The sequence below is a fragment of the Eleutherodactylus coqui genome, chromosome 2, assembly GCF_035609145.1.
Source record: "Eleutherodactylus coqui strain aEleCoq1 chromosome 2, aEleCoq1.hap1, whole genome shotgun sequence".
Taxonomy (NCBI): Eukaryota; Metazoa; Chordata; class Amphibia; order Anura; family Eleutherodactylidae; genus Eleutherodactylus; species Eleutherodactylus coqui.
Window position 1 is genome coordinate 246986842 of NC_089838.1, and position 144179 is coordinate 247131020.

Below are 144179 nucleotides of genomic sequence, written 5' to 3' on the forward strand. Positions count from 1 at the left end.
TTGTGTGACCGGAATTAACAAGGAATTAGCATCTACTTCGCTCAATCTCGGTATAGGAATCTGACGGAGGAAAGATTCAATCCTATTTTTCGCTAACAGGGCTTCTTCAGGGAAGGTTTGTTTGCTCAGATTATAGAGGCCTGAATAATAATGTTGGAACTCTTTAGCTATTTCGTTAGTGTCCATAGATATTTTCCCAGTGTGTGTTTTAATGGCGGTAATTGTATTTCTGGCCTTTGCTTTTTTGATTAGTGAGGACGTGAATTTACTTCCTTTATTGCCCTGTATATAGATTATATGTTTCCAAAACAAATGTTTTTTATTGAATTTGGAGTTAAGACAAAGTTGGAGATCTTTCCTTAATTCCGTCAATTTTCCCAGAGCAGTTTTCACTTGGGAGAGTTTTACTTTTTGTTCAAGGATGGCAATTTGGGTTAATTTTTTGTCTATTTCTTTTTGTGATATCTTCTTGGCCCTGGAGCCCATAGCAATCAACAGGCCCCTAACATAGGCCTTGTGGGTTTCCCACACTGTCGGCTCACTCACCCCTCCCTCAGAGTTTAAATGAAAGAATTCTTCCAATTGAGTGGATAAGGCGGAAACATTTTCCAAAGAGTCTAGCAATGAAACGTTCAATCCCCAACGCCACTCTCTAGGCGGCTGTCTGAAGGGAAGAAACGTTGCGTGGACCGGTGCGTGGTCGGAGACAGTCACCACATCTATGTGCGCCCCTTGAAGAGCTTTTAACAGCCCCGGGGAGACGAAAATATAATCCAGTCTTTGATGTGTTAGATGGACCTGTGAAAGGAACGTATAGTCTCTGTCTACAGGGTATAGGAGGCGCCATACATCAACCAGGCCCAGCTCTTGTAAGCTTTTGTTCAATTTTCTTAGTTTCGTTTGAGGTATATGGGAGCGGCCGGTGGAGGAGTCTAAAAGGGGATTAAGGGTTAGATTCAGATCTCCACCAAGAATAATTTGGCCTACCGCGAAATTTTTTAATATGTCCAACTGAGCTATCAACCATGGGACCTGATCTGTGTTAGGTGCATACAAGTTGTCGATGGTGATCTGTGTGTTGTCTATCTTCCCCTTCAGGAGCAAAACTCTTCCCCCACCATCCGTGTACTGCGAGTCGCATACAAAATTAACAGATTGGTGGGAGAGAGTTGAGACTCCCCTGGAGGCGGAGATCGCGTGTGTGCTGTGGAAGTGTTGTGGAAATTGCTTACCAGGCAGCATGAAGCATCTGATCCCCTTGAAGTGGGTTTCTTGTAGGAGTAAAATTTTCGTCCCGTATTTCTTGATCATACAGGCAGTGTTGTGGCGTTTGACTGGCGTGTTGAGGCCCCGGACGTTGAATGATGTAACCTTAAAATCGTTCATCGTTTCTACTTGAAGCGAGAGGTAAGACAAGAATAAGTACAATATATGATAGACGTTACTTTGCTTACACAGTTACCAGAGCAGAGGAATGGGGGTAGGGACAAGGAAGGGGGAGGAAAGACGGGGGACGGAAGACTTATGGGTAAGGTGTGGAGCACCCCTAGGTGCTTACTGAGAGCACAACAGGAGTTGCCTCTCAGAGATATGGGTCAAAAGATTTCTAAAGATCTCAATAAATGGAGGACGGACTGCATCCAGGTGTAACAACGCAGTACTCAGTAACTGAACGAGAACTAAGTCAGCCTGACCTGACAGGCACGGTCGGGGATCCCCTCTAATAAGGGGAAGGTATTCCAACAGGAAGCTTAACAAAAAGCAGGGGTTTTAGGAGAAAAAAGAATTCTTAACAATATAGACCATTTTTGGCCTATATAAACGGGAAGGCAGAGAAACTCCTAAGGGGAGGCGGAGAGGGAAGAGACGTCTGTCCCTCCAAAGGCGGCAGCGCCGCCTGCAGAAAGTCCTGCGGCTTCTCCTTCATCTCACTTGCATCAACCAGATAACCTTGAACCGAAATAGACCTCAACCTTAGGTAAGAGGGTTGGCGTGTTCCAGGGCACACGCAGCATGAGTGGACTGTCCATTCCAGCTAGCCCTTCAAGTGTCCATTGCTTCGGTTTCTTCTCTGGTTTTCTTTTTTTTCCCTTTTGGGTACTTGTGGTTGACAACCGGCTGCCAGATCCCTGCTGCTGTTAAGGTAGGCAGACGCACTGGGTCAGGCAGGGGGAGCCAGCTAGGAATATCTAGAGGTTCAATGTCCAGCAGTTGCCAGCAAAGATGCAGATCTTCAGGGGACCGTATATTTAGCTTACGGCCTTTGTGGGTTATCCCCAGGCCAAAGGGGAATAACCATGCATATTTGATCCCCTTGTTTTTTAGGACATCCAGAAGAGGGCGCATCAGCCTGCGTTTGGCCAGAGTAGATGGGGACAAATCTTGGAAGATGCGTATAGAGGCGTCACCATAACGGATGTCGTTTACTTGCCTTGCAGGTTTCAGAATTTCCAAAGCATCTGGGAATGCTAGAATCTTGCAAATAATGTCTCTCGGTGGATCCGAGGGTGGGGGAGAGCCCTGTGGACTCGCTCAATACAAATGGTCGCAGCTCTCTCTTCTCCTAGCAGCTGGCTGAAGATCTCCTTGGTGACTTTCTGTAAGCACTCTGCAGCCCAGGTCTCAGGGAGCCCTTTAATGCGCACATTATTGCGCCTGTTTCTATTTTCAATGTCCTCTTGCATCAAGAGGGATTTGTTAATTTGTAGGTGGTGCTCTTGCAAGGTTTTTTCCACCTCTAGGGAGTGAGATGTGATCGCAGCAGTAGTGGTCTCCAGCTCTTCTACTCTGCGCCCCAGCTGCTTCAGCTCCTCTTTAATCTCAGTCAAGTCTGTTTTGACTGGGTGCAGGGCTTGTGGGAGAAGCTCTCTCATGAAGCTCCTCGATATGCCTTCTCCCTCCTCACCATCCGAAGAAGCCCCGTCCTCCCCCTCCTTACTGTTGGTGACAGACATCTCTGCAGCCGGCGCCATCTTGGAGGGAGCGCGGGGAGAGCGGGAGCTCCGTTCTTTGAGGTACCGCTCTGGGGGTGCTCTGGGCTTCTCCCCCCTCTCTCTGCCGATTTTCCCCATCGAATCTTCTTATAGCAGCTGTATGGGGTCCCCGCGGGTGCCGGTGTGATGGAGCTCCAGGCTCAGCACTCCATCTTCTTCAGCGGTCAGGCTCCGCCCCCCCAGCTTATGCATTTGATACAATATCTGACTTCTTTTTTGCGCCACATTCAGGCCCCAGACCTTTAGAGAGAAGAAATTTAACTCAACCATGACTAGGAGCCATGGCTACAGCACGGCGGAGACCACCCATTATGTCGGACAGAGAGGAAAGGACAACAGGGCAGGGCAGACAAGCCGACAAAGGAAAAGGAGGAGAGAGTAGAAAGGATAGGCAACAGCAAAAACAGGAATAGACCCCCAGATGGAAGGAGCAGGGGCCGCCTCAGAATGTCAACTGTGACTCAGACTCTGCTCTGTACCAAGTAGGCGATTAGAAAAGATAATAATAATATTAGTATTGAAAACAGAAATGAGAGAAAAAACAGAAAACAAAAAGCAACAGACAACCCCGGAGAAAAACAGTAGACAGAACTAGTTAAACAACGGGTAAACGGCAACCACCTCCCTAACCGGGATGCACCCAGATGCCCCCCAAATTGCAAGGGGGGATGCCTGCACCCTATGGGGGAAAAAAAGAGAAGGGTGGAAGTGAAAGAAAACTGCCCATGGAATGGCCAAGAAGCCAGTCCCGGGACCCCCTGTCTAGAGTGCGTTTTCCAAAGGCGGGAAATACCCCCCTAAAAAGCGACTCCCAGCCCACCACAGAACAACGGCAGCAACAAAGTGCACCCACCAAAAACCAAACACTGAAAAAACATGCTAAACTCTGTTCTAGCAGCATAAAAAAACTTTGCGAGAGAAAATATATAGATAGAGTTTAGAGATGAGCGAGCGTACTCGTCCGAGCTTGATGCTCGTTCGAGTATTAGGGTGTTCGAGATGCTCGTTACTCGAGACGAGTACCACGCGATGTTCGAGTTACTTTCACTTTCATCTCTGAGACATTAGCGCGCTTTTCTAGCTAATAGAAAGACAGGGAAGGCATTACAACTTCCTCCTGTGACGTTCCAGCCCTATACCACCCCTCTGCAGTGAGTGGCTGGGGAGATCAGGTGACACCCGAGTATTAAAATCTGCCCCGCCCGCGACTCGCCACAGATGCATGGTGACAGAGATCAGGGAAAGCGCTGTCTTGCTGTAGCTGCTATAGGGAGAGCGTTAGGTGTTATATTAGTCTTCAAGAACCCCAACGGTCCTTCTTAGGGCCACATCTGACCGTGTGCAGTACTGTTGAGGCTGCTTTTAGCAGTAGTGCACAATTTATTTATTTTTTGTATATCGGGCATGCAGACCATTGCGTCCTCAGTCTGCAGTCATTGTACAGAGTATAGGGCCAGTACTGGTGAGGCAGGGAAAGAGGGAAAGGTGAAAGAGATATACTGTCTATATAGGCAGTGGGGATTTCAAAATAATTGGGGAAAAATACTATCTTTGGGCTGCCTGTGACCGTCTTCAGTGTACTGCGTGTCTGCTGGGGGTAGTAGTCCTAATTAATACGCAGCTAAGCGTTACAGCAGGCGTGCGCAAAATTGTTTCCTGGCTCTGCTGTGCCCGTTAGATCACCGCCGTCATAGCGCCAGAGGGAGAGAGTAACCAATATATACGCTGCATACAGTATCTGTCTGCTGTTTCAGCTCACCATTTAAAAAAAGGGAAGCCAAATACTTAAGGCGTACCACTGCCCTTTGGCGACTTGACTGCTTCTGCTCTGTGAATTCCAGTAGCTCAGTCCTACGCACCTAGGTCTCACTACAGGCGTGCGCAAAATTGTTTCCTGGCTCTGCTGTCTCCGTTACATCACTGCCTCATAGCGCCAGAGGGAAACAGTAAACATAATATACGCTGCATACAGTATCTGCTGTTTCAGCTCACCATTTAAAAAAAGGGAAGCCAAATACTTAAGGCGTACCACTGCCCTTTGGCGACTTGACTGCTTCTGCGCTGTGAATTCCACTAGCTCAGTCCTACGCACCTAGGTTTCACTACAGGCGTGCGCAAAATTGTTTCCTGGCTCTGCTGTCTCTGTTACATCACAGCCGTGATAACGTCAGAGGAAAACAGTAAACACAATATATGCTGCATACAATATCTGTCTGCTGTTTCAGCTCACCATTTAAAAAAAGGGAAGCCAAATACTTAAGGCGTAGCACTGCCTTTTGGCAACTTGACTGCTTCTGCGCTGTGAATTCCAGTAGCTCAGTCCTACGCACCTAGGTCTCACTACAGGCGTGCGCAAAATTGTTTCATGGCTCTGCTGTCTCCGTTACATCACCGCCGTCATAGCACCAGAGAGAAACAGTAAACATAATATACGCTGCATACAGTATCTGTCTACTGTTTCAGCTCACCATTTAAAAAAGGGAAGCCAAATACTTAAGGCGTACCACTGCCCTTTGGAGACTTGACTACTTCTGGTCTGTGAATTCCACTAGCTCAGTCCTACGCACCTAGGTCTCACTACAGGCGTGCGCAAAACGGTTTCCTGGCTCTGCTGTCTCCGTTACATCACCGCCGTCATAGCGCCAGAGGGAAACAGTAAACATTATATTCGTTGCATACAGTATCTGCTGTTTCAGCTAACCATTTAAAAAAAGGGAAGCCAAATACTTAAGGCGTATGACTGCCCTTTGGCGACTTGACTGGTTCTGCGCTGTGAATTCCCCTAGCTCAGTCCTACGCACCTAGGTCTCACTACAGGCGTGCGCAAAATTGTTTCCTGGCTCTGCTGTCTCCGTTACATCACCGCCGTCATAGCGCCAGAGGGAAACAGTAAAAATAATATACGCTGCATACAGTATCTGCTGTTTCAGCTCACCATTTAAAAAAAGGGAAGCCAAATACTTAAGGCGTACCACTGCCCTTTGGCGACTTGACTGCTTCTGCGCTGTGAATTCCACTAGCTCAGTCCTACGCACCTAGGTCTCACTACAGGCGTGCGCAAAATTGTTTCCTGGCTCTGCTGTCTCTATTACATCACCGCCGTGATAACGTCAGAGGAAAACAGTAAACACAATATATGCTGCATACAGTATCTGTCTGCTGTTTCAGCTCACCATTTAAAAAAAGGGAAGCCAAATACTTAAGGCGTACCACTGCCCTTTGGCGACTTGACTGCTTCTGCGCTGTGAATTCCACTAGCTCAGTCCTACGCACCTACGTCTCACTACAGGCGTGCGCAAAAATTTTTCCTGGCTCTGCTGTCTCCGTTACATCACCGCCGTCATAGCACCAGAGGGAAACAGTAAACATAATATACGCTGCATACAATATCTGTCTGCTGTTTCAGCTCACCATTTAAAAAAAGGGAAGCCAAATACGTAAGGCGTACCACTGCCCTTTGGCGACTTGACTGCTTCTGCGCCATGAATTCCACTAGCTCAGTCCTACGCACCTACGTCTCACTACAGGCGTGTGCAAAATTGTTTCCTGGCTCTGCTGTCTCCGTTACATCACCGCCGTCATAGCGCCAGAGGGAAACAGTAAACATAATATACGCTGCATACAGTATCTGTCTGCTGTTTCAGATCACCATTTAAAAAAAGGGAAGCCAAATACTTAAGGCGTACCACTGCCCTTTGGCGACTTGACTGCTTCTGCGCTGTGAATTCCACTAGCTCAGTCCTACGCACCTAGGTCTCACTACAGGCGTGCGCAAAATTGTTTCCTGGCTCTGCTGTCTCCGTTACATCACCGCCGTCATAGCGCCAGAGGGAAACAGTAAACATAATATACGCTGCATACAGTATCTGTCTTCTGTTTCAGCTCACCATTTAAAAAAAGGGAAGCCAAATACTTAAGGCGTACCACTGCCCTTTGGCGACTTGACTGCCTCTGCGCCATGAATTCCACTAGCTCAGTCCTACGCACCTACGTCTCACTACAGGCGTGTGCAAAATTGTTTCCTGGCTCTGCTGTCTCTGTTACATCACCGCCGTCATAGCGCCAGAGGGAAACAGTAAACATAATATACGCTGCATACAGTATCTGCTGTTTCAGCTCAGTCAGCTCAGTCAGCCTCCAACCACAGGCCAATAAGCGGCACATTTAATTACAGCGTTCTGTTTCTGCACTACTCGTAATACACCATGCTGAGGGGTAAGGGTAGGCCTAGAGGACGTGGACGCGGGCGAGGACACGGAGGCCCAAGTCAGGGTGTGGGCACAGGCCGAGCTCCTGATCCAGGTGTATCGCAGCCGACTGCTGCGGGATTAGGAGAGAGGCAAGTTTCAGGGGTCCCCAGATACATCTCACAATTAATGGGTCCACGCGGTAGACATTTATTAGAAAATGAGCAGTGTGAGCAGGTCCTGTCGTGGATGGCAGAAAGTGCATCCAGCAATCTATCGACCACCCAGACTACTACGCCGTGTACTACTGCAACCCTGCAGAGGCCGAGGTGCTCAAAGGTCTGGCAGTTTTTCACTGAGAGTGCAGACGACCGACGAACTGTGGTGTGCAAGGTTTGTCGCGCCAAGATCAGCCGGGGAGCCACCACTCCCAGATTGCGGGCTCCAGCTCGGTGCTGGTATCTGCGGCGGTGTATGCTTCCTCCACTAAACCACCCTCCTCCTCCGCAACCTCTGTCTCGCAATCAAGATGTGTCAGCAGCAGCACGTCGCCACCAGTCGGTGTCGCGCAGGGTGGCAGCACAGCGGTGGGCAAGCGCCAGCAGACCATGCTGAAACTACTCAGCTTAGGAGAGAAGAGGCACACGGCCCACGAACTGCTGCAGGGTCTGACAGAGCAGACCGACCGCTGGCTTTCGCCGCTGAGCCTCCAACCGGGCATGGTCGTGTGTGACAACGGCCGTAACCTGGTGGCGGCTCTGCAGTCGGCAGCCTCACGCACGTGCCATGCCTGGCCCACGTCTTTAATTTGGTGGTTCAGCGCTTTCTGAAAAGCTACCCACGCTTGTCAGACCTGCTCGGAAAGGTGCGCCGGCTCAGCGCACATTTCCGCAAGTCCAAGACGGACACTGCCACCCTGCGGACCCTGCAACATCGGTTTAATCTGCCAGTGCACCGAGTGCTGTGCGACGTGCCCACTCAGTGGAACTCTACGCTCCACATGTTGGCCAGGCTCTATGAGCAGCGTAGAGCTATAGTGGAATACCAAGTCCAACATGGGCGGCATAGTGGGAGTCAGCCTCCTCAATTCTTTACAGAAGAGTGGGCCTGGTTGGCAGACATCTGCCAGGTCCTTGGAAACTTTGAGGAGTCTACCCAGATGGTGAGCGGCGATGCTGCAATCATTAGCGTCACCATTCCTCTGCTATGCCTCTTGAGAAGTTCCCTGCAAAGCATAAAGGCAGACGCTTTGCGCTCAGAAACAGAGGCGGGGGAAGACAGTATGTTGCTAGATAGTCAGAGCACCCTCATGTCTATATCTTAGCGCGTTGAGGAGTAGGAGGAGGAGGGGGAGGAGCATGAGGAGGAGGGGGAAGAGACAGCTTGGCCCACTGCTGAGGGTACCCATGCTGCTTGCCTGTCATCCTTTAGCGTGTATGGCCTGAGGAGGAGGAGAAGGAGGAGGATCCTGAAAGTGATCTTCCGAGTGAGGACAGCCATGTGTTGCGTACAGGTACCCTGGCACACATGGCGGACTTCATGTTAGGATGCCTTTCTCGTGAGCCTCACGTTACACGCATTCTGGCCACTACGGATTACTGGGTGTACACACTGCTCGACCCACGGTATAAGGAGAACCTTTCCACTCTCATACCCGAAGAGGAAAGGGGTTCGAGAGTGATGCTATACCACAGGACCCTGGCAGACAAGCTGATGGTAAAATTCCCATCTGACAGCGCTAGTGGCAGAAGGCGCAGTTCCGAGGGCCAGGTAGCAAGGGAGGCGCAGAGATCAGGCAGCATGTACAGCGCAGGCAGGGGAACACTCTCCAAGGCCTTTGCCAGCTTTATGGCTCCCCAGCAAGACTGTGTCACTGCTCCCCAGTCAAGGCTGAGTCGGCGGGAGCACTGTAAAAGCATGGTGAGGGAGTACGTAGCCGATCGCACGACCGTCCTCCGTGACGCCTCTGCCCCCTACAACTACTGGGTGTCGAAGCTGGACACGTGACCTGAACTCGCGTTGTATGCCCTGGAGGTGCTTGCTTGTCCTGCGGCTAGCGTCTTGTCAGAGAGGGTGTTTAGTGCGGCTGGGGGAATCATCACGGATAAGCGTACCCGCCTGTCAACTGACAGTGCCGACAGGCTTACACTCATAAAGATGAACAAAGCCTGGATTTCCCAGACTTCTCTTCTCCACCAGCGGACAGCAGCGGTACCTAAACAATACGTAGGCTGCACCCGCGGATGGAAGCATCGTTCTCTATCACCATCAAAAACGGGGACCTTTTAGCTTCATCAATCTGTGTATTCTATTCATCCTCCTCCTCCTGAAACCTCACGTAATCACGCCGAACGGGCAATTTTTCTTAGGCCCACAAGGCTCAGTCATATGACTTTAATAAACAATGTTTATACATTTCAATTCTCATTAAAGCGTTGAAACTTGCACCTGAACCAATTTTTATTTTAACTGGGCTGCCTACAGGCCTAGTTACAAATTAAGCCACATTAACCAAGGCGATTAATGGGTTTCACCTGCCCTCTTGGTTGGGCATGGGCAATTTTTCTGAGGTACATTAGTACTGTTGGTACACCAATTTTTTGGGGCCCCCGCCTACAGTGTAATCCTAGTAGTTTTTATGGGCTTCGCCTGCACTCATGGTACAGCAAGGTGTGTGGGGTTGGCCTACACTTTTGCTACATAAATGTAACTGGGGCCTTGTCTATATTGCAACTACTGAAATGTGCAAGAGACTGTTATCTCCCTAAACTGCTGCAACGGGAATGTTACTGTGGCCTGTCTTGACTGCTACTTTTACTGAAATGGAACTAATACTGTGCTCCCCCTATACTGCTGCTTCGGAATTGTTACTGGGGCCTGTCTAGACTGCTACTACTACTGAAATGAAACTAATACTGTGCTCCCCCTATACTGCTGCTAGTGATTTGTTACTGGGGCCTGTCTAGACTGCTACTACTACTGAAATGGAACTAATACTGTGCTCCCCCTATAATGCTGCTAGTGATATGTTACTGGGGCCTGTCCCTAATGCTACCGCTGAAATGTTACTAATTCTTGGCTCTACCTATACCGCTGCTAATGCTATGTCACTGGGGTGTGGAAACGGAGGCTTCCCAAAGACATGATGGTGGCGAGGCCATTTCCCACCAACGCGGTTACTGTTAAGGTCCATATAACCATGGACACGTGGAGAGGACACGTAGTGCCTCAAAAACATCCCCCTCCTCCTCCAACAATGAAAACATTATTGGCAAATGCCTTTGCATAGGTCCGTCTGGTGGCAGTCCAAGAATTTCACCTTTACCGACACAACAAGAGAGCCCCCCACCATCCCCCTGCCACGGCCCACTTAGTCCTGGCCACATTCCGAAAACCAACTAAATAAAACCGCGCTACTAGGTCCGCAGTCGCCGCCACATTCCCACCAACGCGGTTACTGTTAAGGTACATATTACAACTCTGACTGGGGCATGCACTGTGGGCCGAAGCACACTTGTATTGTATGTGACGTTAGCTCTGCTGAGCAGGGCACTGCAATGAGATACATTTATGTACCGCCGAAGCCCACCTGCATTTAATCTGACGTTAGCTTTGCTGTCTAGGGCACTGCAATGGGATATATTTATGTACCGCCGGTGGCTTCCTGGGACCTCACAATAGGGAGTTGTACCTGCCTGTGTCTACTTATAAAAAACCCCAGTCTGGCTGGGGTATGCAGTGTGGGCCGAAGCCCACCTGCATTTAATCTGACGTTAGCTTTGCTGTCCAGGGCACTGCAATGGGATATATTTATGTACCGCCGGTGGCTTCCTGGGACCCACCTATGCTGTCGGTCCACACGGAGTTGTAACTGCATGTGTCTACTTATAAAGAACCCCAGTCTGCCAGGGGCATGCAGTGTGGGCCGAAGGCCACCTGCATTAAACCTGACGTTACCTCAGCTGTGATGGGCAATGCAATGGGATATATTTATGTACCGCCGGTGGGTTCCAGGGAGCCACCCATGCCGTGGGTCCACAGGGACTTCACATTAGGGAGTTGTACCTGCCAGTGTCTATGTATTAAAAACCCCGGTCAGACTGGGGCATGCAGTGTGGGCCGAAGCCCACCTGCATTTAATCGGACGTTACCTCAGCTGTGCTGGGCTATGCAATGGGATATATTTATGTACCGCCGGTGGCTTCCTGGGACCCACCCATGCTGTTGGCCACACGGAGTTGTAACTGCATGTGTCTACTTATAAAGAACCCCAGTCTGACTGGGGCATGCAGTGTGGGCCGAAGCCCACCTGCATTAAACCTGACGTTACCGCAGCTGTGATGGGCAATGCAATGGGATATATTAATGTACCGCCGGTGGGTTCCAGGGAGCCATCCATGCTGTATGTTGTACCTGCCTGTGACTATTTATAAAAAACCCCGGTCTGACTGGGGCATGCAGACACCTTGACAGAATGAATAGTGTGTGGCACATGGGTTCCCCATTGCTATGCCCACGTGTGCAGCTCCTGATGGAGGTGGCACAGGATTGGATTTCTCATTGCTTCTGTACAGCATTGTGGGCTATCGCCCTGCCCCTTTTAAAGAGGGTCGCTGCCTGGCCCTGCCAACCCTCTGCAGTGTGTGCCTCCGGATCCTCCTCATGGCAGACGCACTTATAAATAGACATGAGGGTGGTGTGGCTATGAGGCCAGCGTGTGGCATGAGGGCAGCTGAAGGCTGCGCAGGGACACTTTGGTGTGCGCTGTGGACACTGGGTCGTGCGGGGGTGTTGGGCAGCATGTTACCCAGGAGAAGTGGCAGCGGAGTGTCATGCAAGCAGTGATTGTGCTTTGTTGGAGGTAGTGTGGTGCTTAGCTAAGGTATGCATTGCTAATGAGGGTTTTTCAGAAGTAAAAATTGTCGGGAGGGGGGGGCCCACTCTTGCCGCTATTGTGGCGTAATAGTGGGACCTGGGAACTTGAGATGCAGCCCAACATGTAGCCCCTCGCCTGCCCTATCCGTTTCTGTGTCGTTCCCATCACTTTCTTGAATTGCCCAGATTTTCACAAATGAAAACCTTAGCGAGCATCGGTGATATACAAAAATGCTCGGGTCGCCCATTGACTTCAATGGGGTTCGTTACTGGAAAAGAACCCTCGTTCATTTAACCCTAGAGTTCCTTTAACCTGCGTTCGTCAGTCACGTTGGAAGCCCGGCGGGGATCGCACATTGCCTTGACCCTTTTGCCATCACTGTCTTCTTCTGGGACCCCTGCGTGGTCATTGGGGGAATTCGTTGGTGGGTAGGGCAGGCAGAATGGGCCAGCCCACAATGTCCCTCACAGGGATATCCAGTGCCACGCAGAAGGCTGGAGCCTCATCCTGGTGTTGCAGCTCCCTTGTGACTCCCCAGCAGCGATTCTGCAAGCAAAAGCGGAATCCCCAGCTATATGCAATGTCCCGTTGGCAGAGTTCCTCCAGTAGGGGTCGAAGAGCTCTTCTTTTGACCAGAGTGAATCTGGAAAGATCCGGCAAGATCTGGAGCTGTGACCCTTCATATAGTATAGCCTGTTTCTCACGAGCTCCCCTCATAATGGCTTCCTTCAATTGGAACCGGAGGACCCTGCAGACAATATCGCGCGGACGGTCTGGATCTCTAGAACGACGACCGTGCACCCTCTGGCATCTATCCAGATTCAAAGGGGCATCAGAGGGAGCTCCTCGTAGGTCATTGAAAATTTGTTGCACTGTTTCTTCCAACTGGGAGGTTTCTACAGCTTCAGTGAGGCCTCTGATGCGAACGTTATTTCTGCACCCCGATTCTCTATATCATCAAGGGAGTCCATCAGGAAGTACAGCTGGTGAAATATGGTAGTCAGAGCAGATTCGTGATACTCCACTTTATCGACAAGAGATGCAACAGCGCCCTCTGTCAATGAGACCCTTTCACTGATGTGCTGGACATCCTGACGGACGGAGCAGATATCGGTCCTGTATGCAGATTCTAGATACGATATATAGGCTTCCATGTCCTCTCTAGTAGGAATAGATTGCAACTGAGCTCGCAGTTCACGGAAATCAGATATCGAAGGATCCTGACCTGCTTGCTGAGATAGAGAAGGAGAAGAGCCCAACATGCCACCTGAGGGCTGCACCTCTCCCTGCTGCTTCTCTGAGCCCTGGTCATTCAACATGGCAGAATCAGAGTGGAAGGCATCTGGATGAACCTCTTGCAGGGATTGATACATGCCTGCTATCTGCTCATTGGGGGGAGAAGTATGTCCCGTATTCTGTCGTGCCAGCTGCGCGGGTGCTGCCCGCATGGGGGCTGCTACATGGCTTAAAGGGGTTGTCCCGCGAAAGCAAGTGGGGGTATACACTTCTGTATGGCCATATTAATGCACTTTGTAATGCACATTGTGCATTAATTATGAGCCATACAGAAGTAATTCACTTACCTGTTCCGTTGCTAGCGTCCCCGTCTCCATGGTGCCGTCTAATCTTCAGCGTCTAATCGCCCGATTAGACGCGCTTGCGCAGTCCTGTCTTCTGTCTTCTGAATGGGGCCGCTCGTGCCAGAGAGCGGCTCCTCGTAGCTCCGCCCCGTCACGTGTGCCGATTCCAGCCAATCAGGAGGCTGGAATCGGCAATGGACCGCACAGAAGACCTGCGGTCCACCGAGGGTGAAGATCCCGGCGGCCATCTTCACAAGGTAAGTAAGAAGTCACCGGAGCGCGGGGATTCGGGTAAGTACTACCCGTTTTTTTTTTTTTATCCCTGCATCGGGTTTGTCTCGCGCCGAACGGGGGGGCTATTGAAAAAAAAACAACCCGTTTCGGAGCGGGACAACCCCTTTAAGCTTCTAGTCTGCGAGATGCTGAAGGTTGGGGGTGATAGTCCCTCTGACCCATATGTGAGGTGCACTGCTGTAAAGAGCTGGTGACCCTTCCCAGAAAGACCAGGGGAGAAGCCCCTTCTTGATGAATATAGAGAGGTTCCTTCATCAGCCCCTATGATCATTCTGCTGATTTGCGGAGTGCCAGAAGTTGGGGGTGGTAGTCCCTCTGATTTAGATGTGGGGGTCTGTACTGTCAAAAGATGGTGACCAGTCCCAGGAAAACCAGAGTAACAAAGAAAAAGGAAAAAAATCTTCCCCGCGCTCCAAGGGTTAAAGGATTAGTATAGATCCAAGGTCCGTAGGTTTACATAAACCAATGTTTATTATTGCTACGTGTTTCGGTATTCAAATCACACCTTTTTCAAGCAAAAAAGTATACATACATATTACAATCTTAAAAGCTGTCTTATATATACATAAATACTATAAAGAATAAACGTACACATGTGGTGCTCGCTGGGGACGCCATCCAACCTCCGTTATGTGCGTCCTCCCTTGGGAGGAGACTCCAATCATGTGACCTAGTCATGTGTCATGAATCATGAGACTAGGGATCTCAGTATGTGGAACGCATAATGTGTTCCACTTTCATTTTCTACTTCTATACATCCATCAGATTGCAATTACGCTCCGTTTAAAATCTAAAGCTGTCATGCCGTCCGCGGCTCCACACCATCAATATACATGTTCTCTCATTAATAAAAAACAATGAAAATCCCATGCATCTTTGTAAATAAAAGAACAATCCAGAACTACCCAACAACGGGAATTAATATTTTTTTTATAATCTTCAAAGGCAAATTCCTCACAAGTAGGGATGAGCGAGTATACTCGCTAAGGCACTACTCGCTCGAGTAATGTGCCTTAGCCGAGTATCTCCCCTCTCGTCCCTAAAGATTCGGGGACCGCCGCGGCTGACAGGTGAATCGCGGCGGGGAGCAGGGGAGAGCGGGCGGGAGAGAGGGAGAGAGAGATCTCCCCTCCGTTCCTCCCCGCTCTTCCCCACAGCTCCTTGCCCCGCGCCGGCCCCCGAATCTTTAGGGACGAGCGGGGAGATACTCGGCTAAGGCACATTACTCGAGCGAGTAGTGCCTTAGCGAGTATATTCGCTCATCCCTACTCACAAACAATGATTAAAATATTCCTAAAAATTTTTTTTTTTATTTTTATAACTAAAATAAAATTATTCTTAGATAAATGTCATAATACTAAAAGTAATAAATTATTACAACTGTTTCATGAAAAAAATGTCATCAAATTTTCTCTAATACCTCATTTAAACCATATGGTGTTAACGCATTCAGACGGTATATCCAGAGTAGTCCTAAGCTGGGCATGGCAGTTCAGGGCTGGCAGTCAGTCTCAGGGAGACTAGGGTGGGAGCCCCCTCTTGGAGGATGTGGAGGGTCTTCCTCATCTGTCCCCACAGACATACCTGGTCTCTCCTGCCTTCTGCTTTCTGGGCTCTGCTGCTCCCTCCCCCGCACTAAGGCTGCTGTCTGACATGTGGAGCTAGGTGTCGGGGAGCTGGGGGAACTGCCGCTGGAACCTGCTTGCTGGCTGGGCTCTCCTCCTCCTCTGCTGACAGCCCATTGAGCAGTAGAGAGCAGCTGAGGAGGGCTCTGGTCTGCTGAGCACTGCTCTGCTGCTGTGGAGTTTGCCGGCAGCACCTCCTCCTGCATGGTGCCAGCCAGGGGCGTACCTAAAGGCTCAGGGGCCCGGGTGCAAAAGTTCAGCTTGGGCCCCCCCTTTTCCCTTTCTCACCGCGTACCTATACCTAAATCGTGCTGCATACAGTTGCAAAATGAATTCCCATAGATGAATTAGCTCCATTAATGCATTTCCTGCACCACATGCAAATTTGTTTGTAGCCCCTTAGGCCACTCTCCCACACACACACACCACTTTTTATCACAGTACACTGCTCCCATTGATCTGAATGCAATTACTTAGACGTGAGCTCGGCAGCAGTGTTTCTAATGCAGTGATTTTCGAGAGCCATCTGTTCTGTTTTTGCGTTTTCTAACGCACCTCCCCACCCACCACAATAATAGGATGCATTGAAACTGCTTTACCATGGGTTCAAAAATGCTGCTCAAAATTTAGGTAAAAGCTGTATTTTCTGAAAACACGTCTTAGAGTGGCCTAAGGGTATGTTCATGGTTTTTTTGTACTTTTGAATCACAATTAAGAAAAACACATAAAAAAACCTGCATGCGGTATTCAAAGACCACAAATGTTTTTAAGAAACTACAAACACTATTAAAAACCGCACGTGTTTTTAATGCATTTTTTAATTGTGTGCAAAGAGTGCAATTATATACAGGGAGATGTATACCGTATACCAGAGATAAACAGATAGATAGAGAGGGAAAGATTATAATATTTACCACCTCCTCCGGTCTCCTACGCTCCCCGACACTGTTAGTGCACTACTAGCCGTACCAATCCTGTGCCTGGCAGTTGTACTGGTAGACTGCAGTTGTGACCAATCACAACTGCAGTCTCTCCGTGGGAGGAATCCGCGCCCGGAGAGTCTGCAGCATGCTCCCCTGGTAATGGCCCTCCCTGTCTAAAGTGTAGGCCACGGCGGTCAGACTGTGGTTGATAGGTGGCCCACGGGCCGCAGCGGTGAGGCGGCACCTGGCGGGGGGCCCATGGGCCCCCATTTGCTGAGGGGCCCAGCCGCCAATGCAACCTCTCATGGTACGCCAGTGCTGGCCGCACACACAAGGGGTTCACAGGAAGTCTCCACAACATTGTCCCACTTCCGTGGCTGCCCAGTCACCAGATTCATCACCAATAGAACATATATATGACCATTTGGGACGCCAACTCCAACAGCCTACGAGTTTGCATAATCTAGAGGCTCAGTTACAGCAAATGTGGACACATAATACCATATGGAACCAGTATGTCTCCATTGCCCCCCGTATCACATCTTCTATACAAGCTAGAGGCGGTACAACAGGATACTAGAGCCTCCATGCCCATCGATATTACACATCTTGTATCCAAGCTAGAGGCGGTACAACAGGGTACTAGAGCCTCCATGCCCATCCATATTATACATCTTGTATCCAAGCTAGAGGTGGTACAACAGGATACTAGAGCCTCCATGCCCATTCATATTACACATCTTGTATCCAAGCTAGAGGCGGTACAACAGGATACTAAGGCCTCCATGCCCATCCATATTACACATCTTGTATCCAAGCTAGAGGCGGTACAACAGGGTACTAGAGCCTCCATGCCCACCGTATCACATCCTGTATCCAAGCTAGAGGCGGTACAACAGGGTACTAGAGCCTCCATGCCCACCGTATCACATCCTGTATCCAAGCTAGAGGCAGTACAACAGGGTACTAGAGCCTCCATGCCCACCGTATCACATCCTGTATCCAAGCTAGAGGCAGTACAACAGGGTGCTAGAGCCTCCATGCCTGCCCGTATTACATCCTGTATCCAAGCTAGAGGCGGTACAACAGGGTACCAGAGCCTCCATGCCCATCCATATTACATCTTGTATCCAAGAGTTCATCCCACAAAAAAACAAAAAAGAAAAACAAGCACTCAGAGGATCTATTGATGGAAAAATAAAAAACATAATGTCTCCTGGAATGCAGCGACTGAGAATGAAATCTATAAAAAATACAAATTAAAAAAAAATGGGTGTTTAGTGTATAAAACAAAAGTGAAAACATAAAAAATATATATTATATATATATAATAATCTTTATTTGTATTATTAATATATATATATATATATATATATATATATATATATATATATATATATATATATATATATATACACACACACACACTGTATAAACTTAACCCCTTAGGGACATGGCCAATTTTGAGCATAGTCCTTTTGGGCAATGATTTTTGGTGGATTTTCATCCCCATTTTTCAAAATCTATAACTTTATTTTTTTGTCAACGCGGCCGTATAAGGGCTTGTTTTTTTGTGTGGCGAACTGTAGTTTTTGATGGTGCCATTTTTGGGTACATAGACTATATTGTAAAACTTTCATTATTTTTTTTATGATCGTAGGGATAGAAAGCGCATCAATTCTGCCATAGATTTGGGGGGGGGGGGGGGGTTCTTACAGCGTTAATCATGCAGCATAAATGACACAATAAATTTTTTCTGCGAGTCGGTACAGTTACAATGATACCAAAACTTTTCTTTCTAGGTTTTTTCACTTTTCCGCAATGAAACCCCTTTTTTTTTAGAAATTATTTTCTTTTTCTAACTCGCTGTATTCAATGTCCTATAACTTTTTTATTTTTTCATGGGGGGAACTCTGTGAGTGTTTGTTTTTTTGCGAGGTGAGCAATAGTTTTTACTGGTACCATTTTGGAGTACATACAGATTTTTTGATCACTTTTATTGCGTTTTTTGGGAGGCAAAATGAAAAAAATTAGCATTTTGCCTCAGTTTTTTTAATGCTTTTTGTCGTGCAGCATAAAAAGTGTGTTCAACTTATTGTATGCGTTGTTGCGGATACGGCAGGAGCAAATATGTTGGATTTTTATTTTTTTATGCTATCATGGGAAAAAGCATAAAAAAAGGGTTTCTTTTTTACATTTTTATTTTACATTTCTCTTTAAACACTTTTTATGTCCCTGTAGGGGACTTGTACAATAGCAGCTTTGATCACTATGATAACGCATTGCAGGACTTCTGTTCTGCAATGCCCTATCACTTGTTATAGCAATTATAGGTAATGGCAAAGCAGGAAACCTGTATCTGGTGTCTTGTTGCCATGGCAACCCGTCGGGCTCTCTGCAATTGCATCGCGAGAGTGTGATGACATAACAGCAGGAGCGCACTCCCTCTGTGAGCCCTTTACATGCCGCGATCTACGTAGATTGTGGCAGGGAAGGTGTTAACAGCGGGAGTTGCTGTCCCGATGCACTCCCGCTGTTGCAAGGGGAGGCCGGCTATCGGTGATAGCCGGCTCTTGCTGCCGGATAGCACGGGATCTCTTCTGATCCCACACTATCCCCTGGACATAAGTGTATGTTCTGTTGCGCTAAGTATCTCCCTGCCAGGACGTACAGTTACGCCCTATGGCAGAAAGGCGTTAATATCGATGGAAATTAGCTGAGCCGGAGAATAATACCAGTAATTTATTCAGCAATTGGAAAGGGTCTAAAAAAACAAAAAATCCCAATTCTCTTGCAAAAGAAAATTATAAAAGTTCTAGAATGCGTTATACGTGCCCCAAAATGATGCCATTAAATAATCAACTTGTCACGCAAAAACAAGTCCTCAAAACAAACAGGTCAACGAGAAAAAAAAAGTTCTGACCCTAGGAATGCGCAAAAATAAAGACTTAAAAATTGGTTGCTCATTAGTGCTTAAAACAGACCAGTCATAAAGGAGTTAACGGCAGGCATTCACTGCTGGTCAGTGAGGTTATAGATGGAGGGTCATTGGATGAACTTCATGTAAATCTCACCTCAGTAACTTCACTAGTTTGTGTGGGACTCCTAGCAGACAGAGGGGTCCTCCTCCCGCGAGCCGGTAGCACATGGTAAACTACCTGGGTCTGCTGTCTGTCAAGGACCTCTAATGATGTCACACTCATGTGGCCAGTCATGTGACCAGCCTGTGGGAGGAGCCAATCGGGAGTATACCACAGTAAAGAATGTTTATGGAACAGATAGAAGCCTGTTGGTTCCCGGGACGTCTCACTGGTGGCTGCTGACACGCTGCTATGGGAAGAGAAGTAACCCGAGAGAGTGTTCTCTGCATGGGTATGTCAGCCTTGCCTCGCCTCCCCTCTAGCAGCCCCACACCCTGGCCGCACCAATCATGCGACTGCCAGTGTAATGCTGGTCACACTGCTTGGCCTTCTACAGAATGCACAAGTGTGCATTTTGAATAGGGCGGGGCTTCTGGGCCCCCGCAGAGCAAGGGCCAGGTCGCAATGGCGACCCCTGCTACTCCTCATGGTACACCTCTGGTGCCGGCGCCATTTTCCTCATCTCCCTGATCAGGACCCGACCGCTGCCTGCTGAGGAGAAATTTATCCATCCTGTGGCCGGTAGAAGCATGAGGTTGTGTTCCAGAGTGCCACTCGGATTGGGACTTCCTGCTGCTACCCATGATGTGCTGGTAGGTTGAGGTTAAAGCACTATGGTGGGCTGAGAGCCCCTCCGGGAGTGGGAGCTCTTGAGAGCAGCGTCTTTACTCCGCGATGGCCAGGGCACATACCTGCGAATGTCATTTTTCCCTGACGCACGGATCGCGTGTGCGGGAAAAAACCCTGCACCATGCTCCATCTTCGTGCAGGGCTCCCGCACGGATGGCTCCCACTGCACATCCGCAGCTGTTATTGTGCTATGCTGTGGGACCGCGGGAAAGCAGGCATTCAAAAAAGAAATAAAATGTGCATGGCACATGTGCGCGGAATGCTACCGGCGTGCTGAGCACATCTGCCAGGCCGAAAAAAGAAGATCCGCCCCCAAAATGGAGTATATGGGATTTTCTGGCCTCATGTCTGCGGGAAAGGAGGGACCCGCTGCGGGATTCTGCATGGAGAATCCGTGCGGGCCCGAATTTCCCAGTGGACATGAGGCCTGGCTGTCTCACAATTCTCCAATCCTCCCAGCAGGTGAAGAAGGCATCTCCTGCCACTGAAGCACCCTGGTGGTCTAACCTTCATATGGGCACTCCTGAAACCCCTGAGAAACAACGAGAAGGAGTATTGGATGTAGCTTGCCAAAACCGCACAGCCTTCAGCAAGCATACCGCAGACTTTGGTCAAGTGAGACACATCTCTCACACTATCCGCACGAATGGTCATCCTCCTATTGAAGAGAGATATCAAACTCTAACCCCTTCTCCGGATAAGACTGTGAAAGGGATGATTCAAGACATGAAAGACCCTAATGTGATCAGGGATAGCTATAGTCCGTGGGCAGCTCCCTTAGTGTTAGTTAAGAAAAAGATGGAGGAATCAGATTTTGCGTAGACTACCATAAACTCAATAACATTACCCATAAAGATGCATATCCACTACTCTGAATTGAAGAAACCCTTACTGCAATGGGCTCTGCTGCTTATTTTACCACTCTTGATCTTACCAGCGGGTATTGGCAAGTATCTTTGGCAGAACTAGATCACGAGAAGACTGCGTTCCTACATCTATGGGTTTATTTGAATTCAACTGCATGCCTTTTGCGCTATGTAATGCTCTAGGAACATTTCAGAGACTTATGAAACAATGTTTGGGCCATAAGAATTTTGAAACCGTTCTGCTGTACTTAGATGATGTCATCCTCTGTTCCAAAACGTATGAGGACCATCTGGAACATTTGGATGAGGTGTTCAAGATCCTGATTAAGCACAGGTTGAAATTAAAACCTTCCAAGTGTCAATTCCTACAGAAACCAGTTCATTATCTTGGACATATTGTCAGTGCAGATGGAGTTAGCCCTGATCCTGAAAAGATAGCAATAACTAAGTGGCCTACCCCAAAAATGCTCAAAGCTGTAGAGCCTCATGTGGCATAGAGTGCTAAGACAGCAGAAATGCAGTCCTAATTTATCGCTCATGCCCTAAAGGTTCCTGGTTCAATCCCCACACGGTTCAGGTAGCTAGCTCAAGGTTGACTCAGCCTTCCATCCCCCTGAGGTCTGTAAAATGAGTACCCCGCTTGGCAGGGGGTAATAACTAAATTACTTGAAAACCTGTAAAATAAGTTTACGCTATATAAATAACAGGAGTTTTTTTTTTTTCGCGCAGGACAACCCCAATGGATGTGTTAAAAAAAAAAAAATACATATTACTTACCCGAATCCCCGCTCTGCGACGTCTTCCTTCTTCCCACTTCTTCCTTCACCAAGATGGCCACCGGGATCTTCACCCACGATGCACCGCGGGTCCTTTCCCATGGTGCACCGTGGGCTCTGTGCGGTCCATTGCCGATTCCAGCCTCCTGATTGGCTGGAATCGGCACACGTGACGGGGCGGAGCTACGATGACCAGCTCTCCGGCACGAGCGGCCCCATTCACCAGGAAGAAGACCGCACAGCGCAAGCGCGTCTAAAAACGCCAGAAGAAAGCGAAATTAGACGGATCCATGGCTACGGGGACGCTAGCAACGGAGCAGGTAAGTGAATAACTTCTGTATGGCTCATATTTAATGCACGATGTATATTACAAAGTGCATTAATATGGCCATAAAGAAGTGTATAACCCCACTTGGTTTCGTGAGACAACCCCTTTAAGCTACTAATTCTCAAGTGAGTGTCTGCGGAGTGTTGTATCCCCCTCCAGTGTTATCCTGCATCCCGGAATGTGTATGTTCAGGAGCGAAGTCATACAGAGAGCAACTGTAGGCCCAGTTTCATACTGTGTCCTCCTCCCTGAGCGTCTTCTAAACTGTCTTTTCTGCAGTGGCGTATAAAGCTGTATCTGGCAAACAAGAAGTAACGTTTCCAGTCACTGCCCGTTCCCAATAATTGAGGTTTCAACATTAACAGTGTGTGGATTTTATTATTCCTGCTGCCGGAGAATCAACGGTTATGAAGGAATAATGGTGTCACGAGTGACAACTTCTTCAGTCCACTACACCTATTTACAGGTAACCGCTGTCCAAGCGTTGCCTGGAAGAGGCCTAGCGGTGCCTTGGCCGAGGTTGCATGCGTCCCTCCCGGGAGGTGTCTGGTAGAGCCACATGACAAGTGTCATCTCTAACCCCGCCAGCTCCTCAGCGTGGGCCTTGTGTCTCGGTCGCTGCAAACTCATATGGCTGAAAGTGTCTAAGGGTGATGGTCCACAGTCCTCAAGGTGAAGCCCAACAGTGTCCTCCAGCTAGTTCTGCCATATAGGTAGAATAGCTGGGGATAGTGATAGTGTAGCTCAAGTCCCAGCCTCTAAATTATTATTATTTCCCTCCTCTTCTTCCTCCTCTATACTTCTCCCATGAGGAGGGAAGCGTGTCGGAGAAGAAGCCTCCCCTGCAGTGTTGAGTAATGTCAGACTGGATAGACAGTTGGGAGATTGGTATCCTTTCCTGCTCCTCCTGTGACAACACATCACTGTCCCTGAGGCTTGTAGCGTCTGTTCCAGCAGGCAAACAGTGATGGTCATACTGATCCGTGCGTCATCATGACTGACCATTTTGGTCACATCCTCAAAGTAAGTTAAAATAGCACAAACATCTTTGATCTGCAGTCACTCCACAGGCGTCAACCGATCGACATCCATACTGCATCTGCTAACGGCGTACACAATCTGGTACTCCATGATCGCTCCGTGCTGCTGGCTTAGCCTCTGCAACACAAAATTCCACTGCGCAGGTACGTCACAGATGAGACGGCTGGGTGGGAGTCTGAACTGTTGCTTTACCACTGCCAGATGAGAGACTGCTGAGTGTGAATGCGAGCACCGTTTCCCGACCTTTTCCAGCAGTGGTTGTAAACCTGGATTGTTTAGAAGGCGCTGCACTACCAGGTTCATTATATGGGCAAGACAAAATACGTCTGTGATTGCTGAAGCCACGGCTTGCCTGCATATTGGCCCCATTGTCACACACAACCTTGCCTGGCTTCAGTTTGTGCCAGGTCAGCCACGTGTCAGCCTGGCCCTGCAGAACCATCAACGGCTTTTTGCACGTGTGCCTGGGCGCCCCTAGACATAGGAGTTTTAGAACAGCATGCTGGTGTTTACCCCCCCCCCCCCCCCCCAAAAAAAATAAAAAAAAAAAAAAAATCGCATGTGGATTTAAACACATGCGGTTTTTGTTTTTTTTTAACCCACATGCAGATTTTTGATGCATTTTTTAATTGTGTGTAAAATGTGCAATCATATACAGGAGATGCTCAGCTTATACCATCGTGCTCTATATCACTATATACAGGGAGAAGTATATACATCTCCTCTAGACAGTGATATTGACCATGCTGGTGTAAGGCTCCCAAAAGGAGCAGAAAAGTGGAATCCCCAATTCACTGTATATACTGATATGGACCATGCTGGTAGAATCTGGGTATCTTCTGTATATAATTATATATGTACAGCTGGTATAAGTTATGCATCTCCTGTATATAGTGATATCGAGCATGCTGGTATAATCTGGGTATTGCCTATATAGAATTATATATGTACAGCTGGTATAAGTTATGCATCTCCTGTATATAGTGATATCGAGCATGCTGGTATAATCTGGGTATTGCCTGTATAGAATTATATATGTACAGCTGGTATAAGTTATATATCTCCTGTATATAGTGATATAGACTATGATGATATAGAATTCTATACAGAAGATACCCAGGTTGTATGTACAGCTGGTATAAGGTATACATCTCCTGCATATAGTGATATACCAGGGTATACAAGCATGGTCCATATCACAACATACAAGATGTACAGCTTATACCAGGTCTACATTTATAATTATATAGGAGGACATACCCAGGTTACACCAGCATAGTCCATATCAGTATATATAGCAGATGTACATCTCCCTTTACATAGTGACATGGACCATGCTGGTATAACCTGATATTTCCTGTATATAATTCTATATGTACAGCTAGTATAAGTAATATGTATAGCTGGTATAAGATTGCATGTGGTATATACCTTTTGTACTACATGGTCCATGGACTCCATTCCCCAACAGTGTTCGTGTCAGTGCACCGCCGTCCGGACCAATCATGCAGCCGGCAGTGCCCTGACAGACTGCAGTTGTTACTAATCACCACTGCAGTCTCTGAGTGGAGGGGAGGACCGCGTGCCAGGGGGAGTCTGCAGCCTGTAATTGGCTGTCAGCTCCCCGGGTACCAGTCTCTCCCCTCCGTGTGTGTCACCCACAGCCAGCTCGCAGGCCGCGGCGGTCAAAGTGTGTAACGCAAGGAGCCGGGTCGCAATTGCAACCCCTAGCAGTACGCCAGTGGTGAGACGAATGTCCAACAACTCTTGGGAGTGCTATAAAACGTGCACCACCACTTTCGGCTTCATACCCCACCTACAGGACATTGACCCAGTGTGCTGTTAAGGATATGTAATGCCCCTGACCATGCTTGCGGAACTATGTATATGTGTCAGTTGCCTTAGACAATGTTCTGCAAAGTCAGGGACACGTGGGGCAGGCCTGGCTTTTTGGGCAAAGAAATGGCAGTTGGGCATCTGGTATGTGGGTTAGCATGGAGCATCACATTGGGGAAAGCAACTCTGTCCACGAACCTGAAGGGCAGCATCTCCATTGCAAGCAGCTGCACAATGCTTGTGTTCAGGCGGTATTTTTTATGTTCCCATAGCTGGGGGATGGAGTGGTTGCTGCTGACTTGGGACACGTTAGAATACGCGGTAGATGTCAGTGAAGGTGGTGGTGGTGATGGAGGCGGCTCAACTGCTCTGTGTTTCCCAGCCTGCAGCCTGGTCGTCCATTGCAGAGGAGAGGCCTGAAGTAGGCGTGCTACCACCCCTATACAGAACTGCTTCTGTGCTCAGCGGCTACTGCATGAACAGGGAGGGAGATGGAAGAAGAGGTAGTGGAAGAGGGGGCAGGATGAGGCTGACTCTTTGCCCTCTAGCCCAGATGGGCTCTCCAAGGCAGCGGGTGGTGGGAGTTCATGTGACTGTTCATATACATTGTGTTGAGGTTGTTTACATTCTTGCAGCATTTTAAAGATGACCGCTCTTCTGTCATCACCTTTGGGCCCGCAATTGCTGCAACTAGTAGTAGCTGATGGTGGCGGTACGACCTTGTTGTTTTTCTGTGGAACCCTACTTGCTGCCTTGGCAGGGTGCTGCCCCGCAACGTCTACCTCTTCCTCCTCCTTCTGCAAGCTGATAAAATGACTCTTCTTTCCTCCCTATATTAGATCAAGTACTTCATACTCTTCCAGCTCTTTTTCCGCTTTGTCGGCCTTCTAGTCTAAGTAGGACAAAAGAAGGGGATGAAGCAAACCCAAAAGAGTATCAAAGGCTTTAGTCCCAGGTATATGACCAGGACTCAAACAGCCTTGAGGAGGGTTATAGAAAGTAGGTGGTGGAGGTGCTGCCACCCAGGTAAACCCAACAATTGTGGGGGGCAAAAAAAAAAAAAATTATTGTGGCGCAACTCTCCAATAAAAGTGATGAGGCAATAGGATGAAATATCCAACTTCTTTTATTTAGTGAATTAAAAGCCAGCAAAAGATACACAGTTCGGGGTGAACCCCCTCATCAGTCAACCTGGGAAAAACTAGTATATGAAAGGATATATGCAACATATGGTGTGTATATTGTGTAAGGGGAGGAGAGTGTAAAAAAGAGAAAGGGGAAACAAACAAAAAAAATATATAAAATATATACAACAAACAATACATAGCCATGTTACATAGGATATTTCATCCTACTGTCTCACGACTTTCATTGGAGACTTCCATCAAGATACCATTTTTCCCACATATCTATGTCACAGTGAGCACCTCCACATCCACAGCTTTCATTTACCTGGGGAGTAGAAGTGAAAGCTGCGCTGTGATTGGTTGCTGTGGGTAAGACAGACAGATTTTCCTTTAGAAGACTTTCATAGAGTGTGGTGCTAATTTTCCGTGGCTTACGGTGTACGACTAACTTCATTGGCAAAAATTTTTTAAATTTTCTGCAGGTTTTTTTTATTATTCCTAATTCCACTGGATAGTTTTCTGGGCATGGATGGATGGATATATTAGATATTGGATTGCAGTCACCGTCCTGGGACGGGCTTTCTACTAGTGTGAAATAAGGCACAGTAGTTACCATTTGCTAGTTTTTCTGATTCATTTAACTGAAGCAGCTCATCATCTTCTGAGGGAAACAAGATTTTGACATTAACAAAGTTTAAAATGAACCGCAGTAAGACGTTGGTGCAGAGTTCACGTATTCCATGATGAGGTACGCCATGAGATTAGGAAATGTATCAGTCTTTATTGATTTCCTTAAATTGGTCAGGCGCATGAGTGACATATTGTTTGGCAGCTTCGACGTCGTCAGGCTCTTCTTCAGGAAGCTATGGTGAGAGAAGAACATAGAAAAAAAAATTAATGCTTAACTTCAAGTTGGCTGGTCTATTCTCAACAAATTCTAAAGGGAAGCGGTCACGTCCCCAATATAAACTAAGGATGGTGCTGTTAGATGACGTCAGGGATGGATTTTTTATACTCAGCCGCTCCTGCAATTCAGCACTGTCCTCCTCTGAAGTCAGTGCGCAGCACGAAAATCTGTATCTTTTTAGTGTCTTGTGTGCATGCTCTGCCATGGACTTGTATGGGAGAATGTCCACGGACTCTGAAAAGTCAGATCTTCGTGCCATGCAGAGACTTCAGAAGGGGACATCATGGGAGCAGGGGAGTATGAAAAATGACACGTCCCCTAACAGCACTATAACTAAGTATATGGTGCTGTGAGGACATGACAGGCTCCCTTTAATACTGTACTCTATTATGTACAGCTCATACAACATCTAGAGTCCATGACATAATGTTAATTGGTTTCCCCAAAGGATAAATAATTTAGTACTGCAGGGCAGCCAATAAAGATCAGGGGACTAGAAATGTCTTTCTAACAGATGTCACCACTTCTCCAATCTAAGAATAAGTGGGAGTGTTTCAGACTACCAAAGAATACTGCATTGGGTAATCTGAAAGTCTGACAGTCATTTTACATGCATGAAGAAGGGACTGGGGACAGGAGAAACTGAATGGTGGCTGCAACATTGAAAATGAAGGCAGCAGGTACAGTATAATAGTTATGCATTTTACATGTATAGTGACATTTTCACTGTCAACTGGAAGGACGCTGTAAACAATGCAACTTCTTTACCAATACCTAATATTTGATGTTTCACATGAAACACACTTTATCATTCCTTTTGCATTGAGCTTTGTCGCCACCTAGTGGCAAAAATGTAAATTTTTAAGTTTTAATAGAAGAAAATGCAAATTGTGTACTCAAAGAAGCAAAAACAAAGAAAGAAAAAAAGTTGTAGCACATCCATAATATAGCACAGGGCATGTTCTTATAACAACCTGCTGGGCTACAAGAACTTCATATATGACATTAATAAATATTTGTAATCTCAGAAATGGCACAGAGGGACAATATAAATATACCTGCTGTGGGATTTTAAAGCCCATGCGACTAATTAGATTCATTTACTCAAACTTATTACAAATAGTTAGTGCACTTTGTGCAATGACTATAACCTTACCTCCCAGTACACGACATCAACAAAGCAGTTCTCATCTGATGGTTCCCCCCAGATTGGCAACTTCAGGATGAGGCCTAAATGAGATGAGGAATGTGACAATTAGTTAAGCTCCTTGAACACTTGTATCATATAAGTATTTATAACTGTAGTGCCTGATTATTGTGTTGCCAAAGGGGACAGGAAACCTGTTTTGGGGCAAATTGCTGTGCCCGGTCTTCACACTTTACATAGAACATGGCAGTGGCTGCATGATTTAACCATGCGACTACTTTCTCGGCTGTCTATCCCCCTCTGCCCAGCTAACTGCACCTGCACAGATATTGATTGAGCAGAGGGAGGAAGCAGTCATAGGGTTAATTACATAACTGCCGTCATCTTCATTGGGGGGCCTTGACATAAGGTAAGCACTGACATACTATGGAATAAAACACAGTAGTTTATGGCATAGTACAAATTTTACCAGAAGAGTCTGGAGACAGTTCTGTGAGTATAAGGTAGATAACGCATGGATATCCCCTTCTCTGCTCAGTATAGTACAAGATAGGGGTGAGTCCTGTCTGACAGTTCAGCGCTAGAGATAAACTGTCTGATAACCAGTCTTTTTGGTGGGGTTTTGCAGAGGCTGGACAAATACCTGTCTGGGATGACTTAGTAAATCCTGCACTGATCAAGGGGTTGGACCCGATGACCCTGGAAGTCCCTTCCAACTACCATTCTAGGATTCTGTGAAGGGGCATGGCTTAAATGGGTTTTCTTAGAAGTTTATTTTTTTGGCCCAAAACAGTGTTCCCCATACAGCACAATAACACACAATCATATACTCACCTCTCTTGGCTTCCAACTCTGTCCAGTGCTGCCGCTACAGGTTGTGATGTCATGTTTGCAGGCTGCAGCAGCCTCCTTATGGGACATGATAGGCTACTGCAGCCAATGACAAAGCACTTGATCACAGAGCTCTATCATTGGCTGCAGTAGCTTGTGACATCCTGTACACAGACTGACTGCAGCCTGTAAACAGACATCTAATGCAGGCCTGCACAACCTGGCAGTAGTGAGGGGCCACAATGTAAAATTTCCAAATCTCTTGGGGGCGTAGATATGCTTTTAGCAGTACACTTTGTCTATTCTATAGTTTAAAGATTCAATTATGTTGAAATGATGATGAATTAAGTGATGCTTTATGTCGGGGAAATTCCGCAAGCGTAAACAGCGATACAGAATTAAATCCACACCATGTCAGTTTCTGCACAGACTTTGTGTGGATTTTTTCTGCAGCATGTGCACAAGATTTTCAAAATCCCATCCCCATTGCTGCTGCTGTCAATGCCACATGAAATCTCTGCAGCAAATCTGCCCCATGTGAACCCAGCCTTATCTGCATGTAGCGCAAATGCTGTGGAATTTTCAGTTGCAGCATTTCTGCATCCAAAACAGTCAAAAATTGACAAAATCGGTTCAGATTTTGACTCAAAATTAGCTACATATCTAAAACATATTTCTGAAAACACAGCTTTTCCCTGATCTACACAGTTTTCATGCTGTCGTTGCTCCCCGTCTTCATTATGGAACATTCTGCCACAGCAGCTGCTTGCACCACCGCTCTCGAGGCCTAAAAGGACCTTCTCTGAATTGAATCACAGTCATGCAACTGGCTATGCACTGTGCAGCCCGGCCTGTCATATGACCATCATTCACTGAAGGTCCTTTAGTAAAGGACTGCCTGCACGGTCATGTCACACTAACAGCTGGTAAAGTTTGGGGCAGCTGTAGCAGCACCGATAGCATGACTGCAGTCATGTCACAATCTGCAGGACACAAGAAATCCTCTGCCAGGCTATATGTTGCGCAGGCCTGGTCTAATGTAAGCCAAAAAGAAAAAGTGATGGGTTTTCCAAGTCATTAATTTTATATAGCTTGGAGTTCCCCATGCCCACAACTATATAAAAGTAATCTACGCACCATGGCAGTAGACTGCTGCTTCAGCGGTCCGGTGCCGCAGCATTTGACAGGTGATGTCACCAGACCAGTGTAGAAGCCCTAAGGCAGGGAAACGGAAGACTGGAGCAGCGGCAGGGGAGCAGCGCACAGCCGGAGGGCAGTAGTTTAGTTTTTTTATATTCCAGCTTTCCCACTGCTGTCACCAATGTCAGAGGTTCTCAGAAAACCACTTTAAAGATGCACAAATCTATACTACATCATGAGCCACTGTGATAAATTTGATGCATCTATTGCCTGCTTTGTATTAAGCAGTCCAAAGTTAGGACAGTAGTAACATCTCCCATTGAGTCCGTTTTGTGTCTAAATTTTTCGCCATTCTCAAGATTGTTTGCCGTCGGTGTGAGAAAGGGGCACCTAGTTGTCGAAACGCATTGCTTGTGGCCAAGTTCTAATAAAGCCTACATCCAAGTGGTGAACTCTGCACCTTATGTGAGCCCCTTCTGATCTGGCTTTATCTAAAGGATATGTGAGCGCTATATGCTGCAATACTGGACAATCAGCTCTTCCTTACCTACTATAGTACCTCCCACAAAGGCAAATGCCAGAGACACGAAGATACCGGCTGCCTGATATCCTCCTTGTGTGCTCGGACTTCTCCCAGCAAAATCTCCTGTAAATCTGAACATCTCGTTCATACTAAAGGGAAAAAAAGAAACAATGTCAGAACATTGTGACCTATAAGTGTATTACTGTGACAAATCTATCAATAGTGACACATTTACAAGCATTTAGAAAAAGTGCGGCTTTGATTTAAAAGGGTTTTCCCACCACTTAAAATTGCTGCATAACCACTCTACCCTTCATGATTGCTGCTGACCAGGACATGTGACTGCTGCAGCCAATCACGGACCACAGCAGTGACCTTCTACAGCTAGTGATTGGCTACAGCAGTCACATGTCCTGGTCAGCAGCCACCAGGAAGGGCAGAGTGGTTGTGCAGCAATTTTAAGTCATGGAAATATCCCCTTAAAGGGGTATTTCCATCTCAGATATTTATGGTATATCTACAGGATGCCATAAATTTCTGCTAGGTGCGGGTCCCACCACTAGGACCCACACTTATCTGGAGTTAATGCAACCTTCTGGGCCTTGAGCAACAAATATGGCTGAACTTCTTCTCTGACTACCTGATGTCCACTGTGTATTGCATGCATCAATAGTCTGAGACACGACATGCTGATGTGACTGCACAGCGCTGGCCAATCAAAGCAGGTGTAGTGCCTTAGACTAATAATGCATACTAATATGCAGTGGACATTGGGTAGTCAGAGAAGAGGTGCGGATATCTTTGTTTTTGCAAGCCCAGAAGGTTGCGTTAACGCCCCTACCCTGAATGCAGTGGCCGGGGGCAGTGGAGGCAATACCTCCAGATAGGTGCGGATCCTAGAGGTGGTTGGGACGTTGGAAATGGCCAAGTGCTTTGCACTACATCGGTTCTGTAACTCCCTAAGAAGTTGATAGGAGATACGCTAACAGAAGATACGCTAACAGAATGGCACAACGAGTTCCACTGTTTACTCCTATAGGAGTTAAGGAATTAATAACCACAGCTGAGCTTGGCTCTTTCCATCATCACGGCCACCTGGCCATCTAGTAATCATCCATGTTGCCATGTTTGGTCGAGGTGGGAACACACCTTTAAAAGGATTGTCCAGGATTACAAGAAAAAAAGGCCTTTTGTCTTGTAGACATGGTGCCACCTTTGTCCATGGGATAATGGAAATGAGACCATTTTGGGAAAAGGTTCTCTGGTCTCACTAAACCAGGTCAGACCCATCCCTAGTTCTAAATTTATGGCTTCTATGAAACTGGCCTTATTCTGAATAGTGGATTACAATTGCATTGCATTACCCTAATTTGGACACTAGATGGCACAATTCCATTACAAAGCAGAACCGTACTGATAACACTTTTTTCATCACTGATTGGAGAACTGATACATAAAATGCAATTTTGTATTTGCTTTTCAGTTCCTGTTAGCAGTTAGATCTCATTTCCAGTCAGAATCAGAAGCTAGTAATAATCTGCATCTATTTGGTTCCCATTTATCAATAATGTCCAATAGAAAAAAATTGACTTTATTACCCAAAGTAACCAATGAGAGCTCACCTTTATTTTAAAGGGGTTGTTCAGTTACCAGAAAAATCTATTTAATAGGGGAGTCTCTAGTAAAATAATAAATGGAGCTGTACTTATCACTTGCATTGCAATCGTAGTATTTATCATGACAACGCCCATCACCGGAAGTAAGGTGAATGTTGCAGCGTCATGGTCTCGAACCCCTTCCATCATGGCACACAGGATATTAGCGTGGATACCAGGAGAATGAGCGGTAATGCTGCAGCCTATGATTGGCTGCAACGGTCACCTGATTTCCGATGACGGGCGCTGTCACAACAAACGCCAGGACCACAGCGGGGCTGCAGTGCTGGATTTTGGTGGTGGTGAAGGGGTAAGAACAGCTCTGGTTTGCATTTTATAGAGGGATGTTGTTTGGTAATCGGACATCCCCTTTAAGTAGTGCAGGTCAAGAAATTAAAGCTGACCTCTCAAGAATATATTCTTTACCCAACGATTTTAACATATCTCACCCATCCAATGTATAAACACCGACAGTAGCACAAGCTGCCGTTACAGCTCCTACAATCCCTCCAATTATTCCTGGCATCCCATGAAGATTGTTTATTCCGCAGGTATCATGGAGGCCAAGTTTGGATGATAAAAAGGGCTGCAAAGTATGATAAGAAAAATGTTAAGTTACAAACACCAAGACAACAGTACATTCAACTATTATTTATTAAAAACTTAATGAATTCATTAGTCCTTAGCCTCATATCTATACTTTAAAAAGACATGGCAGAGAAGCTGTCAAGTCTTAATGTGGTTGAGGTCAGATCCGCCAATTCTGTTTTTTTTTTTTTTGTTTTTTTTAATAGAACTTAGCATTGCACGGTTCCTTTTATTCCTCCTGGAAATGTATGACTAAATGGACAACTGACTGTAACCATTCCCCATTTCAATTGGACATGTTACTACACACTATAACACCATCCAGGCAGTGCTGACAGTGACACACTTTATTGAGAAGGGCAATAGTAGCACCCAGTTATTCATTCATTTCCAGGAGGAATTACAGAGGAATGACACAATGCGGTCCTTAAAAAAACATAAAAAGATGTTGCAGCATTATTACTTTGTAGCACTTTATAGCACTGGGGATGCAGAGAATATGGTTGCACCCGGGCACAGGAGCCTTAGGCCTCATGTCCACGGGGAAAATCAGGCCCGCTACGGATTCTCCATGGAGAATCCGTAGCGGGTCCCTCCTGCCCCGCGGACATGACGGCTGAAAATAAGAATAAACTTACCCGCAGCGGACCGTGCAGATCTTCTTTCTTCGGCCAGCGGATGTGCTCGGCACGCTGGCGGCGTGCTGCGGGTACACATCCGTCGGGCCGAATAAAGAAGGTCCGGCCGCGAAGAAGAGAAGATTTGCCCGGTCTGCTGCGGGTAAGTTTATTCTTATTTTAGGTCTCCCGCGGATCCGGACGGCTTCCATAGGCTTCAATAGAAGCCTGCAGGAGCCGTCCCCGCAGGAGACCCGCACCTAAATGGAGCATGTCCATTTTTTTCATGCTCCATATTTTTTTAAATTCACTTTTATTGACCATCCGTGGGTATTTATCTACCCGCAGGTGGTCAATGCATCCCTATGGGGTGCGGATCCGCGGGCAGGAGAAGAGTTAAAATCCGCTGCGGATTTTAATTCTTCCTTTCCCCGTGGACATGAGGCCTTAGGGGACCCATAAGGCCGCTCTTCTCCATATAGGGAGACCAGTACTATGAATAAAGCATTATAGTTGGAAGCCCTGTTACAGTTTTTGCATTGGGGCCTGGGAACTTCAAGTTACGCCTCTACTAAAATAGACACATCAGGAGATCTGACAGGCCCACTTTATTACCTGCTTCCATATTGTGAGATTATTCCATAGGGCTCTATTGTTTATAGTGACCCTCTGGCCCTGGACAAACGAAGATGGCTTTACTGCTTCTGACTACCCGACTGACACTGTGTATTAGTAGTCAAAGACACTACATGCAGCTGTGACTGGCCAGCTCTCCTCACGTGGGCAGCAATGGTCAATCAGAGCATCATGTAGTCAACGAAATGTGCGTACAAAATACACTTATGTGAACGAACCCATTGAAGTCAATGGCTTTTATTGACTGTGTATTGCGTGTACATATTTTACACTCATAATACACAGCACAAATGCGCTTGTGTGAATAAGCCCTAAGAGTTGCAAAAACATAGGTGCAGATTTACTTTTGAAAATCCAACAGTTTTCTGGTGTAAATTGCTCCAGCAAACTGCTGAATATAATCTGCGCCACATTTACTTTGTCGGACAAGTTGTAAAAAGTGTCCAAAATTGTCTAAAAAGTTTGCACTAACTATCAGATGGTATTAGTGAATCTGCCCCGGTGTTTTATCCCCTATGCAGACAGTCACGATCCTTACATTTAAGTTATTATTCAAGCTTACCGAAAGGTAGACATATCCGAGAGTGGAAACTATCCCACATATGAATCCAACGATCAAAGCTCCATACATTGTCAGATACATTTCTGCTGCGGTTCCAACTGCGACTCCTCCAGCCAAGGTAGCATTCTGAATATGCACCTGTGAGGAAAGCATTCTATTAATGAGGCTGGATTTCCATAGGAAGTAACACAGAGATACAAGAGGTATTGCTCGGAGACATTGCTCGGAAAATCCTGCACTGAGCAAGGAGTTGGACCCGATGACCCTGCAGGTCCCTTCCAACTCTACCATTCTATGATTCTATGTCATACAAGTTCACATAGCTACAGAACATCCTACATCATCAGCAGCAACACTTATGAAGCTTTAAACTGCCTCTGGAAGAAACAGCATATAGAAGACGGCTCCACTGCTATGGAGGGTTGCTACTTCTAGCCATAGCTTTTGCTGCAGCCACCACAAGAGGGAGCTGACTGCATAGCGCTACATTGGTAGCCATATAAATCCGCTTGCACTGATCATCTTCCAAGACGTGGCTGCAGCCAGACTTCTATCATCTACTGTGCGGAGGGAAGCAAAGTACATGGAGCGCTATGGGATACAATTGTCACTGGTGTAAATACACTCATTGTCAAAAAAAAACAAACCTAAAAGAAGTTGTTATTCTGCAAAATTCGTCATGCAGTTACATCTCAGGCAGATATACAAATGATTAGAATTGTGGGGTGATTAGATGAATGATCTTGTCACCTGAGACCCTAAAAGTGGGTCCACACTTGGCCTATAAGAGGGCTCTCAGAGGCTCCTTGTGCTTAGTGACCTCGCTTTCTACTTATGTAGAGCTTGTTGTCCACTAGATGTCTCTACGACGCAATCCAAGAGATTTCCAGCTAAGAGCTTCTACCCACTAGCGGTTTTTTTTTCGCTGCGAATTTGCTGCGTTTTTTTTCCTTCCAAATCTCAATAGGACTTTCTAATGTTTAAAACGCAACACACAAAAAAAAAAACCGCAAGTTTTTTGTGCGTTGCATTTTTAACATTGGAATGTGCAGCGAATTTGCACCGAAAAAAAAAATGCTAGTGAGTTAAAGTCCTAACAGAGTTTGGGAGGGGCACATTATTGGAATTTGAAAAGCTGGATGGTCGCATCGATGAATTCCCTGCCAACTGGGCCGTTCTGACCCGACTGTTTAGGGTGCCTTTACACTAATTGGGCGATTTTCTCGCAATGTGAGTGAGTGAAAATGCAAGATTATGAAACCAATGAATTGCAATGGTTTCATTCTCATTTGCGATGTTTTCACTCCTGCGATGCTGCGTGACTAGAAAAAAAAATTTACACATGGAGCATTTTCTTGCGATATCGCCCATTGTGTGCAATGGGTCCGGCAGCAGCGCTGGCCCCACTGAAAGCAATGGGAGAAGATCACGTGACAGCTGCAGTAGGGAATTCCTGCAGCCCCGTAGGGATGTGAGGCTGTTACATCCAGGGGTTTAACTTTATTCTCAATGCCTCGGCCCCATTGAAAATATAGGGAGAACATTGTGATCTCCTGCTGCTGCTGTGACAGCAGTGGCAGGGGATTCCTTTCTCCCCACGGGGAGTCCCCTCATAACTAAACACTGTGACAGTAGCGGCAGGGTGTTCAGCGATGAAGGAATCCCCTGAAGCTGCTGTCACAGCAGTGGCAGGAGATCACGATGTTCCCCCATTGCTTTCAATGAGGCCGGCAGCAATGGGATGAAGGGGAACCCCCCGCAGTGATGCGAGGCTGTTTTCACATGAAACAGCCTTGCATCCAGGGGTTTTTAGAAGGTTTCCGAGAGAGATATCGGGCTGTGAATCATGCCCTGTTATCACTCTTGCCAGTGTGCAGGAGCCCTAAGGAGTTGTTAGGACCAGAGGATGTGTGAGGACACGCACAGAATGCAACCGGGCATCCAGAGATTCTATCTTTTACCTGATTGTGCCGGATATCCACTCTATATATTTATGAAGCACTTGCTCCAGTTTTTTCAAGGCTTCAAACTTATTGAGAAAAAAATTCAGAAATGTTTCTGCTTGAAAAGATGTTAAAAGACAATGACCGGTCCAACCTATGCCTATGCCAGATGTATTAGCAGGGTGAGGGCCTTGCTGATTAATCTCTTGCACGCTGTACAAGGGACTGAAACTGGTATGTATTAAAGCCAGAGCTATAACCCTATACAGATAAAAAATGAAATAATGATGGACATTATATAAGTACTACATCTGGTGGGGCTCTCAGCCGGGCCCATACTTTGTTTTGCTATTGTGTCTTATGATTTCTGTGTCTGAATGCAGCATCAGTTAACCATGATCGGTTTCCGTTCATGGATGAAAAATTCTCTATTTTCCGGCAGTTCCTGCATAGACGACTTCTATTGAAGTCGGTGGAAGCCATCCGATATGTGGACCATCTACAGTACAGAAAATCCGGAAGAAGAGAGGTCCGCATGCAGAAGCCGCTGCCTGCACACACAGATACCTGCCGCAGTCAGGGATGGATTCCGTGCGGGATTCCGCAGACAGAATCCGGACCTGCCATGTGCATGGGGCCTTCTCACAGCAATGTTTCCACTAATGCGATGTGGAGAGATTTAAAAAAATAAAAATAAAATCACAGCATGCGCTATCTTTCTGCGATGTGTGCTTTTTTTTTTATTATCTTCCATGTATCCCTATGACGACCGTTTTATCACATTGCAACGAAACAAACATGTATTGCACTGCGATTTTAACATTAGAAAGTGCAATTGACTTTTGAGGAAATGAAAATTGCGCACTTTTATTGCGGGAGGCAGCAATGCGAGATTAAAAAAATCATCAATGACGCTCAAAAATTGCAGTGAACAAAGACGTGATTTTGCAGCGATTTTCTCGCAGCAAATTTGCGATCGCCTGTGTGAAACTAGCCTAAGTGCTACAAAGACTAGAAAATGTGCTTCTATGTTTGGTGAAGGAGCTGACCTCATTAAAAATGTAGCATAAACTGCAACAATAAAAAGTAGAGGCTGTTCTAGAAAAAAAAATGAGAGAAGAGGCTATAGTTTAATGTCCAAGGGTTTGGGAAGAGGCTGGTAATGATGTATGGGGCTAAGTCATGCGTGACAAAAATGGATTCTAACTTTGATGCTGGTCATAGAAGCCAAATTCCAATTTGCTCTTGTTCCATATGATCTTCTTTATGGAAAGGTCTGGAACAGTAGCAGTCAGCTTCCTTATATTTCAGGTTTCGTAAAAAGGTCATTGGTGGTGTTGCCAAGTAAAGGTTATAAGTGGAGCCATTGAACCTAAACCAAAGTAAATCACAGTCTGTGTTCCTGGCACGTCAACACCCTGTAATTATGTAGAGTTAGGGTGCAGCACAGCAGCAGCAGAAGCAATTTTATTGTACAAAACTTCAGCCCCACCTTCCAAACTCACTTTCTATTTCTCAAGTGTTTTACTTGGGATGCTCTTAAGGATAGAAATGTCCAAGAAGGTTGGGAAAGATTGCGAAAAAAGAGATTCTCAAAACATAATTGTTAACAATCCCTAAGAAAGAAGAATGGGAGGCATTTAAAGAGACCAGGATGGATGAACACAGAACTTGCACACATGTTAAAAGGGAAGAAAAATATGTTTATCAAATAGAAAGAGGGGGGAATATCTAAAGAAGAATATAATGGGGTCTGCAGGAACTGTAGGGCAAGTGTCAGAAAAGCTAAAGCTAATAATGAATTGAGGCTTGCAAGAGTGGCCAAAAGCAATAAAAAGGGATTTGGGGGTATGTCAAAAGCAAAAGAAAAGTCTATGGCATGCTTACAGGATGAAAATGGTGAATTGGTTAAGAATGATGTTGAGAAGGCCAAACTTTAAAATTCCTATTTTGTATCTGCTTTCTCTCAGAAAGTAGATGCAACATCAACTGATCTTCCCTGTGCTATTGGGGGAATAAAAGAATGCAGGCTATCTGCAAGCTGAGAGATAGTGAGGGAACACTTAGCTAACTTAAATGCATTCAAGTCTCAACGTCCAGATGAATTACATCCTAGGATACTAGGCAACTGTTAGGTTGATTCACAACTCGCGTACTCAAAGAGTGGTCCAAAATGGCTGCACATCCAAGTGGAAGAATGTATCAAGTGGGGTACCACAAGGCTCTGTCCTAGACCCAGTGTTGTTCATTTTTATAAATTATCTGGATGAGGGAATTGATGGGAAACTGATCAAATTTGCTGATGACAAAGCTAGAACGGATAGCTAACTCTAGGTAAGAGAGGGAGAGTATTCAAAAAGATCTAGAAAAGCTTGAACAGTGGGCAGAGACTAATAGAATGGTATTTGACAAGGAGAAATGCAAAGTCCTACATCTGGGCAAGAAAAATGAAAAAAGCACCTACAGAATGGGAGGAATTGGGCTAAGCAGCAGCACCTGTGAAAAAGACTTGGGGATACCAATAGATCATAGACGTAACATGAGTCTATAATGTGATGCAGCAACTAAAAAGGCAAACACAATTTTGGGATGTAGTAAGAGAAGCATAGAGTCTAGATTACGTGAGGTAATTATCCCCCTCTACTTTTCCTTGGTCAGACATCATCTGGAATACTGTGTCCAGTTCTGGGCACCCCACTTTAAAAAAGACAGACAAACTGGAGCAAGTTCAGAGAAGAGCTACCAGGATGGTGAGCGGTCTGCATATGTCGTCATATGTGGAACGGTTAAAGGATCTGGGAATGTTTAGCTTGCAAAAAAGAAGGCTGAGAGGAGACTTAATAGCTGTCTACAAATATCTGAAGGGCTGTCACAGTGCAGAGGGATCAGCCCTATTCTCATTTGCACAAGGAAAGACTTGAAGCAATGGAATGAAACTGAAAGGGAGGAGACACAACTTAGATATTAGAAAAAAACTTTGACAGTGAGGGTAATCAATGAGTGGAATAGGTCACCACGGGAGGTGGTGAGTTTTCCTTCAATGGAAGTCTTCAAACAAAGCTTGGACAGACATCTGTCTGGGATGATTTAGTGAATCCTGCACTGAGCAGGGGGTTGGACCCGATGATCCTGGAGGTCCCTTCCAACTCTACCATTCTATGATTCTATGATGCTTGTTTTTTATTCTCTTTTTATTAGCATTTTTAGGGATTGTTTTTTGTTTCAAATTTATTAAAAATGACGCCTTCTTTCTGACTTCTTACATACTCTTCATGCATGGCTGCCTTCTTCTGTTCCGAGCTCCATACACCAGCCCAGTGACCTCATCATATGGCCACTTCATCCAACAGGTCTTTACTAGGACAGAGGAGTCTGGTGCAAAATGAGTATTTAAAAAGTCAGACCAGTGATAGGACCGCTCTTTCAGATATGCAAGCATCAGCATCTCCAGTAAGACAGTAATCACAAACCCCTGGTTCTCGAGATGGCAAATCCCTTGTGATTCGACTTTTACCATGTGGAACTGACAGTTCATAAAAGTCTGTCCCTGGGAGACTACTTTAAGACACTTTCAATTACTGTATTAGATATTGTTTGTCAGGGCCTTCACTTTAGTAATGGCTGTGAATTCTGGGAGTATTAGTATTTTGCTATCTGCCATTGCTTTGTGGGCAAGAGGGGTTTCTAACCTGGATGAGATTTAAATGCTACTGTCAGAATTGACAACGGCATTTAAATCTGTTAGTTGCTCCAATGAGCTGTGCGGCTTATCAGAACTGTTGTGGGCGGCCAGCAGCTGCGATGTATGGGGAAAGATCACCCCGCAGTCTCCCTCCATACACACCCCAGTTTCTGGCAAAGATCAAAGTAAATTTGATGAGAGGCCACATCTTGTTTTGCAAGACATCACCAACTTTTTTTTTTTTTTTTTAAAAAGGGCTGTACAGTCTAAAAAAAAGTCACACATGTTCTGCCAGAAAACTGGCAGAGTGCCTTTGGTAAACTCCCCTCATATTGTAAACTCATTGTCAAGAAAAACCCAGTACCCAGAAGGAGATGATGTCGGAATGACACTTTCTCTGTGTGATTGTAACGTTGATATAAGGGTTTACAATATCAGAGCAAAAAGATAATTTATTGGGGAAACTGACCCTTTGAAGAGAGGCTCTAGTACCCTGTTGTACCGCCTCTAGCTTGGATACAAGATGTGATATGGGTGGACATGGAGGCTCTAGTACCCTGTTGTACCGCCTCTAGCTTGAATACAAGATGTGATACTGGCGAGCATGGAGGCTCTAGTACCCTGTTGTACTGCCTCTAGCTTGGATACAAGATGTAATACGGCCGGGCATGGAGGCTCTAGTACCCTGTTATACCGCCTCTAGCTTGGATACAAGATGTGATATGGGTGGACATGGAGGCTCTAGTACCCTGTTGTACGACCTCTAGCTTAGATACAAGATTTGATATGGATAGGCATGGAGGCCGTAGTAGCCTGTTGTACCACCTCTAGCTAGGATGCAAGATGTGATATGGGCAGGCATGGAGGTATACATGTTCCATATTATATCCTACAGCATATTGCTCCACATTTGTAATAACTGAGCCTCTAGATCAGTGATGGCGAAGCTTTAAGAGATCGAGTGCCCAAACTGCAACCCAAAACCCACTTATTTACTGTAAAGTGCCAACATGTCAGGGGGCGGGGTTTATCACGACATATGATTTTACCCCCGTCGTTCTAAAAAGGACAGGGCCGCTTCAAAATAGACAGCGTGCAGATCTTGACTGCTTTTTAGATGCGGAAATGCTGCAGAATGTCCTCAGCGGAAAATTTCTGTGTAAAATTCTGCAGCATTTCCGCATCCAAAAAGCAGTCAAAATCTGCACCCTGTCTATTTTGAAAGAGCCCTGCCCATTTCCACCACATATAAGCATACTCAGCAGTAATACTGACCCCCCCCCCTCCAGCGGCCCCCAGCCTATTAGCGCGCCCCCAGCCTAATAATAGCGACCCCCCCCGCAACAGCGTCCCCGAGCCTAATAACGCTCCCCCCCGCCACAGCGGCCCCGAGCCTAATAATAGCGCTCCCCCCCCCCGCCACAGCGGCCCCGAGCCTAATAATAGCGCTCCCCCCCCCGCCACAGCTGCCCCCAGCCAAATAGCAACCCCCCCCCCCCACAGCAGCCCACAGCCAAATAGCGACCCCCCCCCCACAGCGGCCCACAGCCAAATAGCGACCCCCACCCCCCCACAGCGGCCCCCAGCCAAATAGCGACCCCCCCCCCCCACAGCGGCCCCCAGCCAAATAGCGACCCCCCCCCCCACAGCGGCCCCCAGCCAAATAGCGACCCCCCCCCCCACAGCGGCCCCCAGCCAAATAGCGACCCCCCCCCCCACAGCGGCCCCCAGCCAAATAGCGACCCCCCCCCCCACAGCGGCCCCCAGCCAAATAGCGACACCCCCCCCCCACAGCGGCCCCCAGCCAAATAGCGACCCCCCCCCACAGCGGCCCCCAGCCAAATAGCGACCCCTCCCCCCAGCGGCCCCCAGCCAAAAAGCGACCCCCCCCACAGCGGCCCCCAGCCAAATAGCGACCCCCCCCCCACAGCGGCCCCCAGCCAAATAGCGACCCCCCCCCCACAGCGGCCCCCAGCCAATGTGGCGACCCCCCCCCCACAGCGGCCCCCAGCCAAATAGCGACACCCCCCCCCCCCCCCCCACAGCGGCCCCCAGCCAAATAGCGACCCCCCCCCACAGCGGCCCCCAGCCAAATAGCGACCCCCCCCCCCACAGCGGCCCCCAGCCAAATAGCGACCCCCCCCCCACAGCGGCCCCCAGCCAAATAGCGACCCCCCCCCCCCACAGCGGCCCCCAGCCAAATAGCGACCCCCCCCCACAGCGGCCCCCAGCCAAATAGCGACCCCCCCCCACAGCGGCCCCCAGCCAAATAGCGACACCCCCCCACAGCGGCCCCCAGCCAAATAGCGACACCCCCCCCCACAGCGGCCCCCAGCCAAATAGCGACACCCCCCCCCACAGCGGCCCCCAGCCAAATAGCGACACCCCCCCCCACAGCGGCCCCCAGCCAAATAGCGACACCCCCCCCCCCCACAGCGGCCCCCAGCCAAATAGCGACACCCCCCCCCCACAGCGGCCCCCAGCCAAATAGCGACCCCCCCCCACAGCGGCCCCCAGCCAAATAGCGACCCCCCACAGCGGCCCACAGCCAAATAGCGGCCCACAGCCAAATAGCGACCCCCCACAGCGGCCCCCAGCCGAATAGCGACCCCCCACAGCGGCCCCCAGCCAAATAGCGGCCCCCAGCCAAATAGCGACCCCCCCACAGCGGTCCACAGCCAAATAGCGACCCCCCCACAGTGGCCCACAGCCAAATAGAGACCCCCCCCCACAGCGGCCCCCAGCCAAATAGCGACCCCCCCACAGCGGCCCCCAGCCAAATAGCGACCCCCCCACAGCGGCCCCCAGCCAAATAGCGACCCCCCCACAGCGGCCCCCAGCCAAATAGCGACCCCCCCACAGCGGCCCCCAGCCTAATAGTGACATCCCACAGCAGCCCCCAGCCTAACAGCGACTCCCCCCACAGCTGCCCCCAGCGTAATAGCGACCCCCCCACAGCGACCCCCTGGTGTAATAGTGACATTCCATTGCGGACTCCTCTCCCCCACTTACAGTTGTGGTGCGTTCTCCTCCTGCGCCTCAGCTTCTGCCGCTGCTGTCCTCTGTTGCGGCACTCCTTGCCTCGGTGCTGTTCTCTATGCCAGGTCCGCTGGCCAGACTCTGCGCTGCCTGTGTCAGCACTCCCAGCCTAGCCTCAGGTCTCCGCCCCCAGCCAATTAAAAGCTGGGGGCATGAATCAGGTGTTATGTCACCACCCTTTACTTTCGGTGGCGACATAATACACCAGTACCAAGGGCATATTAACTTTTTCCATAACACTTCTGCCCTATTCAGCAATTCCATCAACCTGCTGAGTAGGGCAGAAGTGTTGTGGAAAAAGTAAATATGCATACCGAGGAGAAGTCAGGGGAGGAGCATCCCGACTGCACACTGACGTCACAGTGTGCACCGGGATCGGCGCTGCTAGCAGTGCAGCTGAGTGAATGCTAGCAGGGGAGCCGCAGTGCCCGCCGGTATTCATTAATGGTGAGTGACCGATGGCAGTGCGTGCCAGTAGAGAAGGCTCTGCGTGCCGCCTCTGGCATGCGTGCTATAGGTTCGCCACCACTGCTTTAGATCATACAAACTCAAAGGCTGTCAAGTTTGGTGTCTAGGATGGTCCCATACCTGTCCTATGGGTGATAAATCTGGGGACCAAGCAGGATATGAAAGTGTGACAATGTTGGGGAGAAATTCCTGTGACTCCCTTGTGTGCACGGCTGAGCATTATCCTGATGGAAAATGCCTCTTGAAAGCCGCCACGAGAGGAACACCTCCTGACAGTCTGGTCTGAACGGCTCAGATGTTGGGTAATTCATTGATACAACCATCCAGCTTCTTGCATTCCAATAACACACCCCTCTCAAACTCTGATTCTTTGATTACTTTGTAGAGGCATGTGTAGTGGTTACCAAGGTCTAGATAAGAAGAGAGGTCCACTGAGAGCCTTTTCATAGGCCAGGAGTGGAACCACTTTTAGGGTCTCACGTGGCAACACCATTCACCTAGGTCACGCCACAACGCTTATCATTTACATATCTACTTGAGATGTAACTGCATGCCAAGTTTTGCAGCAAAACAACAACTCCTTCTAGGTGCTTGATTTTGTTTGATAAAGAGTGCATAAGGATTTAGTGGCCTGAAAACGGGCAATACATAGCGCTGTTTAGCTGTGGGGACCAGTACTATAATAACCGGCCCAAGGGCTTTAATCTGAGTCATTTTGCACAGGTGATGGCGGTAACCAGTCAGTCTTTTTCAAGCTTGAACTTGGTGTGAAGATTACGTTGCCTTTGGAATTTTTGTACCCCTGATGCTGCTCTATTATTGATTTATATTATGTGGACATTGGATGATGGGTCCTCATCCTTGGAGCTTGCATCATTGCCCGTGAGTGCTCCCTTCCAATTAAGAAAGTGGATTGACAGTGTGCTGCATCCATACACGCTATATCTTAGAGACTCAGGTGATGCAGGTGGCCTAGCAACCAAATAGATTGCGATAGGCTGCAGACAGAACGGTCAGGTGACTGAGGCAATACATAGGGGCACACAATGGTCGCAGGAAAAAAGAAAAGGAAGAAGGGGACAAGAAAGGTAGAAGCAGGAGAGAAGCAGAGAAGAAAGAGAGAAGCAGAGGAACAGAGAAGAAAGAGAGAAGCATAGGAACAAAGAAGAAAGAGAGAAGCAAAGAAAGAGTCAGCTATGACAGTGAGTATAGGGGAGTCTGCTGTTACAGGGAAAGTGAGCTGTCGCAGTGAGAAGAGGAGATGCTGAGATGCAGAGGACAGGAGAGATAAGAGAGAGAGAGAGAGGGAGATAAAGAGATGTAGATATGAAGAGGGATGGAGAAAAGAAATTCAGAGTAAGCTCCCAGTATATAAATGTGTTATACACAAGTATCTTCGTTGTTGCAAATTGTATATAATTCACTGGCAATTCGTTGGAGATATCATTTGTTACTCACTGTGTGTTGAAGAGAATTACCTCATCTCCCTGTCTGACTTAATAATAACACCTCGGTTACTACAAGTTAAGCAGAATATCTGGCTCTGTTAGTTATTCAGCACCTCACTACTCACTACTCACTACTACAAATCGTGCCCAAGGGCACTGGAGTCTCAAACCAAAACAATCATAAATTACCCACTAGTAAGCCCACTATAAGAAAGTCACGCAACTTCTCATTATACACTGATAAAGTGTTATTTTTATGAGGCCAGTTTAAGAACACTTAATTGCAGGGCTTAGATGATGACTAAAGGAAAAAAAGAAATCTCCTGCTTTATTAGGCTAATTGCCAAATGATTGGACTTACCATTGATAATTTACCGGATTTGTTTGTCAAACTGGAAATGGCAACAGTTGTCAAAACAGAGGCAGCCAAAGAACAATATGTATTAAGGGCAGCCCTGTGCTGGGCATCTCCAGTATTCGAGACTGCGGAATTAAAGCTGGGCCAATACATCCAAAGAAACAGAGTTCCTGTATTAACACAAAAAATACAAGTTATCACAAGTCGCTTTTTTATCTGTTCGGTTTTGAAATTATGGCAATATTCTGTGCTGCCTTCTAAATCAAGATCAAGACATTGCATTATATACAATGCCCTATGAAATGGTCTATTGCAAAACCGATGCAGATGAAAGTAGGAGCGCACCAAAAAGGAGATTACCATATGGCTTCTGATTTTTGACTGTCTATAGTTTTTCAATCCATTGGTAGAATTTAGACAAAATATATACAGTGTATTAAAAAACTTCACTACTATATTGGGGAAACACTTGTAGAAGTTTATTCTGAATGTGGAAAATTACTGGTGTATTTCTACCTGAATCCACAGTGGTATGTAAATCTATATAGAAAATGTTCAAAAACCCTTCACAGATATAGATATAAAATAAATATTTTTTATTAAATTGTTCTAAAAACATGGGCTTACACTGACACTAACAAACATAAATCAAGACGAAACAAAAGAAAAACCAAAAAAGAGGGGGGTACAATGGTTTAGGATTGAATAGGGGATTCACTTCCTCTATACTTCGTGGAGATAGATGTACAATCCCTCCCACTTTGTCTAGGGGTATCCCTTAGCGGTTAGTGCGTTGCAGATACAGATAGATGTATAGAGGTTGATATTGTCAATTGGCAAGATTCAACTGAATTCCGCTAATTCAGGTGTAAGGAGTTCTTAGAAATTCACTGGGTGAATGTGCGGTCTTCTAGTGAATCCCCAATTATGCCACAATGTTCCTTTGCATATTCATTATTTTGTTTGAGGATCTGGTCATAGTATAATAAGGCTTTTAAATGACCAGATCTTTCAAACAGATTCTTGCACGTTAATGGTGCTAGATCCAATAGCTCAGAAAGAGCTTACAATCGCATTAGGCAGGTAAGGGTCTGTAGATTCTCGTCCTGCAATAGTGCCATGCAGCAACAATCACTGGTAGGCTCGACGCGTTTCCCTATCCGATTTTTGGATAGTTCCTCAGGAGCAAAGGTACATATACCATCAGTTAATGTGCCGTCCTTTAATCGTGGACCAATCGTCACCAGGGTTGGTGAAAAAGTTACGTGTGGTTTTTTGCGGTGGATTCACGGTTTTTCCACCTGCTTCTGTTAAAGGAATTCCGTATCAAGCGGTTATAAATTCCTTCTCTAGCTCTCAAAAATACGCACACCAACAGGACGTCACTATTAGTCGGATTTAAACAGAGTTCTGATATATATCAGCACTCTATCAGATCATATAGTGAAAGTAGTTGGAGCTGAATGACCCTTGGTGTATAGTGGTCAATTTCATGCGTTTGATTTCCTAGTGAAGAGATAGTTCCCCGGGTTGAACCATCTCAACCATAACCCCGGTGTCAGAAAGGGGTTTTCTGTTGTCTAGATTCGACCTCTCTCCAGTCAGTTTTAACCCATAAAACGCTATATAAGCAAATCCCTTATGAGTTTGCCGGCGTCCTATTTGTTCGCCAGTGACTTGATTATCGGTCTATATAGAAAGCCAATCGAGGGGGGACTCCGTATAACGGTCAAAGAGTGACTTCTTTGCCCATAGGGGGATGCATAAGCAGAACCCCTCTAGGTTTAGTAGCGTTCTTTAGTCCGTCAATGACCTGGCTGTTGATTATAGGCGGCCGGAGATGGTACTCCGTATAACAGTCAGGGGGTGACTGTATTAAGTTAGAAGGAGAAAAGAAATCCACTCATATGGGTAGTTTCCAGGGTTACAACCCAATCGGTACAGACAGACCTAGAGAGAGAGGACAACATTAGAGCCGCAGGCACGACCTCTTGCTCTCTCTACTCTGACTGCACACCCGGGTCACATCTGACTGTGGATGGGACTATTTAGGGGTGTTGTTGTCCTCTCTCTCTAGGTCTGTCTGTACCGATTGGGTTGTAACCTATGGGCAAAGAAGTCACTCTTTGACCGTTATACGGAGTATCACCTCCGATTGGCTTTCTATATAGACCGATAATCAAGTCACTGGCGAACAAATAGGACGCCGGCAAACTCATAAGGGATTTGCTTATATAGCGTTTTATGGGTTAAAACTGACTGGAGAGAGGTCGAATCTAGACAACAGAAAACCCCTTTCTGACACCGGGGTTATGGTTGAGATGGTTCAACCCAGGGAACTATCTCTTCACTAGGAAATCAAACGCATGAAATTGACCACTATACACCAAGGGTCATTCAGCTCCAACTACTTTCACTATATGATCTGATAGAGTGCTGATATATATCAGAACTCTGTTTAAATCCGACTAATAGTGACGTCCTGTTGGTGTGCGTATTTTTGAGAGCTAGAGAAGGAATTTATAACCGCTTGATACGGAATTCCTTTAACAGAAGCAGGTGGAAAAACCGTGAATCCACCGCAAAAAACCACACGTAACTTTTTCACCAACCCTGGTGACGATTGGTCCACGATTAAAGGACGGCACATTAACTGATGGTATATGTACCTTTGCTCCTGAGGAACTATCCAAAAATCGGATAGGGAAACGCGTCGAGCCTACCAGTAATTGTTGCTGCATGGCACTATTGCAGGACGAGAATCTACAGACCCTTACCTGCCTAATGCGATTGTAAGCTCTTTCTGAGCTATTGGATCTAGCACCATTAACGTGCAAGAATCTGTTTGAAAGATCTGGTCATTTAAAAGCCTTATTATACTATGACCAGATCCTCAAACAAAATAATGAATATGCAAAGGAACATTGTGGCATAATTGGGGATTCACTAGAAGACCGCACATTCACCCAGTGAATTTCTAAGAACTCCTTACACCTGAATTAGCGGAATTCAGTTGAATCTTGCCAATTGACAATATCAACCTCTATACATCTATCTGTATCTGCAACGCACTAACCGCTAAGGGATACCCCTAGACAAAGTGGGAGGGATTGTACATCTATCTCCACGAAGTATAGAGGAAGTGAATCCCCTATTCAATCCTAAACCAGGGTACCCCCCTCTTTTTTGGTTTTTCTTTTGTTTCGTCTTGATTTATGTTTGTTTGTTAGTGTCAGTGTAAGCCCATGTTTTTAGAACAATTTAATAAAAATTATTTATTTTATATCTATATCTGTGATGTATTTCTACCTGATTTCCTAGCAAGTTGTGAGCGTTTCCACCACTCAAACACAATGCTAATTGCGTAGGGCTGGGGGTCGCACGCATCCATAGACATTAATGGAGCCAATCCACACAAAAGTAGAGCATGCTGTGATTTTTTACTGCTCGTGGAATACGCAATTCGTACCCGCAGATGTTAATGAAACTTCGAAACATGCCTTTCATTGCCCGCGTATTACTGTGGGTTATCTGCGCAGACAGTAATTGCAGAATATGCAATTCAAATCTGGTCGTGTGAAACCAGCCTTATAATGTGGAGAAATTTGGGGGAGACAGTTCATGAAAGATTGAACCACAAGGCAACAGATGAATCCCCCAGTTCACTCTGAGCCAGGGTGGGCTCCTAGTCCCCCACCCACCACAAGAGCTCTGCACATACTGGGTAACTGGGAGTTTACAAATTCCTGTCCACTGCATATTCCATATACTTCAGTGAAAAAAGGAGAACACATTGTAGTATATGAGGAACGGAGTGGTAAGGAATTTGTGAAAGGGGCTCAGATAATATTTGTATGTAGTTGTACAGTGGGCAACAATATATATTTTTACTGGTGGACCCTTGGCACCCCCAACACTCAACAAAGCAAAAATGATTTGTTTGCCCGCTCAACCACACAGTGTCATCCCTGGTGTCAGTTGTAGGTGGCAAAGCTGATAGTTACAGCGCTTTCCTAAATCTGAAACGTAATACTGTAGAATTTTCCACCTGAGGTAAAAGAATATGGAATTAGAAGTTAGATAGAAAAAAAAATGTAAAACTGGCGCTACCCCTCTCTCACAGCAACAACAAGCAAAATCCAGAAGTATAGAAGAGTGCCACTTTATTGGTATCCAATACAATGTGCTTCATGACGTAAATCTTCTTCATCAGGTAAGGTGAGATATATCACCTCCCAGTATGTATTAGAATTATGCTACAGTATAATCACCATTTTCTATATATGAATAAGTGGTTGGTTATTAGCACTGAAAGACCTGAAGAAGTTGTTCATTTGCCAACTTCTGATGACCTATCCTCAGAACCAGCCATCAATAGTAGATCAGTGAGGGTCCATCATCCAGGATTTCTGCTTATCAGTTGTTTAGTAGGCCAGTGCGCTAATGCAATGAGCTGATTTCTGCAAGAAGCAGACAGCTCTGTTCGCTCTGCAGTGGTCAGACTTGGTATTACAGGCCAAGTTCCCACTGAAATGAATTCAATTTTGGCCTGTAATACCAAGCCTGGCCACAGCAGTTAAAACAGAGCAGTCTGTTTCCTTAGATATCAGTTCAGTGCATGAGCACACTGGCCCAGAGAACATATAATTGGTATGGGTCCCAGACAACAGACCCCTGCTAATCTACTATTGATAGCCTATTTTAAGCATGGGCCATGAATAGTTTACAAATGGACAACCTCTTTAATTTAGATCATATTTTTTAATTGCTATGCCCAATTCTAATATTTAATAATACAGCTGTTAATTTCACATCCAAGGAACATCACTCACTATGAGATTTACAGACACGTCGTATGGAACCAGGCAACTCACCAATCATGGAAAACAGATCGGCTTGATAATTTGATCCTTCGTTGCTGCTACTTTTACTAAGATTTCGACGATGTAAGATCCAAGCGACTGTCAGTCCAAAATATGCTCCAAACGTGTGGATTGTCATGGAGCCACCCGCATCAATGACCTGTGATGAGATATAAATTGGCACATCAACTTTACATACTTACAACATGGCAAGATTAGAGAGTCAAGTGTATCGTTTATTGCAGGTTATGAAACCCGGCTATTCTTATTGACAGTAAGTGAAGGGTCTGTTGCTGACATTGGGCCTAAAGCTTTAGCTAACATTCAGAACAATGTCCACGGGCAGACCGGATTGCGAAATCTGCGTGGGTCACCTGAGCAAAAAATCCGCAAATTAAGCCGCCCATAGAGAAGAACGGGCGTCCGCACATGAATTCAAGCATATTGATTGTTTTGCGGACCTTAGTCCAAAAAGCAAATCACAGCATGCTCCATTTTAGTGCGGTTCCCGCATAGGCGGCTTCAGTGGAAGCCGTCCAATCCGAGGCCCCATCCGCAATTAAATTACAAACGGTCCGCGGATTCCATGGGAAAGTGGGAGTTTTAAAAAAAAAAAAAAAACACAACAAAAAAAAAACAACACACTCCACTGAGCATGTGAGGCGGCATGCCAATCGATGCCTTCACACACATCCACAGTGAAGAAAATAGAAGACCCGGACAAGTAAGCAGTGTTCTCGGCCGCAGGCAGGGTCGGATTCCACTGCGGGCTCCCATCCGCCTGTGGACATTGGGTCTTCGGGCTCTTTCACACCAGCGCATATCAGCCGCGTTTTCACAGCCGGACGATATATAATACCCATCTGATGCATTGGTTTCAGATGCGCTTATTCCCAATGCGTGAAAACGTCCGGCCAGCAAAGATAGTGCATACGATGCGCAATCTGGATGGTTGTTTTTACGCTGGCCAGAAAAGATAGTTCTGGAGCTATTTTCGGCTGGAATACGGCGACCGCTGCCATAGACTCCCTTAGCTAATAAGGCTTACAACAAGGGGAGGGGGCAGGAGCTTAGCAGAGCTAGTTCCTCCCCCTCTCCGCTCCCACCTAGGGGAGCTGACGGCAAAGGGGGCGGGACCTTAGCACACTAGCTCCTGTCCTGCCCACTCCCATTGCAGACAGCCGGCAGGGGGTGGAGAAAGGGAGAGAAGGGGAAGGGAGTTTAGCAGTCACGCTGCTAAACTCCCTGCCATCTCCCTTCTCCGGCAGCTGTCATAATGCTCCCATAGGAGTCTATGGCAGTGGCTGCCATATTCCAGACGAAGATAGTTCAAGAACTATTTTTTGTGGCCGTCGTAAAAACGTTCTGCCAGAATGCACATATGTTTTTATGCATTAGGAATACACCCATCTGAACTGATGCATTGGAAACTAATGCATCAGATGGGCAGAGTTTATCGTCCGACCATGAAAATGCAGCCGATATATGCTCTTGTGAAAGATCCCTTAGAGTAACTTTTTGACAAGCCATAAATGTACATTGTACACAGTAATTATTAGTTATGAACACTATCCCCATCAGGAAGAGAATATCTGCACAAAGCGCTTGTACTTGACAACTTTTTGTGCTCCCACAGCTCCCAGTCCCAATCAGCGGGAGTCCCAATGGTCATAAAGGTTATGCCTTAGGATTTAATGGCTATTTAAGCTTAATAAGCTCCAACTGTCTTCTTTTCCTGTGTTTTTTGTAGTGCGACACCCTTCCCCTTGAGTACTTGCACACATGTCTATGACATTTTTGCTGCGCAACACGCAGGAAAATCGAGCAGGAACTATTTTTTTTTTGCACACGCACAAAATGTGCATGCAAAATGCGCTTATAAGAATAAACCCATTGAAATCAATAGGTTCTGTTTTGTGTGCGAAAACTCACTCGTGTGAAGAAGCCCTTAGGCTGGCTTCACACGAGCGTTTGTGCAGCACAGTATATTTGTGCATGGACAGGGTTTACAGAAGACCATAATCGGTGTGTTTTGCACGTGTCTGCACATATTACTGTCATTTTTGCACGCACAGGGCCAGTTTACTTTGAAAACAATGGGCGATTGGACATGTTGCAATATGCTTCCCGCATAGCATCACATCGCTAATGTGAATGAACCCATTCAAAAGAATGGGGTTTGATAGGGGTCAATCATTATTAATCAATAACCTAACATAAGAAAGATAAGGAAACAGTGTAATAAATGTGACATTAGTTATTTGGTTATATAATGTTATGTATTATATGTAAAACATTCCGGAAGTTGCTAGTAGAATTTGGATATAGAATCATATGTAAAAAGGTATATTCAAGCGTTTATTTGAATATTGATTTTAAAATACTAAATGTATGATTAATTAGATTTTATTCAGCTATCTTACTGAATACCAACTTACCAACTTTGTGCTGACTCCCAGTAGGTGGCTGGACCAGTTTTGTCTATGTGAAAAGTAGAAACAATGTCCCCTCTTTTGATGTGCAAATTGTTGATGGATCTTTAAGATTACATTCTGATTAAGTAGGTACTCAGGCAGCCAGGAGACAACCTTTATTATCACATGTAATTGTTTTATGTATAGTTCAAACAGCTTTGTTGATACCTTTTGTTTAAAAGGCTTTTGATTTACAGCCCTATTGTAATCTGTTGGAATGAGGGTTTGGTCAGCAAAAGTAGAATGAAACTAGGTATTGGAAACGCCTTCTTTCCAACTTGCATATAAACTAGCAATGTACAACAATAAACAGAATTCATTCTGATTTACTAAGTCTGTGTATAGTGGGTCATTATGGTTCTCAACTATGAGTACTCTATATAATATTTCCTCTTAATTTGGATACAGGCAACATTCGCATTTCGGTCTGCGTTCCAGACCCCCCACAGGTTCATATTTGTGCGTTTCACGCCTGTGTGAAGGCGGCCTTAGGTTCCATTCACACTGGGCAGGTCGGTTGCAATAAAAACCGCATCAAAAAGTGCATTTGCAAAACTGCATGTGTTTTTTGTCACATTTTACTACAAGCATAGTAAAAACACACATGGTTGCACCAATGCACTTTTTGGTAGGTTTTTATTACAACCGAACTGCCCCGTGGGAATGGAGCCGTCGGGCGCATTTACACAGGAAATTTTAGCATGTGAATTTTTTGTGTTGCAAGATGCAGAAAACTTGCAGGAAAAAATAGAACCCTTTATTTGCAATGCACTTCACAGTATATACACAATTTAAACTAGATTTTATTAAAAATATTAAAATTAGGGCTGGGAACACACAGAAAGAAACTCCATACGCCTACTCACTCGCTTTTGTAATTACACGCTTATACTCATAACTTTCGATCTTGGCACAACCAGTCATCTGTAAGCATTCCTGCAGTTACCAAACCATTAGCAGGGCAAGAACACTAACATGGAGGTCTGGTTACACTAACTGTGCCTCCCCACTGCTCGGTCTGCCTCAGAAGCCTCTGAAACTGCTGTGCAACATTTGTAAATGATGCTTGAGTGGTCTATGGTTTCATAGTGGTATTGGGCTTTTTGCATTAAGTAATAATCAATCCCTCAGTTTGGCTCTTGATTTATAGCTAAAGAATGATACTAGCAACCAATCAAGAGCCAGGGGAGGTGTTCATAATCACTTAATGCAGTAAGCCCAGGACCATTATCCTGCAATGGACCACCCCCCTGGCCCCTCTAGCGTCATTTGGGTTTGAAAGGCTGATTTTGCGGCTGTGGCAGGCAGGCTGTGCAGTGGGGGATGTATGTCTGTGAGGCAGGCTGTGCAGTGGGGGAGGTATGTCTAACCTGTCTGGTTCAGTATGTAGGAACGCTAACAGATGGACAATATGGCAGCAATTATCGCCCCCAGCCGATGCCTTCGACATCAATATGGCACGTTTGTATTGCTCAATTTGTTGGCATGTATTTATTTGATACAACCTCTTTAAATTAAGATATTTTAAGTTGATTCGCCTGTCAATAGGATTGGTGATAAAAGTCTGGTTGGTGGGTGTCTCACCACTAAGACCCAATCGATTCAAAGAAAGGGGTTCCCATGCCTCCCTCTCCTCCTTACTGTGGGGTCACTGCATCCTCTTCAATGAGGAGGATATTGAATAGAGCAGCAGTCAAGCATGTGCAATGGCACTCCATTTATTTTCAATGGGACTCTCGGAGATATCTTGTACTCTGCCATTTCCATCAAGCAGAGGGGGACATGGGACCCCCATCAATCAGACTTTTATCACCTATTTGATAAATAGGTAATAAATCAATTTTGGTAAACCCCTTTAAGAAAAATCCAACCTTTTATGACATAACCACATTATAGTGTTCAATAGCTTCCATTTATTTGCAGGTGTGAAAGCCAAAATAGAACTGTATTATGGCAAAAGGTAATAAATAAAAGTATTACAGATCATCCCTGACAAGCTGTCAAGATTTATTCATTTGTACACGACCAACTCCCATTCCTTAGAAAAGTGGATTGCATCAAATTCGCAGCAAACAAGTGACATTTCACAAAAACTTTTTGTCCTCCACCCAAATAACTTTTATGACTTATCAATGGTAGTTGGTCGATTACTTAAACTGATCATCATATAAACTAGGTCACCATGGTTTTACTGTAGTTATTTCATGTTCACTTACATACTATAGATAAAGGAAATTAGACATGTAACTTACATGAAGCTTATCTAGAAGAACCCATTCATTCACCGAGAAGAGGGTCACTTGAAAGAGAGTCATTAACATCACTTGTACAGGACTAACTTTGCCCAGAACCCCTCCATATGCAATACATACGGATGCCACACAGAAGTCAGCATTGATCAGGCTGGAAGAGAACACAAAATAATTTCCAGTTACAATTTCACACTCCCATTAGCCTCACTTAACCATTTCCGCTTCATTTGAGGAGCAGAGAAACAGAAAAAAAAAGAACAAAATTAAACATTTTTCTTTCATTTCCCATTGATTTCAAGGTTTGTTTTTTTTAAAACAAAAAACTGAAATATCTGTTTATTATTTAATTCCGTTCCGTCTAGTTTCTGTTTTTCAAATGGATCAAATAGTGCAGCTCACTGCACTAATACTAGAATATCTAAAAAAAAAAAAAAAAAAAAAAAATATCAGTTTCATTAGGAGGACTAGAGATGAGCAAACATACTCGTTTCGAGTAATTACTCGATCGAGCACCGCGATTTTCGAGTACTTCCGTACCCGGGTGAAAAGATTCGGGGGGCGTGGCGGAGCGGGGGGTAGCAGCGGGGAACAGGGGGGAGCCCTCTCTCTCTCCCTCTCCCCCCACTCCCCGCTGCAACCCCCCACTTACCCACGGCGCCCCCGAAGCTTTTCGCCCGAGTACGGAAGTACTCGAAAATCGCGGCACTCGGGCGAAAAAGGGGCGTGGCCGAGTAGGTTCGCACATCACTAATTAGGACCTCAAAACTGCAATATCTTCAGAACCATTTTGCTTATATATAAAGTATCTTAGTGTCTGGAGCCCTTCCCAGGGTGGTAATTTTTAATCTCCTATGCACAAATACACAATTGTCTTATACTTGTCTTAGTACACTTTGTAATCGCTACACCTGAGATTTGACCTTAAAGAATAAAGGAGACGTTTTGAAATTATCCTCCAGGTATGTTGTATAACTTATGAATAAGCATATCGTCTTGGGCAGTGTGATATAAAGCCTATTAATCCTACCATTCCCATCATCATTCTTGCTCACACAGGTTACAAAATCTTTTGTGCAACAGCAAAGCTACAGAACTTTATAGAACTTTGAAACTTGATTTTTCACAACTAATAAGTGAAATTATCCTGGGGGGGGGGGGATGGACAGTCAGGGGGTTACTGGTGACCTGGGGCCAGCTGACATACAGATGTGTCCACTCTTGCTTGTGTTTGACATCGAAGGGCTTTTTAAGGTCTTAAGAATTGATTGGAGGTCAGCTATTGATGACCTACCCTGTGGACTGATCATCAACTATGAAGACGTGGAAAACCTCTTTAATTAAGGACTCACATTTCCCATGATACAAAAAAAATCAATATATTCTTGCACCATCCAGTAAAAAATAAAGTATATTTTAAACAGTCTTTTTTTTTTTTTTTTTTAAACATAGAAGCCTATGGGTGACGAATGGCCATTAGATGGCATCCATCAGACATATGCTTTTGGAAATCTCATGCTACACATCTTGGCATATGTCGCATTAAAGGAGGGCACATCTGTAAACTGGTACATCTATATATATATAAAGCTGAAAGCCCTCACTGACTGACTCACTGACTGACTGACTGACTCACTGACTCGCCAAAAGTTCTCCAACTTCCCGATATCGTAGAAACATGAATTTTGGCACGAGCATAGATTATCTCCAAAATAGGAAAAGTAATTGGGTCCCAACTCGATTATTCAATTCTATCGCAAAAGAATTGGCGTCGAAATTTTACGTACATAATCTAAATCTGTCACTTCCCAATGCCTTAGAAACTTTAAATTTGGCACGGGCATTGATTATGACATAAATAGGAAAAGCTAATGGGTCCCAACACGATTATTCAATTCTATGTGCAAAAGAATTAGCGTCCACATTTTACGTACGGAATCTAATTTTCTCACTTTCCGGTGTCATAGAAACAGGAAATTTGGCACGAGCATTGATTATGTCATAAATAGGAAAAGTTCATAGGTCACAACTCGATTATTCAATTCTATGCGCAAATGAATTGGCGTCAAAATTTTACGTGCGGAATGTAATTTTTTCACTTTCCGGTGTCATAGAAACGGGAAATTTGGCACAGGCATTGATTATGTCATAAATAGGAAAAGCTAATGGGTCCCAACTCGATTATTCAATTCTATGCGCAAAAGAATTGGCATCGAAATTTTACGTGCGGAAGGTAATTTTTTCACTTTCCGGTGTCATAGAAACAGGAAATTTGGCAGGAGCATTGATTATGTCATAAATAGGAAAAGCTAATGGGTCCCAACTCGATTATTCAAGTCTATGCGCAAAAGAATTAGCGTCCAAATTTTACGTGCAGAATGTAATTTTTTCACTTTCCGGTGTCAGAAACGTGAAATTTGGCACGAGCATTGATTATGTCATAAATAGAAAAAGCTAATGGGTCCCAACTCGATTATTCAATTCTAGCGCAAAAGAATTGGCGTCGAAATTTTACGTACGGAATGTAATTTTTTCACTTTCCGGTGTCATAGAAACGGGAAATTTGGCACGAGCATTGATTATGTCATAAATAGGAAAAGTTAATGGGTCCCAACTCCATTATTCAATTCTAGCGCAAAAGAATTGGCGTCAATTTTACATGCGGAATGTAATTTTTTCACTTTCCGGTGTCATAGAAACGGGAAATTTGGCACGAGCATTGATTATGTCATAAATAGGAAAAGTTAATGGGTCCCAACTCCATTATTCAATTCTATGCGCAAAAGAATTGGCGTCAATTTTACATGCGGAATGTAATTTTTTCACTTTCCGGTGTCATAGAAACAGGAAATTTGGCCCGAGCATTGATTATGTCATAAATAGGAAAAGCTAATGGGTCCCAACTCCATTATTCAATTCTATGCGCAAAAGAATTGGCGTCAATTTTACATGCGGAATGTAATTTTTTCACTTTCCGGTGTCATAGAAACGGGAAATTTGGCACGAGCATTGATTATGTCAGAAATAGGAAAAGTTAATGGGTCCCAACTCGATTATTCAATTCTAGCGCAAAAGAATTAGTGTCCAAATTTTACGTATGTAATCTAATTCTCTCACTTCCTGATGTCATTTTATATAAAGGAAACATCGCATGGTTACCTCCCCGTGGTATTTCCTTGGTAACGCAGAGAACTATGCAAAATGGTGAACATATTTTTTTTCCTCAGTATCTCTAAAGTAACCACGACTTCATAAGATTTTCCATGTGAACACCAGATAAACACCAGTACCAAATTAACTCGGGCGAAGCCGGGTATATCAGCTAGTTTTACCATATATGTTTTAGTTGTCCAAAGTCTAGGTTCTCTCACCGGCTTTTATGCAGTTATTCTAAGAGTGCAAAGTCACAGAAAATCTATGGAACATTCTGTACACACAGAGCAATTTTCTATTCCCAGTTCTGCACATAAGAAATGGTGGACTTGTTTCACTATACCCCCAACTTCCTCTTACAGTGTATTATACCATCAATTGTATATATGACATTAGAATATATCAGCATTATACTTTTTAAGACCAGGAAAAAGTAGCTGGCGTCTACAAAAGTTATTATCCTTGAGTGCTAAAGATTCTGCAAAGGTCAGGGATTAACTGTATTAACTGCCCCCTCATAGCTTTTGATCGCACATATCAGCTTTAACTTTAATTAATAAAAAACAAAACTTTGCTATATACACAAGGTAACATGCAATGCATTTTGGACTTTTTTGAAAAGCAAAATTATAAGGTTCTCTTGCTGTAGACTTATTCCAATGAATAGATTGTGAAACTTCATGGTGGTGAACTACCTGGTATTTGGAAGGATTCAAGTCTATGGTAATGTCATCTATGGCAAGCATATGAATGTTAAAGGAGTTGTCTCTACATGTGAACACCTTTCTATATTCCAGTCTGGTTGGTCAGAGTGGGTTCAGCTTCATAAGCCCTTGTTGATCACATAACTTGAAACAAATGGACCCCAATGCAAAATCTGTAGCAGGGCTCTCACCTATAAAGTTTAATGCATATGTACAGGGGATGTCCTCATAAGGTATCTTAAATAAAGGTTATGGAAATATCCAGTGGGAGGAAGTGCTATTTGCAATATACACTATCATCACCTCTGTAACATACAGTAGATGGTGACCATGCTGGACTTGACAAGAACATGGAGATCCAGTGCAGTCACCTTTGAGTGCAGTGTCTGGGGTTATTCATCCATCTGAACTCATTTAAATGCGCCCTCTCAAAGGTATTCAAATGAGTTTGGGTGGATTACTTAGCTACACCACTCAATTGAATTGAGCAGTGGCTTTCAGCGCTCACCTTCCCCGTCGTTCTCCTGATGTAAGTTTAACACTTACATCCTTGGACTCAGCGGATCACCTAGTTTCAGCTCAAACTTAATTTATAGGGCTAAAAGTAGGTGACAGATTCCCTTTAAGGGATTAATCTTGGTGGTTGCACAAATTAAAAATTAAAGCACCACTTTGATATTTTTTTTCCATTCATTATGTAGCTAGCCCCCAGTGAACTAATATTGCCTTGGCTAGTAATTTCTCTATATCTGGAACTCCTGATCTCTAGCTCCTCAACTGGCCATGAGATCTCAATTCTGGCCAACTCAGATTTACTTGGGTTTATGTGTTCAGTTTCTATTACATGGAGTGTACCACAGAAATTGCCTAGAGGGGGATGCAGACAGTTACTGTTGATGATCATGTAAGAGGGGCGAGCCATGCTCTGCTCCCCTCTTATGAATATCAGCAGCTCACAGCTGCTCCAGAGGTAAGGTTCATTCATTGCCACTATCAGCCACTCAATGACATCCAGGACAAAGCCATGGAAGTGCCCCAGGCTGCACTATTGAGTTTGGTCACAGGGGGGAGCCTAAGTCTCATGGAAGAACTGGCTGCTAAGAGGGGTCCATTGAGCTGTATTACAGAACATTGTGAGGTTTCTAGAAAAGGTCTTTAATTTTCTGTGTGACCCCATGTTAAACTGTGAGGAAGTGCCAACAGCAATCTGGAACAGTGTGATAGAAAGCTTGGAGTGAGGCAAAGCAGAGGTTAATTGAGTAGTGCATAAAAGAGAGCCACCAAACAGCAGAGGGGTGTGGGCCAGAGACAGCAAGGTCTTAAAGTGGTAGAGATCGTCTCCTTTGGAAGCAGCACAGAGACCACCAAAGGCCCTGATAACCTGGAGGCCAAAGTGAACATCAGCCATGGAAGATAGAATGAATATAGGTGGCAATGGCAGTGTTGCAGAGATGAACATCCTGTAGCTGATCATATAATGCTGTGCTGATGCATCATGGGATTAAAGTGAAAGTGAAAGCAACATCATGATGATGCCTGATAGAAATTAGACTGGAGGTTGCAGTGCTTAGAAAATACTACAGTCTATAGAAGAGACCTCCAGATTGTGACAGGCAATTAGGTGAGGGGGACTGGGATGAAAAATTGTGTTTTCACTGGAGTAACACTAAGGAATCTGAAGAACGTCTACTTACAGTAAGAATTGTAGCCCCAGTGGCCTAATGCAAAAAGGCACTGGCCTCCTAAGCCAAGGATTGTGGGTTTGAGTCCTATCTGGGGTGTTTGCCCACCGTCCATCTATAAACTAGCATGTTTGCTTGCATTGTGGTTCAGTCATTACCACTGGGGTCCTGGGTTCAAATCCCACAAAAAACAACATCCTCATGCAGTCTTTATGTTTTAGACAGACATCTGTCTAGGATGATTTAGTGAATCCTGCATTTCATTCTTCACTGGAGTTTTCTTTCAAGTTTAGGATAAAGGATTGTCTTGGTTGTGATTGAATTGGGAACCCACAAGCCCTTGTGGTGAACTGTCAGTGCAAGAAAAGAAAGACAAATTTGACTGATACCATATGGATTGCCTGAATCTTGGCTTTTTGGTTACCATTTGGCCATGTTGCTACATGAGAGATTACTGTATAACAATATCTGTGCATCCCTAGAGATGATCAACTTATCCTAAAAAGGTACCTGGTTTATTTATTTTGGTCTGATTCTTCACTTTGGAAAACTTTGATTAAAGGGGTGGTCTCGCGAAAGCAAGTGGGTCTATACACTTCTGTATGGCCATATTAATGCACTTTGTAATATACATCGTGCATTAAATATGAGCCATACAGAAGTTATTCACTTACCTGCTCCGTTGCTAGCGTCCCCGTTGCCATGGTTCCGTCTAACTTCGGTGTCTTCTTGCTTTTTTAGACGCGCTTGCGCAGATGCATCTTCTCCCTTCGGCTGGTCTTGGAAGCATCGGCGTTTTGGCTCCGCCCCCTTTTCGCGTCATCGCGTAGCTCCGCCCCCGTCATGTGCCGATTCCAGCCAATCAGGAGGCTGGAACCGACACACGTCATGGGGCGGAGCTACGCAATGATGCGTACAAGGGGGCGGAGCCAAAATGCCGATGCTGCCGAGCGGAGCCGAAGGGAGAAGAAGGGAGAAGACGGATCTGCGCAAGCGCGTCTAAAAAGGCAAGAAGACACCGAAATTAGACGGAACCATGGCAACGGGGACGCTAGCAACGGAGCAGGTAAGTGAATAACTTCTGTATGGCTCATATTTAATGCACGATGTATATTACAAAGTGCATTAATATGGCCATACAGAAGTGTATAGACCCACTTGCTTTCGCGAGACCACCCCTTTAATAGCAGGGGATGAGATCAGTATTAGAAAATCAAGCAATACAATACCTGCACATATGTAATGTAAAGTTCGCAGATGCTTTAACCCTTTGCAATCCAATTTTGGATTCTGGGTTTCCTAGGGGGCTCTCTTTCTGCCATTATACAATGGCGCCATCTGCTGGCTAGAGCCAGTACTGCAGTATGTGACATGCCGGAGAGGCCCTGACAAAGTGGCCGGCAATATATAGTAAGAATACCCTGCTGGACATCTTCCGACATCGGAGCTGCACAGGCTTCAATCAGAATGTAGGAAGGCGTCAGACAGTTGATTGGAAAGGGTTAATAAAATGTCACTAGGTGTTTAAAGATCCCTGGGAAAAAGCCAATCCCCAGCTGAGATATAGGAGCAGTCTAATTTGGTTATTTATTATGGGTAGTTCATTATTAAAGTTATTTAAATTCATATCTTATACGTTGTTGGAGTTACATCACACAAATGCAAAAAACCTGAATACAAATTAATTAAAATGGTGACATTAGTCTGAACAAGCCAGTGCTGCTCTATGAATCATTCCTCACACCTTTTATTAAAAGTTACACACCTTTTTTTTGTAATTTGGTGACAAAACCAATTTAAACGTTAGGCAGTGGGTTCCCAACATTTTTAATATATCATATAGGCCGACACCATAAAATTTCAGTAAGATACAGCATGTGCCAAGTCTAGTTTCACATGGGCGAGTGCGGTATCAAACTGTGACACTCAGCCCGATATCACACTCGTGTGATGTCTCTGCGGATGCAAGACTTTTTTTTTTTGAGTCAGAAGCGCCTCACATCACGTCAGGGACGTAGCGATCCTTGGCAGGGTTTCCCATTGTTTTCAAAGGGAAGCATTGCATCGCACTTGTGTGCAACTTTTTCCGGCGCCGTTGAAAAAAAAATGCCCATGTGTATCATTAAGATAGGCTCATCGCGGAAAATTTTGCAGAAAATTATGGGCGACATTAGTGCTCCCCTGCGGCGGAATATCGCTTGCGATATTTTGCCCTGCCCGTTGACACTCAGCCTAAGGCAATCTATTTGATCTATTTTGGCCATGAGGACGCAATGATTTTTTGGGGAATTTTGATCTCTACTTTTCAAAAACTAACCTTTTTATTATTTCGTCAACATGCCCATATGAGGGATGTTTTCTGTGTGGTGAATTATAGCTTTTTTTGGTACCATTTTTGGGTGCATGTAACGTATTGTAAAGCTTACATTTTTTTTTGAGTGCAGAGAAAGAGGACACATCAATTCTGCCATTGTTTTGGGGCCAATCTCCTCCCCTTGCTGAGAGGGACAGAGTATATCAGCTGGGAGTGAAAACCCAGCCGATATACGCCTGTCTGAATAAGCCCTAAATGACATGATACATTTTTCTCTGTGGGTGAGTACGATTAAGACAATAACAAATTATAATTTTGGATTATAAAACTCATTTTTTGGGGAATTATTACATTTGAACGTTGAATTTGAAGCCCCATAACTTTATTTTTCAATGGGCGTAGCTCTGTGAGGGCTTGATTTTTGCGTGGCAAGCTTTTTTTATTTGTTCTGTTTCTGGGTACAAATGGCTTTTTTGATCACGGTTATTGTGTTTTTTGGATAAATAGTGTTCAGTTTATGATGATACCAAATATGCAGGGTTTTTTAAATATAAAAATAGGGGGAAATGTGCAAAAAGTTGGTTTTTTTTACATTTTTTTGTTTTACATTATTTTTTTTTTTACATTTTTTATGTCTCTGTAGAGGAATTGAACAGCTAGGATAATGCATTGCAGGACATTGTGTCCTGTGGATAAGGGAAGAAACAGAAGTTTATGTCCTGTTGTGTTAAATACTCCGCAGCCAGGAGGTAAACATACTTCCTGTGGTGTTAAGGGGTTAATGTTAGAATGATTTCATAAGTACAGCAGACTCCATTGACTAGGTGTATAAGAGCATTATTTTTGTGTGTGGCCCTTGACTTATACCTTATAACCCTAACCAAGGATGGTGTAATAAGGGATCTGGATACCAGAAATGAACTCAAAAATAATAATCTACTACTCGGGCAACACAAAGCGTATTTGTTGCATTCACAATGAGTAAAAAAAGCTTGTTGGTTACAGGCTTTTTTTTATATTTGATTATCACCAAGCTCTGTAACACTATTGTAACTGCTAAGCTCTTAGAAGGTTGTTTCCAGGGGGTTGGGAAATTTTCTGATGTCATTTCCCGCTTGCGTTCGGTCTTCCGCACGGACGATATGCTGTCCTTAAATGTACATCTGCATGGAAAACCATATGGATATGCGTCCATATGCAACTTGCTTCCGTGATCAAATGCGAATATGTGCAAGCGGAATCTGACCCGTTCATGTGAGCCCAGCCTTAGGCTCACTGACATTGCCACACTCACTGTCACTAGGTCATAACAGGAATCCCGAGACGCTTGAACCAGCCCCAATTATAGTCTTGGGCTCTGCCTTTGATGGAACTCACGAATCGCTACACTCACCGTCCGCACCCAGGACCAATAACACGTATCATAGCGTAACCAGCAGTTAACTGTCTAGACTTCACAGTATGTGAAAATACACATTGTCAATAACCAGCAACGCTACACTGCAATAATGAACATAAGTGAACCACATGAGCATTCCTAGTTGTGGCACTAAGAACACAGCACACAATTCAGCTCACACACGTTCGATACAAGGGAGTGTGGAACATGGAGGCAACAGCATCAACTCGCTTATAATTGGACCATCTAGGAATCAGTATGATTATTTAGTAATCAGATAATAGGCAGTAATTGAAAACCACAAAACTTAGATAGTAACATAGTATGTAAGGCCGAAAAAAGACAGAGGCCATCTAGTTTAGCCTATTACCCCCCAATGTTGATCCAGAGGAAGGAAAACAAAAATAATGGAGGTAAAAGCCAATCTTCCCCTTCACTTAAGGGAAAAAAACTCCTTCCAGACTCCAATCTGGCAGGTCAGAAGCATTACATTTCTAAGGGCTCCTTAGCTTCTAGAATTTGTCTGCCTTATGTGTATTAGTATACATATGGGCAAGGGCATAACTATAGGGGATGCAAGGGATGCGGTTGCACCCGGGCCCATTTTGATTTTGATGGGATAAAAAAAAAAAAAAAAAAAAGAAAACAAGACATGCTCTAGGTTTCTGCAATGTGCTATTTTTTTTTTATCTCCCACGTATTCCTAGGGAAGCTTCTTTTTATTGCATTGCAACAAATGCGAGTTGCGATGCGATTTTAACATTACTAAGTCCCATTGACTTATGCAATAAAAAATAAATTGCACGATTTTATGCAAGATTTTTCTAAAAATAAAAAAAAAACGCTTCGCTGACACTCACAAATCGCAGTGAATAAAGATGCAAAATTTTCCTATGATTTTATTGCGACAAAATCGCCTGTGTGAAGCCCGCATTACAGCTCCTGCACACTGGTGATTGTTGGCTCCTGCTCAATGGTGATTCACCTCTTGATATCGCCCTCGCAGTCCTTCTGAAAACCCCTGTATGCGAGGTGTTTTCAAAAAGGAACAGCCTTGCATCCCTGCAACGCTGAAGGAATCCCCCATGGCAAGGAGAGGGAGGCAGCGCTACAGGGATCTCCTAGAGATCTCCCCATAACTGCAGAGATAGGACGACTTCCCCAAGAGCGGAGGCGAGAGTGAGTGGGGCTAGAGAGGATTCTCATAGGGATTCCTCTCTAGCCAAGAGAGGACGGGGCTAGAGTATAGCACACATCCTTCATAGTCTAGGCTACTCAATCACCCCATGTATAAAAAGCGTGCATGCAGTACATTTTTAGTTTTTACTTTATCATAGGCCCAATGCCCACAGACGGATTTTCGCTGCTGAATTCACGGCCAGACACCTACTGCAAATTCCGCAGCAATGTCCGTCCATAGACATGCTATATTAAAAGATTCTTCCTTGCCCATGAGTGGAAATCAACTGCGTTTATTCACTCGCGGGGGAGAATCGTAGCAGGCTCTATTTGGTGCGGAAAATCGCATGGACGGCTTCCATTGCAGTCAATGGAAGTAGTTCTTCCCACGGCACTTCCGCAATGAGCACTGCAGAAGCATTGCAGGAATCCACATCATAGCCCAGCGCCAGCCCGTCATGCCCAGCACTGCGCATGCGCACTGGCTCACCGGCCAAGACACTCGTGGCGGATCCAGACAGGTGAGTATGGGTCTGATTCCACCGCGAGACTTCGACATGGCCATGGGCATGAGGCCATAATATATATATGAAATATATGCATAATACATGTTTAAAAACAGAGCTAACAATAGTCTAAAAATGGAAAGAGTTTAATTCGGGGCTTTATAAATGGAAAGTATAACTGCAGCAGCAGATTGCTACTTGCCTGAAATGATGCGAGACAGTTTTGATATAAAAACACCTCGCATTTGCAGGGAAAAAAAAAAAATACGCATGTTGACGATTGAGACATCGGGCCATGTGAAGCTAGCCTTATTGTACAAATCGGTATGGAAGTGACATTACCAAACATATGGGGGTGGGAAGGGGAATGTTTTTTAAACAAAGTGACAGTACGCAAAAAGTTTTTTCCTATTACTAATTTGTGGGGTTTTTTTGTGTTTTTTTTTACTATTTTTATCTTTAACATTTTTTATATTCGTGTAGGGGACTTGAACCTGTGAACCTATGACTGTTATGATAATACATTGAAGTACTTCAATACTGCAATGTATTATTGCTAATAAATAAAAAAAATTAAATAAATCTTGGTATTTGTATAGCGCCAACTTATTCCGCAGCGCTTTCAGGTAATTATTACTTATTACCCCCCACCAAGCTGGGTTCTCATTTTACCGACCTCGGAAGGATGGAAGGCTGAGTCAACCTTGAGCCGGCTACCTGACTCACGCGGGGATCGAACTTGCAAACCTTCAGGTCGTAGGCGAGAGCTTACACTCTGCGCCACACGAGGCTAATAATAGTGATCGTAGACCATGGCAGACCAGAACACCATTGTTTGGCATTAACATTGCCTGCGGCATTTAAGGGATTAACAGGGATCAGTGTTCTCACCAATCCCAACTGTTGCAGCAGGAGGCTGGCTGTCAGTCACAGCCAACTTTCACAGCAAGTGGCATGAGCTAAGTTTCTGAGCCCATGCCATCCAAGGGACACAGGCATATGTCCTGGGGAGGAAACTACTTCCCATCGAGGACCAAGGTTTACATCCTGGGAGAGGCAGGGGATAAGGGACTATTCACATGGATGCACTTCCATCCGTGTGCTGTCTGTGTATTTCACGGACAGCACAAGGCCTGAAGTAGGCTATAAACACACACGAGTGTCTGCATGAAAAATACACAATGGTTCACCATGATGAAAAATTGCAGTATGTTCTATTCTTGTCCATTGCCTGCAACTCACATATGCCCATGCGAATGGTCGCTAAGAGAGGACTATAAAAATATCTAAAGTCTTCCACTGTCCAAAAGGTAATGAACAAATGGAAGTTAAGACATAATCTTGAAGAAACAAGAAAAATCTCTGATATGGAGCCAACGGCATACCAAAAGATATATAGAATTTATTACAGAACAAAGAAATCTAGTGAATACCGGCTTAAGGGTAAATAAGGAATAGCGGTGAAGCCAGACCCCCTAACATCAATTTAGAGACCACAAAACTTTCACATCTCTAATCACTGTATTATTCACTCCTCTGCTCATCCTGTTGTGGTATTGTTTTAGGTGCAAATTAATCATATTATGTCTGTGCCTTGCCTAACTAGCCTGAGGAAGAACCCTGGGTAGGTTGGAAAGCTCACTATAACATCATGTATTTTTGTTAACCATTAAAAAGGCATCATATCTACAAGATTACTTGGTTTCTCTCTTACTGGGAACAATCATATTTTGCTTTATTGGCTAACGCGGTTCCAAACCTTTTTTGACATGAAAAAGAACACTGTATGGAGCTTTGCTTTTCCATCAAAACATCTTCAATGGAGCCTTTGATGCAAAATGTTACCATAGTTTAAAGCATAGTCTTAAACAGAGTTGGTTGTGCTATACTTTGTGGCAGTGAGAAAACTGAAAAATTCGGGGATATTTCTAAAAAGCAGTTAACCAAAATATAATTAGACATCCTTGAACTACTTAAAAAAATGAAAGATTGAGATTTTTGAATGGCCTTCACAGTTCCTAAATGACTAAAGAACAGAGATGTAACAATAAGGGGTGCAGAGGTAGTAGTAGTTGCACCCAAGCCAAAGTCTCCTTTACCATAAAGCAAGATGGATATATCACAAATGGCACATGGAGGCTGAGACCTGTTACAGATTCTGTATTGGGGCCTAGAAGCTATAAGTTCTGTATTGGAAGCCTTCCACAGCAGGTTCCTTTTGGTGAAAGCAATGTAAAAAGATAATGCAGATATGTCTGAAAGTTGAAAGAGTGCAATAGGACTTGCGGACATGAGGGCACAGCAAGGATCACGATAACTCAGGTTTTACTGTCCCAATATTGGAACAGAAATATAGAGGTAATCAGATTGTTCTAATACATGTAGTCCTGTATATTTATATATAGATATGAAACTCAAACTGAAAACACGACTTTGTGCCCTCGGGAACATGACTACGTGTCGCACTGCACCTCCAGTACAAGATAGGAATCAACATCATTAGGAGATAAAATTTTAATATGAATGGAACTGACTTTTGCTTCTGCTGTGGATGTAGAATTTACGTGACTTCAGAATAAGATATCGCCTGTAAATTCTGGGTTGCTGTGAACCTGAATACTTCTGTCTGCTATGCTTGAACCTATCATGAATGTCAAAGTTAAGGGACATTCCTCTTTTGCATAAGTGCTGCCTGAAGATATGCATGCTAAAGCAAATGCTAAATTCACTGTACTGTGCATCCTTTTGTTGTTGTCTGTTAATTCTTCTATGTTTTAACCTAGAATTATGCATTTCTGTGGTCTAATTGGCATGATTGTAGATCAATTGGCTCACTAAGGATATGTTCACACATAGTATATACACTGCATATTTTACATAAATTTGCGTATAGAAAATACATAACATTAAAAATACATAAAAATAAAGATGTAGATGGGAAACTGTTAATAAATTCAGGTTTTTAGAGTGTGAAAGGAAACCCATGCAAGCACCATGCAGATGGTGACCTAAGTCAGACTTGACCTAAGGATCCCAGTACTGCAAGGCAACAGCATTAACCACTGAGCCACCGTGCTGCTTCATGTACGCAGACAGCAGCTTGATCTGAAAAGTCACTTGAAGGTACATGTACAATTTAGACCTCATGTGCATGGGCAGTTTTGATTTATGGGAACCCGCGTGGGTGATCCGCAAATCAAGCCACCCATAGGGAGACATGGGCGCCCACAGACCATCTAAAAGCATGCAAATGTGCGGGAAGAGATCGCAGCATGCTCTTTTTTTCCTGCAAATCCCGCAGGGATGGCTTCCATTGAAGTCAATGGAAGCCGTCCAGTCAACTGCACACCTACAGCTGTCACTGTGGACGTGCCACGGATCCACGGGAAAGCAGGAGATTAAAAAAAAAAAAAAAAAAGGCACTGCTCATGCGCATCCGCCGTGCTAAAGAAAGAAGATCCGGCCACGCCGGAGGAGACCCGCGCTGGATATCACCCATTTGACAACGTACAGGATATCAGACGTCTGGAGGCCGCACCTGATAAAAGGGAAGGGAAAAGGGGCCCGCAGAACATGCAGACGGAGAGATCAGGTGTCCAGACCATCTTCAGGGAAGGTGAGAATCAACTCAAACAAGCAGCACACATACCACAAAGTACCAAGAGGGACTGGTGTAAATCACCCAGCCAGCTCACTTATTCCACACCTGTGGGAAGTGTGCTCCTCGTAGCCCATAGAACTACAGGTCCCAGAAGCAACGCATAACAATTTAACTAACTATACAATGAGTGCTTCTATTGGTGATGTGGTCAGATTTGGGCTCTATATTAATTATGGGAGCTGATCTGTGGTCTATATTAAATTTCATTCTTCGGGGCTAGTCTGGCGGTCATTGCAAAATCTGCAACAGGCTCCCCCCAGCAACCAGGTATCACTAATAATATATTGTTTTCTCTTGTGGCAGAGGGGCCTTTGGGCCCCATCAGTATCCAGGGCTTGGGTGTGACTGCTACTTCTGCACCCACTATAGCTATACCCTAGCCAAAGATGTCTCAGCAGCAAACACTGCAGTCTTCAGGAGAAATTGCCAGAACGGTCTGGGCTAAATGGAGAAGAACCATATAGTGTTACAAGATTACATATTTTATTCTGCCTGTATCCAATTTTTTTAAGATATGTTTAACTCTTTCATTAAGAATAAGGTGTTCTTTAATTGATTATACGGGTTACTGGGGACAATTTGCCTAATCTACCTAGGACACCAAATCATCTTGTTCCAGATCTGAGGTTATGGCAGGGAAAATTGATGTTCCGTTGTCTGCCTTGAACAATCAGGTTAGAGACAAGGCTACAGGAGCAATCTGAATCTGTCTCGAATATTGAAAGAGAAGTTTTAATTCTGAGATATTACAAGCTAGGTTGCCAAAAGGCAACCGCAATTCTGCTACATTTTAATCTGAAATTTTAACTATATAATAAAACATGTATTGCCTCATAATATATCCAATAGAAACCCAAAATCTAAATAAGATCTTGTATTTATAGATTGTGTTTATACAGAACATACCATATAACTAGCAGTTCATTCAGCAATGTCAAAATGTCACATATTATAGTGTAAAATGTTTATGTTTCTGTAAAACAAGCAAGTTTACACTAGAAATTCTTGTGAAAGTTATTGAGTAATCCAGGCGACCCCTGCAGACAGATTGCGCAATGCTGACATTGTGTAAAACCTGAGTTTCATTGTTTACAGTACTTAGTAAAATGTGTAACTAAACACTAAAAGGGATGGGTTTAGTTCTTGCGTAGACGACATTAGAAAGTAGTGAGAAATTCCTTAGCCATATAGCAAACTTTAAATTTTTTTTCCCCATATGGGAAACACCGCCCAGACATAATATTCATCCAAGAAACAAACTTCTCCCAGTCCTCCTCCTCCAGCTATTTTCATCCACAGTACTCCAGATTCTATGCAGCATCTGCTACCACAAAACATAGAGGAGTGCTGATTGCTGACGCTTTTTCACAATTCCCTGCCCCTACACATAAACCAAGTAGATGCAGATGATGAGGGACGGTTCTGTATAGTTTCAGGGAGACTATATAACCAACTGGTGGTATTTGTTAATGTATTTGTTATTCCCCTCAGAGAATCCACTATCTACTGTCCTACTTCTGAGCCACAAGCTCGCAGAATCAACAGCAGCCAAATTAATTTGGGCGGGAGACTTTAACCTTCTATTCTCCGCCAGACTAGGGGGAACAGCTTCAAATCCCGATAGGTTTTCCGCAGCCCAGAGAAGGCGATGGACAGATTCCTTGGCATCTCTATCAGTGACTGATTGCTGGAGAGAACTCCATGGCACCAAAAGAGGCTACACCTATTACTCCCCAACGGCCAACTTGTACTCCAGGTTAGACTAAATATTAATCTAGACTTCCCTTCTTTCAGTCCTAGCCAAGATCAGACATATCCTCTGCCCATGGTCAGATCATGACCTAGTACTAACCTCAATTATATTGACAGCAAACACCCAGCTAAGATCCAGATGGCGTCTATACAAATCCCTTCTGAGAGACTTCGTACTTCTTGCCCAAATTACAGAACAACTTAAAGACTATTTTGAAACAAACCCCAGGCCCGACTCTACCCCCATGTGGATCTGGCTGGCCTATAAAGTCTACATAGGGGTCACTTAATCAAAATAGCATCCAAAAGAAAAAGGGAAAAGGGCAAGCCCTCCTAGCTCTAGAAGGAAGGCTTTTCCTCCTGCAAACATTAAATCAGCAAAATCCCTCCTTAGCTATGATAAAGGCAATCAAGGATATTAAACTACAAATCAATATGCTCCTCTCACAGCAGGTGGAACCAGCCCCCTTTCTTACTATTCCCTTCTGCTGTGGAGAAGTACCTGATTTAAATATAACCTGTCCTTGAAGCCCTCACCAATGCTACCGATAATCCCCAACCCGCAATTCCCACCAAGTCTGGACCTAGCTTGCTTCGCATGGTGGAGATGCAATTGCATAACTACATTACGCCACTGCTACTATAAATCAAAATGTATCACCAAACAGCAATTTATGGCCACATTCAAGCTACCCACACAGGAATACCTTTGGAGAGAACAGGGGGCAGAGGTAGGGTTTGGACAAAATGGAACACCTGGAGGATCCAATCTTACCCCATTTGAAAACCTTTGTGCTAACGACCCCTCTCAGAGAGAAACGCTTAAAATAATATAATAGCTGAACCAACCTGTAGTCGGGGAAAAACTTTAGTTTATCAAAAGGTAGGAGGACGACCTAGGGGCGGAGTTGACGATGGAAAGATGGCAGCACTGCTGTTCGATGATTTCTAAAGGTAGCCACCAGGTTTCTCTTATGGAAACTTCGGTTTAAATTCTTCATAGAACATACTTAGTTCCACTGAGAATCCACCAGGCGTACCCATCTTCCTCCCAGCTTTGTTTTCAAGGGTGCTAGGAGGTTGGGAATATGCTACACACTTGGCGATCTTGCCCGGAAGTTGATAAGCTGTGGAAGCGAGCCCATAATTTGATAAATCAACTGTGACCAATAGGTGACCAATAGAATTTCCCCAATCATGCTCTACGAAAGCATCCACGCTATCAGAACGGACTCCCTACCCAATTTCCTAAATACATGGCAGCCCTGGATTGACTATTTAGATGTCCCGGGACTAACTTATAGCTTGTCCTCTACCTAACCACCCCACCAGAAACAAACTCTTGACATTTAGTATACAAACATTAGAGAATTGATATGGATCCTTGACGACCCCTTGTTATACTCCTTTTGTTACCCCTTCCCAGTATTGTATTTTTACGAATATGATGCTATAGTAAAATTTATAGTACTTCAAGTCAGTGATAATCAGCCCCCTGCATGGAGAATTAAGAATGTTGTACACCAGTATTACTTTGTGTAAATTTTCCATAAAAACCTTTGAAACTAAGAATATCAATTCAAGCTGTGCAGATGGAGGAAATGGTATATAACTTCAGTACTATGCAGTGAAAACTAGGTGTATAAACATAACAGAATGGATGTCATATTAAGATAAGATGCGCCCTTCTGGCCAGTTCACCTTGTTACGCTGACATGGATCTTGCCACCTTCAAATGTGTGGAGCCATCCCTGCATAAGAATAGCCCATTGTACTCCAAATGCCGCCAGTAAGAAGTTGAATGAAACACTGCCAAAGCCATATTTCTTCAGGAAGGTCATGAGGAAACCGAAGCCAACAAAGATCATGACATGGACATCCTGGAAACCTACAAAGAAAATAGAACAGAGTTATTATACTTCCTTCTCTACATATTGGTAGATTTTATCTAACAAAGGAGGATACTTTTACATAGCAGAAATCCTTCTGATGCAAGGCGTTCAGATATGTAAGAGGTTAATGTGAAGACAACACTAATCCGAAGGCCCCTATGAAGTCAAAACAGATCTGTGAGAGTTGTATTCTAAAGTTTGTTTAAGAGTGCGTTCATATATAGTAGAATAGGTGCAGATTTTCCATTGCAAAAAATTCACAGAAAAACATGCAAATTCTGCATCAAAATTTGCACCATTTTAACCTTTCAAATTAAAGGGCAGGATCTGCTGCAGATCCATGTATGCTCTGTAAGCATCAAGCTTCTTATACCACTATTGTCTGCAGAAAAAGGGAAATTATTGTGTATATACACTAATATTTTCTGTGACTATGTATTTAAAAAGGCAGACTACTCACATACCAGGTTACAAAAAATATTAATTTCAATCAGATTAAGGTCATTTTATATAGAATGCCATAGAGATTCACAAAAGGTGTTGCGCCCACTAGAAAATGCTCCTATTAATTGGTTTTATAGTCAGAACTTAATTGTAGCATTATATAGGCCGGGCTCACACAAACGTATCTGTATTGTGTATTAGGTGTTCGAAACACAGTGCATGAGCAACGTTATTGAGTATGTGCAGCATTTTTTTGCGGATGTTGCTAGGAGACATAACAAAATTGGAGAGAAAAAAAAAAGAAGCCTGTACAGTGTGCATAAAATATGCTGTACATGTGCAGGCTTATGCACATAAAAAAGCTGCAATTTTGATGTAGCGTATTACCATATGTTCGTGTGAGCTCGGCCAAAGGGACATCATTCTAAACTGATATTTTTCCTTCTGTTTCCACCAAGTGGAATTTCAAATTTGAGAAAAAGTAAATGCATTTGGAAAAAGATTTGTAAATTTCCTGCATGTTACGCAAACGTGCAAATGTACCTAAGCTACATATTACCTGCAAGGTTAACTGAAGGTGACAACGGAAGAAACTTAATGCTTTCTCACTCTAATTTCTGATAATAATCAAGCATTATTTGGGTTAAGCACAATATAAGTAGTTAGATGTTAAATCATTAAACCCAATTCAATTACACCTATGACCCTGTATAGAGAGGAACCGTTCAGTCACAGTTAAAAAGTGGCACAAAAGTCAAAGGAATGTAAAAGCAATGAAATCCAAGACACACAAAAATAAATTGCTTAAACATTATTATAAATTATTGAAATTAATGAAGTGGGCAAAGAAATTCTAGTAAGCATTGAAAAAACCCCACCACCAACTGCTTGTAGGGGTCCTCTGAGGACGTTAGAGGACTACACAGTGTATCCTTGTAGATCATGATAAGCTTTGTACTGCCATTTTATGTTATTCTGTGCCATCTCATTTCATGTTGATGTATACGTTATTTAACTTGCACTTTATTCCAGGTACAGTTCCTTTAAGGATTTATTCAGACAGGTATATGTGTATTGTGCCCAAGAAACTCAGGCACAATACTCATTGGACAGCACACGGACACCCATTCAATTTGCATGGACAGTACATTGTATGGGTGCTGGTGTATTATGTCGCCACCGGAAGTTAGGGGTAGCGACATAATACAGCAGTTTTGACATGGAGTAACGCCCCCAAGCTTGTGATTGTCTGGAAGACAGCGGCAAGTGTGGGAGCAGTGGCGGCGGCAGCCACCGCGGCCCACAGAAGCAGGAGGGGAGTCAGCAGCTGCAGCAAGTGGACAAAAGCCAGCGGCAGGAGGAGACGCGGCGGCAGAGATGGCGCCTGGAGAATAGGTGGCAGCAGGAGACCCAGCGGCAGCAGAAGAGCCCCAGGTCTGCAGCAGTGTTGGTATTAGTTTTTGCCTGGGCTGGAGGGTTACGGTAAGGCTTACTTTTCCTGTTAGACTTACATATAAAGTAAGGCTTACAGAAAAAAAAAAAACCTAACTCTAACCCTCTTGCCCAGGCAAATATCCATAAAGATTTCAGCCAATCGGGAGCTAGGGGTGTGACAGGGGTGTTCCTTCATGCAACCCCTGTCAAACCCCTAGTTTCCGGTGGCGTCAAGGTACACCAGTACCCACTGCATGTCCTATTCTCATTCGTGAAAACAGACTGGAATAAGACATGCAACAATTTTAACTGCTATTTTTCATTTATACGCCTCCCTAAGATTCTAATAAAAAGCAATCGAAAAGTCACATGCAGCTCAAGATGGTACATATAAAAACTACAACTCTTCCTGCAAAAAACAAGACCTCACAAAGCTCTGTTGCCAGAAAAATTAAAATGCTATGGGTCTTAGGGCATGAGCATATATCGGCTGGTGTTTTCACAGCCGGCAGATATACGCTTCTGTCTGAGCAGCCCCCCCCCCTTTTCCTCCCCCACACCAGCTTTCTACTTTTCTCCTCCCACCGGTTGTTTACAATGAGAATGGGTGGGATGGGGGTGGAGCTAAGCTCCCTTTCCCTCCCTGCCCGCATTCAGCTATGGGAGTGGGCGGGATAGAGTGGAGCTTAGCACCGACCCCTCCCATTGCAAACGCCAAAGTGGAGGAGAAAGGCAGAGAGCAGGTGAGGGGGAGGGAAGGGGGGGTGGGAACTGCCCAGATGGAAGCATATATCGGCCAGCCGTGAAAACGCCGGCCGATATACGCTCATGTAAATAAGCTCTTACAATGCAGCGATGTAGATTCAATTTTTTTTCCTTTAAAAATGTATTTTTATTGTTCTAATGTAGTAAAACACACAACAACAACACTATATAAACTTGATGTCACAGTAATTGTGCTAATCGAGATAAGAAAGCTCTGCTGGCTGTGGGGAGGGGACGGGAGGTCAGCTCCGCCCCTGTCCCACCCAATCGCATTGCAAACAGCCAGAGGGGAGGAGAGAGGAGGTGAGCTGGCAAGGAGAAAGGAAGGGGAAGACAACCCAAAAACAATGATGGACATTTTTACCATCTGCCAAACCCCCCCCCCCAGTGTAATAAAAGTTATACAACGCATTATATGTACCCCAGAGCAGTGATATTAAACTATACATCTCTGCCTAAAAACAACAAGCCCTCACATGGCTATGTCAACGAGTTACGGCTCTTGCAATGCGAAAAAAAAAAAAAAAAAAAAAAAAAAAAAAAAAAAAAAATCGCTTGATTCTTAAGGGCGCTTTCAGATGACCGTATATCGGCCGGATATTCACGCCAGCTGATATACAGTCTCTCTCTCTGCAGGGGCAGGGTGCTGGAAGAGCCGGGAGCAGTGCTCTGAGCTCCAGCCCCCTCTCTGCCTCCTCTCCACCCCCCTGCACCATTTTCAATCAGGAGAGGCAGGACGAGGGCGGAGCTAACTCCAACATTTAGCCCCGCCTCCTCTCATTGCAAATAGTGCAGAGGAGCGGAGAGGGGGTGGAGAGGAGGCAGAGAGGGGCCCAGGAGCTCAGAGCACTGCTACCGACTCTTCCAGCCTCCTCCCCCTGCAGAGAAAGATGCCGTATATCAGCCGGTGTGAATACCCAGCCGATATATGGTCGTCTGAATGCGCCCTTGGGCACAAAATAGGCTGGTCACTACGGTGTTAAAATGTGGTTTCCAACCATTAAAATCTAAATCAAGAGTGATAATTAGAAAATAAAACTTAGGGTTGTGTAAGAGTTAACCTTGGTGCAGGGCCAGATATTGGGGTGTGGCAGTGGTAGGCTTACGTTTTAGGTTATTGGCTTCAGGAGAGGGAGGATGTTGGTAGTTATTGGGATAGATTTATGAAAATTCTCTAAAGAGCAAGTATCCAACACCTTCGTTTAGTGAAACTTATCCACCCTCAAACCTGTTTTGCAGGTTGGAATTTTTATGTTCTATGGTTTGTGATTTAAACATATTTGCTGCTTATATTTCTTGCCATTGTGGAGGCTTCTTGTTCTGATCTCATTTTATTTGTTTGCTCATATTCGTTGTTTTGCCATGTAAGGGCTCAGTCAGACGAGTGTTGTTTTTAGGGTGAGCAAAAAAAAGAAAAGCTACTAAAAGAACCAATGAGTTCCTATAGAAGTGCTCACATGAGAGAATGTAGTAGCACAAAACTCCGCACACCTAACAAAGATAGAACAAGCACTATCTTTGCTGCGCTGTGCAGATGTTTCCATTGACTTCTATGGGAGCAGGAGTTTATGGAAACTTCTGCACTCGGAATAGATTCGCCACTGCTTACAGCAGGACATTTAAAAGATGCTGCCCAGAAGCACATTTTAAATGTCCCGCTGTAAACTCCTGTAAGTCCCCACGTGGATGAGGGGACTCCCCGAGGGTTCCACTATTTGCTGCGGGGACCAACAGGAGTTTACAGCAGGACATTTAAAATGTGCTTCTGGCAGCACCTTTTAAATGCCCTGCTGTAAGCTGTGGGGTATTCCTCCAACCCTGCTGCTGGTCAATTCCCAAAAGGATTTCCCTATAGCAGGGAGAGAGAGGGGGGAGAGGTTCCAGGGCTTTCCCCGATTTCTGTAGATGCAGACAGCGCTTTTTTGGCCCGTCTATCGGTGCGCAAAAAAAACGCTAGTTTGACCAAGGCCTCAAAGAGCAATTGATTAGAAAGTTAAATTTGAGAACTGTAGCCAAGGACTAGTACATTTTAGAGTTGCTTCACATTGTAAAATACGCTCACTCCTGCGCAACCTTTTACATAATTTATGAGGGTACTGTGTGTGCATGATCGTGAAAATACTGTGTGTATTTGCACAGGCAGTGCTGGTACATATGGGTGGGGGAATCACCCCGCCCTGATTTAAAGTGCTATTAAGCCAAAAGAAGGTGCCTGTGTGCATGCATTTGTACACCTCCTATTGACCTCAATGGAGCTCTTTGGTGCCTAAGTGTGCATAATATAGAGTAGGTCCTATTTTTTTTGTGCCTGCGAGAACTGTGTGCGCAAAAGAGAAGAAATGAGAATAAACCTATTGAAATCAATAGGTACTATTCTGAGGTTTTAGAAAACTCAATAAAATACATTTTTCACATAGGGGCCTACGTATGCAAAAATCACGCGTTTAAAAGAACGTGCGGTTATTAGAACCAATGGTTTCCTATGGGAACGTTCAGAAGTTTTTTGCGCATCTAAAATTCCTTCATCTGAACATTCCCATAGGAAACTTTTGGTTCTAATAGCCGCAAGTTTTTTACGCGTGTAGGTCCCCGTGTGAATGAGCCCTTAAGCTTAGTCTTTGGTCTCAGGGCTTATTCACAGTGTCGTATTTTCTGGCTGTTTGTGCGCCCGTTCAGACGGCCTGGGTCCGGCGCATATATGCTGAGCTAGGATTGCCGTCGGGCAGGGGAAGAGAGTTTAGCTTTGCTAAACTGCCTCCCCTTTTCTGCCCCCTCATCGGGCCTTGGCAAGGGAAAGGGGTGAGACGGTGCACGAGATAATGTGCCAAGCTCCCAACTCCTCTCCGCCCCTTGTTGGCACCCAGCCCTGCCCCACCCTCTCCCATTGCAAACAGCCAGCAAGAAAGCATAAAGGAAGAGGGGAGGGGTGGGAGTTTAGCAGACACGCTGCTAAACTCCCTCTCACCTCCCTTCTCCGGCAGCTACCATAGGCTCCCATAGGAGTCTATTGAAGCCGCCGACGTATTCTGGACAGGAAAATTGTTCCTGAACTATCTTTCCTAGCTGGCGTAAAAGCCACAGTAATACATACATCTGAACTGATGTATTGTAAAGCAATGCATCAGATGGGCAGCCTATATTGGTCGGGCGTGAAAGCGCAGCCAATATACGCTCGTGTGAATGAAGCCATACTCTGAAGACACTGTATTTCAGCGACCGAAACTGCCTATGCCAGTGTGAATGCGCCCAAATTGTATTTTCACACAGCGTAGATTAGTTACAGAAAGGTCTGCAACTGAAATCTGTTTCACTTCATCTGAATAGGGTTGCTTCTGGAGCATATGTATGGGTTTCTGTGCAGCGCCCTGTAGCGTGACCCAGACACCGCCGGCATGAGGATGCCCAATAACCAGGAAAACAGGTGCAGAGTTTGTCACAGGTGACACCACTGCTCCGGTACCCCCCAGTATGAACATTGGCAGGGAAAATAAATGAGCCACAGACAGTTCTAGAGTACCTCAGGTCCCTCGGAACGGTCAGGGCCTGGAACAACTTTACTCAACGTAACGTCAGCAGCATACAAGGCAAACTTTGAAGCAATGACAGTGCAGGCAAATGAATAGACTTGACCAGTAGTACCTCCACACGGTGATCCAGACTTCAGATCACCTGTGCATGACAGACAGAATGGGTGTACCTCTACACGGTGATCTAGACATCAGAAGGCTGCATAGGAAAATATAAGCGTAGATAGTACTTCTCCACTGGGCCTTGATTCGCACTTACTCACACAGTTTCTCTCGCTCTGCTCAGGTGGGACTCACTTTTTTCTCCTCACAAGCACATCCAAGATGGGAAACCTCTCCTCCTCTTCCATGTTTCACTACATAGGGGCTGAAGGTGTCCCCATGCAGCTGGACCTCCCAACTACCACTCCTGAAGACATGGCACTCCTTTTCCCACTCACATTTATCACAGCTCTCATACCACGTGACAGAATAGAATTGATACATTACAGACAGCTCACACTTTGCAGACATTAACCCATCACTTGCTGCAGCTGTACAATACACATAACAGAATGACAACACAGTTTTGCTCAGAGCATCTACATAAGACATACATGTATGACATTATGGAGGGGGCTAGGAAAGCATGTACTGAGCCACTACATCTGCAAACCTCATTCAGGTGACTGGGATCGTTGCATTATACATTAATATCACATGTAGCACATTTTTGTATTACAGCAAAATGGTGCCATTAAAAATGAATGTTTTCTTACAAAAAACAGGCCTCTATGCCCTTCTGACATACATATAGCTATATATGTCCTAACTGCAAATATCTTTGGCAGGCGAGCCTGCTCCATACAAGACTAAAGTCAGCTCCCTTTGACATCCAACATTTATCTGCAACAGTTGTGATCAGATATAACTCAGCGGCATTTAAAGGGTTATTAGCCGCAATCTGTAAATTCTGAAAGAGCCATTTAAAATGTCCTGAACAGCCCTGGCACATGAAGATAGTGTTGCCGCCTGGGTGTCACGACAGTCTGGGGCCTTCTGAAGACTCCCTAGGCTGCCATGAATGTTTTCCTATTAAAACATGCCAGTATCCTGTAACACAGTATAATGCAATACAATAGTATTGCATTATACTGTATAAGCGACCACACGATCACAAGTTCTAGTCCCTATGGGGAGCAATAACAAAAAAAAAAACTAAATAGAAAATGAGTAAACAACTAAAATTGACTTCTTACAAAAAATGACAATATTAAAAGTGTTTTTAAAAAACCTTTTCCCAGTTGTTGCATCTAAAAATAACAAAAAAAAAAAAAAAAAAAAGTAAAAATAAAGATCGCTGCATCTGTTAAGGTCCAGTGTATTAAACTAGTACAACTATTAATCCCGCATGATGGACATAAAAAAGAAAAAATGTAATGTTAAAATTGCGCTCTTTTGGTCACCCTGAAATCAAGAAAAAATTTGAATAGAAAGCGATTTTAAAAAGTCGTATTAACCCCAAAATGACACCATTAAAAACTACAGGTTGACCCCCCCCCCCCCCCCAAAAAAAGAACAAATCCTTACACAGCACTAACGATGGAAAATTCAGAAAGTGAGGAATGCCAGAACTGCAGAATGTGACCTGAACACAGCAACATCAATGATCCTTGATCATGAAAGAGTTAAGCTGCTACATCAGCAGAAAAATAGAAAAAAAAATATGCGTATACGGCTGTCAGAATGTGGAGATTGAAAAAAAAAATGGCTGCATCATGTAGAACCAAACTTTGTCACATTCTTAAGGGGTTAATGTTCTGGATGATTGGGGTGCATTAACCCGTAAGGACTGTTTTGCATTGACGTTGTTCACGTTGCTCAACTCTGTATTATTACAGATCTTTAATCCTGTCTGTTTCTGTCTTGTTAATATACCAACGAGGGTTTCCACTCCCTTACATGCTACTGGGCATGATGATGCACTTGGCATCACTCCATCCTGACAAATTAATGTGCTTCTAATATGCAAATATAAATAGGTCAGAACATTCAGGGTTTTTTTTAAATATTTGCAGAGATTATTAAAATAAGCTTAGAAGCTTGGCGTCAATGCATGTGCGCCCAGCATATAGGCAATATAAACGGGTGACATGAATGCACACCTTACCTGTTTATACATGAGGGAAGATTTTATATAGAGAATTTCAAACTTAAAAAAAAACCCTAGCTTAGTGAAATTTTAAATATATAAAAACAGATACCGTATATACTCGAGTATAAGCTGAGTTTTTCAGCACATTTTTTGGTGCTGAAAAAGCCCCCCTCAGCTTATACTCGAGTTAGGTAAAAAAATTAAAAATTAAAAAATAATGCAATACTTGCCTCCCAGCCGGCGACTGTGTCAACCAGCCTGATGGTCTCTTGAGCGATTCTCGTTCTGTCTAAATACACTGACATTGTGCAGTTTTCATGCATGAGTTGTTGATCGAGGAATTCTAGATTGCTAGAATTGAGCGATCAGCTGTTATCAGCTGAGCAGGTTGTTATCAGCCAGATGCGCTGATAAGATTTTCTGTGCCTGTGTCCTGCTGTAAAATTCACAGCGGGGCACAGCCTGTAAGCTCTGAAAATTCTACAATTGTTTTCTTATGCAAAGCAGCTGTATTGTTCGGCGAGAGATAGCGGCGGTGTCCTGCTGCGCCTGCATAGCTGCATAGTAGCTAATTAGCTACTATAAAGTATGCAAAGATGATTGCTCAAAAAGGTCACTCAAACTGTCATTTAAGCGACTTGAGCGATCATCTGTCAGTGTAAATTGGGTATCACATAAATTGGGTATCACATGAGACCTCTGTCTGCTACAGCAGGTCTTTACACAGGGACATAACTTCTGGCGCCATTTGGCTCACTCTTTTCTGGGTCTCTCTACAGCATCGGAGCCACACCAGCCCTCATTCACTGGGATCCTCCGGTCTAATTCCGTCAATGGGATCCCTACGATATCCCCAGCAGTGGAAAACAGCCTCGCATGCAGTACATACTATGCTGTCTTCTGTAGCTGGCCTCTGCTTTTTCTAATTTTCTCAACTGTAGCAACCCAATATGGTGCCCTTTGGTGCTTAATACAGTTAATTCTGTCAGCATCACTGATAATGGCACTATCCGTCTAACTCAGAGATGCAGGCCCGTCCCTAATACTCCCGGATCTTCTAGGCTGCTGGCATTCTAGCCGCGTCACAGCCCTCATCACTGAGGCGGTGGGACACAGTCTCCACCATAAGAGCAGCTTTCTAACACTCCATAGATGCTCAGAGTTCAGAGGAGAAGCAGGCAGTTTCTCCACTAACTTCTGTACACCTGTGTAGTTTCATATTGTTGTTAGCAGTTTAGTGGCTCATGACCCTTAGCAACACTAAAGGCCCCCTCCATGTTTTTCGGTTTTGCACGGCTTCTTTCACTTGTGATATCCATTCCAGTATCAGCTTTGACAGTATCAGCCATCATGTCCTTTCGCGGCCGGGTCTTTTGCCACTGATCTGTCCAAGCATTTATAGATTTTTCTAGCTGCTCTGTTCGCATTATATGGCCAAAATACGTGTGTCTGAGTCTGGCCATCTTGCCCTCCAGTAATATATCAGGTTTTATACGATTCAGTACTTCTCTGTTACTCCTGCTGTCCAGGGGTATATGCAGCAGCTTTTGCCAGCACCACAGCTCAACGCATCAATTCTCAAATTTATAGTACAGTGGTGCCTTGGCTTGTGAGTGCCTCAGCTTGCAAGGAATTGATGCCGTGTTTTGGGGAGGTCCAGAACGGATTAATGGCGTTTCAATTCCTTTTAATGGGGAAAATTGATTTGACATAAGAGTGTTTTGGATTAAGAGCTCCGTCATGGAACGAATTTAACTCTTAAGCAAAGGCACCACTGTATATATATTATACACACACTTTAAATTGGTACCAAACTAAGTGTTTATTGCTTAAAGTTTGTAATTGCCTAGTAATAAGAAATGTGAATGTATGTATGAATGAATGAATGAATGTAGAATTCATAATAAGATTCTTAGATACACTAATTTAGCTAGAGTATAGCAGACTATCCGAAAGCAGGTCACGTTGCTGCAATGCAGATCAGACATATACTATTGCTTGTGTAGCTTGGCACTTAGTTCATTAGCAGTTTGTCTGAGTTGTACCATAAGTTTCTATTGCAAAATAAGTTAAATCTGTTGTAGAAATTGGTCATGTCCATTCCGCAGACAGACAATCTAGTGTCTGCATCTAGCAATGTCAGTTGAGGAATGCTTGCCTGTGTTATATAATTGCATGTAATAGTGTATGACACCTGCTAAGTATATCCTAAGGCCATCCTTCATAAATGCACTGTGTTGCTTCGTAAAACAAAGCAATTACAGTCTTTGTTACATACATATTATATGCTTTTGTTACACACTAATTTCAGCTTTCAGTCAATGCTATTGATACGTTATATGTTACTACTTGTACTGCATGTTACAAGTGCCGGCCACTACACAGTCGTTGGAGCAGTGGATTCTACTCTGGCCCTCGTGTACTTACAGTGCTGTCAGCGGGCGCACAATCAGCTGATCGGCTGGGGTCTGGAGCAGAGAAACTGGCCGATCAACTATTGAAGACCAATCAAGATCAGGTAAGGGTAAACTCATCAGTAGTATTTTTTTTCTGGAAAACCTCTTTAATCCATAACAAGGAGCTTGCAAGAATACTAAGATCTCATGAGAAGGTATCTTATTCTCGGTTTGTCTTCCTCACATGCAAAAGCAAAAGGATGAAACAAGACACAAATTTAATATAAGAAAAAAAACTTTTTGACAGAGGGGGTGATCAATGAGTGGAACAGGTTGCAATGGGAGGTGGCGAGTTCTCCTTCAATGGAAGTGTTCAAACAAAGGCTGGAGAAATATCTATCTGGGATGATTTAGTGAATCCTGCACTGAGCAGGGGGTTGGACCCGATGACCTTGGAGGTCCCTTCCAACTCTACCATTCTATAAGTTTGCAGTATTAGGCTACGGCTACACAGGGACTTTGGTTGCAATAGTCGAGTAGAAGTGCAAGTCGCAGTTAGCCATGGCCATGGCCATAACATCCCAGTTGCAAAACTGAAACCATCAAGATTATTTTTTGGTTTTTTTTTGTGACTGCAACATTGTGGCAACTTGCAACTCCATTGAATTCAATGGGAATGTGAAGTTGCAGTGCTACACAGTAATCTTTAGTTGCATGACCCCTGCATGCCACAAAGTTGTTGTGTAGCTCTAGTCTTATTCTACATTTCCTCAGATCTAAACCAAGCCACATAAATGTACTTACTTGAGTACCTGTAGTAAAAATCATTTTCATTGTCACTGGAGATGGCATTCATTTGCATGTATTCTTTCCAGTGGGGGTCAGCTTGAAAATCATAACGTACAAAGACTCCAAACAAAACTATCATAGCAATCTCAAACAAGAAGCAGATGAGTGGCAGTTTCCATCGCATGCAGGTATCGTACATCATCTTGGAGTTTGGGTAATAAAATGTCCTATTAGAAATTTGTGAAATCACATGACGCCTCTCAGTTTTTGTAAAGAACCCATCTTTTTATATAGTGTACACCTATGGGTGGAACCGCTTTAAGTCTTGTCGTAATCGCAGTTACACACCTTATTGTGAATAGGGAGGAGAATACAAATGCATAATAGATACAACATACAGACGTTTCACAGGTCATTTAGGTAGAATAAGGGAGTTGACTTACATTTTATGCAAGGATGCAAAAAGATAATCATAATTTGACTTGAAGTATGTGTAAAGCTGCCAAGACGTCAGCAATGTTTGTGCAACCAGATTTGTTGCAGATTTTAATACAGCTATATGAACCCTAGGTTAAAAGCTTTACCATGTAAAAGGTATATTTTTTATAGTATACTTTTTTTTTTTTTTTACAAAATACCCTAGAAGTTGTCATTTTGATACACAACTTGGCATGCAGTTACATCTCAGGCAGATATGCAAATAGAGTTGCGGTGGGATTAGATGAAGGGTCTTGTCACCTGAGACCCTAAAAGTGGTTCCACCCATAGCCTATAAAAAGGCTCTCAGATGCTACTTGTGTTTAGTAGCCTTCATTTTACACTTGTGTAGAGCTTGTTGACCACTGGAAATGCATCTATGATGCAATTGAAGAGCTTTTGCCAATTTAAGAGTTTGAGAGGGGGCACATTATTGGAATGCAAGAAGCTGGATGGTCATATCGACGAGTTGTCCACCACATGGGTAGTTCTGACCAAACTGTTAGGACCAGTGGGCACACACAAAGCGGCCAGGCTCAAGACGCCCTCGACAAACCACCAGTAGAGAGGATCATCTGAGCGTCTAACAAGTACGAGCAGCTCCAACTGTTTCATTGTCCACCAAACAGAGACAAGTGGCAATATCATTACAACCCTGTGTCTGTCAGAAGCATTTTCAACCACTTGCCTGAAGCACATTTGTCTCACTGCATCCATTACATGTACGGACATTGACATCCATCTACTGTTGCCTCCGTTTGCATTGGTGTCGTGAACGACAAAACTGGACTGTTAGAGTGGAACCGGATTGTCTTCAGCAACAAATGCAATTTTAGTTTTTGGTGATTGTCTCAACCCTGCCTTTGCTGTGGAGCGGCACACTGCCCTTACTACTGGTGGGATGGTCTGGGGGGCCATCACATAAGCAGTCAGTCCCCCCTAGTAGTGGTATGAGGCACAATGACAGCTCAGCGATATGTTCAGGACATCCTGCAGCCACACATGCTTCCTCTCATGGCAGCTTCCAAGTGGCATTTTCCAGCAGTATAATGCTTCGCCACACACAAGGATGTCACAGGAATGCCTCCATAATATTGACACACTTCCATGGGACCATCTGGGATGCAAACTTCGATAGCCTACGACTTTACAAGATCAAGTGGCTCAGTTAGAGCAAACATGGGCCAATATGCCACAGGATACCGTATGGAACCTGTATGCCTCCATGCCCACCCATATGACATCTTGTATCCAAGCTAGAAGCAACCTTACAGGGTACTAGAATCTCCATGCCCACCTGTATCACATCTTATATCCAAGCTAGAGGCGGTACAACAGGGTACTAGAGCCTCCATGCCCACCCGCATGACATCTTGTATCCAAGCTACAGGCGGTACAACAGGGTACTAGAGCCTCCATGCGCACCTGTATCCCATCTTACATCCAAGCTACAGGCGGTACAACAGGGTGCTAGAGCCTCCATGCGCACCTGTATCCCATCTTACATCCAAGCTAGAGGCAGTACAACAAGGTACTAGAGCCTCCATGCCCACCTGTATCACATCTTGTATCCAAGCTAGAGTTGGTACAACAGGGTACTAGAGCGTCCATGCCCACCTGTATTCCATCTTACATCCAAGCTAGAGGCGGCACAATATGGTACTAGAGCCTCTGTACCCCCTGTATCACATCTTGTATCCATGCTAGAGGCGGTAAAACAGGGTACTAGAGCCTCCCTTCAAGTGTAAGTAATAACTTACTTGTATCCATCTCACAATCACATATAGAAAGGTTTATTTGATTCCGACAACTTCTAGGTGCCTAATTTTTTTTACAAGGAGTGTACATGGGCAGAGCTAATATATATTCTGCTTGTTTTATGCGAAAGTTTAAGAAGAACTTTGAAAATTATTTACAGGAAGATTAAGAGATATTCAAGGGGGTTTACAGATTTACTGGCAATCAGGTGATCACTTTAAGCCTAGCTATTACAGCCAGGAGTGATCCATTTAGATTTAGAGGAATTACAAATGCTTTCTTAATATATTAATTTTTGGAGCATGTTAAAGGGGTATTTTAAGTTTTTAAAATTAATGACCTATACTTAGGATAATCTGTCAATATCAGATTTAGGCCAGGTTCACACAAACTGGTTGGATTCTGCATACTAGCGGCCCACAGCGGGTTCTGGCTGTGAGCCTAGCCGATCACTCTGCATACCAGATTTTACTGTATTGCGGATGTGAGACCCCCCTTAGGTTGAAAATACACGTGCGCTAGCAATATCAGGCTGTGAAAATCTGAGCATTTTTTCAGAGATTTCCCCATGATTTTGATGCATTGTGTCCAACGTGTTTTTGGGTTAAACACGCAACTTGCTTCAGATTTACTTACATTTTTCACAGTAGCAAAATTCTAGAAAAAAGCATCATACTCACATACAAATTGCATGGTATGCGAGTGCGGTGGATTCTTTTGCGCTCCCATAGAAAATAACGGGTGATGTTTTTAGAAGAAAAAAAATTGCTCAAGTGTAAATCTTATAATAAAAAAAAAAAGATCATTTAGTGATATCTACCGTATATCTGAACATATTTACCCTGACAAAAGTTAAGGAAGGACACATTTGTATGATGAGGTTAAAGGAGGTCAAATAAACTGAGGCTATGGTGCAACTTATTGATGATGACTTGGAGAGTAAAGCGGATGATACTGGTTTAAAACTGTACTTGTTTCTGAACCAGCAGGTAATACGTTTCAAGGTGCACAATCCTCTTTATCAAACATTTGAAGTATATGCTGATAATCATAATATATACAGCATTTATTTGTGTTGCCGATGGGTGTCGGCTGTAAGAAACAGTCAGCACCCGCATTGTATGGAGCGGGATCGACTCCCCATCCCCCTCCATAAAACCCCAAACGCTCAGGAAGTAACTGTACGTCTGGTTTTATTAAAGGGTTAAACATGGTACATCTATGTAGCTCCCTGCATTGAGTTCCTACCCTTAGGGGTGCTCTGCCCATTTTTCTTTGCCTCACACAGCTGTATGATGACATTATGATTACTAGTTAAAGGGGTTTTGTCATTAGAAAAAAAAAATTTTTAGACTTACCTGTTCTCCCCTGTCAGTCTTCTTACTGCATCTTCTCCTCGCCAATCTTCTCCTGTCTCCTGTAGCCCACCAGGTCACCTCACCTCCAGCTGGCCGAAACCTCTTCTTCCGGTGACGAACTGTCCATCTTGACAGTCTCCTTCCTGCTGGTCAATGTATGGCCTAGCAGGGAATGCTATTTCAGAGACTGCGCATGTGCACTGTCTCCCTGCAATAGTATATGAACTCTCGCGGAGAGACAGTCCACATGTGCAGTCTCAGCAATAGATCAGCATTCCTTGCTGAGCAGTGAACGCTACGTCACTAGTGATGTAACCTACACTGAACTGCAGGAAGAAGACTGTAGAGAAAGAACACTCCATAACAAGAAGAGGAGGATCTGGCCGACATGCTGTGAAGAAGTGACCCGGGGGACTGGAGAAGATCAGAGATGTCAAGATCCGGTAAGAAGAATGGATAAGTATTGATTTTTTCTTCTAATGACAAAATCCCTTTAGAGGAATAGCATAATAATTGCTAATATAGTTATAGATTACAGTAGGGGCACATTATCCCATAATTAAGTCAATTGGACAGGCGTGTAGTACTCAGGATAGAGTAGTAAGTAATAAATAACATGGGGTTCTGAGTACAAACAGATTCGCACTCAGATGTAAACATTTAAGAGGCTGCGGCACTCACCAAGCACTGTGGACCCTTCAATCAGGTAATCTGCAAGGATTCTGAGAGGCAGACCTCCACAGATCAGATATTGATGGCTTATCCTGAGGATAGGCAATCAATTTTAAAAGCCTAGATAACCCATTTAAACTTGTATTTCTTTCATTTTAGGAGAGTTTACTTCTGCTAGTCTAGTCTAGAATCTGTACTTTGTGTTTTTACTATATATGGAGACAGCCATTATAAAAGCACATTTATTTGACTGCCCAGAAGCCAGTATAGGCTGTTAGTCGCTATGGGACTTTATTGAGCCCACACAGAACAAGCATAGTACCTGTCCAAAAGGAAGTTAAATGGGTTGCCTCTGGAAAGACTTTGATGGCTTATCGCAAGGAAAGCAACCAGAGGGGTCTCAATGGCAGAATACTCACTAATTGGAAATTGACGTCTTATCTGTTATGTCTAACCAGAATGTATTGGTTACATCCTAAAAGGACAAATACACACACAGTTTAAATGTGGATAACACAAAATAAGAGAGATGGGGAAACTAACCCTAAACACTAAGATATGAAAAAATCAACCCTTTGTGGATCTTTGGTAACACACATAATACTGGTTAACAGGGTTACATTGTATAAAAAAAGACATTGGATCTGTATTAGTTATACTCTTATTAAAAGCCTCCTCAATAATCTGCATGATTTTCTCGCAGATATCCCATTTTGGTTCCCCTCTCTAAGGAACACAGATCTGCCTGCCAGTTGTCTGTCAATTTATCTCGTGTGTGTCCCTATCTAGGACCACTGGCGCATCACTCTTGTCCACCGGTTTATAAATGACTGACAACTCCGGGTGCATGCTCCCGTGCTCAGGGGGTGGGCGCCTAGGTAGCAGGTGCCGTTCCGCATCACGTCCCCGTTGCCATGACACCTGGCCACGCTCTCCATCTCTGCCTGTCCAGCAGACCCTGGTTCTTCCAGCACCCCTGATTAGGTCCTGCTGCTGTCAGATTCCCCGCCCCAATCAGCTGCTGGGGTGGGAGTTCTGACAGCATTTAAACTGCTCAGTTTCCTCAGACCCTTGCCAGTGTATGTTTGGTCTCCAGCTACACCCGCATACCTTTGGATTGATGCCCTGTTTGACTTGCATGCTTTGGACCCTACTTTGCCTCCATCTGACCCCTTGTACCGTGTTTTCCTGACACGGATTGCCTGACCTGCTTGTGTTTGTTTCCCTGCATTTGTCTGTTAGTCTGATCCCCTCCCCCAGCATTCATCTGTTAGTCTGTCTCCCTACCCCAGGGGGGCAAGTGGGCAGAGGCGTAACTTGAAGCTCCTGGGCCCCAGTGCAAAACCTGTAAACAGGGCCCCCATCTATAATGCTTTATTCATAGTACTGGGATCCCTATATGGAGAAGAGATGCCTTGTGGGCCCCCTAAGGCTCCTGGGCCTGGGTGCAACCGCATCCCCTACATCCTCTATAGTTACTCCCCTGCAAGTGGGTATGGACAGGGGTTGTGGGTAGTTTAAGGGACCTCCAGTTACCCAGACCCCAGCTTTCTGACAATACCAACATATTTCTGGCACAGCCAGAGGAAACATTTGTGTACCATAAATCACATTTTTATACAGAATTGTGTGATTTGCATGAGTTATATCAACATATTTGAATACTTGATCTAAATACTTTGAATTACTTTGCCCAATCCCCTCCCCTCTAGCTCAGATTTCAGACCTCACAGACTTACAAGTGATGGCTCTGACAACTCACGTCTCAGCAGATCTAACTAAACTACACATTTGAATAGGAGCAATTTTAGAAGATGGTGCATTGATTCTTTTACCCACTTGGCAGTCCAACACTACAATCCACAAACGACACATCCTCCAAAATTCACTAAGCAGAGAGGCCACTCTTGTACTTGTTTGGGGGTCCATTTGACAAGGCACTCACTAAACTTGAAAGTTGTTTTCCCAGGTTAGAGATCCTATTAAGTTTCTATAAATCCCTTATCAGATGATTGTATGGAAAGATGTTCCCTTAAAAAGCTCATACTTCCCTTTTTTTTAGAAAGTCTTTCGATGCCTCATTTCCTGACAACCAAATCAAAAAGCTTTAACCAACGCTTTTAAATGTATTAGGGTGCAAGAAAACTCAAAGTTGTTCTATAACTAGTATACGAACCCTACACAAACCCATATAACCTACCCTTCGGTACCAGATATACGTATAATAAGTGCCTGTATCTTGGTTGCATCTCCAGTAGATAGGTCAGCACTGCCCATTGATAAAACCATTTTGGAATAAAGCCCATTAGGTGTCCTCCTATATTTGCCAAATCACAGGTAGTTTACCGTCATGAACTTTGTTGCTCAACCCTCCCATTAGATATTTATAACAAGACTACCAATAAGCTCCTAGCCTTCCTTATGGATGGGACTAAGTTAAGGAAACTCCCCCCCCCCCCCTCCGGAGAACCCCTCGATGGCCCATGATAGGAGGTTGGGCTAAGTAAGGTAAATCAGCTATACCAGTGACGGAACGACAGCTATTGCATCTCACTCATTCTCACTTTCTACAAATTTCGCACTACAACTAAATATCTGTCCTTGACCTTAGAGTCTTGACCAAAAATACCTAAGACACTGCAACTCATTCCAATGCTAGTATACCTCTAGGCATTCTCTTAGTCCATAAAGATGTGCCTTCACTGAAAATCTGGCAAAGAAACACAAACCGCCAAAGGACAATATTTTTGATGAACAGATGAAACCAAATTAGAGCTCTTTGCAATGCATGTCAGCATTATATTTATACATGACGAAATGAAGGAAACCTATTAAGAAAAGTGCACCTAAGAGTAAAACAGGGTGAAGGATCCACGATGTTATGGGATGGCTTTGCTGCCTCTGGGGCCGGAGGCCTCACAGGAATAATGAAATCGGAGGATTATCGGAGCCTTTTAGACAACGAGTCCTTGTCTCAATCCAACTGAAAATCTTTGGAGAGAGCTGAAATCCGTGATTGGGAAAAGGAAACCCTGAAAACACTCAAGAGCTTGAGAGAATTGTTGTGGAAGAGACTACCAGGTGGCATGCAAGAAGCTCAAGGATAGCTACAAAAATGTGGAAAGCCATCATTGTTGCCAAAGGTTTTGCAACCAATAGGGAAATGGGCCTTTCATCCTGTCCATGTCATATACTATGTGTATTCTGTATTTCTGTTTCAAAATAATTGCAGTGGGCAAAAATCTACAGAAGCCAGGGTGCTAATACACAGGGAAAAGAAGTGAAGGAAACACAGCTGGTGCAGGGATTTAGTGGTAAACCACATGCATTACCAATGGCTATTAATGCTGGTGTAATAGTGCCCTAAGTGATAAATTAGTTGGAGTTCATGGAGTGATTTGCGTCATAGAGTGTGCATTAACCTGTCAGGAATGTTTTGCTATGACTATGTTCACAATGCTAAGCTTTTTGCCTGAATGAGATCTTTACTTGTGTATGGTTCATTAATTAATGTTAATAAACTAAGGATGGTTTCAGCTTCTTTACTTGTTTTGAGAATACTGAGCATGATGATGCACTTGGCATTCCTCCATTCTAATTGTTTCATGTTTTTCAAATAGATATGCAAATATAATGACTCTACAACCAGTTGGTGACAAGTATGAAATTGCATTTGTAACAGATTATGAAGTGCTAATTAATAATTACCATAATCTGAAAATCTTAAAATTCAATAAAATACACATGCAATACATAGGTTATGTAAACCAGTAATGTGTATGTATGATTTGAAAAAGTCCAGAGGTAAGGTCTCTCCTTGTGGATAGCACCACCAAAGCGTAGGGGGTCTTATATACTCATATAGACCATGCAATGCTCACTGGGAAAAAAGTCATGCAAATCAGTGATGATCTAATTCTCCACAGTGCCACCTAGTGGAAGGTGGCTTCCCTATGAATCAATATCCAACTTTTTAACCGGGTTTGCAATATTCAATCACTCATTTCCATGACATATATAAGACTCTCTCCTGCGGTGCTCTCCACAAGCAGAAACATCACCCCCACCAGAATCACATTGATTTTACCTAGCCAACCATAATCCTACTATACACTGTATACACTGGGACCAGAACCCCAAAATAGTTGGATGTACATGGATTTTCTGGTTTGACTTACATACCTAGTCATATTGCAAGGCCTGTTTAAAGGTTGGATATTGGGTAGCTACAACTTAAATAGGTGGCACTGTAGAGGATTATTGCATCACTTATTTGCATACAATTTATAGTATTCAAAGTATTTATCGATGGAGGGTTTTATCCCAATACTGGGACAATTGCCAACTTTAAATAAACCTCTTGGTCTTAAATATCATATTAGTTCTTGTTACTGGAGTAATCCTTTAATACAATAATTAATAAACTGCAGCCTGTATTCTGCGGCCTGCTCTGTGATGCATAACAGAGTATTGGATTTGAATGAAGATATAATCGCAATATGCCTGCAATTAACGGGAACATTGTCAATGTTACTTTATCATATTGGTTTTTATCCAGTAGCCTAACATAATGTACTTCAAACCAAAGCTTCACTTTAATAACAGAGGTGTGTTTCAGGCTCTCTTCTGCATTGATAAGTGTCTGCACCTGCTAAGGATTTCCTAAGGTCCTCCTTGTTCTTAAATGCATTGTTTTGCTTTCTAAAAGGAAATTACCATCTTTGTTGCATACATACTAAAAGCTTTTGTTATATGCTAATCTCAGCTTTAAATTTAATCTTGCAGATATGTCATCCATTATGTCTTGTATTCTATAAGCCTCAGGAAGTAAAATTCACTCTACATATTTTTCTACGAAGTTATTTCAAAAATGTTCAAAATTCAAAAAATCTGATTTCTTGAAATCCCATTTAACACTATGGCTAGGTTCAGGTCTGTGACAAAGGCTTCGTTCGGAGCCAAATGCTGCCAAAATAGTGCAGCATGTAGCAAATAACATGCTGGAAGCCAAGTAGACCCCATTATAGTGAAGGAGTTCTTCTGGAGGCATTTAAGTCTGGCATCTGCTGGATCTGAGACTTCTGGTTCTTCAGTTGTTTGGTTTCCCTTCCCACGGGCGGAAATTCCACGGTGGGATTTCCCGCAGAATTTCCGCCCGTGCCCGCTGCCATAGGATTGCATTAGAGTGTATTGCAGACGTCCGTGATTTGTCCGCGTGAAAACACACACGGAAAACAAATCGCGGCAGGTTCTATTTCTATGCGGGTCTCGCAGAGGCCCGCACAGAAATGTAAGTGGGGTCGGACGGCTCTGCTCTGCGCATGCGCCGGCTGGCCAGCAGCTGAGGCATAGCAGAGAATGAAGACGCCAGGAGCGGGTAAGCCACAGGCCTCTGCAGGGGCACGGGACCGCATACCGCTGTGAGAATTCCTGCAGCGTGATCTGACCTGGCCGTCTGCAGGCGGCCCAGAGAGTTGAACAACAGAACGGTACAGCGCTGGTGTCAACCCAGCTCAATCCATAATTTCGGGACAAAATACCATGACCTCAAACTGTATTTACATAGGCGAATGCTATATCGTTCCGATATTGCACTTAAACTGGTGACTTATCAGTGGTTTTAAAGTTGAAAAGCAATGCAATCACATCGTTGTACATGCAATTTTCAGGCGTATGAAAGAATTACATGTTGCTCCAATAGTTAAAATGGAAAATAAACAAAACACTGTCATAGGCGCGAATGCACAATTCTCGCAGCGGAATTGCCCGAGCTGTGACTTTTCCCATCTTGGACTCTTGTGTGTAGACCCATTCAAATGAATGGATTCTTTAGTTGTGCGAACTTCTCTAAATATATAATTGGATGGAACTTTCCCTGCACCCCACCACTCCCAGTCCACTGGTGCCTGGTCTTCACTCCATACCCCAAACTACCTTGAAGCATTGGAGAACACTGAAGAGGGTGTACTAAAGTAATATTTCTGAATTTAGCTAATTTATTTTGAAATTGGAGATAAGTGGTAGATAAGGAAGAGATCTAGGGAGGCTATAAAGAAAACTAATCCCATCTGCATAACCTGTAAATTTAATCTATGAGTCACCTAAAATCAGGCCCTTGATGTTCAGTTTTGCTGGCATCCCTTTGCAGAAACTGCTCCAGGGTGATGATAATCATCAGTGGAGATATAGGGCAGGCCTTGTGGTTTGTGTTTTCCTTATTACCATACATCTCCACTCCTTTACAGCATTTTATCTGTGGACCAGGGGGGCCTCCTTTGGTTATTGTAATTATGCTAGATCATACTGATAACTACAAAGTAAATGTTGCTAATTTAGTCTTATTAGCCCATCAAAGACCACACACCACAAAACCTATGCACGGTGGTCATGGGTAGTGTATAGAGTAGACTCGGGAGCCGAGCCTGCTCCATAACCAGCAGGTGCCGGATATTTTTGACAGCTCATAAAGAAAGCTGAACACAACTCAAAATGTATGAAAAGCATGGATACACGCCTCATCTGTGGGAATAATTCTGAATACCCAACCATATTGGTAATCAGAAAAAGTTGAATGCAGCTTCCTAAGCCGTCACTACCATGTGAATTCCTTGACTCATGCACGATCAAGGCACAAGAGCTAAACGGACATGATCAGAGGAAGCTCCAACCTCAGTCATTGCAGGCGAGTATCAGTTGTCAAAAAATATCAGAAAAAGTAAAAGGCAGCTTCCAAAGTGCGGTGTCAAAAAAAAATGATTTTTTTTTATTCCATAAAAGCATGTGCGATATTTCGACTGAGCATAGCCTTTCTATGATGTCACTAATCTATGCACATGTTGATGTCAGAGGGTGCATAAATGAGTGCACATGCCGTCTTTAGCTATGCTTGAAAAGGCTCAGTCTACAGAAAAATATATTTTAAAAGTCCTGAAAAGCTGGAATGAAAAAAACAAAAACAGAAAATTTGAGAAATCGATGGTCTTTAAAGGGTTAATTGAAGCAAAATGCACAAAATGACAGTTATTGTCACCCCAAACTGCTGCCCCCTACATAAAATATGATTAGTTGTATTGCCCAGTTTGTTGGCATGTACAGTATTGGTTTAAGAGATCTTAGTTTAACCCCTTAACGACCAGCCCATAGTGTTTTTACGTCCTCCCGAAGTGGGCTTTATTCTCTGAGGACGTAAAAACGTGTCCTGCAGAGAATAAAGCCCCTCGGGCTGTGGACGTGACAGCTCCATGCTGTCGGTGTCCGCAGGTAGCTGACAGCATGGAGCTGTCATCCTGGGCTGTTCGGACCCCCCCCCCCCCCCCCCCGGCATTGCGATCGGCGCTATCCGATCGATAGTGCCGATCGCAAAAAAGTAAATAAAACTGCAATAAAAGTTAAAGATTCAGCTGCTCTGATGGATCGGATCCATCGGAGCAGCTGAAATTACTCACCGAGGTCCGTGGCCCGGCTCCCCGCTGTCCCGATGCTTCGGGCCCCGTAGCCGTTCTTCTGCACATGCGCGCCAGGCGGCATTACGTCAGCCGCATGCGCAGAAGGCCCGGCGGCGCGTGAAATTTAAAATCTCCTGGCTCCCGGCTCCTGTAGGTAGCCGGGAGGCAGGAGATGTCAGCGGGGACCGCGATCGTCGTTATCCAATGGATAACGGCGATCGCGGAAAAGTGAAAAAAAAAAAAAGTGTAAAAAAAGAAAAGTTTCACCTCCCCTCATGGATCGGATCCATGAGGGGAGGTGAAAATACTCACCTCAGGTCCGCCAATGTCCCTAGGCCGGTGTCGGGACCCCCAGCTGGCTTCTGCGATGTGCCGATGTGGCGCGCAGAAGCCGGCGAGCCCGGCAAATTCAAAATCTCCCTGCACCCGGCTGTCACAGATAGCCGAGTGCAGGGAGATATGACTGGGGACCGCTGTATGTGGTTTCCAGTCATATGATCACTGTTATCCATCAGATAACGGTGATCATATAAAGTTAAAAAGTAAAAAAAAAAAAGTTAAAAGTTAAAAAAAAAGTTAAAAAAGTTAGTTTCATCTCCCCTTACGGATCATATCCGTAAGGGGGGGGATGAAATTACATACCCAAGGTCCCGAATTTGTTCCCTGGTGGGATGTTGATCCGTGGACCTTACCCCAGTTTCTGCGCATGCGCCCGTCAGCATGATGGCGGACGCATGCGCAAAAGTGAAAGATTGCCCAAGAAATTTAAAATCTCCCTGCTGCTGGCTACCAAAGGTAGCCAAGAGCCTGGAGATGTCACGAGGGGCCACGGTATGCGGTTACTGGTCACGTGATCGCCGTTATCCAATGCATAATGGTGATCACGTAAAAGTTCTTTAAAAAGTGGCAGTTTCATCTCCCCTCACCGATGCGATCGGTAGGGGGAGATGAAACATCTTCTCGGAGGCTTCCGCATTTGAATCCAGATGCGATTATCCTCCATGGATCCTGCCAGCTACTGGGTATGTGCCCGCCGGCAAAATGCCGGACACATTCGCAGGAGCCGGGGAGCCCAGGAAATTTTAAATCTCCTTGCTCCCAGCGACCAACGGTCACTGAGTGCTTGGAGCAGTGACTGGTGGCCTCGCTGAGCGGTCCCCGGTCACGTGATAAAGTAGCGATCTAACATTAGGCCGGTTACACATGACCGGAGAGGAATTACAGGTTCTGCATGCGCTTGATCAGCGGTAATCCACGGATCAATCGCATGCATTGGATTACACAATTCCCCCCAATTAGCGGGTCGGAATTACGTAATCCACTCGCAGAAACAGAACACGGCATGCTATATTTTACCGCGGATATCCGCGACCTAGAGCCCATTGTGCTCTATGACCGCGGATATACCTGCAGCACATATGCAAACACATTGTGTACGGGCTGCGGGTACCCGGGTCATCTCTAAGCGACGGCGCGCGAAATATAAAAAACGCCTGTGTGAGTAGGCAGTTATGCGCAGTACATTACGCGGCCGTACGCAGGGTCACAGCCAGGCTCACAGCTGGGATCCGCTGCAGGCCTCCGCAAGCAGATTCCGCCTACGGCTGCGTGAGCCCGGCGTTATTCAGACTGCTACCTGTAATATGTAATTTACAAGAAGCCGCGGGAACGTTCGCCTTCCTGCAGTTCCAGGAGCAGCTTGTTGAGCGCCTTCTCTGTGAGACCGCCGCACCGCAGCAGAATTACAAAGCCTCACAGAGCGCCAGTTTTTACACCCCATACCCGCCGCTGAGGTTACGAAATACCCCCCAAAATACATGAGGAGGGGGGGGGGGGGGATACCCGGTTTTCTTGCCCCATGTGCCCATCCCAAGCAGCCTCCGTAATTACCCCTGTCTTCGGACATAAAACGCAGTTTATATTATTACCTTTATCTAATATTTAGGGAATGCCAAAAAAATGGGGATGGCGGGGGGGGGGGGGGGGGAGGGATTATTTTTAGGAAGTCAATTTTTTTTCTGTATAAGTGGGCAATGGGGCCTGGAATTTATTGAGTTCTGCCCTGAAATCCAGCGGGCATTCCCTCCATTATGGGCCTAGCCATGTGTCCTGTAAGTAGATTAGGGCCACAATGGGTATGTTTCTGAACACGGGACAAATGGGGGGGATCCATTTTAGGGTGAACGTCTTCATTCCTATGTACACTGTAAAAAAAAAAAACCCAGTTTTTAAATTGACACAATTGCCAAACAAATGAAAATCGTAATTTTTTCCTTTTGCTTTGCTTAGATTCATTCAAATACTTTGCAGACAAAATATGCAGTACACCCCTAGATGAATTTGTTAAGGGGTCTAGTTTTCAAAATGGCGTCATTTGTGGGGGTTCTCTATCGTTTTGGCCGCTCAATGGCTCTACAAGTGGGCAATGGGGACTGGAATTTATTCCGTTGTACCCTGAAATCCAATGGGTGCTCCTTCCATTATAGGCCTAGCTATGTTTCCTTTAAGTAGATTAGGGCCACAATGGGTATGTTTCTGAACACAGGACAAACGGGGGTATCCATTTTGGGGTGAACGTCTTCATTCCTATGTACACTGTCCAAAAAAAAACAGTTTTAAAATTGACACAAATGCCAAAAAAATGAAAATCATAATTTTTTCCTTCTGCTTGGCTTAGATTCATTCAAAAACTGTGAAGTCAAAAAAGTTATCATACCCCTAGATAAATTCGTTAGGGGGTCTACTTTTCAAAATGAGGTCACTTGTGGGGGGGTTCTCCATCGTTTTGGTCACTCAATGGCTCTACAAGTGGGCAATGGGGACTAAACCCCCATCAAGCAAAATTTCTGTTCCAAAAGCCACCGGTTGCTCCTTTCATTTTGGGCCCCATTGTGCATATAGACGTAAGATTAGGGCCACAATGGGTATGTTTCTGAGCACGGGAGAAACAGGGGTATCCATTTTGGGGTGCAAGTCTTCATTCATATATGTGCTGTACAAAAAAAACTGCTTTTAAAATGACAGAATTACCAAAAAAATGAAAATCGTAATTTTTTTCCTTCGGCTTGGCTTAGATTCATTCAAAAACTGTGACGTCAAAAAAGTCATCGTACCCCTAGATAAATTCGTTAAGGGGTCTACTTTTCAACATGGGGTCACTTGTGGGCGTTCTCCATCGTTTTAGTAACTCAATGGCTCTACAAGTGTGCAATAGGGCCTAAATCTCCTTCAAGCAAAATTTCTGTTCCGAAAGCCACCGGTTGCTCCTTTCATTTTGGGCACCATTGTGCATCCAGACGTAAGATTAGGGCCACAATGGGTATGTTTCTGAGCACGGGACAAACAGGGGTATCCATTCTGGGGTGCAAATCCTAATTTTCATGTGTACTATAGAAAAAAGTCCTGTCTTTAAAATGACATATTTGCAAAAATATGACATTTTAGTTTTTCTCTTCTAAATTGCATTGACTCCTGAAAAAAAACTGTGGGGTTAAAATACTCCTGACACCCCTCAGTGAATACGTTAAAGGGTGTAGTTTTTAAAATGGGGTCACTTGTGGGGGTATCTATCTTTTTGACTCCTATGAGCCTTTCCAATCTTGGATTGGTGTAGGAAAACAAAGTGTTCCTCAAAATGCTGAAAAGTAATGTTACATTTGTACATCTCCTAAATGGTTAAAAAAAAAAACGAAAGTTTTTCCAATGTGCGCCCAAAATAAAGTTAGATGGAAATATAAATCTTAGCAAAAATTTCTATATTATGTTTGCACATATTTCAGATATTGCAGTTGGAAATGTGAAAAAAATGACGATTTTTTCAAAATTTTCCCAATTTTGGCGCTTTTAATAAATAAACACAAATTCTATCGGTCTTTTTTTTCCACCTAAATGAAGTACAACATGTGGCAAAAAAACAATGTCAGAATCGCTTGGATATGCAAAACCTTTCTGGTGTTTTTCCATGCTAAAGTGACACGTGTCAGATTTGCAAAATTTGGCCTGGTCATTAAGGCGCAAACAGGCTTGGTCACTAAGGGGTTAAGGAGAATCTATCCTCTTACTGTAATAACATTAAAGCACTCCATAACTGTAATTTACTTACAGGTGTGAAAACAAAATGGAGTTTGATTACTGCTGAAGTAATTAATAAACAGGTTACAGATCATCCCTCACAATCTGTCAAGAATTGTTGACTTGTACACGGCCAACTCCCATGCCTTAGAAAGAACAAACAAATTTCCAACAACAGGTCTGTAGCAAATAAGTGACACATCACAGCAAGTTCTTTTTTCCTCCACCTAAATTACACTCTGCAGTAATTAATTTTTTTTTTTTTTTTCGGGAGTAGCTACTCCTGAAATGACTTATCACGTCGTCCCACAAAAAAACATGCTCTCGTGCAGACAGACAAATAAAAAATTTCTAGCTCTTGAAAAGCTGAGATAAAAACATTAAAGGAAAATTTGATAAATTGCTGATCATTAAAGAGTTAATATTTGAACTCTAGAAATAATGTATATTACATAACTCTTCAAATACAATGAATCAAAGATATAAAAAATAAATCCTGCTCCCCATATATAAAAATAGTAAACAAACTTATTCTGGCCTCTCCTGGCTCCACCGCAGGATCCTCTGGTCTCTGCTATGTTGAAGTTTCTACAACCAGTAGCAACCGATCTACAAGAGGTCACAGACTGCTACAGCCAATCACAGACCTCAGTATTTGAGCTCTGAGGACTGGGATTGGCTGCAGCAGCCTGTGATGTCCAGTAAGCAGGCTGACTGCTGTCTGTCAGCATAGACCCAGTACCGAGAACGAAACTACAATGCAGTTGCTTGTTTGTTTGTTTTTTATAACTGGGGATCAGGTTTTTTCTTTATTAACTCAAGTGTTAAAAAAAACAAACTTGTAGACAAAAATGGTTGCATTTTCCCAACTAAGCTTAGATCAGGAAGTACAGCTCTTGAGCTTAAAACCACTTGCAAGTGATGTACTCTAAAGACTAGGAAAAAAAGAACATGTGACCATGATTAAGATTTTTTTTTTTTAGCATTTGCACAGAGGATCTTGTATAAAATGTAAAAAGCACCAAAGGAAACAATCAGAGAAAGCACCCAAGAAATAAACTTTAACAGTGAGGGTGATCGATGAGTGAACGGGTTGCCACAGGAGGTGGCAAGTTCGCCTTCAATGGATGTCTTCAAAAATAGAGTGGACAGACATCTGTCTGGGGTAATTTTGTGAATCCTGCATTGAGCAGGGGGTTGGACCTGAAGACCCTGGAGGTCCCTTTCAACTCTACCATTCTAGGATTAGTTTGCTGTATTAGGATGGGCTACACAGACACTTTGGTTGCAATAGTCGAGTAACAGTGCAAGTCAAAGTTTATATTTATCAGTCTATATTTCTGGTCCAACTTCCACAACTGTTGGACAAATGATCACTCATCTCACAGCTGTTTCCCCAAGCTTGGCTGAATGTCTATGTTTATGGACGTAAGCTGCACTCAAAAACCTCTAGCGCCAGTTTATCTCCCAGGAAAGAAAAGGATCAGGTGTTGAGATTCAACATCTTATGGCCCATTTACACTGAAAGAGGATACCTCAAGTGACAGTTTAAAGGACAGTTTTGAGTGATCATCTTTGCATAAACTCTTAAGTAGGTAATTAGCTACTTAAGAGTTAAATGCAGGCGGAGCAGCACACCACTGACAGCTCCGAGAACATCAGCTGCATTGTAGATGCAAACAGCTGCTTTGTTCTCGGAACTCTCAGCTGATATCCCGCTGAGCTGATAGCGCTGAGAACAGCAGGAGCTGCTTTGTTCTCGGAGCCATTGCTGAGAGCTCCATGCGGTATACCAGCTGAAAGAATGCCATCAGCAGTATCCCGTTGAGAACTCAGCATGCGGCGCTGGTAAGAGTCATCACTGATTTTTAGCTTGCTAAACGTTAACGATGAACGAACAGTGCCTGAAAAGTGCACAATGGCCGCACGTTTAGACAACGATTATCGCTCAAAATTTGGCTTTTGAGTTAATGCGAGCGATATCCTTGTATCTAGATGGGCCTTTAATCCTCTTTTTCCTCCTCAACATCATCTCTCAGGAAAAGGTTGAGCCACCCCCATGCACTTTACAGACGTCTGAATCTCCTGTTATTGACAGGGTTCAGACTAATGGTTCATTAAACTCTAATGCGTATGGGAGCTTTTAACCTCTTCCTGACTGCAGAATGTAAATATATGTAATTTAGTCGTGAAAGGTGTATGTAGCGGGTTTGGAAGCCAAGTCTGCTGTATACCTGCAGCTATCAACTGTTTATAACAGCTTTCAGCAACTGGTGTGATCAGAGCTAGCTCCGATTACGGTAGTTAACTGATTAGATGCCGCAGTAAAAGCTGACTGTGCAGCTAAACTATCCGCGGAGGGAACCTTTCGGGCCCCAATGGGACTCCTTGCAACGGAATCGGGAGTTATTGATGTGCTAGCATGGGAGTCTGGAACCTATAAAGGCTCCCATAGCTGCCATGCATAGAAGCTTATCAAGCCCTATCAATAGTAGTTGCACTTGCGGTTACAAGTGCCAGACACTACACGGGGCGGAGCAGTGGCTTCAACTTCAAACCCCGTGTATTTGTGGCGCTGTCAGCAGGCACCCAATCAGCTGGTCAGCTAGGGTCCCTAGTGGGGAACCCCAGCCGATCAACTATTGATTACTTTTGTTTTCCCGGCTCTCAAAAAAATGTGAATAAAAAGTGGAGAAAAAAAACAAAAAAAACCACATACGTTTCCCAAAATGGTGCTAAAGAAAACTACTGATCTATCTGCAAAAATTGAACCCTCCCAGTATTCTATTGCCGGAATAAAAAAATAAATAAAAAATTTATATATATATATATATATATATATATATATATATATATATATATATATATATTTATTATAAAAGCTACTCAGAGTATGCAGATTATGAAATTACTTGTTCATAATTTCAGTAATGCCACCAGTGAAACCTGTTGTGCAGCCGATTTAGCAAGGATTGTCGCTTTTGTTACACAAACCCCAACTTACGAGTGAGGATAGCCTTAGATAACTGTTGGCAGCTAGAAAACAGGGCTGTGATAAGATGAATCAGAGGCTCTAGGATTTTTGATGGAGAGAATATTTTAGCCTGTCTGTCTGTCAAAAAATAACAGAACCCAGATAGAAACCTAATGGACTCCATTATAAGACAGTGAGGTCAAAAATAATTTGGCTGAGTTCATCCAAAAAGTCACGATGCTAGTGTGAACTGAACTATTTTTAACCTGTTTTCTGCTGAGATAGGCCAGCAAGCCCTCCACCAGAGGAGACCCCCTACTGCAGAGTGCTGTTTTGGAGTGTTTGCCCCTGCTTGGTACTTAGTAGGGTGCTGGCCGACTGGCTAGGTGAGAGACCGGTGGAAATAAGTAGCAACTTTCCCTATGAAAATAACATACAGGTTTAAAGGTACGTTTATGGAGTAGATAATAGCCGTCTGCTGAATAATCACTTGGCCGACAGCCATCATGTGTGTATGAGGGTAAAAAGGTTAAACAAATTAGTTTTTGCCATTTATTTTAAATAATTGTTTCTTTGGATGAAGACTAAGGAATGATGACATATTTATGATATTTTAATGTGTACATTTCCCTCGTGAAGCTGGTTCATCGGGTCTTTCCTGTCTCGTCTTCAGTTTTTTGCATGCTTGGCTCGCTTACACATGAGCGGCACGCTCACCTACACTTCTGAAATGTAGCTCCTTTGAGCAGAGTCGCGCAGACCGGTTGCTGGCTGATGTATATAGTTTACCGTATGATTACTGCAGACACGACAATCAGCGTTGGTTCACCGTTTGTCATATTGTACCTGTTCTGCTAGTCCTGACCTCTCGCTTGATTTCCCATACTGAAGTTTATGTGCCTAACTTGACCTTGGCAAAGTGTCCCTGTTTTGTCTCAGTTCACACCCTCAGGGAGTCTTGGCCTTGTGTAGTGTCAGGTGCCACATAACTAGTAGAAATAGATATGGCATCAGCAGCACAATCCAGAACACTTTATAAGTGGGGCAACTGATGCAGGGTCACCTGGAACTAGATTTTAAGGAGCCAATCTAGAGTAATATAAGGAAGACAGGACAGCATTCAAGGTGCAAAAGTCTTTATTCCTCCAATGACAAAACAGCAGCAACGTTTCGACCAAAAAGGTCTTTGTCAAGCATACAGATACATAAGTGTCTCGTATATATAGGAATTCAAATGAACATGTCATATAGGCCCCTCCCAAGATAGAGAGCCAACACACTTACATCATCTTTGATCAGCCTTCATCAGTGTGTGCATCATGGCACCATCAAAATAATTTAGCATCAAGGCAATTTAATGGTGCTGCCGCCGGAACACAGTCTCCAAATCCCGCGAGGCAACGATCAAAAGAATGTCATTTATACAAGTCAAAACATCAGATAGTGAAAAATTCGTATAATATATTTACCCAAGTGAAGATCCAAAACTGAATAAACCAGGATACAATGAAGATAGATGTATATTAAAAAGGGAAAAATCTCATGAGAATAACGTTACTGTCACTGCATAGCAGACCAACCCATAAATCTCAAAGATTTGCAACAACGTAGGAACAATACTGGAGCATATAATGATTCAGGCAAACACTTATTGTAGATGGATAATGCATATCATAATCAATAATCACCAGACCACCAACAGGGCTCCAAAAAAAGAAAAATAAGCAAGGTGTGTGGACTCAAACCGAGGACCTCCTGCTCTCAAGTCAGTAGCTCTGTCCACTGAGCTATTCAGGACTAGGGATAGCTCCTCTAGCAATGCTCCTGTGGTTCCTGATTGGTTTCCCTGTCTTGGCTCCACCTTGCTCCTAATTAGAGACATTATTTAAACATGGCCCGGTCTCTCCTCTAGCGCACATTTATTTTGTTCCACAGCCATAGTCAAGCTTCTCTACTGCCTGCTCCTCTACAAACTAATTGAGAACTACCGATACCGACCTCTGGCTTTCTTCATGACCACAATACCCGCCCCCCCCCCTTTGTACCGCAACTGAGAACTACTGACCTGTCTTTCTCCCTGACCACTGCTCCTTTGTACCGTGACCTGATGCCGACTCCAGGCTCTCCTCTGACTCCAGGCTCTCCTCTGACTCCAGGCTCTCCTCTGACTCCAGGCTCTCCTCTGACTCCAGGCTCTCCTCTGACTCCAGGCTCTCCTCTGACTCCAGGCTCTCCTCTGACTCCAGGCTCTCCTCTGACTCCAGGCTCTCCTCTGACTCCAGGCTCTCCTCTGACTCCAGGCTCTCCTCTGACTCCAGGCTCTCCTCTGACTCCAGGCTCTCCTCTGACTCCAGGCTCTCCTCTGACTCCAGGCTCTCCTCTGACTCCAGGCTCTCCTCTGACTCCAGGCTCTCCTCTGACTCCAGGCTCTCCTCTGACTCCAGGCTCTCCTCTGACTCCAGGCTCTCCTCTGACTCCAGGCTCTCCTCTGACTCCAGGCTCTCCTCTGACTCCAGGCTCTCCTCTGACTCCAGGCTCTCCTCTGACTCCAGGCTCTCCTCTGACTCCAGGCTCTCCTCTGACTCCAGGCTCTCCTCTGACTCCAGGCTCTCCTCTGACTCCAGGCTCTCCTCTGACTCCAGGCTCTCCTCTGACTCCAGGCTCTCCTCTGACTCCAGGCTCTCCTCTGACTCCAGGCTCTCCTCTGACTCCAGGCTCTCCTCTGACTCCAGGCTCTCCTCTGACTCCAGGCTCTCCTCTGACTCCAGGCTCTCCTCTGACTCCAGGCTCTCCTCTGACTCCAGGCTCTCCTCTGACTCCAGGCTCTCCTCTGACTCCAGGCTCTCCTCTGACTCCAGGCTCTCCTCTGACTCCAGGCTCTCCTCTGACTCCAGGCTCTCCTCTGACTCCAGGCTCTCCTCTGACTCCAGGCTCTCCTCTGACTCCAGGCTCTCCTCTGACTCCAGGCTCTCCTCTGACTCCAGGCTCTCCTCTGACTCCAGGCTCTCCTCTGACTCCAGGCTCTCCTCTGACTCCAGGCTCTCCTCTGACTCCAGGCTCTCCTCTGACTCCAGGCTCTCCTCTGACTCCAGGCTCTCCTCTGACTCCAGGCTCTCCTCTGACTCCAGGCTCTCCTCTGACTCCAGGCTCTCCTCTGACTCCAGGCTCTCCTCTGACTCCAGGCTCTCCTCTGACTCCAGGCTCTCCTCTGACTCCAGGCTCTCCTCTGACTCCAGGCTCTCCTCTGACTCCAGGCTCTCCTCTGACTCCAGGCTCTCCTCTGACTCCAGGCTCTCCTCTGACTCCAGGCTCTCCTCTGACTCCAGGCTCTCCTCTGACTCCAGGCTCTCCTCTGACTCCAGGCTCTCCTCTGACTCCAGGCTCTCCTCTGACTCCAGGCTCTCCTCTGACTCCAGGCTCTCCTCTGACTCCAGGCTCTCCTCTGACTCCAGGCTCTCCTCTGACTCCAGGCTCTCCTCTGACTCCAGGCTCTCCTCTGACTCCAGGCTCTCCTCTGACTCCAGGCTCTCCTCTGACTCCAGGCTCTCCTCTGACTCCAGGCTCTCCTCTGACTCCAGGCTCTCCTCTGACTCCAGGCTCTCCTCTGACTCCAGGCTCTCCTCTGACTCCAGGCTCTCCTCTGACTCCAGGCTCTCCTCTGACTCCTGGCTCTCCTCTGACTCCTGGCTCTCCTCTGACTCCTGGCTCTCCTCTGACTCCTGGCTCTCCTCTGACTCCTGGCTCTCCTCTGACTCCTGGCTCTCCTCTGACTCCTGGCTCTCCTCTGACTCCTGGCTCTCCTCTGACTCCTGGCTCTCCTCTGACTCCTGGCTCTCCTCTGACTCCTGGCTCTCCTCTGACTCCTGGCTCTCCTCTGACTCCTGGCTCTCCTCTGACTCCTGGCTCTCCTCTGACTCCTGGCTCTCCTCTGACTCCTGGCTCTCCTCTGACTCCTGGCTCTCCTCTGACTCCTGGCTCTCCTCTGACTCCTGGCTCTCCTCTGACTCCTGGCTCTCCTCTGACTCCTGGCTCTCCTCTGACTCCTGGCTCTCCTCTGACTCCTGGCTCTCCTCTGACTCCTGGCTCTCCTCTGACTCCTGGCTCTCCTCTGACTCCTGGCTCTCCTCTGACTCCTGGCTCTCCTCTGACTCCTGGCTCTCCTCTGACTCCTGGCTCTCCTCTGACTCCTGGCTCTCCTCTGACTCCTGGCTCTCCTCTGACTCCAAACCTAGCACCAGAAATGCCACACAAGGCTTGTGAGGATAAACTCAATACGGAATAACTATAGCTACAACATCAGATTTTCATTTCAAATCCAAGGATATCGGAACCAAACACCCCAATCACAATACAATTGGTCTAAAGTCGTGTTCAGAAAAATGTTCTTAATAACACGGGATAAATCGACCGCACATAGGATCTCCCCCAAAAAGGTGTTACATACCCAAATGTTCATTCATACTAGCACAGGATTAACCAAACGATCACAAAGAGACACATATCCAACTTGGACAATGTATATAAACCTTTAATCAAAGAACACACTACATAACTTTCTTCCAATCTTCTAACATAACAGATATAAAATTCACAATATCCCAGGTATAAATCAACCAGACATACGTGCCACATAACAAGATTAGTGGCCTGGAAACTCTACAGTGAAGTCAAGATCCCAATTAGTGGGGTGAAAACCTGAGTACCCCAAGTGCTTCCTCTAGATTTAGCTCAAAACTAAATCGGTGTGTGACAAATCAGATCCAAGTCCACTCACTGACAGTATTCTTGCCTAGAGGGATTGTTGCGGACTCTTAGGTTGGCTATAGGAAGATCCATTACTTGGATGCTTTCTAGCATAGAGTCTAAATCCACTAGGGCATTAGTGCTGAATAGCCTGGCATATACAAAAGGATATTATAATAGTTATACGATCATGAAGAATAGCAAGACCAAGCAATAGCTATTTCCTGAGGAAGGAAATCGGAATTCCTGAAATATGTTGGTGGCTTTTTGGCCAATGTGGGGAGATATACTTTTTCAGTGACATCACTATTAGGTCTCCGAGGACCTGCCAAAGTGAGCGTGGCAGATTATACCAGCCGGAGCGTTTCCACACCATATACTGACATGCCAATAATGCCAAGAGCTCTGAGATTAGCTCTGCTTTCAATTACAGCCACTTGGCGATTTTTTTTTACTGTCTGGTGGAAACCCGAAAGAATCTGTATATATCCCTTTGATATTTTTTCTTTGGTCAGTTTCTCCTTCAATGGAAGTGTTTAAGCAAAGGCTGGACAGACATCTGTCTGGTATGATTTAGTAAATCCTGCACTGAGCAGGGAGTTGGACCTCATGACCCCAGAGGTCCCTACCAACTCTACCATTCTATGATTCTACAGTGTCAGTACATACATTCCATTAGGGTGTGTTCACGTATTGCTGATTTGCTGCAATTTTGGTGCAGATCTACACTAAAATCCACAATGTGTATGCACCCCTAAGCTCTTATTTGCATTTATATTGGTAGATACAGTAGCTCGTCAACCGGTATTTTTTGCTGCACATAGTTATAGGAACATAAAAAACTAAAAGCACAATAACTTTGTTTATAGTGCTGTAAGGACGTGACAGGTTCCCTTTAATATGATACATACTGGCATAGCAAGTCATCGCTGCTGAGATGCAACCAATGGACTATATGACCATCAGTCTGGAATAGAGCGGGGTTTAAGAGGAGGCCTTTGTTATTTTAGCAAATAGCGCAAAAGACAAACCTTCAAATAGATTTTGTCATATCCATCCTGCTGGCTAATAACTGCATTTTCCAATAACCAAAATCCTTAATTTTTCATGCATGTGAACTTTACATACATTCCAATGATCGGTGCCAAAAAAACATTTTATTCAGTGTTTGTACAAATCCATTAAGGGGAAACATTTAAAGCAGGTGTCTATCATTTGCATTTGTAGAGCAATTTAAATCCACTGGAGGCCACAGAAATAAAAGATGACCTCAGGATCTCGGATCACTGTTTGTATAAATAAATCAACATAAACTGGAATGCAAAACTTCCCTGATGGAAAAATAAATCATGAAGACAATCAAAAAACAAATGTGCATTGTGCATGTAAAGGCTGTTAACCAATTAGGCACCTGTCAATACAGCGGTGTTGCATTATTATATACACATGCAATACACAGAGAATAGAACCCAGCGATGTCAATGGATTCGTTCACATTTCCGTAATTTGCTCGTGTATTTCGGTTGTGCAAAAGAAAAAATAACCCAGCAGCATGCTCTGCTTTTTTGCACATATGCACACCAAAACTTCCCCATAGGAGTCAATGGGGGTTGCGCAAATGCGTGCACAATACGCAAGGAGATGCGTAGTAATTGTGATACAGGTCTGTCTTATGTGGATGCACTGTGCAAAGCGGTCATGTCCATTTTCTGTATGTGTGTTGCACAGCTGCAGCATCTGAAGGGTTAACTCCATTTAAATCATTGCTTGTGAGCTTTGCTGCATGTTAAATGTATCTATCTTAGTGTCATGTGACGTGGTGTGGATGAATCTATAAATATGAGTGACTGGGTTCCAGAAGGGGGATCCATCTTGTCTGCTGAGGAGCACCCATCTTCCATCTGAGGGTTTGCTACCACAGAGGTGCATGAAGGCACCATTAGCCCTTATATTGCTGAAGATGGAGGAGAGGGAAAGACTGCCTAACCGTATGTGAAGCGCATGGGAGTGAGTAAGCCTAAATGTTTCTTCCCCAAAAGTCCTATCCCAAGAGATCCATTGTAAGTAACTACCTCCTCGAGTGACTATACGTTTTCTACGACAAGATCAGTGCAGAAGTCTACCAAACCTCTGAAAATGATCTTAAGTCTGTTTATGATTCCTATGCAGCCATCTGAAGTCTGGATCACCGTATAGTGGTACACCTTTAACTGACACCCACGCGAGTTGAAGTCTGTGAGAGCAAGGTGATAATTACTGCCATTCTGTGGCCATTGACTTTCAGGTCACGTTTTGCTGAATAATTACTAATTTGCCTGCACTGTAAACTCTGCCTGCTGGAGTTTGTTGTATACTGTTTAAAAGTCACTAGTAAAGTTTTACCGGGCCTCCACCGTTTCGGAGGACCCAAGGTACTATACACTTGTCCAGTGTGATTAATCCGCCGTGTATGAATGCCGGTGTGTGGAACAGTGGCGTCACGAACTGACAACTACTACCCCCCCCCCCCCCATCCTTTGATGCGGTAACTCCCTCTGGGACCAGGAGTTGGTAAGCACCACCGTGACAGGTTCCATGCACTACACCCTTCCAACTTCAGCCGTATGCTCAGATAGTTCGCCATTTCCCTGCAGCATCCCAAGCAGGGGTATTTCAACTGTTGGCGTTTCCCTCAGTAGGACACCACATGACAATATATACAAAGAGTAGGAGTAAGGAACATTCACTTCACTGGTTTCCAGAGTTTATTCTCAGATAAAATATGAACTTAACAGTCCTAACACATGAAAATAACCATAGGCTAATAGAAGTGTGCAATGCGTTTCGGGGGATAACAACCCCCTTTCTCAAGCACATCTTGTGCACATCCACGTGCAAATATGTATACGCTTGTGTGAATATAGACTTAGTCTCATATGTATAACCTTGTACATATAAAAGCAGAGGGGATAACAGCTAATTACTGTGATTTACCTGTGAAGGTGAACAGTATGTGGCATTACTGGTATTAGCTATGACTGCTATACACTGCTAACCTTTAGGCCCCCTGCACACGGGCGGAAATTCTGTGGCGGGATTTCCCGCAAAATTTCCGCCCATGCCCGCTGCCATAGGATTGCATTAGATGATGCAATCCTATGCACACAGCCGCGATTTGTCTGCGTGAAAACACACATGGAAAATAAATCGCGGCATGTTCTATTTCTGTGCGGGTCTCACAGAGGCCTGCACAGAAATGTCACTGATGATGGGCCGGCTCCACTCTGCGCATAGCAGACATGGGAGACGCCGGGAGCAGGTGAGCCGCAGGTCTCTGCAGGGGCACGGGTCCGCATCCTGCTGCGAGAATTCTCGCAGCGGGATCCGACCCGGCCGTCTGCAGGCGGCCTTAAGCAATATAAGGAGGACATGTTGACTATCCTTACAAGTCTGTTGTAGTAAATACGTGAAATAATTCTGAAGCTTATTTATTTTTTTAGAACTCTGTGTTGGGTGTTACCATTTTCCTTGTAAAAGAGTCATGCCTACACAGTCTATAACTGTCCAATAGGTGCTGACTATAGAGATATACCCTCTTCTGTTTCTTTATCAATGATCAGCTTGTACGTTAATGGGATGTCAGAAAAAAAAGTCCGCGCTCAGTATGGAGTAGAAACTAAGGACAACTAGTGTATAAACATCACGAACAAAGTGATGTTTATACACTAGTTGTCCTTAGTTTCTACTCCATACTGAGCGCGGACTTTTTTTCTGACATCCCATTATCTGTTATACCTGGGGGAGTTCTGGTCTCCCCGGCTTGTATCTGCAGCTCTCCTTTGACCCAGAGGATCGGAGTACTGAGGAAAAGATTCACCTGAGTCATTAATCATACCCCTTCAGTCTTGGATTACATCTACCTGTGGCGCTCTCTACGATTTTTTTTGACTTTTTGGACAGCTTGTACATTGCCATAATAAAGCTTTGGAGAGTTGATAATGTTGCTGTTGGGCATACAATCTGAACCAAACTAAGGCAGATATCAGATCTGCATTGGAACCTCTGGTTGGAGGTTCTGCTGCTGATCCGTCTCAAAATACTGAAAGAAAAAGCGTTGCATGCTAAAAGCCGGGCAGCGAAGCGGAAACCAAACAGACTATTATAGTTAATGGGCCCCTTCGGTTTTGACCTGAGACAGAGCTAGTCAACCATGGGGATTCCCTTTCCTGCTCCACGAGCGGAGCAACAAATCGGAGCCTCGAGCACAGATGTGAAACCACCCCAACACTGTCACAGTTCTAAGATTGTTATGCTTTTCAGTACTATGGAGAGAGAAATGATATCATCAAGAAACATTGTGGGGAATATTAACTTTGATCGACGTTTCATAGACTGGTCTTAGGCCCCCTGTTACGCCAGGTAAAGCTTTCCATAGCATTGCTATGGAAAGCGCCAGCCCCATGTCCATGAGCGGAAAATCATTGCCCTGCGAATTGCCCCGATTCTCCGTTGTGAGCCTATCTATCAGATTAGGCTGACCAGCAGGGATTCGTCTGCGGCTCCTGCAGCGGAGCTCCGCCGCGGGATATCGCAACACCCGTGGACAGGGGGCCTAAAGGTACCTTTACAGGGGGCAATTATCACCTGAATAATCCCCAGAGAGCAATTTTTTGCAATAGTCGGCCCTCGAGTACACAGCCCCTCAGCAATAAATCGCTCACTTGTCGAAGGCACTTAGCTTTTAGGTCACCTACAAACCAAGTCACTATAGACCCGTGTAAACAGGCAGTCATTCATCGATGAACAACTGCCTGTCTGTAGTTAATAGAGGCGGGCAGCCGGAAGAGATCTGTGGCGCTCTATACCTCCATTCACCAAACGACTATCACTCCTATGTGAAAGCTCAGGATTGATAGTCATTGGGATAACTGCTGGGTGCTTATGCATCCAACAGTTCCGTGTAAAGGTACCCTATATAAACTTTGTACCAGGCTTAGGGCGGCAAATGTAATACGAGATGCAACCTCTTAATACATTTGTCTCGTCTAGCAGCACCTCTGTGCACCAGTGGGAAACCTATGTCAGCGATTTCTGTAGTTTCAGCTTCTGGACTACATCATAGTAAATGTGATTGTCCATGCCTGGCTACATCCCCTAAAGCAATGCTCCACCCACTTTTTGAAAAGGAGACAGGGCTCGGCATAAAAAGGCCAAAATTGTGACTTTTATATGCCAGAAAAATGGCATACAGGACATAATACATGTGCCCCCATATCTTTAAAAACTACCACCCAACATGCAGAATGGCAGAAACTCGCTTGTAATTTTAAAAAAATGACACCTACCGGTATGAGGGGGCTACACAAGTTTTAATGTTCTGGCTTATTTATGTACTGGTTGACATATACCGGTATGAGAATGGACCTGCTAAAGGGAACCTGTCAGATTCACTAAGCTGCATGGGCTGCAGGCTAAAGTCACAGATACACTAATTTCAATGGTCTGCCATTCATACTGATTGGTTTTGTGGTTTTGCAAATCTGTTACTGTGCACACAGAGGAACCTGTCTATCATCATCTGGAAAGAGGGGGAAGGCAGGGGTGTGTATATATATATTAATATGCATGAGCTTCCTTAGTCTCCAGGCCAGCCCTGCAAAGTTTCAAAAGTTATATTTGCAAAACCACTAAATCGATTGGAAGAAGTGACAGACCACTGAAATTGGTGTGTTTATCAATATGCCCTGCTGACCACAACCTGGGCAGTTTAGGGGACCTGGCAGGTTCCCTTTAAGATAATCTTAAAAAAAAAACAAAAAAACAATCTTTTTTTTCTTCTTTATATTAATCAGGTTTCAGATAGTTATAATACACATGCATTTTTCGCATTCTCCACTAAATCCAGTGAAGCGTTCTGTTAGGAGACCTTTGATTTTGGCATTCATGTGGATATCACTGACACGTACCTCCCATTTAAACATTGTGGTAGACTATGTACACCCCTTAATTGTAGTGGTATTCGCTAATGCCTGTGGCATCTTTCAGCAGGATAATGTGCTCTGCCGCACTGCAAAAATTGTTGAGGAATGGTTTGAGGGGCATGACAAAAAGTTCAGTGATGACTTGAACCCAAAATGTCAATCCAACTGAACATCTGTGAGATGTGCTGGAAGAACAAGTCTGATCCATGGATACCCCACCTTGAAACAGGATTTAAAGGAACTGCTGCTAGCATCCTGGTGCCACATACCACAGAGGTCTTGGGGAGTCCATGCCTCACGGTCAGAGCTGTTTTGGTGGCAAGAGGGGCTACACAATATAATGTTCTGGCTTATTTATGTGCAAGTGGCAAAAGATTTTTTTTTTAAACTGCATATATGGGGTCATTTCACAGTCTGCCTAGAATCACCCACCAATGGGTTAGATTACAGTAATGTATGTGTGATAAACTTTTACTAGGAATCCTTATGTGTCACTAAGCAGGGATGAGCATTTCTGATTGATAGGTGTGAGCAAAAGTTAATAAACTATGTCACTACTATACTGCATTTCCTTTAATCTAGTTCTCGGACCATCTATAGTCAGCTAGTTAACACTGCTAACATGTCATTGCTTACCTAGGAAGATGTGCCATTCCAGTATCTGGAGAATCAAGATGAGAATCCCATGAGTACTCTAAAGACACTTCGTCACATGGCGGAATCACTGCAGGCATTTCGCAACAGAAAACCCACAGCAATTCACAGGAATTCCATGGTGGCCAAATCCACCCATAAATGGTGCATTTTTAAATGTGAAACAGGTGCAGAATTTAACCCTTATATTTAAAGAATTGAGTTCCGCAACAGAAATAGACAAGATGCGGATTTGTTGCAGAATAATTCTGCACTATGTAAAGACAATTTCTGACATCTCCTCCAGGCGGCTTGCACTCTAAATGCTGTGGAATTTCCAAAGCAATTCTGCTGGCGGAGTTTCCAAAGAGTTTACTGATGGCCTAGGGGTACATTCACATGTGGAAGGTGTGTTACAGAGACTTCTATGACAGTCCTATTCATGTGAATGGGGTCTGCAGAAATCCATGAAAAAAAAAAACACTCAAATAAATGGAATTTATTTTGTCAGTGGCAGAAAGTTTAGCAACAACTCTAACTTGTGAGCGTACCCTAATGGTACCCATAGCTTTTCTTGTCCAGCTTTTTTGGAAACAGACATAGCATGGAGACAAATTATATGTATTATACTGTATGTCATGGAGAGAACTTGCTAAGACTAGTATGTATCCAGGAAAAGCATAAACTCTTTGTTGCAGCATTAACTGACTTACCCCTCCTTTAGGATTGATGGTTTTACCCTTTCTTAGAAAAAAAGCAAGCATTAAATCACAAACCTTTGCAAGGCTATTGGCGGCGGGGAATGTGCTGTCAACAGATGCAATCTCTGTACTTCTGCAGGTAGGCTTACTAATGAATAGTAGCACTCGGTACAGATTTCGGATAACTGCTGCTCTTTCACAAGGTACACAGGGTCATTAGTCAGGACTGGCCTTCCAGCATTTTTCTGCAGAAGCAGCTTACAGCTTTGCTTTTTCTATTGTTGTGTAGCAGGACATGGAGGTTGCATCTCCACATATATTACATGTATCTGCTTTATGTCATGTGTCAGCACAGGTACCAGCATTAGGTATCCAGAGTGCTTTGTAGTATTTATGGGGCTACAGCTGATACAGATAGCTGAACTGAACTTGTTTTTAGAGCTGCATTGCTAATTCATGGTAACTTTATAAATGGGGATGTGTCAGTATGGGGTCTTAGCAGATAGCATTCAGATCCTGGGTTCAAATCCAACCAAGGGCAACAACTGCATGAAGTTTGTGTGTTCTGCTTGGTTTTTCTGTGACACTCCAAAATTATACTGATAGGTAACTTTGGACTTTAGATTGTGAATCCCACTGGGGACAGAGACAGAATTCTTTTGAAATGCTTATATGGTTTACCGACATAATCCAGATGTTTACAAAAGCTGCGACATTAATTTTTTGGGCCAGTGCAAGTATGTAGCAAAACCTCAGGAACAAACATATCAAATCTGCTTGGACGCAGAAGACTGTCAAATATAGGATAATGTGGAAAGACATCCTCTTGTTGGAGAGAAAAGGAACAAAGTTGCCATAGAAGGACCAATGTAAGTGATGGTCTGTACAGCGCTGCAAAATATACATGCACTATATGAAGAATTAAGTTAGGTTTTCATGCAGTCCTATATAAAGCCAGGGGCATAGTAAATGGATGATGAGCTGTGTCAAACGGTAAATTAAACAGTGTAACGTCTGACCAACTGAGCTCTGCTAGATTTGTATCTTATTTTATATACTGCACTTGATTGTTAATTTTGAATATAAACTATCATTTTTTATATCCTCCTACTGATAATTAAAGGGGTTGTCCCGCGGCAGCAAGTGGGTCTATACACTTCTGTATGGCCATATTAATGCACTTTGTAATATACATTGTGCATTAATTATGAGCCATACAGAAGTTATAAAAAGTTTTATACTTACCTGCTCCATTGCTGGCGTCCTCGTCTCCATGGTGCCGACTAATTTTCGCCCTCCGATGGCCAAATTAGCCGCGCTTGCGCAGTCCGGGTCTTCTCCTGTCTTCTATGGAGCCGCTCGTGCAGAATGCAGGCTCCGTGTAGCTCCGCCCCGTCACGTGCCGATTCCAGCCAATCAGGAGGCTGGAATCGGCAATGGACCGCACAGAAGAGCTGCGGTCCACGGAGACAGAGGATCCCGGCGGCCATCTTCAGCGGTAAGTATTGAAGTCACCGGAGCGCGGGGATTAAGGTAAGCGCTCCGGTAAGCTTTCTTTACCTCCCTGCATCGGGGTTGTCTCGCGCCGACCGGGGGGGGTGTTGAAAAAAAAAAAAAAACCCGTTTCGGCGCGGGACAACCCCTTTAATAGTAACATCTCTTTTATACCTTATAAGAACCAGAAAAATCCCCCCGCGCTCGTGGTCTCCAGGAACATCAAAGGACACAATGGTCCATAGAATATAATTAATTATATATTATTAATTATCTATTGCATCTCTTTTATAAAATTGTGAAATAATAAAATACTCTGTTGCATAATGATTAGGCAAGTATCAGATTGTGGGAACAGACAAACCTTGAGACTACAGGGGAAGGATATTAAATCTGGTGAATATTGTGTATACCGGTAGATCATGTACATTTGTAGATGGTAACTAATGACATCAAATGTAACAGGGAGGTAGCGGGATAAATTTTTTTTATACTTAACTTCTCCACCATACCTGTGGTGTCCCCAGTGAAATCTAAATCTGACTTTTTTCAAAGTGCGGTACGGGTGCTCTCCCATAGACGTCTACGGCAGAGTGTGCGCACAGAAGTCTGAAAAGAGTCAGATCTTTGTATCGTGCGCGGACTTCACTGGGGAACACCACAGGAATGGGGGAGAAGGGAAGTATAAAAAAAAAACAAAAAACAACAAATATATATATATATATATATATATATATATACACACACACACACACACACACACACACACACACACACACACACACCCTGACTCCCCGCTACCTCTCCAAACTGCACTGTAACTTAATTTATGGTGCTGTCCATAGGTGACAGGTTACTTTAATGTATGTGGATGTAGAGCACTTTCTATACATTGATGCAAAGAAAATAACTCAGGGGCAGTCTGACTTCAAATATTTGGACCAATAGCCACCGGGGGGGTCATAGACCCTCAATCAAATGCAAGACTTTTTATTTAAAGTTAAAGGCTTGCAAAAACCCAAAAACTAATACAAGTGACAGTACTGCTCAAATACAATGTGCTGACATAGCTGAAGTTTATCATGATCATGGTGTGCTGTAAGGGTATATATAGGCTGTATAGTATATAAGGCTGTATAGTATATACAGCCAGCTAGGTTTTTCCTTTTCACCTTATTACATGGCAAACCAATAAACAGGAACATAAGTAGAATGTTGCTTAGAATTCTATGAAAACCATTATTAATTTACTGTCAGCAATAGGAAGATTTCCTGTTTTACATGCAAAAAAACCCCAAAAAACTAAAAGCTAAAAAAGTATGAACTTTAAAAATATATTCCAAATTCTGGCATTGTGCCTTAGCAAGTATTGGTTCTAAGACCGTGAAGAAGCATCAAAGAATATGTTGCAAGATAGGCAAAAGTATACTAAAAAAGGGGTTCTAAATAACTTGAAAGCTTAAAATGGCCTTTGCGATGAACTTACTTGGATACCTGTAGTAGAAATCATTTTCACTATCACTGCTGATATTGTTGGCTTTCTTGTATTCACTCCAGTGGGGATCAGCTCCAATATCATAACGAGCAAAGACTCCAAATAGCACTATCATAGCAGTTTCCCAGATGAAGCAAACTAGGGGCAGTTTCCATCGCATTATGGTGTTCTTCAGCATTTTGGATGCTTAGTATATTATGCAAGATAATGCTTGCTTATTAATATGTCCAGCTCTCATAAACTTCAATGAAGACTCAAAGCTTTTCTGCCTTCTATATAGGGGAATTTAGGGGTGTGAAAATGGTGTTGTACCATGCCATGACATACCACCCCTGAGATAAAGGTGGAGCTACAATGACTTGTGTGACCAGCTCTCATAGTACTCATGTTTGGCAGCTACCTTATAAATGCTAGTCAAGTGAAGAAAAAGTGAAAGGTTGTGCTCCTGGGACCTGTAGCACACTGCTGCAGGTGAGGAGGATTTAGCTGGCTGATGATGTGGAGTTCTGTAGCCAGCCAATCACCACCGGTCTGCATATAAATACCTGCTCTTATTAATGGAGGGTGCTGGTCATTTATCCCTCTTGTGATTTTCTGTAGTCCTGCTCAGAATACTGGGGCTTGGATGCATGCATGTTTTACTTTAGGGTAATGCAAGAGGTTTTGGGTGGGATTCCCTTGGATAGTGATGTGTTCTGTGTTTGTTAAGGACCATGTACAAGCGATAATTGTCCCGTGTAAATGCAAAAAAAACTGTCTACTATTTGCTCACTTCTTGTTCTCGCTGACTGTTGGTATACAAAAAACATTGTGGGATTCTCACTCAGTTTAAATGCTCAGCACTTAGGCTGCCTGTCCACGGGCGTTTTTGCATTGCGTTCCCCGTGGTGATAATCTGGCGGGGGGGGGAACGCGGTAAATTCTTTCCATAGCTTTGCTATGGAAGGCGCAGCCCTCCTGTCCATAGCGTTTCTCTGCTCGCGGGTGGCAAATCGCAGCATGCCACGATTCTCCTAGGTGAGACTATTTGTCAGATAGGCTCAGTGCGGAGAACCGTCACCTCCACCCTACTCCCAGGCAGTGTCTCCCACAGAGGAGATCCGCCGCGGGATATCGCTACGTCCGTGGACAGGCAGCCTAAGGCTGCATTCACACGACCGTATATCGGCTGGGTTTTCACGCCCAGCCGATATACGGCGTCTCTCTCTGCAGGGGGAGGAGGCTGGAAGAGCTGTTAGCAGTGCTCTGAGCTTCTGCCTCCTCTCCACCCCCAGCACTATTTTCAATGAGGAGAGGTGGGACGGGGTGGAGCTAATTCCCGAAACTTTGCAAATAGTGCAGAGAGGCAGAGAGGGGGTGGGAGCACTGCTCCTGGCTCTTCCAGCCTCCTCTCCCTGCAGAGAGAAATGCCGTATATCGGCTGGGCGTGAATACCCAGCCGATATACGGTCATGTGAATGCACCCTAAACTGAGCGAGAATCCCACGAAGCGCTTAGAAGGTGAAGCGCTGAGCGAGAAGCTCGTGATCCAATGGTATTCTATACCTGTCTAAACACTGCATGAGCCCTAACAACTTTAGAGGTGACATCAGTGCTTGTGCAATTGTTTAGATGATCCTTGTCCCATATATTTTGGGATATTAGGTGGACAGACATTTGGTTTGAAGTGTTCAGTTTTCCTTGTCTGTTTGCTGGTGTGAACTGTGACTTGTTCTGTGTCTGTTAGGCTGGCATTACACAGTTGTAAGCGTAAAACGCTGCATGGGTCACACAGCATTTTACCACTATGGAGCCACCGGTATACTGGCCTATCACTGCGTATAGCAGCATAATTGTACTGCGTATCTCACACTCGCTGTCATGCACAGTCCACCTGTTTTTTGTGTTTTTTATATTTCCCGTGCTGTTTTTTCACAGCAGTGTGTATACATGCTGCTATACCCAATTACACACCAATAAAGAGAACAAGGGACACTCATGAACGTGTATACACAGAAAAATGGAACATGCTGCATTTTTTTTTTGTGCTCACATATTACACAATTCTGACACGCAAATGTAATCAGAACTGCTTAAGGCAATGTAATTGATACACGGTAATTTACAGGCATACAATGCACACATAATACATAGCAATCAAATGCCTGTGTGAGCGCAGCCTGGTATTATTGTATCTTGTCACCACCGGAAACTAGGGGTTTGACAGCCCTTACATGGAGGAACACCCCTATAATGCCCATTGCTCCTGATTGGCTGTATTGTTGTCCGGCCAGCCTGGAAGATATTTGTTCGGGCGGGGAAGATACACCTCACCGTCACTGCCAAATCTGTCCTCCCCCATGCTTCAGCTCTGAGATGACCCCAGCACCGCCAGCCACACAGTCCTCCCCCATGCTGTAGCGTCGAGATGCGCCTGCTGAGGGCTACTCTGCTCCCCATTTGCTTCTGAGCAGTGGCGCCGGTGTCAGCTGCTGAAAGGAGAGAAGGCAGGGGAGCAGAATTACAGTCAGCGGTCGCATCCCGGCGCTGTAGACTGCCAGCCCTATCACTCCCCTCTTCGCTCCGTTGCCACGGTCACACCTCTGCTCACTGCTGTCATCCTCAAGCCCTCCATGTTCTATCCCTCCATGGTACAGCCACCACCGACCGGTGGTGGCCACACTGACAGCGGGGACGGCAAAATGCTGACAGCGCTGAGGGCAGGGGTAGCGGCCACACTGACACCATGGTCGGGAGCAAGCAGAACAGTGGGGGATCTCTTGCCTCCAGGTCTGTAGATGGGAGGCAATCACACACTTCCACGCTGGGGAGATGGAGGACCACAGCACATCACCGATAGAAAAGCAGGGCTGGCACAGACACCCAAATACCAGGGCAGGTTCAGGGACAGTGAGCAACTGCATCAGCCAATCAGCTCCAGGGGGCGTCACCGGCCTGTCAAGGAGCTTAAATCTTGTCTCCACCCTTTGTGACAAGATACAATAGTACCGCCCAGCCTTAAGGCCCATTTACATGCAAATATAATCGTTCAAAAGATATCCATTAGCAGGTTATCACCTTCATTTGCATGTAAATGAGCCTCCAGGACCTGTACGCAGAGAAGCAGGTGGTTTGTTCTTTGCATTCAACTCCTTTGTTTTGCCGCAGGGCTGCAAGCTGAATACAATGTAATCAGTGCTCCCATGGAGAATACTGTACCATGGACAGCCTGCAGTCTGTGTTATCTTCTTTCCGGGTGAACGATGGACTTTATGCTCATCTATTGATGTATGATTGATCTATAATTATCGCTCAAACGATGGCTTTTGCGCAAATTTTGAGCGACAATCGTTGCGTGTAAATGGGCCTTTAGGTGTTTAGATATTAGGTGTGAACTGTCCTGTTCAGTTTCTTTTGTCGGTTTGTTGGTGAGTTCTGTGTCTGTTCAGTGGAGAAATATTAGGTATGAACTGTTCAGTGTGTGAGTTGTTATCTCTTGTCCGATTGTTGGTGTGAACAGTGTCCTGTTCATGGTGTTCCTGCTGTTTACCATCTAGGGCGAGCCAGGCCCCTAGGTGCCAATGAGGAGCTGTCACTATTGTGATGATCTCCCCACTTGCATGCAGGACTCCTGGGGTTTAAGTTGTCTGAGAATTGACTAGCACCCTCTAGTAACAGGGACAGGTATTTGTACACAGACCGATGGTTATTGGCTGGCTGGAGAACTCCACACCATCAGCCAGCCAAATCATCCACACCTGCAGCAGTGTGCTCCTGGCGACCCATAGAAGTACAGGTCCCAGGAGCACAATGTGAAGGGTTGCAGACAGCTTTACTCAATGCTTCTCAGTGCTGACGTTATCACATACTCCACATAGTCTTTCAGATTTGGCCTCCCACAGCTGTGAAGGTAACGCCAAGCCCAGCACTACACAGTTCCTTCGTCAGCTCACAGACTGCTCCGCCATGATGATACTTGGGCCTTGCTGCGCCATTCTACTCAAACTCTGGGTCTCTGTAAGCGCATCAGATGACCCACTGCAAATCTCTTAATCAGGCATAGGTAGGGTTGCTACTAGAGATGAGCGAGCATACTCTGTTCAGGTGTTTTTGCACTCGAGCACCACTTTTTCCGAGTAACTGACTACTCGGACGAGAAGATTCGGGGGGCGGTGTGGTGGAGTGGGGGGTAGCAGTGGGGAACAGGGGGGAGCTCTCTCTCTCCCCTCCCCCCCCCCCCACTCCCCTCTGCACCCACCCTTCCGCTCACCCCCAGCGCCCCCCGAATCCTTTCGTCCGAGTAGTCAGTTACTCGGAAAAAGCGGTGCTTGAGTTCAAAAACACCCGAACCGAGTATACTCGCTCATCTCTAGTTGCTACCAAAAAAATACCGCTCAAAATCAAAGGGGTGAGGCTTATCACGACGCATGCTTGTACTTCCGTTGTTCCGTCTGGAAATGTATGAATGAACTGACCACTGACTATTACCATTCTTATATTACGGTGGCGCACTAAGGTGGCAGCCACCAATGCTTCTTATGGCCCCATAGTGAGGCACCGGCCACTGATATTCCCCCATGTTGGGACACTAGCCGCTTCATAAAAATGCGTGAATAGTGTAACGGCTGCTCGTGACCTGGGAAGTCAAGGGCATACATAAAACTCAGGAGTCCTAGAGCAAAATTAAGAATCACCTTCAGAAAAAGATTTACATATTACATATTCTAGAAAACAATCTCTATAAAATGGCGGCTTCGATACAGCAGGCTCAGATATAATACAGCGGCTCAGCTCTACTGTACCTCTATGTAATGCAGTCACAACATAATAGATACCAGCTCTACAAAGTGATAGTGATTACAGTGCAGTTACCTCCAGTGCTCAAAGGTGGCATCTCCTCCAATGGCTCCTTCCTCCCCCCTATCTTGTATGTTACATGCAGCAGAACGGGCAGGAATCACATGCAGCGCTGCGGCAGCCAGAACATCTGATAGCGGTGAGTGTGAGGAGACTCTGCTTGTTAGAAGATTGCTGCCTGGCCGGATGTTCGGTAGCAGGTCTCGAAAAAAAAAAGCGGAGGAACGGGACTATTTGGCCCCATGCCCCCCACCTGGGTAATTATTTTTTACCAGACATTAATATGTCCGGTAAAAAACAATGACCAGCACTGGCCTCTGCAGGCAATTAACGGCGGGGCAAGTTGTTTACAGGCTAGCTGACAACACAGGCACACATTACTTGATTCAGCCCACCAACGCTTTAAGGCTGCCTTCACAGCACTGGCAAGAAAAATTGCACGATTTTTCAGTGATGCATGAAAATGCAGAATTATGAAACCCATGCTTTTCAATGACTTCTTTCCCATATGCGATGCATTCTATCATGCGATGTTGCGAGATTTCAAAATCACTACCTGCCCTATCTTTCTGCATTTTGCTATTTGTCGTCTATAGCGCGAGAAAATCGCAGGCAGCAGCGCTGCGATGCGCAATGTTCTTCCAGGAAAAGGCATTGCTGATGCTCAAACATCGCATAAGCAAAAATGTGATTTTCTTGTAGCGATATTGCGCTCGCCAGTATGAAGGAGCCCTCACAATGCTCAAGCGCAAACCGAAGGGTTACGTATGCTAACTACAGGTTTGCCAGGTATCCCATACTGTTTAACCGCACTTTCTGTAGCCAAGACGTTATCTTGTAAGACTTTCCTTTGCCCTGTTCTTATAACATTGTGGTACAGCACTTCGATACCACAACGCTCATGCCTATGTCAGTGGTGAGCTCCTCCAGACCCTACATTGATGCTGATAACAACCCCTGCAAGCTGCCAACCAGGAAACCATTCGTACTGTCCAGCTACTGAAACAGGGCATGGCGGTAATGGGGCGTACCGCAGCCCCCGGGGGTGGGAAGAGAGAGACTGAGACTGAGACTCTCTCCCTTAGTAGGAGGCTGAAAGCCTGACGTCTGTGGAGGAACAGGCTGTGGTACGGCCATGAGCCTGACGGGGGAAGGATGCCCCCAGATTGCCACCCAGTTCAGTAGATCTAGTAGCGCTAGGCCACTGTGTTAATAGTGAACAAGGGAACTACTGTTAGTGCCTTGATGGGCAAGTGTTTGTTATGTTTATAGCACAAAGTGTATGTGCTGCCAGCGGCTGCTGTGTGTCCACTGAATTTCTGTATTGTTGCTGAATATTCAGGAAAATAAAGTTATTCTGACTCTTACATGGACTGAGTGAGCCACTATCTCATCGCCAACCTCACCCCCCACACAGGCATTGCCACTGTAAGTATGCTCGCATAATACCCACTAAGATGAGACATGCTATGATTTTTCTTGCATGCGTATTTTGCGTAAGTTGTATGAGCAGCCTCCCATGGCAGATTGGTAAGGGGTATTATGCGCTCAAGACCTGCGCACGGATTATGCTGTACCAACACATTTGTGAGCCAGGCCCTAGGGATCAAATTCTCTATTGTATTATGTCTGATGTGTTATGTTCACGCTATAAGCTTGGCGGAATGCGATAAACACTGGTGTTAGACGTGTAAGTTGTACGCTGCTCTCACACCACACAGGTAGACTTTGTATAGTGTAGAAGATCTTGAGGAGTACTTGACAGCTGTCAGGGTCTCTGTGTCAGTGTGACTATAAACGGGGCACTTTAGGGTGCGTGCACATGGGACGGAACCAATTTGCACGGACATTTATGCGTCGCACTCGTGTGTACATCGCATGCTGTGCGATGTGTTTTCCTATCCCATTAAAAGCAATGTGAATGCCCAAAGATAGGACAAATTCCTTCTTTATATGACCCCTTATTCAAAAGATTTTCGCGGCTATATAAAAGCAGCCTAATAGTGTGGTGCCGGGCTACTTGTTTGTGGCCCACCCTGCAGAAGTAGATACGATTATAAGAGGGTCTTATGAACGGTGTTAGGTCTGCTACCCGGGGCAGCCATCCTCTTGCTGTTCCTGGCAGACGCGAGAGTCGGCCCGTTCCTCCTGTGTGAATAGTCTTTTACTTTCCATTAGCACTGCAGGATTTAATCCTCTCCAGTTCTGCGTGCTTTCCATCAGCACCTCAGGAGTTAATCTCCAGTGCTCTCACCCAGCTGCAGCGTAATTGGCCATTACCTCCCTGTTTAGCTGCACTGGGGATCCTCCCCCTTGCCCGAGAATTGGTGTTTTTTGTGTCTTGCTCCCAGTGAAGATTTCCTGTGTTTGATTCCCATGCACCGACCATTGGACTTACCTTGCACCAGTGTCGCCGACCCCCTTGGGTCAGCCGCCAGCTATACGGGGACTACTCCAGGAGGTAGCAGCCTGGTCGGTTCCCCACAGCAAAGGCCAGATCCTTGTACAGGGCTTAAGGGTCGAATACCGGGGCACCGTCAGGATAACACCCTCAGGTTTTGCCCAAAGCTAAACCGGTTAGTTGGCACAGTGGGTCCACACCCGCTGGTCGTAACAAATGGAATGTGAAATAAAAGAGACAAACCATATTAGAAACTATATTTTCTTTCAACAGTTGTATGGCGCAATATTATGAACCCCTTAGGCATACAGAAGCATATTCATGTCATATCAGAGATCTCTTCCATCAAAAAAAACCATATAATGGCGCTCCACAGTATGGCTAGACATGGTATGTTTTGTACAGCCATACATTCTCATGTACATGGCTCATAGTACTCTAGATTGATGTGATTGGACTCAAGAGCAATATAGCTTTCAGGATAAAATATACATAGCAATCAATTTTCCCCTTTGGTGTTAGGAGAACATTGACAGCAGCTCTATTACTGGATGCAAAAAGACTATGAGATACTGAAAAAATATGTAAACCTCCTAGAGATGAGCGAGTATACTCGCTAAAGGCAATTGCTCGAGCGAGCATTGCCTTTAGCGAGTACCTGCCCGCTCGAGACAGAAGGTTCGGGTGCCGGCGCGGGGGAGCGGTGAGTAGAGGCAGTCAGCAGGAGGGAGCGGGGGGGGGGGGGGGGGGGGAGAGAGGGAGATCTCCCCTCCATTCCGCCTCACTCTCCCCCGCAGCTCCCTGCCCGCCGCCGGCACCCTAACCTGTCTCGAGCGGGCAGGTACTCGCTAAAGGCAATGCTCGCTCGAGCAATTGCCTTTAGCGAGTATACTCACTTATCTCTAAAACCTCCCTATAAACCATAGGCATGAAGTCCACTTCAAGCACCTTTATGTCAAACATTGCTTTTGACTTGATATTATCCAAGTATGACAAAAGAACAGGAAAATACTAGCTGCCAGCGATCGTACAAAAGGTCAAACCATAATTTTGTAAGGGATCAGATGCCTGTAAAGCCTATAGGCTGACAGGGTGGAGCAGAAACAAAGAATAGGAGCATGAAGTGCAGCACACTATATATTTCATATTGTGACAAACGTGGGGTGAGACAGTTTACACACCTGAAAATTCAGTCCAATGCACTGGATTCCAGTCAAAACTTGGTGCATCAGCTTTAATTACTACATACAGCACAGCAGTTCACAGCAAGGTAATCTCATAGCAATACATAGGCCAAAAGAAAACCTAGACCGTCTGTCCACTAACTAAACATCTGGACCACACTCATTGCATGTGCTATTCTTGGCTATGAAAACAGACAAGATAAGGACATGCTGCAACGTCTTTCATATGAACCATGGTGTCTGAATAGCCTCATAAGCTACAATGAGTCAGTGTGCAATTTATGAAACACAGGGACCGCACACTGACCAATTATACGACCGTCTAAATAAGACCTTAAGGCCGCCTTCACACTGGCCAGAAAATGCAGAATTACAAAACCCATGCTTTTCAATAACGTCATTCCCGTCTGTGGTTTTCTCTCATGGGATGTTTTTTTTTTCCTCCAAGGAAAAAACATCACTGATGCTCAAACATCGCATGAGCAAATATGCGATATTGTCGCAATTTTCTCGTAGCAATATCGCGCTCGCCAGTGTGAAGGAGCCCTGAGGAGTTCAAACCCAGACAAACTTTTTTCCTGGCCAAACCTGTTCTTAGCATTTGATCTCTAGCAGGACAAACACGCCACTATAGTGACTACTCAGTCACAATATGTAAGCTCAGGTATTGGGAGAATATAGAATACATGAGGATACCACGATTATTAAAGGGGTTGTACCAGAATATCAAGTTATCCCCTATCCACACCTTGAAAGCTTCCTTCTGCAGTCATTAGGCAAGGAAAGGGGCCGTTGCGAATTTGCACATGCATGTGCGTGTTTTTCTGTACTTTTGCGTGCACAAAAACCACGCAATCATGATCTCATTCATTAAAATGGGCAAGTAGTGTCATTAGTTCAATATGTGCAAATGCCCAGGAAAGTAGAGAATGCTGCATACTTTTGTTGTGCAACCTAAATCTTTTTTCTATAATGCTATATCTCTGTACTGGGCTTTGCAGAATCAAGTTTAGTCTCAAATCTATGCAATAAATGCTGTGTTTTCATAGAATTTCCATTTGGCAATTCTAACTCTGATGGTGGATGTAGGTCACGCTGCATCTTTTATTCTTTTGAACTTGCCTACATAGGCAGGGAGATTGTACTTCTAGTTAGCTAGTGAAAATGAGAATAGGGAGCGTTGTTCTCCAGAATCCGATCTATATAAACTAGTAATTATTAGGACATTATAGTCCCAATGTATCTTGTCGCACATCACACTCACAGTAGCTTGAATACCACAAAAGACAAACACAGCTTGGCTTCTCCCACAGCAGTGACATCTCCGCAGGTCCTTCAACCCACCAGATCTCTGTGGTAGGTTAATGTGTTCTGTCAGGACTGCTGAGTTGTGTAGAAAATTATAGTACCAGTGTTTGTGGTGGCGCAATGCACCACACAGCTCTGCTACATGGTACATGCACACACACAGCACTACTACATCCCATATATCACACACAGCTTGGCTCCTCCCACACCAGTGACATCACCGCAGATCCTGCAGCCCACCGAATCTTTGTGGTAGGTCAGTGTGTTCTGTCAGGACTGCTGAGTTGTAGGAAATTATAGTACCAGTGTTTCTGGTGGCGCAATGCGCTAAACAGCTCTGCTACATGGTACATGCGAACATACAGCACTACTACACCGCACACATCACACACACAGCTTGGCTCCTCCCACAGCAGTGACATCATCCCCAGTCCTTCAGCCCACTGGATCTCAGTGGTGGTGGTAGGTTGTTGTCTTCTGTCAGGACTGCTGAGTTGTGTCTTCTGGGATAATAGTTTAGTTGTATTCTCAGTGTGTTATGTTTGTCCTCCCCTTCCAAGAGCCCCAACTGCGTTGTTCTTCTGTCGGTCAGACTCTGTGTTTTATATGTGTTGTAGGACCTTCGATGGCGTCACCAGGGGGCGGAGCATCAGAAGCACTCACACACTACAGACAAGTGGTTGTTAGTAGTTTGATAGTTTATTCAAACTTTGGCTTTAGACCATGAGGCCACTAACTGAGCATCCTTGCGCTTTATCCGCCGAGTAGCCAGCCTCTGCTCTTGCCGTGTCACAAATACTCCTGACAGGTCCCAATTCAGCATGGCTGGCTTATGTTGCTATGATTTAGATATCTGGCAAAAATTTATATCTCTGACAATGCATCTCCATCGAGATCAATTTAACTAATAAGGAGATCTGAAGGGGATTTATATAAGTAGCTATTCAAGGAATCAAGAAAACAAGAAGATTCCTTTGAACAACCAGTCAACATTATCCTGGATAGCACTATAGATAGGGAACCTATTCAATAACTGGCCACAAGCTTAACTGCCTACGTAACCAAGGTACTCAGACAACCACATAGGTTGGGTTCAGTCACACAGATAACCCTTGCTGGACTTCTCCCACCCAGGTGGGATTGTGTATATCATCTCTTGGTTTATCTGGGGGAAGGTTTCTCTCTCTCCCTCTCCCTCTTAAGACTTTCCAGCAAAGCTCCAATGTCAGATGAGGGCCGACACACATTTCTAACAGTATGCAGGACAGTGCTCCAATGTCGGAGGCTATTTTGCATATGTATGTTACAGAACATGGTACAGCATGGTAGTAAGGTACTGCATTGGCCATTCTCCAGTCATCAGGAACATCATCTGTTAGAAGGGACTAGTTAAACAGATCAGTTAGCGAATCAGTCACAGATTGGAGTCCTTTAGGAACTCTGGGGTAGATGACATTTGGATCTATTGCTTTATTTAACTTTAAACATTCAAGTTCACATAAAACTTTCAAAAACACTGGATCAGAGCCCTTGCAATTAGAGGTAATACTGAACAAAAGTAGCTACATTTAAAGCCTTAAAGGGGTTGTCCCGCGCCGAAACGGGTTTTTTTTTTTTTCAACCCCCCCCCGTTCGGCGCGAGACAACCCCGATGCAGGGACGTACAGACAGCTTACCGGAGCGCTTACCTTGATCCCCGCGCTCCGGTGACTTCTATACTTACCTGTGAAGATGGCCGCCGGGAACCTCTTGCTTCGTGGACCGCAGCTCTTCTGTGCGGTCCACTGCCGATTCCAGCCTCCTGATTGGCTGGAATCGGCACGTGACGGGGCGGAGCTACACGGAGCCGCTCTCTGGCACGAGCGGCTCCATAGAAGACTACAGAAGACCCGGACTGCGCAAGCGCGGCTAATTTGGCCATCGGAGGGCGAAAATTAGTCGGGCTCCATGGGAACGAGGACGCCAGCAACGGAGCAGGTAAGTAAAAAACTTTTTATAACTTCTGTATGGCTCATAATTAATGCACAATGTATATTACAAAGTGCATTATTATGGCCATACAGAAGTGTATAGACCCACTTGCTGCCTCGGGACAACCCCTTTAAGGACATGGCCTATTTTGGGGTTAGAGAAGCAGCAATTTTGGGGGGGATCTTCATTTCCACTTTTCAAGAGCCATAACTGGTTTTTTTTCCGTTGACGTGGCTGTATAAGGCCTTGTTTTTTGCGTGGTACCATTTTTGGGTGCATATAATGTATTGTAAAATTTTATTTTTGAGAGCAGGGAGAGAAAACACATCAATTCTGCCATTGTTTTTTATTGTTCTTTTTTAACAGCGTCAATCAAAGAGCATAAATGACACAATATATTTTTTTTTCTACAGGTTGGGCCGATTACGATACCAAATATATAATTTTTTTAGGTTTTTCCAATTTTGCACAATAAAACCCTTTTCTTTTGGAAATTATCATTATTTTTGCATCCTTGCATTCAGAGCCGCATAACTTTTTTGTTTTTCCATGGACGGAGCTCTGTGAGGGCTTGTTTTTTGTGTCACGAGCTATAGTTTTTATTTTTTTTTTCATTTTCAGGTACATATGGCTTTTTTGATGGCTTTTATTGCATTTTTTGGAGGTAAAATAAGTAAAATAACATTTAATGTTTTTGCTTTTTTATGTTTTTTGGTGCGCAGGATAATTAGTGAGCTCAAATTATAGCACAAGTTGTTATGGACACGATGATACCACAAATTTTTTAATTTTCTTCATACAAGTAGGGGAAAATGAGCAAAGAAGGGTTTTTCTCTTTTTTTATGTTTTTTCTTTTTACACTATTTCTTTTGTCTTTTTACACTGTTTATGTCCCTGAAAGAGTCCTTATCCATAGCAGCTATGATTGTTATGGTAAGGCATTGCAGGACCTGCTGCCAGATGCCGCAGGATTGCCTCAGATCCCACGAGACAAGGTTACGTCATATTGCCTTAAGTACCACCCGGCCATGACGTAACCTTATGTCCTGTGGCAGGAAGGTGTTAAAAATGTTGCAATTCCACAGTTTTTTTTCTTTCTGTCACTAGTATGCCTGAAAAAGATTTTTTTTCCCCCTTCTAAATAGACTTGGCTATTCCTTCCTCCTTTTGCGCTTTACAAGCATTAAAATATTTTGCCTCCTTCTATCTAATTGTATACCACTTTCTGTGAGCTTCACTTCCAGTTCCTTTAGATCTCTTATAGGCAGATGTATTTTCTTTTACTATATTATTAACTTCTCTAGTGAACCATACTGGTTTCTTTTTCCTTTTGCTAGTTTGCTTGACAAAGTTTAGTTGCCTTAAAGGTTGCCATTTTAATAGTGTCCACTGGGCACATGCTCCCACTGTTTTACCCCAGCCTGTTAATTGATTTTTTAAAAACTCACTCATATCCTTGAAATTAGTCTTTTTACAAACTAATACCTTGATTGTAATAAGGAATTGCTTAAATTGTGTTCTCATGTCAAACCATAAACACTGGTGGTCACTGGAGTAGAGAAAGTGTGGGAAGAAGACAGGAAGTGAAGGGAAGCCAAGATTCACCAGCTCCCTAGTTTACTAGCAGTGAGGAGTATAGAAGCTGGGACCCGTTCCACTAAAATAGTGAGTTACACAAAACCAGGTGACGTCAAAGCCAGAGATAGTAAAGAGTTCCATCTTAATCTCAACTCTACTTACTACCAAATAAACTTCCAGTAAGCCTAACAAATAACTAGGCCTGTGGGAATTTCTACTGTGTAACCTCTAGATACAAATAGAGAGAGCCTTGAAGAGAAAACTGTGTTTCATCTAAATTCAACTGTACTGCAAAGTGTTGTACTACTGCATAACTATTTGCTCTGTCAAGCTTCTAAAAGACTGCTGTTGTTTTTGTTGTACTGGAAATTCAAGCCTAAGCAAAACTGTGCACTTCCAGTTTACTAAATCAAAAGATACCAGGACTTGTGTAAAATTATTTCCGCCATTGACCCTTGAAGCCCCGAATGAAGTGCTGGCATCACGTGACAAACTACCGTTCATCGTAAGAGTAAATACGTATATCTTTTGTGTCACTGTGCGGCGACTGAGTAGGGCACCTTTGCCGCCATTGTCGGGAGAGATTGCAAAGCCACCAATGACATCCATCTTGCAATCCCCGTGGTCTCCCCTACTTTGGCTCATCTCGCTTGGACGCTGCATCATTGTGTGTCATGCGTTACAAAAGCCGATTGATTTCTATTGGGCCACTCACACCAACGTATTTTTGCGCATGTACTACTTGTACGAAGAAAATCACAGTACGCACCATCTTGGCACGTTTTACGAATGCATGGTGATTGGCGGCACACAGCAAGTATGCATGTCATTGCCGTGTGAGCCCAGCCTTAATCTCTGACACCAGATTTTTCCGGATTTTAGTTTTGTAGGGGGTGAAAAGCTAAAACAAATGTGTTTTTGTTTTTTTTTTTAACATTCAGAGTTTTTCATTTCAATTAGTATATTTACGCTAAAATAAAGTTCGGGATTGGGTTCCTCATTCTGGTTTGGACATTTTGATATATAAAAAGTATAGTTTTGGATTACAGGGCGCATACGGCGACTGTTTTGGTTGGCATCGGCTTTGGGTTATTTTCTTTGTTATGCATGTATTTTTATTTTATCCTATAATTTTTTTCCCTTGTTTTTGTAACTATCTTTTTGATCATCTATGTCCCCCATGATGTCATATAAGACCTCTAGGGGTCATTCACATTGACTTTTTATTTATTACTTCACACTATTCCACTGTAGCTGGGGCATCCATAGGAGTCCCAGTTATAGGGGAAAACATCTCCCTGTAGTGACAATAGTCACTGGCAGAGGTGATCAGAGTCTGCTAGGACCTTGCAGCTCTGCTGGTACAGAGGGCACCCGGCAGTCATATAATCGCCAGGTTGCATAGCGGAACTAACACTTCCGCTTTAACTTTTTAGTGCATAGTGCAGAAGCGGTTAAAGACGGCTTCTCCATTCTCCTCCGGAATTTCAGCTGTGACTAACAGCTGACAACCCGACCTGCTTCTGCTTGATTGCAGAAGCAGAGGCTTTAATCCAGTGCTGTATTTTTGCTATCGGTGGGGATTAAAGCCTAGGACCAAGCGTCGTATTTTTACTGCGCTTGATCTTTAAATATGCCAAAACCTGCGATTGATGACTATCTCTAACAGCTGTATGGCCTTCTAAATTTACGTCACATAATAAATTTTCTATGTACCTTCAGTGACCTTTGATAAGTCAAGAAGTCCAGGAATTGTCTCTAGTTCCTTGCTAAAAGAAACTTCTATACAAAAGTCTATACAAAAATACAATTTAACTATCACCCTATCATGAAGTAGTTTGCTACTTGATACTTACGGAAACTTGAAAATGTAGTGCTGCTCTTTTATAAAATAACTGAGATATCACTAACAAATAATTCATGTGCTGACCATAGCAAATTTATTGTAGCATGTCCTGAAATGAATTCCTCAGACCTAATGAACCCGAGTTATTACTTGAATTGCACACTTTTTAACCAAACAAACAAACAATTACAGTACTTTATGTCCATAAGCTACAAATGAGTTTCTGTTTTCTGTCAGTTCTGCAGGTGACCCCTGGAAGACCTTGTAATTCAGGACCTTAAGAATCCATAAACAGTTTTAATTATAGTTAACTGCCTTCAATGATAACACCAGAAATGTAAGAATAATCTAGCTAAACATAGAATCAATTAAACAGTAATTTAATGTCCCAGCAAAAGAGAAAACATAACTAGCAACAAGGACGGTGGAGAGAACATAGTGATCAGCCTTAGATAAGCAAGGTAATTATGAAACTGAGACTGACATTTCAAGAGTTCTGGTCCTTTCATACATGCCGGTTGGTCCCAAGTATTCCCCATAGCAATCATTTACCCGACAATCGGGCCGTGTAGAGGGACCAACAATCAGCTGACAATGGAGCAAATGCGTGTTCGTTAGCTGATTATGTCATTTATACAAGCATAAAAATGCTTGTATAAATGATACACCAAAGGCAGGAAGCCAGTGAGCCAATAAGGTTTTTTAAGTTGACTTAAACAACCACGAACGAGAAGTGAGCAATTTGTTCGCTTTACACTGAATGATTATTGCTCACTTTTGCTCGTTTGAACGAATCTTGAGCAATATCGTTGTGTGTAAAAGGGCCTTAAGAGAGTACACATGGAGGTTCAATTGCAGAGGCCTGACTGCTGCCCTTTGCATGTGGTCCTATTTTGAAGATGTTCTATACTTTAAAAAAAGCATTTCAATAGCTTTTAATGGGAACCAGTCATGACTAGAGATGAGCGAGCACCAAAATGCTCGGGTGCTCGTTACTCGGGACGAAATTTTCGCGATGCTCGAGGGTTCGTTTCGAGTAATGAACCCCATTGAACTCAATGGGCGACCCGAGCATTTTTGTATATCGCCGATGCTCGCTAAGGTTTTCATTTGTGAAAATCTGTGCAATTCAAGAAAGTGATGGGAACGACACAGCAACGGATAGGGCAGGCGAGGGGCTACATGTTGGGCTGCATCTCAAGTTCCCAGGTCCCACTATTAAGCCACAATAGCAGCAAGAGTGCCCCCCCCACTGTCAGCATAAAGATCGTTCTCCTTTGCCATAGCTGTAACAGCTGTGGCAGAGAAGAACGATGTTTGCCCATTGAATTCAATGGAGCCAGCAATACAGCAGGTTCCACTGAAAGCAATGGGCTGCCGGCGATCGCGGGATGAATTGTCGGGAAGGGCTTAAATATATAAGCCCTTCCCTGCAATTCATCCAGAAATGTGTTACAATAAAAATATATACCGGCGTATAAGGCGACGGGGCGTATAAGACGACCCCCCAACTGTCACCTTATACGCCGGGAATACAGCGGAGCAAAGAATAAAAATCATTACTCACTTCTCCTGGTGTTCTGCGGTGCTGCTGCAGGCTGTCGCTCCCTCCTGGACATATGGAGAAGGGTTACTTTATTTTCATAAGTCAGAGCACAGTTGCTAGAAAAATCTGATTGTTCCCAGCAAGAGAAACCAAGTCATCTTGAAGACATGATAACTTTTAATGGCTAACAAAAGTACATGATGTTATAGCGAGCCTCCGAACCAACGTAGGGTTCTTCTTCAGGCTTATAAGGTTTAATTTGGAAGCTCGCTATAACATCATGCATTTTTGTTAGCCATTAAAAGGTATCATATCTACAAGATTACTTGGTTACTCTTACTGAGAACAATCACATTTTGCTCTACTGGCTAACACGGTGTCAAACCTTTGCTATCATTATAGAAAAATCCATAATGCTTGGACAGATCAGTGGAAAAGAAGACCCGGCCGCCAAAGAACACGATGGCTGATACTGTCAGAGCTGATACTGGCATGGATATCACACAACAGAAAGAAGCAGTGCAAAACCAAAAAACATGGAGGAAGCTCGCCTTTAGGGTCGTCAAGGGCCGTGAACGGCTAATAACAATAACATAAATACAATAATGATACAAAAGAGAATTAAAAAATATATATATACTTATGATTTTAAAACTTTAACACAGCAGATACCAAATAAAGTGTGATAAGAAACAAAGGACGCTCAAGCAGAAGTTTATCCAAGAAGTATAGAAAGTGCCATGATGAAATCAATCTGTTAGATAAGAAAATAGCCACCAGTTGGAGAAATGGCACAGCATCTTCAACGCCAACATGTTTCAGCCACCTTCTGGAAGGATAACATAAAGCAGAGCATTACAAAGGGACTATATTACCATATTTTTTTAAGAATTAAAACCAGATAAACACATTTATTTTAAATTTGATTTCGGTTGCATATGTGCTGTTTATTCTAGCGCGATGTTTTTGCGCACCACAAAATTGCTCATGTGAACGAATGTATTGGGATCCAATGCCTCAGATGGTCACGATTTTCGACCGACGTGAAAACAAAATGCTTGTGTGGATAAAGAATAATACTTACAAGCAAAAATGATTTGTAATTGAAGTAGTCCAAAGCAATATTGAAGCAATCAGATGATTGTCCACTAGAAAAACAAAAACGAAATGCAGAAATATTTTTTTTTTCTTTATTTAAAACGACACCCCTTAAAAGGTAAACCCCTTTTTTCATTCCAAAATATTTTCTATCATAAAAATATTACAGCTCCTCGAACGTTGGCCATTTTTGTCTCCTTGCGCCAGCTGAAGATGGCCCCATATAGTACTGTATAAGCGCTACATGGGGCCGTATTCAGTTCCTGGCAGGAGGTGAAAATGGCTGATGGAGCAGGAGCAAGGGCGTAACTATAGAGGATGCAGGGGATGCAGTTGCTCCCGGGCCCAGGAGCCTTAGGGGGCCTATAAGGCCTCTCTTCTCAATATAGGGAACCCAGTACTATGAGTAAAGCAATATAGTTGGGGGCCCTGTTACAAGTTTTGCATCGGGGCCCGGGAGCTTCAAGTTACGCCTCTGAGCAGGAGTGCTCCAAAGTGAAAGTGCAGGTACTCTTTAATACATATTTGGTATCATCCCAATCATGATGGTAACTAATAGATTAGAATGTATTTTCTTATGAAGGGAGCTGAACCAAAAGAAATTCCACACAGGGTGCTATCTAACCTAAGACCTGGCCTTGGCTGTATTTATATACGAATATTGAAATACACTTATAATTTATGTCAGAGTGGGAGACTGTTTAAAATTCTCCAAATGGGGAAAATGGAACAATACTTCTGCAGCGCCACCTATTGGAAGGCAGAATTCCTACAAGTTAATGTCAGACTCTTTAGACAAGCCTTATAACAACGTCTGAGAATTGAAAGCCAAGCCAGAATCCATACACAGACAGCTGCTTTGGTGTTTTTGCCCCTCATCAGTGTGCAGTAGGTTTCTGGCTTAGCTAGTAAGAGGCCTATGAAATGAGTCAGGAAGTTTCCCCTTAAGGAGAGTGTCTAGAAGTGCTCCAGAAATTCTTCAAAACATTGCTTACAGTATATGAGGTCTCATGGATGTGACCTAGCAGCAAGTAAAATATAATAATAATAATCTTTATTTGTATAGCACCAACTTATTCCACAGCACTTTCAAAGCCCGAGTGAAACACACAGTATGACAATTACATGTTGTATACAATTGTTTGGAGACAACGGGATGAGGGTGATACAGGAGGTACAGGGGCAGAAGATGAGACACGGGGGAACACAAACAGTGTGACAATTACATGTTGTATACAATTGTTTTGAGATAGATGGGATGGGGGTGATACCGGAGGTACAGGGTCAGGAGATGGGGCATGGGGGAACACAAACAGTATGACAATTACATGTTGTATACAATTGTTTGGAGACAGATGGGATGGGGGTGATACAGGAGGTACAGGGTCAGGAGATGAGACACGGAGGAACACAAACAGTACAGAAATTAGGTGTGGTATTTAATTATTAGGAAACAAAAAGGGGAGGTGGTGATAAGGAAGTACAAGAGCAGAAAATGTATATGATAGGCAAAGTGGAGAGTGTGGGGAGCCATAGGGAGGGGCAGGAGGCATGTTGTGGGGGGTGGGGGATTAGATCAGGAGATTTGGTATGCCTCCCTGAAGAGGTGTGTTTTAATGCCCCCTTTACACGCAACGATTAGTGCTTAAAATTCATCCAAATGGACGATAATCGTTACATGTGAGCGATAATCGTTACATGTAAATGCGGGCATCGTACACTTTTTGTTTGAATGATGGATTTTAATTCATTTAAAATCCATCATTCGGCTGTTGAAAGACTGAGCAAATACATTCCATTTGAATGCATATCGCTCATCTTTCAATAGACTCTCTCCACGGCATGTTTATATTAACTGACAGGAGAACAACCGAATGTGCTGGCAGCTGTTTGCAGAGATGGGTGTGTGTTTAAACACAAGCTAGGCTCTGCAAACAACTCCTGGAGGTCCTTTTGCATGCAAATGAAGATAAGGTGTTAATGGCCATTAAAGCCATTAACACTTTATGCAAATAGATTGCTAAATCTTTCAGTGATTTGCAAGATTATATTTGCGTGTAAAAGGGCTTTTGTCACGTCCGTGCGGCACACAAGCCCCACGCTCAACACGGACGCAGGGTGATGTTCACAGCCACTGCAGTTGACAATACCATTCACTATAGAACAGTGTGCACCACGCTATGCTGAACAGTAGCACCACTCCAGGGAAAAGCAAGCCTGGCCCTAACCTAGCAGTGGGGTGAATGATCTCTGCCTGGGAGCAGAGTAATCGCCTCAATAGAGGCGGTCCCACAGTCTTTTCCCTGGGCCCTGATTGTCCCTATAGAGGCCCCTGGAGAGATGAACCGAACAGCAAAGCAAAACAAAAATGAAAACAGAAATACGACTGAAAAGTAAACCACAGCAACTTATCTGGAAGTAGCAATACACCCAGCACAGAGGAGCTCACTCTCCACTACTCCTCTATGGAGCTGAATAAGCAGCATTGAGCAAAGGGAGGGGTGAGAATATAAAGCTACTCCACTCGTGAGGACTGGCAGAGCAATTAGAGAACCACACCTCCAACCTTTTCCCAGGCATAACTAATCCAGCATGCATCCATGCAGCAAAGAGAGATAGCACCCAGCAGTCTCTGCACACGGTGAACTAACCCTTGTCCTACATAACAAGGTGACAAACGTTGGCCTGCATCGAAGTCACCATGCCAAGACGCTGTCGTGACCGACAAGCCACGACAGCTTTAAGGCGCATTTGAAGTTCTGTGTGTCAGGGATTGTCCTGATGTTTTAGGGTAGTTCGTTCCAGAGGATTGCAGCGAGATCCTGGAGGTGAGCATGTCAGTATCGAATTAAAGGGACGTTTAATCTAATTGTGTTGGCTGATCAGAGTGTGCAGGCTGGGTGGTGTATGGACAGAAGGGAGGCGATATACGGTGGTGCAGCCCAATGGAGAGCTTTATGGGTGAGTAAGGGAGTTTGAATTTAGTTCTGTAATGAATTGGTAGCCAGTGCAGTGACAGGCATAGTGCAGAGGTGTCTTAGAAGTGGCTGGATAGGAAGATAAGTCTAGCTGCCACATTTAGTATAGATTGGAGAGGGGAGAGGCTGGTGAAGGGAAGGCCGATGAACAGCGAGTTGCAGTGGTTGAGTGAGGAATGGATGCGGGAGAGAACAAGTGAATTTAGCATATCCATGGTGAGGAACGGATGGATTTTAGCAATATTTCTGAGGTGCAGGTGGCATGTTCGGGCCAGAGATTGGATGTGGGGGGTGAAAGAAAGGTCAAAATTCAGTGTGACCTCAAGACAGTTGGCGTCCTATTTGAGGGTTAGTATGGTGCCAGACACTGGAATAGAGATATTGGGGAGAGGTTGGTTGGAAGGTGGGAAGATGAGTAGATCAGTTTTTGAGAGATTAAGTTTGAGAAAAAGGGAGGACATGGTGTTAGAGACAGCGGACAGACAGCCAGTGATATTTTTGAGGAATGGTGCTGTGATGTCGCGGGAAGAAGTGTATAGCTGGGTGCCATCAGCGTAGAGATGATATTCGAGGCCAAATTTGCGGATGGTTTCTCTGATTGGGGCTGTGTAGATAAAGAATAGGAGGGAACTGAGGATTGAGCCCTGGGGGACCCCAACAGCGAGAGAAAGTAGGGAGGAGGTAAAGCCAGCAAAGGAGAAGCTGAAAGAGTGGTTAGAGGGATAGGAGGAGAACCAGGAAAGAGCATTGTCCTTTAGGCTGATAGAGCAGAGCATAGTGAGGAGGAGGTCATGGTCAGCAGTGTTAAATGCAGCAGAGAGATCAAGGAGGATTAGTAGGGAGTAGTCGCCCATTGACCCATCATCAGGTCGTTTGTTACTTTTGTGAGGGCGGTTTCGGTCAAGTGTATGGGGTGGAAGCCAGACTGGAGGGGGTCAAGGAGAAAGTTCTCTGAGAGAAAGTGTGTGAGGTGGGAATAAACCAGGCGTTTTAGTAATTTGGAGATGAAGGGAAGGTTTGAGATGGGTCGGTAATTGGCAGTGCCAGTCAGGTCAAGGACCTTTTTTAGCAGATGAGATATAATAGAGTGTTTGAATGAGGAGGGGAAAATACCAGAAGTCAGGGAGAGGTTGAGGATGGTGGTCAGGTGGGTAATGACAGACGGAAAAAGGGACAGAGGAGGTGTAAGGGAAGAGGCTCGCAAGCGCAGGTAGTCGGGTGACAGCAGAATGCAGTCTGGAGACTTCATCCTCTGTCATTGATTCTAGTATAGAATGTGATCAAGTGATGGAGGCAGTGCTAAAGAGATCAGGATCGGGGCTAACCATGCAGTTTCCAGAGATTTTTCATCTCAATGTTTTCGTTTTTTTGGGTTTTTTTTGAAAAGGGCAGCTAGTTCTCCAGCACTGAGATCTGTCATGGGGGCCTGTTCTTTGGGGCTGAGGGGGGAGTGAAATGTGTCAAAAAGTCTTTTGGGGTTGTGGGATAGTGAGGATATGAGGTAAGTTTGTTTGGCATGGTGGAGGGCAAGGTTGTAGGTTTTGAGCATAAATTTGAAGTGGGTGAAGTCTGCAGGCTGCTTTGACTTTCTCCACAGCTGTTCAGCACACCTAGAGCACCATCAATTGAAGCATGTTTGGGGCTGGACAAAGGTTGCCTTTGTCTGGGGTGGGCTGCTCAGTTAACGGGGGTTATCGCTTCATTTAGGGCAGTGGTGGCGAACCTATGACACGCGTGCCAGAGGCGGCACGCAGAGCCCTCCCTGCTGGCACGTACCACCATCGGCCGCTCACCACTTGTGAATGCTGGCAGGGATCGTGGCTCCCCTGCCGGCACGCATATTAATTTTTTCCACACCACTTCTGCCTTATTCAGCAATTCCAGCAACCTTATTGGTTGTTTGATTTGGCTGATTCACCTCCCAGTGAAGGGGCGGTGAATAAGCCAACCCAAACAACCAATCAGGTTGCTGGAATTGCTGAATAGGGCAGAAGTGGTGTGGGAAAAAGTTAATAGGCCTTCGATACTAGTGTATTATGTCACCATCTGAAGTAAGGGGTGGCGACATAATACACCTGTCACCCATCTGATTCACGCCCCAAGCTTCTGATTGGCTGGATGTGGAGGACTGCGGAGAGGCTGAAAGTGGCGGCAAAGATACTGCAGAGCCCGCCCAGTGGCCCCGGCATACAGGACAGCGCCGACTCTGGAAGCTGCGGCGGCAGAGGCTGAGAGGTGCAGGATGACAGCGCAGAGCGCACCACAACTATGAGTGAGTGGGGGAGGGGCTGCTGTGGGATGTCGCTATTACCGCTGGGGCCGCTGTGGGATGTCGCTATTACCGCTGGGGCCGCTGTGGGATGTCGCTATTACCACTGGGGCCGCTGTGGGGTGTCGCTATTACACTGGGGGCCGCTGCAGGGTGTCGCTATTACACTGGGGGTCACTGTGGGGTGTCGCTATTACACTGGGGGCCGCTGTGGGATGTCGCTATTACACTGGGGGCCGCTGTGGGATGTCGCTATTACACTGGGGGCCGCTGTGGGATGACGCTATTACACTGGGGCCGCTGTGGGGTGTCGCTATTACACTGAGGGCTGCTGTGGGGTGTCGCTGTTACACTGGGGGCCGCTGTGGGGTGTCGCTATTACACTGGGGGCCGCTGTGGGGTGTCGCTATTACACTGGGGGCCGCTGTGGGGTGTCGCTATTACACTATTTTGAAGCGTCCCTGTTCTTTTTAGAATGACAGGGGTAAAATCATACGTTGTGATAAGCCCCATCCCCTGACATGTTGGCACTTTGCAGTAAATATGTGGGTTGTAGTTTGGGCACGCGGTCTCTAAAAGGTTCGCCATCACTGATCTAGGGTGTGTCTGAGGGTGGTGGATTTTGTGTTGCTTTATTTCATCATTAAAGCAGTCATGCACTTATAAAAACTTATTGGCCCATACTGTACCCTTATACGTTACACAAATAAGAGGAAATTAATCGTGATCTGTTCCATGACATGTCATATTACAGAAATGTTCTATGCTAGGATTGCTATGATAGGAAAAAATTCAACATCTTACAGAGGTTCCAAACGGCAGCACACCAAATGTCTACTCACATAAAGCAGGCTGAACCTGGAGATGGTTTGGTGATTCCTTAACACTTTGGAAATAGAACTACATATAAATAGTGATGAGCGAGCATACTCGCTAAGGGCATTTGCTCGAGCGAGCATTGTCCTTAGCGAGTACCTGCCCGCTCGAGAGAAAAGGTTCGGCTGCCGGCGGCGGGCAGGGAGCGGCGGGGGAGAGCGGGGAGGAACGGAGGGGAGATTTCTCTCTCCCTCTCCCCCCCCCCCCTGCAGACTGACGCAACTCACCTGTCACCGGCGCCGGCAGACGAACCTTTTCTCTCGCTAAGGGCAATGCTCTATCGAGCAACTGCCCTTAGCGAGTATGCTCGCTCATCTCTACATATAAAACACTTTGCTCTTCTATTAAACAGGTGCCAGTCATAATCATAAAATGATGAAATTTTGAAACAACTGAAAAACAACAATTATTGTCTTTGTATCAACCTTATATCATCAAACCCATTGTACTCTCTGTTCTCTGTAATGTATCAATGTACAAATTATACAGTTATGTATGATTTCAGTGTATGTTAACATGAAAATATGCGATTGTGTGATGTCTCAAATGTGTGTGTGTATGTATAATGTATATATATATATATATATATATATACATACATGTTGGCGTGTGTTTTTCTTACAGCGAATAAATATGATTAACCTCGGGCACGTTCCTTAAATCACTGAAATGTTCTGAAAAAAATAGGTTTTTTGTCTGCTTAAAACGACATAAAGCAAAACTTTTTGTTCTAGCTTTTGAATTCTGTTTTACAGATATTGAAATGAAACAAATGACACAAAATTACATAAAAATTACTAATTACATAAAAGTTCTAGTTAAAAAGCTAATGAATGTAGCATTAATATACAGTTGACTAGCGATTCGATGGACAGTTTAGGTCAAGCATTTTTATATATATTTATATATTTAACGCCCATTGACTGGGTTATGAGCAGCTTACCACCTGAAATCTTCTGCTGCTTTTCCTCAATCTCTAGATTTAATTGAATCAACATAATTGGAGAACAGCCGGGCAGCGTTCCCCGCTGTGGCGATTAATGAAGGGTGAGTATTTAGCATCCCCATCATGGCTTTTACTTTTTAGCCTCTTGACTTCAGTAAGATTCTTCTCTTAATGGACTTTGATAGGCAACCAGCGAAGTGGAATATCGTGTTATTGGCTTCTTCTTTCATGGTAAATTATTGCTGCCTAATCAGCTTTAGCATTTAGCAGTTGCATCTTCATAATCTTTTAGGACTCGATATGTGGAGACTCATTACGGTGAAGATACAGGCCATGTGCTCCTTGAAGGTTTCAGTCATCACATCACCTATAGATTGGTGCCCTAAGTGAGATATCTTTCTACTATCACTGTAGAATAAAACAATAAAATAGGGTAGTTTGAAGATGTGCACTTAAAATTTATAAGGACTTCAGATGCA

The 144179-nt window shown here is 44.5% G+C and overlaps 1 protein-coding gene across 2 annotated transcripts; it reads right to left on the reverse strand.

Annotated features, from left to right (window-relative positions):
* Positions 1–26203: 26203 nt before the first annotated feature.
* On the reverse strand, positions 26204–119110 carry RHCG (Rh family C glycoprotein). 2 transcript variants are annotated; one of them, XM_066592802.1, is made up of 10 exons: positions 118855–119110; positions 73403–73589; positions 55355–55505; positions 50641–50788; positions 45770–45936; positions 34829–34966; positions 32875–33011; positions 30795–30919; positions 28286–28359; positions 26204–27085 (listed from the first exon to the last, which is right to left on the reverse strand). In XM_066592802.1, exons 1-10 carry the CDS (start codon positions 119039–119041, stop codon positions 26996–26998), a joined length of 1404 nt encoding a protein of 467 aa, XP_066448899.1. In that variant the 5' UTR covers positions 119042–119110; the 3' UTR covers positions 26204–26995. The 2 variants fall into 2 exon arrangements, with proteins under 2 accessions (XP_066448899.1, XP_066448898.1); XM_066592801.1 differs by lacking the exon at positions 118855–119110 and adding an exon at positions 85098–85365.
* Between the last annotated feature and the right edge of the window lie 25069 nt (positions 119111–144179).

Bases quoted from the DNA above. Each gene is read 5' to 3' on its own strand.
- RHCG (XM_066592802.1), bottom strand. From the start codon at position 119,041: ATGCTGAAGAACACCATAATGCGATGGAAACTGCCCCTAGTTTGCTTC. The intron at 50,789-55,354 runs GTAAGTTACATG...ATCTCATCACAG, and splicing joins TTCTTCTAGATAAGCTTCAT to GTCATTGATGCGGGTGGCTC. The intron at 45,937-50,640 runs GTGAGTTGCCTG...GTGTTAATACAG, and splicing joins CGATCTGTTTTCCATGATTG to GAACTCTGTTTCTTTGGATG.